At 39.7% G+C, this 144,179-nt stretch overlaps 4 protein-coding genes, 1 long non-coding RNA gene and 1 pseudogene across 10 annotated transcripts; 5 read left to right on the forward strand and 1 right to left on the reverse strand.

Annotated features, from left to right (window-relative positions):
• The first annotated feature begins 7,264 nt into the window (after nucleotides 1–7,264).
• LOC141600714 (uncharacterized) lies at nucleotides 7,265–9,614 on the forward strand. The gene is made up of 5 exons (XM_074420959.1): nucleotides 7,265–7,508; nucleotides 7,605–7,728; nucleotides 8,187–8,489; nucleotides 8,877–8,999; nucleotides 9,084–9,614. Exons 1-5 carry the CDS (start codon nucleotides 7,276–7,278, stop codon nucleotides 9,612–9,614), a joined length of 1,314 nt encoding a protein of 437 aa, XP_074277060.1. The 5' UTR covers nucleotides 7,265–7,275.
• Nucleotides 9,615–40,920: 31,306 nt separating this feature from the next.
• On the forward strand, nucleotides 40,921–44,965 carry LOC141599384 (benzyl alcohol O-benzoyltransferase-like; annotated as a pseudogene).
• Nucleotides 44,966–46,847: 1,882 nt separating this feature from the next.
• On the forward strand, nucleotides 46,848–48,356 carry LOC141600715 (benzyl alcohol O-benzoyltransferase-like). The gene is made up of 3 exons (XM_074420960.1): nucleotides 46,848–46,879; nucleotides 47,528–47,703; nucleotides 47,977–48,356. The coding sequence occupies exons 1-3, from the start codon at nucleotides 46,848–46,850 to the stop codon at nucleotides 48,354–48,356; spliced, it is 588 nt and encodes a 195-aa protein (XP_074277061.1).
• A 1,758-nt stretch (nucleotides 48,357–50,114) lies between these two features.
• On the reverse strand, nucleotides 50,115–57,201 carry LOC141599383 (uncharacterized). 6 transcript variants are annotated; one of them, XR_012523813.1, is made up of 12 exons: nucleotides 56,581–57,201; nucleotides 56,403–56,471; nucleotides 55,559–55,684; nucleotides 55,147–55,329; nucleotides 54,962–55,013; nucleotides 54,762–54,866; nucleotides 54,577–54,668; nucleotides 54,337–54,416; nucleotides 53,450–53,527; nucleotides 52,966–53,362; nucleotides 52,052–52,136; nucleotides 50,115–50,456 (listed from the first exon to the last, which is right to left on the reverse strand). It is a non-coding gene; the product is annotated as an uncharacterized LOC141599383 (long non-coding RNA). The 6 variants fall into 6 exon arrangements; XR_012523814.1 differs by lacking the exon at nucleotides 53,450–53,527; XR_012523812.1 differs by lacking the exon at nucleotides 53,450–53,527 and having other exon boundaries at nucleotides 52,966–53,386.
• Nucleotides 57,202–76,403: 19,202 nt separating this feature from the next.
• Nucleotides 76,404–78,533, forward strand: LOC141600716 (benzyl alcohol O-benzoyltransferase-like). The gene is made up of 3 exons (XM_074420961.1): nucleotides 76,404–76,865; nucleotides 77,523–77,784; nucleotides 77,884–78,533. The coding sequence occupies exons 1-3, from the start codon at nucleotides 76,404–76,406 to the stop codon at nucleotides 78,531–78,533; spliced, it is 1,374 nt and encodes a 457-aa protein (XP_074277062.1).
• Nucleotides 78,534–79,508: 975 nt separating this feature from the next.
• Nucleotides 79,509–85,147, forward strand: LOC141600717 (benzyl alcohol O-benzoyltransferase-like). Its single transcript, XM_074420962.1, has 5 exons — nucleotides 79,509–79,750; nucleotides 79,916–80,054; nucleotides 80,706–80,804; nucleotides 80,893–80,994; nucleotides 84,956–85,147. The coding sequence occupies exons 1-5, from the start codon at nucleotides 79,509–79,511 to the stop codon at nucleotides 85,145–85,147; spliced, it is 774 nt and encodes a 257-aa protein (XP_074277063.1).
• Nucleotides 85,148–144,179: the final 59,032 nt, after the last annotated feature.

The raw sequence follows: 144,179 nt of genomic DNA on the forward strand, positions 1-144,179 counted from the left end.
GTCGTGCGTGCAATGATGGTGATCGATTGATCCCCTTAGGTCATACCTATAGGGAAATACTCTTAATTGATTATTTAATTAATCGTATGCCGATACGAGTTAATTAAATTGCTTAAAAATTGACGGATGATTTTGTGAGTAAAATTAACGTGTCTTATTGTAATTCGATTATATTAGATACGGTCTAAGTAATTGAATTGTTTTATTACTTAGATAAAATTATTGTTTACGAAACAATTTGGAATTGAAATTGAATGAATAATTTATTATAAATACAAGACGTTGTAATTTATAATTTGATAAACCGTTATGGTACAAGTAATTACGAATTACTAGTCGATTTTGTAAATGACATATTTTATGAGTATGTTGATTTTTAATATGTTAAAAATACATTACAAATTCACATGTCAAGTAACATGTCACATATGTCACAATAGACAAATGACAAAATAAAATGGACCTTCCATTTTATTTTGTATGTACCGAAAATTGGAGGGAGTATTAGTGGAAAGATTATGTTGATTATTTTAATAAGAGAAAACATAATTATTAAAGCCTAATCTCTAGCCATGCAACCCTACAAGCTTTTGAGAAGAGCAAAAATAAAAGGCATTGGACATGCTACCCAAGGCCAATAATTTCGGCCACCATAGGGGAAAAGAAAAGAGTTTTTCTTTTCAATTTATGTATTCATCATTTTTACATATAATTTTTCTAGTGTAAGAAAAATGCATACTCTCTACAATTTGTGAAAATTCTAGAGAAATAAACTCCAAATAATTCCTCCTCTCCACCGAAATAGTAGAGAGACAAATTAATATTTTGTGTCAATTTTTAAGTTAGACTTTTATTATTACTAGATCATAATAATATCTGTCATTGAGAGGTTTCCTTGGGTATTCACTTTTGAGAGAGATTCTATAATTGAATCTTTGTTCATCCATTATTTGGAATGCTCAAGAACTAACAAGAAGGAGATCTTGTTGGTGCCCTTTTAATCCGAAATTTATAGTAAGGAAAACGATTTCTTCACTTATTTATTTTAGTTTGCATGCATAAGATTTGTATTTAATTTTATGACTAAATTAAATGTAACATATATGAATATGTATATTAATGAGATATAGATTTTCAACACATATTACCTTCCCTTCCTTCCTCTTTTTAAGTTAAGATCTATTCCTTTCTAGTTTTATGAACCCTAGATTTTTAGGGTTTTGTTATAAGTAATTAGTTAGTAATTAGTATGTGTAATATGGGTAATTAATGGGTAATACTAAGGGGTTTTATATTGTATAATAATGTAGGATGTATTGTGATGGTATTATGTGAATTGTTTAGGATGAGACGGAATCAGGTCGGATTCGGGGTGGCTTGTGGAGATTGTTAAAAGGTAAGTTAATCCTACTCGGTTTCAATAATGTGGTGTTGTTAAGGTTGTTGTTAATGTTGTAATTAATCTCACATAAGTAGGACATTTGCATTATAACATGTTTAGTGGTTAAGCACATCGTTCAGGAAATGATTGTGATATGTTAGATTGTATTTTAAGTATTGGTTGTTGTCGTATATGTTGAGGATGTGTTGTTGTTATTGAGAAGACGTAAGACGATTGGGAGACTGTCTTACGCTTGAGTCGCCTCTTGGAGCTTCCCACGTACTCCAAGAGAGATGTGCACAATAAGGACTTGAGTACGGAGTGACTCGTGTGGTTGAGGCACGACGTGTAACACCCCTTCATACCAAGGTACCTTACCAAGGACTACCCTAGCATGAAAGACTGTTACCATCTCGATTGCCCGAGGTTAGTATATCAAAGTTAACAATCCAGAACACATTTATTAAAGTATAAATGGTTTAAGTTTACATGTTCTCCAAAAACCAAGACCAAAATATACCTGTGAAAGTTTAACAACTAAAAATGAAAGCTAAGTCTCTTGACGGCGGAAGCTAGACTCGAGTGATGACTCCCCATGACTGCCCCATAGCTAGAGAACTTCATCACGTGTCACAATCTGCTCACCATCCCCGAATGGATCACCACAGATTTTATAAAACAACAACGGGGTCAGTTACTGAATAATCAAAGTAAGACAAGTACAAAAGGCAACCAGCTGATCATCATCCACCTCCGGTCTCCCGATCTCACACAGTAACCGACTACACACCAAAGGGTATAGCCTTGCCAGATTACCCATCGCAACAGGTAATCCTCGCCGCCAGTGGGGGACCACAGCTAATCCCCACCTAAGCCCCGCTCATCAACGAGCGATATCCTTGTCCCTTAATGTGCACATCCTCTCCTGTGGCGGGTTCCACGAAGGGCGAACTAGGGTATGAAGCCACTCCCGCAAGTGACTCCACCACAATCATCACAATACCAAATCAACACCACACAACCACCAATACCAACACCAACACCAACACCAACACCAACACCAACACCAACACCAACACCAACACCAACACCAACACCAACACCAACACCAACACCAACACCAACACCAACACCAACACCAACAGATGATCACGAAATCAATCATACAACAATTAACACATAAATCATAATTCAATTAAACAGTAAAACTGAGTAGGGGAAACCCTACCTTTTTGCAACCCGCTACACTGCAATCAATCATACAAATGCATAACGAATACTACATCGTCACCTATAATAATGATAATTAACAATCAACACACATATGATGACCAAACTCTAAACCCCCAAATTAACCCAAAACTATAATTAGACAAAACCCTAACAACCAACCTATTAACTGATTATAAAGCATTAGAGACTTACCAATGAAATCGACGCAAGAGAGAAAAGGACAAGGACTCACGAACCATCAACGCTCTTGGGAGAGATTAGAGAGGATTAGAGTTACGTAGAATGTTTTAGGTTTCGTGAAACGTAACAAGTGAAACAGTGAATCTTAATTTATAACTCTAACCGTATCTAATCAAACCGCGGAAATAATCTCCGTCAGACCGGATACTCAGTAGAATGTAAAGTATACTCGGCCGAGTATCCTCTACTCGGTCGAGTATTCCCATACCCGGCCGAGTATACCTGGACAGTAGTTTGTCCAGAAACACACGACACACTTACTCGACCGAGTAAGCCGTATTCGGCCGAGTAACCGACTTAGGAAAACCGTAGTATTACACGACGTGTGCCAGGGGATTCGGTTGGCATCCGGGCTCGGTACCACGGACGTGTTCTGAGTACCTATTTGTGAGATGAGGTGTCGTGGGCGTGTCCCTGACATCGGTATAGTTTTGGGTACATCTGGGCGTGTCCTAGTACCGGTATGGTGATTGTATAACCATGTTTCGTTCATAGCATTAGTACATTGCATACTTATACATTGTCGTGCCTTATGTCTATTATTGAAACTGACGTGTTTGTGTGTTTGTATAACTAGGTTTGGTGCCCGGCTACCCCCGGGCTACCTTTATTTAACATTTAAATTTTATTTTCGATGAAATATGATTTCTCTAAATTTGGTTCACACATGCATTTACAATTTATATATTGAAATTATGATGAGAGGTAAAATTATTCAACAAATTATGAGACACGTTCACCTCTCCTGCTGTTAATATTATTACTTCACTACATCCCCTATTAATACTATTACGTTCAATACTTCTTCAGTTACTGTTGTTTGTTTTACTATTCCTGCTATTTTTACGGTTAACCCGTTAGTTTTGTGAAGCTTGTATATTTAAATAAATTAATATTTTCTTAAAATCGAATTGTTAGTTAAGTTTTCATACTCTTTCCGTTGTTTCTATTGTTACTTTATCTACATGTGTCGTGACTACTATTACTTTCACTTCTCCCGCCGTCATTATTTTTTCTTTCACTACTCCCACATTTATTTTTGTTAATTTCACTACTCCCGTTGCTGCTAGTATGACTTTCACTACTCCCGTTGCTATATATTATTGTTGCTTTTAATACTCACATGGAAGGTTACTATCATAATAGTTGATTATCTAGTTGTATTAGAGTTATATATTTAAATAAATCTGAAATATTAGATTAGAATATTATTTAAGAGTAATCATTATTATTTACTAATTAAATCACAAATCTAATAAATTATGGAATATTTTATTTTTTTGGAAATCTGAATTGATTTACTTACCTTATAATAGTTTACAAAATATAACATATACTAATATTATGTTTATGTATGTTAAATAATTAACATATTTATATTAATTAATACCATAAGTGGAACCCATTTATTTTAAGGAAACTCGCCATATTCTAATATGGGATATTCGTCATGGTACCCCTCAATTTTTCGACTTTCTACATGGTACCCCTACACTTTTTAAAACATACACGGTACTCCTAATTATTGTCATTATCACTAAATGTACCCCTAAACTTTATTTTTCGTCAATTAAACTCAGTTTTAGGCGTTAAGTGATTACTTGGACGCATAACTAAGCTTGTCATTTATCATCCCATGACATAAGGACTCTATTAGGCTCAATATCCATATTTGGACGTGATAATTTGAATTGGCAGAGGATCAATAAATTTTCCGTCAAAATTTTTTTAGCCCTTATTGTATGGAGGAGACTAGATCGTTTTTCCTCCCTCATGGAAAAAAGCAATGTTGGTTTGATTGCCATAGAAGCTTTCTGCCCCTTGATCATGTTTTCAGAAATAACATAAATGCTTTTTATAAGGGAAGAGTAGAGAATCGCACCCCTCCTCCTAGATTGTCGGGAAATGAAGTGTGGGAGAGAGTTTCACATTTCCCTACAGTAATTAATGGTACTGATGATGAGTTTAAAAAGTTGAAGGCGATGAGGAAGGGTTGGTACAAGCGAAGCATTTTTTGGGAGCTTCCTTATTGGAAGACATTGTTAATTCGACATAACTTGGATGTCATGCACATTGAGAAGAATTTTTTTGAACAATTAATTCATACAGTGATGGATGTAAGAGGAAAAACATCCGATACTCCAAATAGAAGAAAAGACTTACCTTTATTTAGTAATCGGCCAAATTTAAATATTCGTAACAATGGGGAAGTGCCAAAAGCTCCTTTCACTCTAGATAAGGATCAAAAGAGGGTCTTGTGTGAATGGGTATCTAACTTAAAGTTTCCTGATCGGTATGCATCTGACTTGAGCAGATGTGTCGATTTACAAGGCCTTAGGTTGCGTGGGCTCAAAAGTCATGATTGTCACGTGTTCATGGAGCGTTTACTACCTGTTGCGCTGAAAAGATTGTTACCGGCTAACGTATGGAACGCAATAACTGAGATAAGTCAGTTTTTTCGAGACTTGTGTGCTTCAACTATAAAATTTGATGAAATGGAAAGAATAGAGAATAACATTGCCGAGATACTCTGAAAATTAGAGAAAGTTTTTCCACCTTCATTTTTCAATTCAATGGAGCATTTACTGGTCCACTTGGCATATGAAGCAAAAGTGGGTGGTCCTGTTCAATATATGGATGTATCCATTTGAGAGGTAATGTGTATAACTCACATGTAACAAACTTTAATAACGTTAAATATCTATATAACTAATTTTAATATTATATACTATATAACTAATTTAAAAAATACTAGGTTTCTCAATCATATAAAGAGAAAAGTTAAAAATAAAGATCGGGTGGAAGGTTCCATTTGCAATGCTTATTTGATCGAAGAGATATCCAACTTTTGTGCTCTATACTTTGAATATCATGTAGACACAAAAATAAGAGATTTGGAAATTGGAATAGAAGAGCAAGTTGAGCCAAATCTCCCGGATCTTTTCAAACCCATCAAAGGAGGTCCGTCCTCGAAAGGTCGTAAGAGGTACTTAAATGGTAAAGAGTATGATCGTGCTCACTTGTATGTTCTTTGTAATTGCGAAAGCCTGTGAGATTATGGAGAGTAAGTTAACTCACTTTTACCTTTTCCAAATATCATGTTGAATAGAAAAGATATTTTATGCTAAGATATATTTCCTAGGGACTTTGAGGAATTCATCTCTGAACAACATCCAAACTTAAGTTCCAATGAAATTTGGAGTACATATGAAGAACAATTTCCGGAATGGTTTAAAAACGAAGTAAGTTATATATAAATAATTTTTTACACACAATTTAGTTATATCTACAATATTCATATATTAACTTTATTTATTTCAAATAGGTTCATACATCAAACACTGAAGATGATTTATTACAAGCTTTATCGATGGGTCATTCTAGTAGGGTGACAACTTGGAAACATTTTCTCTCAATGGTTTTAACTTCCACACTTTTAAATATGGGAAACACAAAACTACCATGAATTACGGTGTATGTGTTGATTCTATTGACGGTATGGAGTATTATGGTATCTTAGATGAAATTATTGAGTTGACTTATGTTGGTTCACGACAAACTTACAAAACGATCTTGTTCAAATGTAATTGGATGGATAACTCGGCAAAAGGCATGAAGGTACATGAACAGTACAAACTTGTACAAGTTAATCACACTAAGAAGTATCCAAAATATGATCCATTTGTGTTTGGGTATCAGGCTCAACAAGTTTATTTTGGTCATTATCCTAGTACAAAGAAAGATAGAAACCAATGGTGGGCTGTATTCAAAACTAAACCGAGATCAGAAATTAATGCTCCTATTCATGAGGATCTTTCTGTATTTCAAGAAGTTGTCCACGATCCTCCGACATTATCTACGGTAGATGATTGTGTTGAAGAGGATATGAATACAGAGTGGGAAGGGAAGGGGAACCAGGGGATGAACAAATAAGTGATGGGGAATGAGACATGGTACAATATGATGATGATGATGATGATGATGATGATGATGATGATGATGAGGATGATGAGGAGGAGGAGGAGGAGGAGGAGGATGAGGAGGAGGGGGAAGGGGGGGTGGGGGAGGAGGGAGATGAATATGAATATGAATATGAAGGTGAAGGTGAAGGTGAAGGTGAAGGTGAAGATGAAGATGGAAATGAAGATGAAGATGATGATTATTAAGATGTTTTTCATTTCTTTTATAATCTGCTATATGTCCTATTTTATCTAATTAAAAATATAGTCTTGTGACTTGCAAGCTGCGTTCATATTTATTATTTAATGACTCGGTCTTATACTTTTTTCTCCTACTTCAGTCTACATTATCCCTTCTTACATATGGCTGTAAAGTAGCAAGCCAAGATCAAGTTTTTTATTTGAGTTCATGTTCAGGCATAAGTTTTAATGATTTTCAGCATTCTTGTTTATTAGATAATAATGGCAGGTAGGAGTAGATCACGAGGAGGTGGAGGATCCCGCGGTGGGAGGGGTCGTGGCAATGTCTCATTTCGTCGCGAATTGTCTCATTCAATGGAGGTTAATACTCCTACTCGGGACGAGCAAGAGACTCAGCAAGAGCAAGAAGAAGACCAAGAGGAAGAGGAAGAGATACGTACTTTATCCACCACAGATACACAGTCACTGCCCACTCTTGCCCTTGACCATTTTTGGTAAGAAATTAAGTACATGTATTATAATTAGCCCAACGCTCGTTAATACGTTATTTGAGTTTATTTTCAATCGTTCCAATTTGTCTTTTTGTACAGGTTTGGAAGACGATGTGTATCAAATGCAATTGGTGAGTCGATTAGGCAGTATTACCGTTCACCATACATGAACTGGACCGAGACTCCTGAATATATCCAAGATAGGTGGTTCAATAACTTTCGCGTATGTATCTTCAATTGCATTACCATCTTTATGAGTCAGTCAATTTTAGAAATGTGATTGTTGAATGTTTTATGGGTTGCTGTTTTATAGAGCTTCACTTCTAGTCGCTTTAAAGTTGTGTAATGCCGTCTCATTCATTCACATGGATATTCATAGATGATCTTGAGTTTCAGGTGCCATACCACACAAGTCACAATTACCATTCAACATTATCACCTAATCCCCTAATCCATATATAGCTACCAGCAGGCTTATATATTCCAATTGTTTGCACTCCAAACCCATTCATATAGCCTTGTTTCATCTTGTCTTTAACTTTCATGATTATTTATAGTTAATTACTCATATTTACCAAAAACAAATAGTATTATTAGCTACATTGGGGCTGATAATTTGGATTAGTTGCATTAAGTCATCTTATACACTTAACTAATTTTTACTCATATTGTTACTTGCAGAATTATTTCAAATGGGAGAGTGAATTTGATCGTCGTATACAAGATGGTTATAATGAGCATGCCGCAAAGCGCCTCAAAGGAATTGTTAGACACGCTGGAAAACAAATTGAGACTAATGGGAAGAAACCGAAGTGGATAAATGAGATCGTGTATGCTCAGCTCAAGGAAAGAAGACAAGATGCGGGGTTCATAGAAAGGTCAAAGAGGGCTAGCAATAACAAGAAAGCTTCTGCTGAGTATGGCGTTATTCCTTCAACTCACCATATGGGCTCTATCTCTACTTTAGAGACCGCACTCAAAATGGTTAAGTCCTGACTTTTTTTTTATTGAACTTCCTATATTTGCAATTCTTTTTATTAAATTTGTTGTTGCTTATCACAAGTGAATATGGAACTGGGGCTTTTTCGTCCATGAATGAGCGAAATGCGAGTGACTGAACGGGACAGGGACAAAAATGAGTCCCAATAATTTTGATGGCCACGTGCAATCATGCTTATCATAGATTAGACAATTATATTAGATTAACTAGCTTACTTGGTGACCTAAATTTGACTTGCAACTCTGATTCTAGTGTAAAACTGGCCAACTACTTAACAAGTTGCCTTGTTGATGTTGCGATTTGTAAGAGTGTTTCAGACCTGATAGCTAACAAATAAATGACTGGCCAATTATTTGTTTACTACTTTTCAGACTAAAGCAAACCAAGGGAAGTTACCTGCTGCTCCAGATTTGTTCTTTCGTATTCATAGTGTCGTAGTGGATGCTGCAACTGGAAAAAAAGAACTAAAATCAAAGAAAGACAAAGAAGTTTATGTGAGTACGCCTTTAAATTGTTGAGATTTATTTATCGCCTTATATTTATTGTGCTTATATACCTATTAATATGCGTTTTTGTAGGGTACATATAATGAGAAGCTCAATGAAGCCGGAGAGAATGAAGACGGAGAGCTAGAGAATGCAGACACAGAGAATGAAAATGGAGATAATCAAGTTTCAGAGAATGTAAAAAAAGATGCAGTCTTTTTGAAAGTTGTTGGTGGGCGAAAGAAAGGACAAGTATACGGACTTGGGTGCGCTGATAAATTGTTCTATAAGAAGACAACAAGAAACAAACGCACATTATCTATGGCTGCTACTTCCTATTGTCCTGGAGTGGTGAGGCAATTAGAGGAACCAGTACAACAGTTAGAGAAGGCGCGTGAACAATTAGAGAAAGCGAATGAAGAAAAAAAGAAAGCGCGTGAAGATGACCGCTTACTCTTTGACCAAAGATTGGAAGCACAAAGAGAAGAAATGATGAAGAAAATGGAGGAACATTTTCAACTAATGCAACAACAATTTAGTTGCCACAACAACATTACTCCCCGTCCTAACCCCGATGAGGACCCGTTTGGTGGTAATGGAGGTGCTACAATGCAAGTGAGTTAGAAGTTATTAGACGTTAACTATGTGTTAAGTGTTCGATTAGTAGACTTATATGATATTTGACGGATGGATTAGTTGCCAAGTATATGTAGTATCTAAGTGTATGGATTATTTTGGTTAGTTATAATATCGGACTTTTTCGATTGAAATTTTATTGGTGGCTTTCCGATTTGTGTTGGTAGCTAGATATTGATTTTATGCAGGGTGAGTGGTAAGGGAAAAAAACGGCAGCTGTAGGAACATGAAACACAGATTTGGGACTACCATTTAACATATTGAGACCGTTGGTGGTCTCAAACAATCTGTTAAAGTTGAGACCAACAATCAAAATTTTGACACCGCAGATTGGTTGTAAAATAGAGACCGGAGGTTCATTTTTGAGTCCGATAAAACAGTCTCAACACCACTTTAAAATTGTTTTATGAAGACTAATTGAGACCAAAGACAGTCTCAAATTAGGGACCGTCAACTGCTTCTAAGACCACATTTGTTGGTGGCTAATTTGAGACCACTAGCAAACCGGATCCAAAAAATTGAATTTGTTACCAGCTTTTCGGACCGCTTTATGTCGGTCTCAAAAATCAAAAATCGGTCGCAAAAGCGTTTTTGAGACTGCTTTTCCTACATTTGAAACCGCTACAGGCGGTCTCAAAAACGCGTGTTTCTTGTAGTGGAGAGGATCAATAAATTTTCCGTCAAAATTTTTTTAGCCCATATATATCAATAAATATTAGGATCGAGATGGATATTGTACCTAATAGAGTCCTTATGTCATGGGATAATAAATGACAAGGTTGGTTACGCGTCGAAGTCATCACTTAACGCCTAAAACTGAGTTTAATTGAATTGACGAAAAATAACGTTTAGAGGTGTAGATACCTCATTTCCGCACCTCCCGCAAACCACCCGGTGATGATTGAGCCGCATGTTTGGTACGCGGAACGATTTGTGACAGTTCGTAAGTTTATCGTCAAGTGATTGTTCAAACACTGATGTCTACCTCTTGGTTGTCATCTACGCGCCGATACGGTCGTTTTGACAATAATTAGAGTACATTTGGAGTCCGGGCCTAAAACCGTCTTCATTTTCTGATAACCGTTAAATCCCGAGTCAGAATGTTCTGGAATGTTCCGGATATTTCTATGCCATATTTTATAAATATTTCACAATCTTTTAATCTTTGGTAAACAATTTCCCGTAATATTCATACAAATATTAAGAAAAACCAAATTAATCCGTTATTCCATAACTTAAACACGGAAATCTTTCTTCCGCAGGAGGAAACCACTTGGGAACAGACGCAGCAGGTGCTGCGCCTCTTCCAAGAGACGCAGTGACTGCTGTGCCTCTTCCCAGGTCCTTTTCTGCGTATCTTTTCGAGATTCACTTCCAAAGTCTCTCCGAAAACCCTATTCCTTCACGTGATTAGTATAAATAGGAGCCTTCGCTCCTCATATTTCTCACGCGAGTGTCCGCCCTTCTCTTCTCCCTTTGCATTCTAAGTCCACGTTCTTACTTTTTGGCATCTACGTGCTTGAACATTCGACCACGTAAGCTCAGATCCTTCTGAGTACCAGCCTCGTTTAGCATGACCGACCAATTTGACCAACTCCACATCTAATCAACTTAACTAATCTTAATCGTTTTCCTCTTACGAGGGCACTATCGTTACATTCGAGTCGAGCATCACTAATCTATAACTTAGTTCATCTCGATTCGTCAAACATGTAAGTCTGAGGGTGTATAATCTCTCTTTTATTTATTGTTCTTTACTTTTTGTATCATTAATGTAAGGTTTATGTCGAAAACATCTCTTAAAACCGATTTATAAAACCTCGTTTGAAACCCTTTTTTCGGATTACCAGAAGATAACCGTCGAGAAAGGACGCATCAACTGCTGTGCCTCTTCGAAGGAGCGCAGTGCCTGCTGCGCCTCTTCGTGAGGCTTCCACAGTTCCTGCTTCCTTTCTTCTTCCTTCGTCCACTGTAATTCGTTCGTTTTATTTGTTTCGTTTGTTTTTGCTAATTCTTTGACATACAATCATAATCGTCTCGCATGTATATCATTTATCATTCATTAGTATATAATTCATCGTTAAATCCGACTTAAATCCGTTATAATCTCATATTTGTGGGTTTTCGTCATTAAACTCAATCCGGGTTGTAGAGATTCAATTCTTTCATATTGAGTTTCTGGAATTCGACCTTTGATATATTTTCATCTGTCTATTGTCATATTCGTCATTAGTTCGTCATTAATTCGTCATGTTTAACCTAATTAGTTCACCTATGTCATTAATCAATCTTTCATTCATGTAAATAATTCATCTTAATTCCGTCTCATCCATGTTTTATCGCTTTTATGACTCATTCGTATGTAATTAATTCATTAAATCACTTTCATCCGAGTCGAATATCGTAATTAACCATTAAATTCACCAATTAATATTAACAATTTGCAGTTCCGGCTTCACAGCCAGAACTCACCCTTGGAACAGACGCACGGCAGTGCTGCGCGCTCTCTTCCAAAGGCGCTAGATCTTTTGCTGCTGCTGTTCAGTTGATTTTGTCTCTGAACTTCCGTTCTGCCTTGACCTGTTTAATTAGTCTACGTATAATTAACTATTAACCGTATTATCGCCTAATTATCTGTTCGTTAATTCATTTTTTATTCTTTTTCTCAATTTATCCGTTTTAAAGGTATTTTCGACATAAATCGCTAAATCCATTGTAATTATTTTAATTTTCATTATCGTAATTTTCCTATTGTATTTATCATTGCATTTTGTATCATTTGTATGTTTTCACATGTAATTGAGCTTAAATTCCTACTTTGACTAAATTGTTTGCTAATTAATTGTTAACCGACTTCGTTAAATCTTCACATGCTAGGATTAAAACTTGGATGTTGAATTGCATGCATATAATCGACGATATATCAAGTATAGACGATTTCCGTAATCATTAGTAGAGGCCGCTATCGAGGTGGGCGGGATTAGGTGTTCGATCAAAAGAGCTTCCTATTACGTACCCTCACCCCTTACTCCAGATCTCTGTGAACATCCGTGTTCATTGGCATCCACGAGAGTCATTCTAGACATAGAATGCTAAGGGTAACGATTGCTTAGTGTTCATGTCACTAGTTTGTGTCTTGACATGACACGAGGTATTCGAACGGTTCCAATTTACCATAAAAATTGGTGGCGACTCGACAAGTGCAAACGCTTGTTTCCCAAACGCCCCCGTGGCCCCATTGACAACAGTTTGGCGACTCCGCTGAGGAATAATACACTTACGTGTAGCCAAAAGGGTGAAACTTGAACAAGGTTAGGGAATAGTTTGTATAAGACAATTGTCGGTTTTCATAACTCGGTCTTCCTAGATCGTTTCATTCGGCCTTCCTAGGCCCAACCCAACCCATTCGACCAATCGTCCCGTCTAAACGGTCCTAATTCTTATTTGTGCCTAAGGATGGATAGCGATTGACGTCATCCATACCATGATGCTTACTCTTGTTTGTATCAAGGACCTTCACTACTTGAGGAAATGGACTAGGAATCGGCCTTACTCTTGTTCGGTACGAGCCTCTCCACAGACTTCGGGTTTGATTGTTCGGTATGGCAACCCATCCTTTAAACCAAAACCCTTTTAAATGCACTCAGCATCCCGTTATAATGCTTGCATAAATGTTTGTACCTTACGTGATCACCATTTTTAAACAAAACCATGACGATTTTTGTAAAAAATCAAAATCTTCTTTTTAAATGAAAATTTCGAAGAGGCCCATGATTAGCGCAAAATGGAGTCGAAACTCTGCCCGTTTGTCGAGTCAAAATTCGGGCTCAAGCCCATTTAAAAACCTCACTTCGAGTCCACTCCTACAACTACACTATAGTTGACTAGGATACACATTTTCAAACCTTTGTCTTTTCTTCAAAACTCACTCGACACAAGTGGCACACACCCACTTCACAAGTCAAAACATTTATTCTTTTAGTAAGTGTGTTAGGATGGTCGATCGTGTTTTGATTCGTCGTCGATCTCTTATCCAGTTTCCAAGATGCCTGAAACAAGTGACGGAAACTTCAATCAACTTCAAGATGGTAATGATCGAATCCTAGCCGCACTAGCTCAAATCCAAGTTACCCAAGACCAAGTGTATGATCGCCTGGACACCATCGAAGGCCGGATCTACGCCGTAGAAATGAGGATTCCTCCTCGGGAAAGTGAAGTTTTTGATGACTTCGTGAATGACTTCAGGGAAGAAAGCTCTCCCATGGGTGTGACTGCAGCTGAGAAAAGACTCCAATACTTAGAGGAGCAATTGATGTACCTTAAAGGGGATGACATTTATAGGGAGAATAATCGCAAATATGAGGCCGTCAATTCCAAATTGCCAACCAACTTCAACATGGCGGATATCCCTAAATTCAAGGGGCATGAGAACCCTTTAAACCACATCCGTGTCTTCAAGGATTACATGTCTATCAAAGGCATCAAACCCGAGATGTTCTTAAGGATCTTTCCTTCATCTCTTGACACCATCCCAAAGTAATGGTTCTACTCTTTAGAACACAAGAAGATCGCCACTTGGGAAGATGCCGCAATCGAGTTTTCTAAGCAATATGCGGATAATGCCGAGATCTAAGTTAACATGCGCACTTTAGAGTTTCTTACCCAAAATGACAAAGAAGAATTCACTGACTTCCTAAGTAGGTGGAGGAAGACTAGTACCCAACTAGTTGAATGCCCGCATGAGGCTACCCTTGTGGAGAAGTTCGTCGATAATCTCAAACCCATCTATGCCAATCATTTGAGGTACCAAAACGTCAAAACTTTCAAGGACTTAACCGTACTAGGAACAAGGATTGAAGATGACATCCGTAAAGGGCTCTTGTCCAAAACGGTAGGTCGAGGATATCAAGGCTCAAAAAGTCGTTCTTACGGCTCCACTAGCAAGACTGATGAAGTTAACCTTCTTGAGCCATCCAAGAAGAGTACCCCACCAAGGAAATCCACGAATCTTGGGGACACTTACTCCAATGCTCTAAAGAGGTTAATGAAGCAAGGCAAACTCCAACCCATAGGACCTACTCCCGAACCTGAAAAGAAGTTCAAGTTCTGGGACGAGAACTCATACTGTGAATACCATAGGGGTAAGGGACACGACACAGAAAAATGTTACAAATTGAAAAATGTGCTTCAAGACATGATAGAGGATGGTCGACTACCAATACCGCCGGGAGGCAAACCCAACAACACTCAGAACCCTCTTGGGATTCTAGTGATCACAAGTGAAGAATCTACCTTAGATTGTTCACACCTCATTTCTCCAATTGAAAGTGAGATCTGCGCGATCGAGAATGAAGGGTTCTACTCTACCATTTTCCCTACCATTGCCGACTTCATCACATGGGCAAGGAGTGTGGATAGGAAAGTTTGGGAGTTAGAAAATGTGGTGACAACTTTACATGACCCCAATGCGGCACCCAAAGAACATGCGCCACTAGTCTTTTCTCAAAATGCCACTATGCAAGAAATAGTCGTTGTGGTTGACAAACTAGTAGACCAAATCACACAACTAGAAGACAAAATTATGAGAATAAGGGAACTAGCTACAATCAATGGAGTATGGGCCGATGATGACGAGGACGAGTATCTCATTGAAAACTCCCTAGTCAAAGAAATAGTCCAAAATGGTGAAGACCAAGATGTGGATCACCTAACTCGTTCGGGGCGTCAATATCAAAATACTACTCAAAACGGTCCAACCAACGTTATCACACCAAATTATAACGAGGACGACTCCACTGATCATTTGCTCAAGCAATTACAGAAGACAAAGGCTGATCTTTTAGTCTGGCAACTAGTAGCAAGCTCATTCCAACATCGCCAAGCTTTACTGCAAGCCTTGGCCAAACTAAGTGTAGCACATAACTCCACACCCGACGATGTAGTCAACTTGGTCTTCCAAGAATCACCGAAGCTAAGTAATCCTATTACTTTCTCAGACGAAGATTTGCCACCCTTTGGCGCTAGTCACAACTTGGCTCTTTACATCACCGTCATTTGTCTAAAGAAGAATGTGCCAATGACCTTGGTTGATGATGGCTCCGCGGTCAACGTCATACCCCTCAAAACGGCATACAAATTGGGCATGAAAGAGTCGGATTGGACCCCTATCAATCAAGGTGTTCGCGCATATGATGGTACACGACGAAAGGTAGTAGGACTCGTTAACCTAACCATAGCCACAGGGCCAATTGAACGAAAGGTTAACTTCCAAATAGTGGACATTGAAGCTTCTTTCAACATACTTCTAGGAAGACCTTGGATTCACGCTTCCAAAGCGGTGACATCCACCTTTCATCAAAAAATCAAGATCCCACTAAATGGCAAAGTGGTGACGATCACTTCGTCACCCATCAAGGCAATAATCGAAAAGAAGTCAAACAATCAAGTCCTTGCGGATCCAGTATATGAGCTTGGGGGCTTCCAAAGCATAAGCGTCATAGAAAGTGAATTGGCACCCTTATACTACGATCCGTACTCCAACTTGGTGGTCAACCACATACTCAAATCCCAGGGATACTTCCCTGGAATGCCTTTGAACCCTATCCAAAGAAACACCTTCGCACCCTACAAGGAAGGCAACTAAAAAAGGATACCACTTGGACTAGGGTACAAACCCACTAAAGAGGAAGTTCTCGAGATGCTTGCTCAAGTTCAAAACCGTAAGTACGTAGGAGTCCAAATGCGACCCTATCTCCCTACCCTAAATGGATACTTCGTTAAGGAAGGAAGTCTAGAACTCTTTCACGGATTTCCCGAACCTTGGCACTATCTCGAAAGGAAGCTAGCCGGAATCGAGATTTTTCACGATTACTACTTCATTCCTCCAGAAACGGTTCCTACCGTCAAAGCTCGTCAAGCACCTTGCTTAGACGAACAAGCTGTTAGTCTATTGTTTGGAGAAGATCGATTTGTTAGAGCCGAGCAGGATGAGATCATTACCATGATACTTCAAGACGATCACTTCAACCCTACCGCGTTAATCACAGAAACAAGCGCGAATCAGCAGAAAGAATGGAGAAAATCAATCAAGTGGACCAACAATCAAGGAAGACTTTTCAAGCTCACCACTGGAGAAGGAGAGATGTTCAAAGGAGAACCAGAAGACAATGAATTCGAGTCAGAGTCAGAGTCGGAGTCAGAGTCGGAGTCTAGAGAAGTCACTAAGGAGTCTCCTCCTGTCATCATCCCCATTCCCTTTGTTTCTCCTAGCTTAGCCTTAAATAGTAACAGTAGTTCGGGAAACGTCCCAACAACTGTCCCTTTACCGCAACTGACCACAGATCAGATGGCTTCTTTGTTTCAACTTTTCTCAAACTTTAATATGAATAAATTAGGTTCTGCTTACTCTTTGTGTTATCTTGAGTGCAATTCTGTTTACGATGATACTAAGGATGACCAAGACCAGGACCCAATTGAGATACCTCCCTACGTAGCCAAAGAAATACTACAAGAAGGGGGGCCAGTAATAGAGAACATCGAACCCATCAATGTAGGAACCGAACTAGAACCCCAAGAACTTAGGATAGGGACTACCTTGAGCTCTACCGAAAGGGCCGATTTCATAGACCTCCTAAACGAGTTCAAAGACGTCTTCGCTTGGTCCTACAAAGATATGCCAGGAATCGACAGGGATATCGCCGAACATAGAATCCCAATTAAGCCAGGTTTCAAGCCTGTGAAACAGAAGCTTCGCCGAATGAGAACAGAATGGGCTCTCAAGATTAAGGAAGAAGTCGATAAGCAATTCAAAGCTGGGTTCATCAAAGTTTCCGAGTATTCTGACTGGGTAGCAAACATAGTACCTGTACCCAAAAAGGATGGGAGAATCTGTGTTTGTGTTGATTTTAGGGACTTAAACAAAGCAAGTCCTAAAGATGACTTTCCTCTACCACATATCGACATATTGGTGGACAGTACCGCAGACCATGCGTTACTATCCTTCATGGATGGGTATGCGGGTTACAACCAAATCAAGATGGCCATAGAAGACATGCATAAGACCGCCTTTGTCACTCAATGGGGAACCTATTGCTATACGGTTATGCCGTTTGGGTTAATCAACTCCGGAGCTACATATCAACGCACCGCAACTACACTCTTACACGACATGATGCACAAAGAAGTTGAGGTATACGTAGACGACATGATTGTGAAATCCAAGGATAGAGAAGGGCATATTGCGAACCTTCGCAAATTTTTCGCAAGGCTACGAAAGTACAACATGAGACTCAATCCTCAAAAGTGCGCATTCGGAGTAACATCTGGCAAACTCCTGGGATATGTTGTTAGCCAACGAGGTATAGAAATAGACCCTTCCAAAATCAAAGCCTTGATCGAAATGCCACAATCTTAAACAGAAAAAGAAGTTAGAGGATTTCTGGGTAAAGTACAATACATAAGTCGATTCATATCGAAACTTACCATGATTTGTGAACCTATCTTTAAGAAGCTCAAGAAAACGGATCACACCATGTGGGATGATGACTGTCAGAAGGCATTTCACCGAATCAAGGAGATATTGGCTAAACCACCAGTGCTCATGCCACCTCAACGAGATCAACCTCTTGGTCTGTATCTCACAGTGACTGAAACAGCCATGGGTGCCATGCTAGCTCAAACCGTAGGAAAAGAAGAAAGGGTTATCTACTACCTTAGTAAGAAGTTCTTGGAGTACGAGTGCAAATACTCACAACTAGAAAAGACATGCCTTGCTGTTGTGTGGGCGACGAAGAAGCTACGCCATTACATGCTTAGCTACTCCGTCAAAATATACTCAAGAATGGATCCAGTCAAATACCTCTTCGAGAAAACCGTCCTCAACAGACATCTAGCGAGATGGACTTTGATGCTCTCCGAGTTCAACCTCAAATACGTGCCGCTGAAAGTTATAAAAGGGCGCGCCGTTGCCGAATTTTTCGCAGAAAATCCCATCAATGATGCACAAACAATAGACACTTGGTCATTTCCAGACGAGGATATACTCCAAACCGATGTAGACTCCTGGGACCTTTACTTTGGTGGAGCATCAAACTTAAGAGGATTTGGAATAAGAGTGTTGCTCATTTCTCCTGAAGGTGAGCATACACCAATATCTGTCAAACTCGACTTCGAGGTGACAAACAATGCTGCAGAATACGAAGCTTGTCTCATTGGACTACAAGCGGCAGTGAGCTTAGGCATTAAAAACCTCCGAGTACATGGGGATTCATCCCTGATCATCAATCAAGTTACGGGATCTTGGAAAATCCGAAGCGAAAGCTTAGCACCTTATCAAGCCAGAATAGACCAAGTTGCCCAATTCTTTGATCACGTGACATATCTACACCTACCTCGGGAAGAAAATCAATTTGCAGATGCTCTTGCAAAACTTGCGTCCTTGATTAATATGCCAGATGACATGGTGGAAATGCCTTTATGTATCGAGCGACGGTCAGAACCGGCTTATGTCCATCAAATCACAGATGAAGAGGAAACCACACAGGAATCCTGGTTCCAAGCAATCCTAAATTTCAAGCTCAACGGTACCTATCCACCCGATATGGACAAAAGGGGACAACGTGCTATACGCCTACTGGCTTCCCAATACATTCTCATGCAAGGAGAGCTATACAAAAGAATACCTCTTGGTGTAATCCTACGTTGCCTTGATCATTCACAGGCGCGGAAAGTGATGGAAGAAGTTCATGATGGAGAATGCGGTCCTCACATGAGTGGGCCCATGATGGCAAAGAAAATCACACGTTTGGGGTACTATTGGACCACAATGGAATCCGATTGCATCAAATATGTAAGACATTGCCACAATGGCCAAATCTTCGGGAACGTACAACATGTCCCTCCTTCATTGCTCTATACGATGACATCTCCTTGGCCATTTTCTGCCTGGGGAATTGATATAATCGGGAAGATAACCCCAGCCGGAACAGGAGGTCATTGTTTCATCCTAGTGGCAATCGACTATTTCACCAAATGGGTAGAAGCGGCTTCCTACACTAGTCTCACGGCTAAAAACGTGGCAAAGTTCATACAGAACAACATCATCCGTCGATACGGTTGCTCACATGAGATCATTAGTGATAATGGATCACATTTCCAAGCTGAGACTGAGCAATTGCTAGCCAAGTACAAAATTAGGCATCACCACTCTTCGCCATATAGACCACAGACTAATGGCGCGGTAGAGGCAGTAAACAAAAACGTTGTCACAATTCTCAAGAAAATGATTGACAACTATCGAGATTGGCCAAGCAAGATACCCTTTGCTTTGTGGGGATATCGCACATCAGTTAGGATGCCCACTGGGGCCACCCCTTTCTATTTGACTTACGGCATGGAATCTGTGCAACCACTCGAGTTATAAATACCATCATTGCGTATCTTACTCGAAAGTCAAATCCCGGAAGCCGTTTGGAAGAGGGATAGATATGAAGAACTCATCCTCCTGGATGAACGTAGGCTACGCGCCTTGCACAATGTCCAAACATATCAAGCACGTATTAAACGAGCTTTCAACAAAAGGGTTAAGCCAAGGAACATCAAGGAAGGAGACTTAGTACTCAAATCGGTTAGAGCTCTTTTACCTGTCGATCCACGGGGAAAATTCAAACCTGATTGGGCCGGGCCATTTCTAGTCAAGTCCATACTTCCAGGGGGTGCGGTTAGGATCATAGACCTAGATGGGAATGAATTTTCCAACCCAACAAACCTCGACCAACTAAAGCGGTATTATGCCTAGAATAGGAACAAAAACGCGCCTCGCGTAACCTCACGTGTCGCTCTTGTGGCACTAAATAAACGGCCCCTGGCCAAGCTAAAATAAGCTAATGTCACTCTGCTCTTGCATTTTGTTAATTTGTCATCCTCATATCATCAAATAAACTAAATTTGCATCTTAAGAGTAAGTAAAAAGCTCATGCTTATTTTCTAAAGTTCATTACAAGATCTTGCTTAGAACGTTTATTCTTTTACATTTACTCGAACTACGCGCAAGGGTTTGATTTTATTTTCTTAATGAATACGTAGGCAATCCTTCACGGGATACAACCCATTAATTTCAAAATGTAAATAGAAGGACATTTGCATTGCATTTGGAATTCGACAAGAATAATAAATAAGAAAATCACAACGGTTTCATAACCAATTAACCTTTTTTTATTTCATTCATTTGCTAATAATAATAATACGTCACATAATAAAATCATATTAAAAATAAAAATAGGCTAAGATTCTAAAAACACCGCCTTCTTATTAAAATAATAATAATAATAAATAATAATAAAGACTTGGGCTATTCCTCCATCTTCCCTTTGCCCTTGTCATTCTTGTCATATTTCTTGTCACGACCTCGAGCCGGACGCTCTTGCGCCACTTCGGACCTAATAACCAACGGTCTTTCTTGAGGCCTAACCTTCCCATTCTTGTCAATCACTTTGTCCACGACAGGAGAGGTCTTCGGTTTCTTCGAAGGATGAACAACTCGAAACTCGGCTTCCTCCTCTCCCTCCTCTCCCTCAGTCAGATGCTTCTCCTTCTCCTTTTCCACATCGCGCATCTTGTAGTCAACAGGCTCGCGCTTCCTCAATCTCTCGCGCTCCTCCGGAGTAGTAGCTTTCCTCCATCGCAGATAGGAATCCGACACCCATAAGGCACTAACAGAAGAGTTCAAGAACCATACATTTCTTTGTGCCCATTTCATGGCCCACTCCCTTCGGCTCTCAGTAGTAAGTGCCATGGCAGTCTGCGGGACGGTGTCAAGCTTCGGGATCATCTGCTTCATTCCAACTTGCCTTATCAACCTCTCCGGGAAGATGCATACCATGAATTCCAAGCCAGGAATGCGCACAGATCGAGTAGAATCCAAAGATAATACTCCAGTGACAGACTTGAGGTCCCACCATGGTACAATCCACCTAATCAAGGGGCCATAATCACTCTTCAGTTTGTTCTCCCAATAATTGCAGACTCGGGTAAAGTCCACCATGTACAGCCTAGTCCTCATTGCGATCGAACGAGCATGATAAGAAGGAACATGAACTGGGGGCTCGATCAATCGAAGGCGCTCCATAAGCCAAACCTACCAAAAGCGGGTATTAGACATCAAAACAAAAAAACAAAAAAAAAACAAAACAAAAAACAAAACAAAAAAAAAACAAAAAAAAACGAACAAAAAAAAAACGAAAAAACGAAAAGAAAAAAAAAGAGAAGAGAAAAATGTTCTTTTACTTGCAGAATAATGGGACTTCCCAAGTACGGTAGGTCGCGGTTGGCTTTCCTATTATCCAAGCCCAAAAGGATTAAACAAGCTGGGCTCCTGCGCAGCTCCATTTGCTCAACTAGGCCCAGGAGACGGGGATCACCTCTCAAGTCTTCATCAACATGCCCTTGAAGGACATATACATGCAACAAGCAAAATCCGAAGGCTCTTCGCCTAGCAACATAAGAAACGGTGGGATCGGCCCTGTTAATGAATCGGTCAATGAAGTCCAACATTCGCACTCCTTTTGAGGTCACTAAACGGTCCACCTCAAGTCTTGTCAAAGCAAGCAAGTCTCTAAATTTGCTCTTATACCCTTGCGAAGTAGAAGGACTGGATGGCAAATGTTCTGGGTCCCACCCACCGATCGCAGCAATTTCTTCAGGAAATGGGCAAATGTCGCCTCCGGGGAACACAAAAACATGATAATTCGGGTCCCAATAATCAAGACAAGCATCTAAGAATGGTTTGACAACCTTGATAAGCTTCAAACTCAACAATGATCCAAGATTATAGGCACCCATATCGTGTTTCTCCATGTTGGAAAACTCATTGGTCCACTCTTTTAGGCGAATCTCCAAAGTATTCATGATGAATGGTATTGAGAGTTTTATGTAATAAGACGAAGAAGAGACGGAAGAATTGTGTGAATAAAACCTCTATCAACGTTTCTATTTATACTAAACTCTGTTTCCTAAAATCTGCCAGAATAGACACGCCTGGGAACAGGCGCAGCACCTGCTGCGCCTCTTCAAAGGGACGCAGCTCGTGCTGCGCCTCTTCCTCAGCAAGGTTTCTGTGATTTTCCGCGTTTGATCTTTCCTAAATTGCTTGGCAAATAATTTCCTATTCCTACGGGTTATTGTATTGGTAAATACAAGAAAATTGCCATATTTCGTGTTTCCTAATTCCGCGGGCACGCATTTCGGGGCAATATCAGCATTTTTGTCATTTTAACACACTTGTATACTTTCATTTTTAGGAAATAATTTTCATTTTAATGTCATTTATTTCAAAACATATATATATTTCATTTATATTTATTTATTTATTTATTTCTTTTAATCATTTTCATTTCAAACTTATGGGTTTATATTTTTTTCATTTTTTTGGGGGTAACCCTCCCTACCGTCCGATCATTTTCAGCAATTTTTTTTGCATTTTGACACTTTTGCATTTTTGCATCCTTGTTGAGTCTCTCGTTTTGCGCTAATTTAGGCCATATGTATATACAAATGTATGTTTTGCGTGATTCCTATGTAAATTTCGGCAGCATGACGGCATGAACCGTCATCTACCAAACCAGTTCAAAGCTAACCTGCAGATACAAGCAACGCAACCCAGCAGCAAAGGCACTGAGGCCATCATATATACAACTAAAAAAGGGAAATGTACAACAAGCTGGGGGCTCGAGCCCCAAGCAAAGTCCAAAATGTTCAAAATGTAGGTCCAAAGTGTACAAATGTGCAAAAAAAAAAAAAACAACAACTAAACAAAACTACTGCCGGTCGCCCTCTAGCTCCGCAACTCTTGCCACGAGAGCAGCAACCTCGGCGTCTCGAACCTCGAGCTCCCTCAACAAGCGAGCTATCTCCTCCCGAGACTGCGCCAACTCCCGCTCCAGCTCGCGATCCCCCTGCAAACAACAATCATTTCAAGCAATTACAAGAAAAGTCGGAAAATCAGAGTTCAAAAATGAAATAGGCGAAAGGTTCATACCTGGCGACCTGGACCGCCGACAAGTGCCTCGACGGCAGTAGCTCGCAGCCGGTTGGCCACCCTCCATAACGCCACAAACCGAGACGGCGCAACCTTCATTTTCAAAAAGAAGTTCTCAGTAATTGAATAAGTTCATTCAAATGTGTTCTTACACAAAAATCACGCAAATTAGAGGCTCACCCTCCGAATCAGATGCTGCCAGTTGTCCAGGCCAGCATCCGTCACGGCTACGTCAAAGTCATGCAGCTCGGAGATCATCGTCCTCCCGGTCGCGTCAGTGTACTCAAGGGTCTCGGGGTACTCTGGAGGCTCGATGCCCGCCGCCTCAACCTCCTGCAAAGTCAAATATTTCTCGTTATTTGATAATCTTTCATCGTATTCCCAAAATCAAAAAATAAAGAAGGATAAAGATGCTTACCACAACCGGCCAGTACGCCAACCTCCCGTAGAGGAACGCCGAGTAGTCCTCACCAGGAACAAGGAGGGCGTCACCACCAACGTCAGCCAAGTCAGCCTCCCTCTCAGCCTCAGTAGGCTCCCTGAACATCGTCCTAGGAGGATCGATGGGAACCGTCAAGACATCCCGAGAGCACTGATGAGCCAAGCGCTCGCCCAAGTACCACACAGGACCCATCGATGTCCTCACAGCAGCCGGCTCGAGCTCTTAGGACGAAGGACGTAAGCCACGAAAGGAGGCGCTCCAGCGTACTCCGCCCAAGGCCTGGGCACCCACTAGGAAAAGACAAACAAGGAATCATTCTTATGAACGATTAAAAAGTAGTCAAGAAGCAAAACGAATACAAGTGAGATGCTCACGCTGTCCAGCTGAAGAGCGTTCACGTCCCGCCGGTAGACACCGTGAGAGGAACGCTTGCTCCTCGTCCGACACATCACCCAATCCCTCATGACGGGATAGGTCTTCTCCAGCGGCTCCGTCCTCTTAGGCGAGAGGCTCGGAAAGTAGGAGTACACCCACGCCTGTGAAGCAAGATAGTCAATAACGATCTTTCGTAATTTGATAAGGAAAAGAATTGATTTTAGTCTAAATGAAGGTTCATACCTCCAGCAGTAGTCCAGGGCCGACAGCGCCAGGAGAAGTCCCCTTCTCCATCAACTCCGGGCGAACCACGGCCCTCATGAAGCGGATGAGGACCGCAAACCAGCAGTGACCCAGTCCCAACGTCCTAGGGAGCTCAGGTCAGAAAGGAAGGGAAGAAGCTTCGTCGACAGCCTCTCTCCCTTGTCTCCGAGGTAGATCGAAGACAGAAACCACCAAAGCCACAAACGGGCCCTCTGCTCAGCTGTACAAGGAGGAGGAGCCGTCTCTCTCCCGTCAAACACCACCAGCGCCGGGGTCTTCCCCACAAAGTAGTCTCGGACATATTAACTGGGCACCAAACCCGGCACTGTAACAGCCTTCGGCGACAAGTTCCAGCCGATCAATCTCCTAGCCTCGGCCGAGTCCACCCTCATGGCAGTCTCCGACCACTCCACCACCTCAGTCCCACACGGCAGACCATAAATCATGCCGTAGTCCTCCAGAGTGACTCCCACCTCACCGAAAGGTATGTGAAAAGTGGAAGTCGTGTCCCAGAATCGGACCAAGGCACCAAACGCTCCACGCTCGATCATGGCGCGCTCCTCAGCCGACAGCCTCTCGTAGCACTCCATCGCCGTCGTGTAACCCGAGAACGACTTGATGTTCCCGGCCTCCTATTGTGATTTGAAACAAAAGCTATCTTTAGTTTTGAATGAAAATTGGAAAAGATATGAGCAAGTGAAATGAAAGAAGATGAGTGATGAGTGATGAATTCAAGATTACCAAGCTCTTCACCGTCCTGTAGGACAGGTGACCCTCTGAAGTCCAAAGCAAGTGCCTGCTGTCCCAAGTCTCAGCCCACGCGGGTGCTCCCCTCAGCTGACGACCTCTTCGTCCCACGTTGGCCCGCCTCGGGGCCTCCTCCTCCTCAACAGCCTCCTCCTCGTGGACCTCCTCACCAGCAGCAATCACCGCAGCCGTGAAAGCCTCCTCCAAAGCCTCCTCGATGACACGAGAAGAGTCAACAGCAGTGTCTATCTCCATGGGAGCTCTCCCAGAAGTAGAAGCCTCATCACCTGCAACGTTAAAGTAAATTTAGGCCGCGTCACGTGACGACACGCCTGGATTAGGGATTTTCGAGCCTTCGGAAGCCCTGAAATCGCTCTTTTCTCGCCAAATTTGGCTATATTCTCACAAACCCGATCACTTATGTGGTAGTTAGGGTCAAGTCAAGCCTAAGTTGAAGCCTAATCATGGGTTCAAGTCGAAATTTCGGCAGCATTTCGTTATAACGACGATTATGCCCTAGAAAAGTGCCCTGAAAAAGCCGTCACAAATCAAAATTCCGAGATGGTAGGAAGTTTACCCATCATCCGAGGATCCCAAATATCAAGTTTCATAGCAAATGGGCAATCCTAAGGCCATTTTCGAAGCAATTTACGGTTTAGCTGTGAAACCGTCTCAATTTCACTCAAATGCTCAAAACTCAACGAAAATTCGAAACAAATACATGGTTATTATCCTTATATTACCAATTAACCATTTATATTATCAATTTTACAAGGCAAATCCATTTGGGGGAAAAGCCCCAAATTTTCGAATTAATTGGGTTGAAAACCCTAATTTTTTCGATCCAAATTAAGCAAGATGCAGAAGATTAATGCAAGAACGATATACATACCTCGATTAGTCATGATGAATTCAAGCTCTTGGATCAAATTTTGGCGGAAATGGTTAAGATTTGAGAGAGAAATTGTTAATTTGTGTTTCGAACAAATGAATTGAAATCCCTCTGTTTATCGCGTTTTTACGCAGAAAAAACACACTCAGGAACAGACGCAGCAGGCGCTGCGCCTATTCCAAGAGACGCAGCTCTTACTGCGCCTCTTCCTGAGGTTCCCTCCATACGAGTTTTCAAAAATTCGTTATGAGTTCGTTATTTGTGGGGCCATCTTTGGTGCGCCTCTTCCTCGATGCCATTTTATCTTTTTTGGTCTATTTGACGATCATTCTTCGTTCATACCCGCATTTCCAAGCCAACTGCAGATTGTTATACATTATTTATCGCTTCCAAGACCTTGCTTGCCACAACGAGCAGGTATTTCTTCACAGGTGTTTCGACACACCTTCATTATATTCCCCAGCGAGAGTAAGCGGATATACTTTCCCTCTTGAGACATGGAGATCAGTTCCCGATTAAGTTCCTCAACGAGAGTTCACGACCGACAGTCACTTCCTCTCGAGACATGGAGATCAACATCGACCCCGAGTTCTTCCGAAATTTGTTTGAAGCTGAACACAAACAAATTTTTCCCAGCGGTTCCAGACTGTGTCCTGCTGTCTTCCCTAAAAAATCATTATTCCTCAGGCAAACCATCGTATCTCTTAGGTAACCCTTTTCAGGATAAACCCTTTAGATCTTTCAGGAATTTACCGTTATTTCTCAGACGACCCCTTTCAGAATCCATGTGACCCCTAATGCCTTCAGACACCAAGTTATCTTCAGACCAAAGAGTTTTGCCGAAGCGTCTTCAGTCCCGTCTCACCCAGGGGTATCTCAGGTATAGTTTCTTCTTATGGCTGGCGAGCTTCCTTACGTAGTCTAATGGACTTTAAACGACCCTCCCCGATAGTCGACAAACTCTAAAATGTTCCCGACGACAGGTCCCTGGCTCAGACCCCTTGAGCCGCCTCGCGTCGCCATAGTCGTCAGGTTGTAATCTTCGATTGACCTGATGGCTATACTTTGACTTTCGCCTTGTCCAAGCCTCGGTCAAAGTGGGGGCTCAGAGATACCTCATTTCTGCACCTCCCGCAAACCACCCGGTGATGATTGGGCCGCATGTTTGGTACGCGGAACGATTTGTGATAGTTCGTAAGTTTATCGTCAAGTGAATGCTCAAACACTGATGTCTACCTCTTGGTTGTCATCTACGCGCCGATACGGTCGTTTTGACAGTAATTAGAGTACATTTGGAGTCCGTGCCTAAAACCATCTTCATTTTCTGATAACCGTTAAATCCCGAGTCAAAATGTTCTGGAATGTTCCAGATATTTCTATGCCATATTTTATAAATATTTCACAATCTTTTAATCTTTGGTAAACAATTTCCCGTAATATTCATACAAATATTAAGGAAAACCAAATTAATCCGTTATTCCATAACTTAAACACGGAAATCTTTCTTCCGCAGGAGGAAACCACTTGGGAACAGACGCAGCAGGTGCTGCGCCTCTTCCAAGAGACGCAGTGACTGCTGCGCCTCTTCCCAGGTCCTGTTCTGCGTATTTTTCGTATCTTTTTCATATCTTTTCGAGATTCACTTCCAAAGTCTCTCCGAAAACCCTATTCCTTCACGTGATTAGTATAAATAGGAGCCTTCGCTCCTCATATTTCTCACGTGAGTGTCCGCCCTTCTCTTCTCCCTTTGCATTCTAAGTCCAAGTTCTTACTTTTTGGCGTCTACGTGCTTGAACATTCGACCATGTAAGCTCGGATCCTTCTGAGTACCAGCCTCGTTTTGCATGACCGACCAATTTGACCAACTACACATCTAATCAACTTAACTAATCATAATCGTTTTCCTCTTACGAGGGCACTTTCGTTACATTCGAGTCGAGCATCACTAATCGATAACTTAGTTCATCTCTTTTTTTTTTGGTAAAATGTAAGTATATTAATAAACCAATAGAACCGTCCAATTACATCAACAACACCATAAGCAAACACTGCTAGCTAAACCACTGCCTAACACGTACTCTATCAGCTGGGTTACATAAGAAATCAACCCTGCTAATCACCTCCTTTCTTACCTGTGATACAATAAAATCAGGCCTAGCTATGACAGACTCAAACCTATAATGATTCCTAGTTTCCACGATTTTGTAAGCTAGTCCTTGTAAAAGAGCTGCATCTATCTTCTTCTTCAGTAAGCTTCGTATTCTCAACTTAAGCCACCAATGGATGACATCAACAGTAGGAATATTGATATCCAATTGCAAAGAGAGCAGCTTCACACAACTGCTGCTGTAAATACAGTTGAAGAAAAGGTGCCTATGATCTTCGTCCTCCAGTCCACATAGGTAACAGATAGAATCTGAGTTAATATGGAAATGCTGAAGCCTATCTTTACTTTATTGTTCTTTAATTTTTGTATCATTAATGTAAGGTTTATGTCGAAAACATCTCTTAAAACCGATTTATAAAACCTCGTTTGAAACCTTTTTTCCGGATTACCAGAAGATAACCGTCGAGAAAGGACACAGCAACTGCTGCGCCTTTTCGAAGGAGCGCAGTGCCTGCTGCGCCTCTTCGTGAGGCTGCCGCAGTTCCTGCTTCCTTTCTTCTTCCTTCGTCCTCTGTAATTCGTTCGTTTTATTTGTTTCGTTTGTTTTTGCTAATTCTTTGACATACAATCATAATCGTCTCGCATGTATATCATTTATCGTTCATTAGTATATAATTCATCGTTAAATCCGACTTAAATCCCTTATAATCTCATATTTGCGGGTTTTCGTCATTAAACTCAATCCGGGTTGTAGAGATTCAATTCGTTCATATTGAGTTTCTGGAATTCGACCTTTGATATATTTGCATCTGTCTATTGTCATATTCGTCATTAGTTCGTCATTAATTCGTCATGTTTAACCAAATTAGTTCACCTATGTCATTAATCAATCTTTCATTCATGTAAATAATTCATCTTAATTCCGTCTCATCCATGTTTTATCGCTTTTATGACTCATTCGTATGTAATTAATTCATTAAATCACTTTCATCCGAGTCGAATATCGTAATTAACCATTAAATTCACCAGGTAATATTAACAATTTGTAGTTCCGGCTTCACAGCCAGAACTCACCCTTGGAACAGACGCAACAGCTGTTGCGCCTCTTCCAAAGGGCGCAGTCTTGCTGCGCCTGTTCCAGGTTGATTTTTGTCTCTGAACTTCCGTTCTGCCTTGACCTGTTTAATTAGTCTACGTATAATTAACTATTAACCGTATTTTCACCTAATTATCTGTTCGTTAATTCATTCTTTTATTCTTTTTCTCAATTTATCCGTTTTAAAGGTATTTTCTACATAAATCGCTAAATCCATTGTAATTATTGTAATTTTCATTATCGTAATTTTCCTATTGTATTTATCATTGCATTTTGTATCATTTGTATGTTTTCACATGTAATTGAGCTTAAATTCCTAGTTTGACTAAATTGTTTGCTAATTAATTGTTAACTGACTTCGTTAAATCTTCACATGCTAGGATTAAAACTTGGATGTTGCATTGCATGCATATAATCGACGATATATCAAGTATAGACGATTTCCCTAATCATTAGTAGAGCCCGCTATCGAGGCGGGCGGGATTAGGTGTTCGATCAAAAGAGCTTCCTAATACGTACTGAAGAGTTTAGGATCCCGAAGTACCTAGGAGGGGGAGGGGGTGAATTAGGTACCTTTTAAAAATTTTAACTTAACTTAATTGATTTAAGTTAGTTAATTGAAATGATATCTCAAATACCTAACACAACCTCTTTTAAATGGAGATTATAAGAAGTGTCGTTGGTTATGATGAAGGCAACAGTGTAACGGACTGTAACTTGTTGTCTTTGTATAAACTGTAAACAAAAGACCAACGTGACAGTATAGTAGACTGTTGCTGAAGATAAAAAACGACAAACTAAGAATTGCAGCGGAAATGAATAAACAAAATAAGTTCAACACAATCAGTTTTGAATTGGTTCGGCCTACACTCTATAGGCCTACGTCCAATCTACTTCTCATTAATAATTTGATAATGTAATTAACTCTAACTACAATTATTCTATTACAACGAGATCCCCACAATCTACTCCGATTGTGCTATTCAAGAAACTACTCCGTTTCTAAAGCTCATCTAATTCTCAAGTAGTTACAAGATCAAATGTCTCTAATTTGTTCACTTAAGAACGGGAGAGACTCAATGTCGATCTAACTAAGAGAAAGAAGATATTGAGCTATGTCATACTAGATGAATAAACCATTTTGAGACTTGTAAGAAATAAGAAAAATTTGCAACCAAAAGGTTTTAGACACTTGAAAATATTAAGAGCTTTTGCAAATGTTTTCTATCTCTTTCTCAGATTTTAGCAATGTGTGGTGTGTCTTTCTCAAGGAGTGAAGCACTCCTTTTATAGAGAAAAAGGAGGAGTCTTTTAATATAAAAAATCAAGTTTGAAAGTCAATCCAAAGACAAGTAATATGTGACAAAAGATTTCAGTTTTTCTTACTTGCACCAAAGTGGTTAATCTGAAAAATAAGCTTTTGAAAAGTAAAATTTCCTTTCCTTGTCAAGAGTCACACATGTGACTTGCACAAGAAAGGAAGGCTTTGAAAGTGCTTTCAAAAAATCAATCCTAAAACATTTAACCAATTTGGGGAAAGTTTACAAGTTACCAACTAAACCAATTACTCAGAATAGTTGGTTAGGATTCCTCACAAACTTGTTCAACAATTTAAAAGACATCTTTGAAAAGCATGGTTTATCCGTCTAGAACAGCAACAGTGGGCGACACTGTTGCCTTGACATAGCAAACTCAATATTTTTTATCTCAATTCTAATGACCCAAATTAAATACAAGGCGGTCTTCATCCAACGCTTCAATCGTCTTGAATCAACAAATCGACAATTCCTATTAGGTAAACTTAAGAAAAAACATTAGTAACATTTGGTTTGTCATCATCAACACAATAAGCTCAACAAATTCCCCCTTTGATGATGACAAGCCAAATATAATGTGTCTTTCCCCTTTTGGTTCCCCCTTAACAAGATAATCAAAATCAACTAGTCATTAGAATTAGTGAGCAATGAGATAAGATCATATTAGAAATTAAAGAGAGTAAACACAAGAATAAAATTACTAATATTAAACACTTATGAACACTAGCAAGAGTATGAGAAATACCATCCGCACACATTATAGATCCACTTCCCCCTCTTGACATCATCAAGAGAGTGAAGGCAAAAGAAGACGGACACAACAAAGCACCAAGGTTAGGATATAGAGAGTATTTAAACATATGAAGGCAAATTAATGTAAATAAACCAAATAATTTAAGATAAGATAATAAAGCAAGTGAGCCAAAAAAGGGGTTAATTTGTGGGTTAGGCTTGGGAGAAACCAGGTTTCAAAGTTGAGGAAGATTCATTCCCGGAGAACGCAAATCAATGACCGGAGCAAAAATGATTTCCGGCGGTCTGTCGAACACACAAATTCCACTCTTGGCAAGCTTTGTAATCGGTTGAGTATTCAATTCAGATCTAATCTTGACATATGTCCACAAATTCCTTCTTAATTTATTCAATTAAGATACCTTTTCCTTCATCCCTTACATTCAAAACCTTTGATTTCTTTCCACTTTCTTTCCTTCAATCCAACATAAGATTATTGGAAACTTTCACACAAGCCTTTGTAATCATTGGGTCATCTTCAATCATATTCATATATTTCGTTTCAGCATATGAATGAAGAGCAGCGTTTTTTTTTTTTTTTTTTTTTTTTTTGGACGATTTCAGATCATGTCACCTTGGATCGCTTTTGGCGATGGCGTTCAGGAGCAAGTCGATGAGCATTTGGAGTGAATTTTCCTTTTCCTCTTCTTCAAGGTCAAATTGTAGCTATCATGGTTTACGAGGTGATGAAGATGTGGGTGGTTGCCATTGTTGACTTAACTTGGAGGTGATGGAGGGTTTAAAATGTATGTTGGGTTTATCAGGTTTAAAGGGGAAGAGTAATGAAGGATGTTAGATGAGGTTTTAATTGGATTGGACAGTGGGTGGGAGTTTTGTGGAGGTGTGTAGAGGAATACTTGCATTATCATAAAATACAAAAATCTTTGGAAAATAAACACAAATTTGAATAAATACACTTAAACACAATCATCAACCAGGTTTCTTAAAATGCTTTGCCAGGGTGATCAAATTTTGCACCTATAAACTCTAATTAGTCAATCATATGAGATAATGTGAATAAATAAAGTGATTACATGTTATTAATCAAGCCAACCTCTAACCTAAGTTTTTCAAATTGTGCTCTTGCAAGTGGTTTAGTGAAAATATCCGCAATTTGATCCTCGGTTTTACAAAATTTAAGACTAATATTACCTTTTTCTACATGATCACGAAGAAAATGATGTCGGATTTCAATATGCTTAGTTCGTGAATGTTGGATGGGATTTTTTGAAATGTTTATAGCACTTGTATTATCACACATAATGGGGACGGAATCGTAAAACATACCAAATTCGGAAAGTTGTTGTCTCACCCATAAGAGTTGAGAGCAACAGTGCGCTGCACTGACATATTCGCTTTCGGCCGTAGAAAGAGCGACCGTATTTTGCTTCTTCGAAGCCCAAGAAACAAGACATGGGCCCAAGAAAGTAGCAACACCGGATGTACTTTTACGATCCACCGTACACCCCGCATAGTCCGTATCGGAATAACCTATAAGATCAAAGGGACAATATAAGGGATACCATAGGTAAAGATTTTGTGTTCCAATCAAATACCGAAGAATTCGTTTAACCGCTTTGAAATGAGATTATTTCGGATTTGCTTGGAACCTAGCACATAAGCAAACACTAAAGAGAATATCGGGACGACTAGCGGTTAGGTAAAGTAGCGATCCAATCATACCTCTATACACCTTATCACTAACATTCTTACCATGTTCATCTTTGTCCAATTTGGATCCGGGTACCATAGGTGTATCATGAGAGTTACCTTGAGTCATCCCAAATTTTTTTAGCATTTCTTTAATGTACTTTTGTTGATGGATCATGATTCCATCCTTAGATTGCTTGATTTGGAGCCCAAGAAAGAATCCTAACTCACCCATCATGCTCATTTCAAATTCCGATTTCATTAGTTCCGAAAAATAGACACAAAGAAGTTCATTAGTTGCACCAAATATAATATCATCAACATATACTTGGACAATCAACAGTTCAGTAGACTGTGTCTTTAAAAACAATGTTTTATCGACGGAACCTCTTCTAAAACCGTTTTCAATGAGAAATTTAGACAACCTATCATACCAACACCTAGGTGCTTGTTTTAAACCATAAAGAGCTTTGTCTAATTTGAAAACATGTTTAGGAAAATCATTGTCTAAGAAACCCGGAGGTTGCTCCACAAAGACATCTTCTTCCAAATATCCATTTAAGAAAGCGGTTTTGACATCCATTTGGAAGAGTTTAATGCCTTTGTGAGCCGCAAAAGCAATGAGTAATCGTATGGCTTCAAGCCGGGCTACCGGTGCATAGGTTTCATCATAATCGATTCCTTCTTGTTGATTATAACCTTGCACCACTAGCCTAGCTTTATTCCTTACAATTTCACCCGAATCATCAAGCTTATTGCGAAAGACCCACCTAGTACCAATGACGGTATGGTTGGGTGGTCTAGGGACTAAGTGCCATACCTCGTTCCTTTTGAATTGATTTAGTTCCTCTTGCATGGCAACTAGCCAATCATCATCGGCTAAGGCGATAGTCACATTTGAAGGCTCGATTTGGGATAAGAAGGCATTATGAGCACAAAAGTTTTGTAAGGATGCCCTTGTTCTTATTCCGGAATTTAGATCACTTGTCAAGTTGGAAAGAGGGTGAGAGCTTTGATGCTTCCATTTTCTTAGGACGAAAGGGGTTTCTTCCCCCTCAGAGGCAACAGTCTCTGAGACTGTTGTCTGTTGATTAGAGGAAGGATCTGGAACAATGTCCGAGGATTCTCCCGAGGCAACAAGTGTGTCCGAGACCGTTTCGTTCTCGGGAAGTTGAGGCAATGATCGTGGGAATCGTTGTTTGAATGAGATGTCGAAACAGAGGCAAGGCAACAGTGTCTCTGTTTGTTCCCCCGAACTGGTGCTTGCATCGAAGGAGAGGAAAGGTGTCTGTGACTGTTACCCAACGTCATTGTTTGGAGCTTCTTCATCCTCAAACACAAAGTCTTTTCTTACAAGACCTATCTCAAATTCATCATCTTCATCATCTTCATCATCTTCTCCATCATTTTGTACCTGTCCAAGAATGCTAGATTCATCAAATATGACATGGACACTTTCTTCAATTATCATGGTTCGTTTGTTATAAACTTTATAGGCCTTGCTATGGTCGGAATAACCAATAAAAATCGCTTCATCACTACGTGGATTGAATTTTCCCAAGTTGTCTTTACCATTGTTTTGAACAAAACACTTGCTCCCAAAGCATCTAAAGTATGAGATATTGGGTTTTCTACCACGTAAAATTTCATAGGGTGTTTTATTGATTATGCTTCTTATCATGACTCGATTATGAATATAGCAAGCGGTGTTTACCGCTTCGGCCCAAAAGTCTTTAGGCAATTTACTACACAACAACATGGTTCTAGCCATACTTTCAAGGGTCCTATTCATTCGTTCGACCACTCCATTTTGTTGTGGTGTTCTAGGAGCGAAAAATTATGGTCTACACCATTGTCATTACAATAAGCGCTAAATGATGAATTTTCGAATTCGGTTCCATGATCGGTTCTTATGGAAACAAGTTTGAGATCAAGTTTGTTTTGAATCTTTTTCAACCAAATTAAAAATTCATCAAATGCCTCACTCTTGGAACTCAAGAAAAGTGCCCAAACAAACCTAGAATAATCATCAACAATGACACACACACATAACGACTACCTCCTCTACTTCTAGTTCTCATTGGTCCACATAAGTCGATATGCAAAAGTTGTAATGGGCGAAGAGTACTCACAATTCTTTTAGACCTAAAGGAACTTCTAACATGTTTACATCTAGCACATTCATCACATACTTTATCAAAGTCAAATTTCATGTTAGGAAATCCTTCTACCAAGTCAAGTCTTTTAAGAGTATTAAGAGTTTTAGCACTAACATGTCCAAACCTTTTGTGCCACAACCAAGGATCATTTTTCATCACACTCATGCATGACATGGTATGACCGGATAACGTGTTTAAGTCGGTTAAGTAAACATCTTTGACACGTCTCCCTTCGAGAATAATTTCATGAGTTGTTGCATCAATTATTCGACACAAATTAGTACTAAATTCCACAATATTACCTTTATCACAAAGTTGAGAGATGCTAAGGAGATTATGTTTCAAACCTTTAACAAGCCGCACATTGTCGACACAAAGTAACGATGACTTACCGACCTTTCCCATGCCTATTATTTCACCTTTCTTGTCGTCGCCAAAAGTTACCTTGCCACCATCATAAGCTTCTAGTGAGAGGAATTGGCTTCTATCTCCCGTCATGTGACGAGAACATCCACTATCCAAGTACCAATTGCGGCCGCCTCTCACCAAGCCCTACACAAAATTAGACTTTGAGTTTAGGAACCCAAATGAATTTGGGTCCCCTCTTGTTCTTCACATTTCGCAACAAATCTTTTCGAATCCAAATTTGTTTTACAACCTTAATATTTTTGTTAATGTCACTATGTCTTTTCTTGCAAGCATTAAAGACATGACCGGTTTTACCACAATAGTTGCAAATGATGTACTCGGGAAGACCAACATATTTCCTTCTTCTAAAGTCGGTTTGAGTTGGATCCGGTTTTCTGAGGCAACAGTCGGACTGACTGTTCCATTTGAAACCAAGACCGGTAGTTTTGTCACATCTCTTGGACTGATTAGTGAGGAAATTTAAGACCTTTTGACTTCCTTCCCAATTTTTAGACACATTCTTAGCCTCAACAAGTTCCTTGGTTAAATCATTGACTCTAGTGGTGAGATGTACAATCTTCTCCTTTTCTCTTTTAAGATCATCATTGTTTTCACTTTCAATGGACATTCTTTTCTCAACTATGATGTCACGGGTTTGGTCATTGAGTTTAGACACAAGGTAACCCATTTTCTCCTTTGACTCTTCGTACTTGGATCTCATTTTGACAAATCTTTCATTCAATTCCATGAGATTTTTCATTTTATCTTGAACATTAAGCTTAAGACTAGAAATACAATTTTCTAAATGAACAATTTTGGATCTAGATGAGCTACATTCGGAAGATTCATTTTGAAATTTGACAAGTTTTTCATGAAGCATTCTAATCTCCCTTTTGTAGGCATCTAAGTTGACTTTGAGACACTCATTCTCTTTAGATAAATTAGTGACTAGTTCATTTGACACTTCCTTGACATTGTCGAGGCAACGACCGAGACACTTTGTTGTTTTAAGTTCTTCTATCTCATCAACTAAGTCATTAATTACACCTTTAGATATGGATTGTTCATTTAGAAGTTCATCACGTTCCTTAGTTATCATGGACATTTGTAAAATCAGAGTGGTATTGACATTTTCAAGATCAGAAACATCATTGGGGTTCGACCTAAGACACTCTAGTTCGTTAGACAACTCCTTGTTCAATTTGTTTACTCTTTTCACCTCATCAGAGGCAACATCGCATGACTGTCTTTGCCTTAAGTTCACTTTAAGGTGATAGTTTTCTTGAGCAATTTCCTCTATTTCATTTTGCATGAGATCCAACTTTTCAGTTTGTGAACGACACTTATCAAAGAGTTTGTCAAGAAGCTTACATACTTTTTCTTTGGAGTAAGTCCTAGCTTTGGCCTTTAGAAGTTTTACCTCATTGTCGGAATCGGAGTCGGAATCATCGGGATGAGCCATAAGACATCTAAGATTCTCGGTTTTAGAGGGTTTTGAGACTTTGTCCTTGAGACGACTTGTAATACACATTTTAGCCTCTAATTCCTCCTCGATGATTTCATCGTCCTCGGAGTCGGATATTCCCCATATGGCGGACATGACTCGGTTTTTGTAGTCCTTTTTAGCCTTATCTCGCTTATCTTTGGACTTAATCTCATCCCACTTAGGACATTCTTTAATTTGATGTGATTTGTCACCACATTTAAAGCATCCAATAGTGGTGGAGGGTCTTTTCTTTGGAAAGCGTTTTTTCGTGTAGTTATTGTTGAACTTTTTATGACCATGGCCATTCACCATTCCAACTAAGTTCCTAGAGAACAAAGCAAACTCATCTTCTTCTTCATCCTCATCATCAATTGAAGAGGATGCTAAAGCAAGACTCTTTCCCCTTGAGGATTCACTAGAATGCTTATCGAGATTGAACTCGTGAGCCATTAGTGATCCCATTAGTTCATGAAGAGATAGAGTGGATAGATCTTTGGCTTCCTCTATGGCGGTAACCTTAGGTTGCCATTTAGTGGTAAGACTACGAAGAATTTTTCGAATGATGTCCTCGGACTCAAAATTTCTTCCTAGGCTTTTTAGTTCATTTATAATACACGAAAAGCGAGATGAAAAGCTATTTATGGACTCGTCCTTTGACATGTGAAACATCTCATATTGTTGCATGAGAAGGTCAATACGGTGTTTTCTAACTTGAGACGTCCCTTCATAGGCAAGCACAAGGGAATCCCAAATTAATTTAGCCGTAGGACATCCAGAAATACGACTCACTTCGGCCTCACCAACACACCGTTGAAGAATCGACATCGCTTTTGAGTTTTTCTCGGCCAATTTAAAATCGTTTTCATTGTAATCTTTCTCATCTTTGACCTTAGTAAAACCCGTAAGGATGTCGGTTTCCTCAATAGTAAGAGGTCCGTTTTCGATGATTTTCCAACATTGATAATCAATACTTTTAATGTAATGCTCCATTTTGAGCTTCCACCATCCAAAATTCTCACCGGTAAAGATCGGGATCTTGGAGTGTTTTGAGGGATCCATTTCCCAAGATTCAAACTCTAAGGTGATAAACCTCGATCAAGAGCACGAGGCTCTGATACCAATTGAAGAGTTTAGGATCCCGAAGTACCTAAGAGGGGGAGGGGGTGAATTAGGTACCTTTTAAAAATTTTAACTTAACTTAATTGATTTAAGTTAGTTAATTGAAATGATATCTCAAATACCTAACACAACCTCTTTTAAATGGAGATTAAAAGAAGTGTCGTTGGTTATGATGAAGGCAAAAAGCAGTGATTGTAACTTGTTGTCTTTGTATAAATCGTAAACAACAGACCAACGTGACAAAGATAGTAGATCTGCTGTCAAGATAAAAAACGACAAACTAAGAATTGCAAAGCGGAAATGAATAAACAAAATAAGTTCAACACAATCAGTTTTGAATTGGTTCGGCCTACACTCTATAGGCCTACGTCCAATCTACTTCTCATTAATAATTTGATAATGTAATTAACTCTAACTACAATTATTCTATTACAACGAGATCCCCACAATCTACTCCGATTGTGCTATTCAAGAAACTACTCCGTTTCTAAAGCTCATCTAATTCTCAAGTAGTTACAAGATCAAATGTCTCTAATTTGTTCACTTAAGAACGGGAGAGACTCAATGTCGATCTAACTAAGAGAAAGAAGATATTGAGCTATGTCATACTAGATGAATAAACCATTTTGAGACTTGTAAGAAATAAGAAAAATTTGCAACCAAAAGGTTTTAGACACTTGAAAATATTAAGAGCTTTTGCAAATGTTTTCTATCTCTTTCTCAGATTTTAGCAATGTGTGGTGTGTCTTTCTCAAGGAGTGAAGCACTCCTTTTATAGAGAAAAAGGAGGAGTCTTTTAATATAAAAAATCAAGTTTGAAAGTCAATCCAAAGACAAGTAATATGTGACAAAAGATTTGATTTTTTTCTTACTTGCACCAAAGTGGTTAATCTGAAAAATAAGCTTTTGAAAAGTAAAATTTCTTTTCCTTGTCAAGAGTCACACATGTGACTTGCACAAGAAAGGAAGGCTTTGAAAGTGCTTTCAAAAAATCAATCCTAAAACATTTAACCAATTTGGGGAAAGTTTACAAGTTACCAACTAAACCAATTACTCAGAATAGTTGGTTAGGATTCCTCACAAACTTGTTCAACAATTTAAAAGACATCTTTGAAAAGCATGGTTTATCCGTCTAGAACAGCAACAGTGGGCGACACTGTTGCCTTGACATAGCAAACTCAATATTTTTTATCTCAATTCTAATGACCCAAATTAAATACAAGGCGGTCTTCATCCAACGCTTCAATCGTCTTGAATCAACAAATCGACAATTCCTATTAGGTAAACTTAAGAAAAAACATTAGTAACATTTGGTTTGTCATCATCAACACAATAAGCTCAACACGTACCCTCACCCCTTACTCTAGATCTCTGTGAACATCCGTGTTCATTGGCATCCACGAGAGTCATTCTAGACATAGAATGCTAAGGGTAACGATTGCTTAGTGTTCATGTCACTACTTTGTGTCTTGACATGACACGAGGTATTCGAATGGTTCCAATTTCCCATAAAAATTGGTGGCGACTTCACAATTGGGGTACACTTAGTGATAATAACAACAATTAGGGGTACCATTTATGGTTTAAAAAGTGTAGGGGTACCATGTAGAAGTTGAAAAATTGAGGGGTACCATGTAGAATATCCGTTCTAATATTCTCTAAATTTATACTTTTAACCAAAATTATATAATATTTATATTGAAATCCCTTATTCAGGTCCATCACACGGCGCTAGCGATTATACTTATATTATATTTATGTATGTTAAATAATTAGAATATTTATACTAATTAATACCATAAGTGGGACCCGTTTATTTTAATGAAACTCGTCATATTCTAATATCCTCTAAATTTATACTTTTAATCAAAACTATATAATAGTCCCTTGTTTAGTTCCATCACACGACGCTAGCGATTTAAAACTATATAGTATAATTAATGTGTATAGATTTATTTAATTACATGAAAGTCCCTTGGTTTCTGAAATTAATATATAGTATTGATTGTCACCTATTTCCGGTAGGGTCTATATCGATCCATATGATATTTTCAATCATATGGGAGCAGGTTAAGTACAACCATACATCAGTATGGCCGATATCGCGACACAGTGACACCATCGATAACCCATTTCTGTTATTTCATGGATTTAAGTTTAAGGAAGAGCTTTCATACTCCCTTTATCATTACAAAAACGTGCCCAAATTCGTATTATACTAAGTTGAATTGATTTGTGACTCTTTTGAATAAAATCAAAAATGAAAATGAAATTTTAAGGTGTTTTTTTCATGCTGTTGAATTGTCTAATTAACTTTCTCCTTCGTAATTTTCTTACTCATTTACTACTAATTAAATTTCTACTTTCGTAATTATTTGCTGTTCCTTCCTAACTATATATATATATATCCGATACTCCCTTCGTATAACTTAACCCCATTCATAAAATATTTTTCATTGTCGTCGGAAAACCATATCAACCAAAAGCGAGCCTACGTACTAAAACAAAATGGCAACAACAAAAGCTACCGATCAAACCCTAACCTTCCAAGTGCGTAGGTGTACCCCGGAGCTAATCCCTCCGTTCGGGCCCACCCCGCACGAGTTCAAAGAACTATCGAACATCGACGACCAAGAAAGCTGCCGGTTCCAGATACCAGTGATCCAATTCTATAAGAACCCCAATCACCCTAGTAGTCCCGCACCAATGATGCAGGACCCAGCTAGGGTGATAAAGGAGGCCTAGGGGAGAGCATTAGTGCCGTATTACCCGTTGGCAGGACGGCTAAGGGAGAAGGAAGGGAGGAAGTTGGTAGTTGAGTGTACCGGAGAAGGTGTTATGTTCATAGAGGCTGACGCTAATGTTACGCTTGAGGAATTCGGTGAGGCACTTAAACCTCCGTTTCCTCTGTTGGAAGAGCTTCTGTATGATGTTCCTGGCTCCACGGACGTCTTGAATTCCCCTCTGCTTCTTATTCAGGTATACATACCATATCGAACGATGATTGAGTTTTGTTGGTACGACTATAAATGATACGTTTATGGTTTTCTAAACATTGCATGTGATATTCACGTACGCTTTTCTTACTTTTGGATAGTGGATTAGTGGTTTGAGTTGTCTTGGGAGTACTTGACTCTGGTAGACCTGCCCAATACCTGGGATTGTATTGAAGCCGCAATGGTTAGGGGTGTTTATTGGTCCGTCACGGGATCGGACCCGACAAACCCTTTGAGAGAAGACTAAATAAGGGTTAAAACTTAAAAGGTGGATTGGAGACCGAACTATATTAATATTGGTTTGGTTCGATCTGAACCATAAAAACGCTTGGATCATATATACCTAGACCTGGCAAACAGATTGAGTCGTGTCGTGTTCGTGTCAACTTTAAACGGGTCACAACTACCCCAACCTAACCACACGGGAATACATAAACGGGTCATTTGTCTCAACCCTAACTCAATCCATTAACCCGACTTGTTTAACTCATTTATCTTTTAGCAGGTCATTTTAAACCCATTAACCATTCTCAAATTTTAATTCCCCCTCTAACCATTTTTAAAATTTAGAAATATAAACAATCTTAACAATGGCTAATTTGAAAAATAAATTTGGCAAAATGGCTAATTTGGTAAAAGAAAATTAGACAATATTAAAATTAATTAATTTTTCATGATGACAATATGTATATATTTTCATCAACCCGTGAATATTAAAAGATGTTTTTTTTTTAAAATCTATATATTACTTATTATTCTAAATTTTATAATTTTTCATTGAGCATATTTGTCTTTGTAAATATAAAACAAAATAACCAAAAATGTCATTTTATAAGGAAATAAAAAAATCATAATTTTTTGTTTCAATTATTATTTTATTTGATTTGAAGTTTTTAATAATTAATTGTAACTTTATCACTTTGCTCATAATTTAAATGTTGATTTTCCTTTTCGTAAGAATTCGAAAATGACTAGGGCGGATTTATTAAATTACATTTTTTTTTATATGTAATCATATAGAGTATTACTTATATATAAGTGTTTTAACATAAGTGTGACATTTATAAAAATAAGATAAGTACAACCAAATATTGGAAAGAAAAAAGTAAAAGTCTGTCAATATCCATTTGATGTTGGAAAATATATACGGAGTACATACTAATTGTCACTATGACAAAATTATTTTTTGAAATTTTTGAAATTGTATAGATCTTTTACCGAATTAGTCATTTTATCCAAATTATTTCCCAACACTAATGTTTTACGGAGTACATACTAATTATTCATTTTTTGCAATAGATGTTTTTTCTACTAGTGCAAACAAGCCATTGTCAAAATTAATTACATTGTAAAATCTTTAAAAATGGCTAAAATGGGAATTAAAATTCCAAAATGATTAGTTTGGGAAATAGTTTATTAAAAATGGTCATCTTAGTAAAAGACCCACTAAAATACTATTAATATATACAACAATCAAAGTTGTTAGAATAGAGATGTTAATTTGAAGCTTAGATTGAATAGGTAGAATCAAATCATAGAATCGTAACAATTCGTACCTTAATTCAACACAAATACTACTATACAACCAATTGTATAATGACTAATGAGCATTGTACAACCTTATACATTAATCCGAGATTATGTGTAATTTTTCTGAGTTTTGTAAGAGTTTATTATTTTTTTATGTTTAAGTGTGTGATTCAAAAACTTTACAGCATAGCTCAAATTCTTTTAAACAAAACTCGAAAACTTTATTACACAACTCAGATTCTACATCATACAACTACATATAACAAGTTGTATAATCTACTCATTGCTAAATTCAACCACATATTAATATTAATTAGCGTACGATATTCTTGCTAGTTCATACCTAAAAAGATTGATATATATAATAGACGAAGTAGAGCTATTCTTAGCTTGTTAGTTAATACCTAAACTCACATAACTGATTGAAGTAGTAGAGCAAGTTAGCAAGCCATACCAATTCGTTTCATGTCCCATTCATTATTTCTTGAAAATAATTAGTCCCTAATTTTTGTTGTTTTTTAAAAATATCTCAAAACTCCATTGTTAATGAAAACAAGCTACATGAAGCCACACAAAGACAAAATAAGAAAGAGAATTTATTATTGAGTGAATTAATCGCATGAAAAATAACTAATTCAAATTGTTATTCTTGTCGTTTATTTGTAATAAATAGGTAACCCGACTCAAATGTGGTGGATTTATATTAGCACTTCGCCTAAACCACACCTTGGCTGACGCACCTGGACTAGTCCAATTCATGAATGCAGTGGCCGAGCTCACTCGTGGGGCCAATTCCCCATCGATTGCACCAGTGTGGGATCGTCACCGTCTTATGGCTCGAGATTCGCCCCGTGTTACTTGTGTGCACCGTGAGTACGAGCAAATAGAAGATACTAATGGGACCATTATCCTGCTTGATGACATGGTTCACAAGTCCTTTTTCTTTGGTACGTTATTTCTTTTGCCATGGGACTAACTGACTAGGTTAGTTTTTTTTTTTTTTTTTTTTTTTTTTTTTTTTTTTTTTTTTTACCATTTGAGTTAACTCTTGTTCTCACTGATAAGTAGTGTTCCTAAACTAAAACACGCGATTAGGAGATTAATCAACTACCTTTGAGTTTTTATACTATATCCAAGCTTCTCCCCGATTCTTATGCTTACATCAATTTAATTTTTATTGTATGTTTAATAGTTTAAAACGGTTATGCAACAGGGCCAAAAGAAATCGCAGCACTTCGGCGTTTCGTCCCGACACATTTGAAACGTTCCACAAGATTTGAAGTTCTTACAGCCTGCATATGGCGTTGCCGTACAATCGCCCTTCAACCCGATCCAGAGGAGATGGTTCGAATCATCTGCATTGTCAATGCCCGACCCATTCTTAAAAATCCGCCCCTGCCAACTGGTTTCTACGGAAACGCGTTCGCTTTACCGGTCGCAGTATCGACTGCAGCGCAAATATCTAGCAACCCGTTAGGGTACGCCTTGGAACTTGTGAAAAAGGCTAAGCGGGACGTTACCCCAGAGTACATTCAGTCCGTTGCTGAACTCATGGTCCTCAAGGATCGGCCGCACTTCACCGTGGTTAGGTCTTTCTTGGTGTCCGATGTCACTCGGGCGGGGTTTGATCAATTGGATTACGGGTGGGGCCCGCCTGTGTATGGTGGACCTGCTCAGGGCGGGGTCGGTGTAATTCCCGGGCTTACGAGTTTTTATATACCATTCAAAAATGGTAAGGGCGAGGAGGGCATTATCATCCCGATTTGTTTGCCGAGTTTTGCTATGGAGAGGTTTGTTAAGGAGTTAAATGGGTTGTTGGATGATTTTCCGGAGCATCCGATTCCGGAAACGGGATCCTCTGTTTTTATCTCTTCTTCATTGTAAAATCAAGGGAAAGCACCTGAAAAATATTTGATATCGATCTGATCGATCTGATCAAAAAATATAGTTTCCGATTATTTATTAACTTATTTTATTATTAGTTTTATATTTTATAAGAGCAATAGCAATAGTAGTTCTTAGCATTGGGGTTATCACCAAGAACTTTATTTTAAAAGTTCTTCTATTGCATTTAAAAGTTGGTTCTTATTTTTAAGAACCAAGTTCTAAAATAAGAACCAAGTTCTAAAATATTGAAAAATGTACAACCAATAAATATAACTTTGTAAAATGTGAGAAACCATTTTACATTATTTATTTATGATTTTTTTCCATCTAAGAACTTCATATAAAGTTCTTCTATTGTGAACAAAAATTCTTAAAAATTGGATTTGGTGCATTGTGACATGGCATGTGAAGAACTTTATATAAAGTTCTACTATTGCTATTGCTCTAAGCGTGTTTGAGTGAGAATTCTTCAATAAAGTGTCTCTATTATTTGGAAATTGTTCTATTATTTCATATTTTTGAAGATTTTACCATTATTTCAAGTATACTTATTGAGCTGACACTTTATGTGAGTAGCGGTGATAATGAGACGAGATAGCTTGCGAGCAATTTGAGATCAGCTCGGTCAAAGTTCGGCTTGTGCGAGATCGGCTCGAGAGCTTAGCGAGTCAAGCCGAGCAAAAGCTGGCTCAGCTCAAAATGCTCGTGAGCGGCTCGAACTTGTGTCATTATATAAGATATTGTTCATATTTTATAAACATATTTTATCATAATTATATATTTGTATCATATATATCAAATATCTCACCAATTTGCCAAATATTTTTACACTTAACCTTCGAGCCTTATTATTGAAAATATTGGAAGAAAAAAAAATAAAAAATAAACCATTACATATAGGCTCGATTTGAGCTCGGGTTTGGCACGAGCTCGCTTTAAACCTCGCAGGATCGATAGCGAGCACATTTTTTTTACAAGTTATCGGATAAGCTCGCAGTCGGCTTGAGCTCAAGCTTTGGTTCTTGAGCACAAGTCGAGCAAAGCCAAACTCCGGCTCGGCTCGGCTCGTTAGCACCCTTATTTGTGAGTATACAACAACTAAAAAAGGGTTAAAAATATTTAAAAAAAACACACATACTCCCTCTGATCCATGGTAACACTTACCTAAAATGGATGAACCACACCAATGTTAACATACCATATTTGACAAGAAAATTAACTAAATTACTCTTACATCCACTACCTATTTACAACTTTATCATCCACTCACTCACTCACCAACTACTTATTTAATGCACCTAAACTCATGTGGCCTCAATCAATATTTCCTACTTTACCCCTCACTTCTCTACCTTTTCTTAAATAACCACTTTTTACTTATGTTTATATCTGTCTAAATCAGAGGGAGTAACTGATATGTATTTTAAGGTCGAGATCATTGAAATAGGTAAATAAAAGCAAATCATCGTATAAGATGACGAATATGATATTGTTTCAAACTTAATCGTTTTAAGTAATTTGCGAAATATGAATATCTACATCATTTCCGACTATTTTTAGATATCCGAGACTTTTGACCGAATATGGATATCTGATTTTAGTAATTTCTAATTTTGTAACACCCGGACCTTTTCATACTTCTAAAAGAACCTCGGGAATAGTTAGAGGACTCTTGAGCTTGACGAGAATCTATTCGTGAGTCAAGTTATGACTCTTTAGTAGATACTTATAAAGATGATCTTTCATCTTTATTCTACCGATGTGGGACATGAATTTGCACCCTAACATACGGAGTACATACTAATTGTATTTGTCACTATGACAATTATTTTTTGAAATTGTAGATCTTTTACCGAATTAGTGATTTTACCCAAGTTATTTTCCAAACTAGCCATTGTCTAAATTAATTATAAATCCTTAAAAATGGCTAAAATGGGAATTAAAATTCCAAAATGGTTAATTTGGGAAATAGTTTATTAAAAATGCTGATTTTAGTAAAAGACCCACTAAAATACTATTAATATATACAACTAATCAAAGTTGTTAGAATTGAGATTGTAATTTGAAGTGATTGATTGGTTAGATCGAATCGGTAGAATTAAATCGTAGAATCATAACGATTTGTACCTAAATTCAACCACATATTAATATTAATAAGCGTACGATATTCTTCCTAGTTCATACCTAAAAAGAATGATAATAGACGAAGTAGAACTATTCTTAGCTTATTAGTTCATACCTAAACTCACATAACTGATTGAAGTAGTAGAGCAAGTTAGCAAGCCATACCAATTCGTTTCATGTCCCGTTCATTATTTCTTGAAAATAATTAGTCCCTATTTTTTGTTGTTTTTTTAAAAATATCTCAAAACTCCATTGTTACTGAAAATAAGCTTCATGAAGTCACACAAAGACAAAATAAGAAAGAGATTTTATTATTGAGTGAATTAATCGCATGAAAAATAACTAATTCAAATTATTATTCTTGTCGTTTATTTGTAATAAATAGGTAACCCGGCTCAAATGTGGTGGATTTATATTAGCACTTCGCCTAAACCACACCTTGGCTGACGCACCTGGACTAGTCCAATTCATGAATGCAGTGAGCTCGCCCGTGGGGCCAATTCCCCATCGGTTGCACCAGTGTGGGATCGTCACCGTCTTATGGCTCGAGATTCGCCCCGTGTTACTTGTGTGCACCGTGAGTACGAGCAAATAGAAGATACTAATGGGACCATTATCCAGCTTGATGACATGGTTCACAAGTCCTTTTTCTTTGGTACGTTATTTCTTTTGCCATGGGATTAATTGACTACGTAGTGTTTTTTTTTTTTCGATTCAAATGAGCGTATACTTACGTTGCTGGGGAGAATTGAACCCCCAACTTTATGGTTGGAGTAAGAAAGCTCTTACCATTTGAGCTAACTCTTGTTCTCGCTGACAATGTAGTGTTCGTAAACTAAAACATGCGATTAGTACGTTAATCAATACCTTTAAGTTTTTAATTCAATTTTAATTGTATGTTTAATAGTTTAAAACGGTTATGCAACAGGGCCAAAAGAAATCGCCGCACTTCGGCGTTTCGTCCCACAACATTTGAAACGTTCCTCAAGATTTGAAGTTCTTACAGCCTGCATATGGCGTTGCCGTACAATCGCCCGTCAACACAATCCAGAAGAGATGGTTCGAATCATCTGCATTGTCAATGCCCGACCCATTCTTAAAAATCCGCCCCTGCCAACTGGTTTCTACGGAAACGCGTTCGCTTTACCTGTCGCAGTATCGACTGCAGCGCAAATATCTAGCAACCCGTTAGGGTACGCCTTGGAACTCGTGAAAAAGGCTAAGCGGGACGTTACCCCAGAGTGTTGGAAATATACATGGTGGTTGACACTCCGTCGACCACCAAAGACAAATGCTAAACTTGGATAACGATAGAATCACGAATCGTTTTCCTTAAAGAGTATTTCGACCCTTACATTTGCCTCGGGTTGCACGAAATCTCTTGTTGGATAAGACTATCGATTCCCTCTCGTTCTTGGCAAATACAATCGAGAGAATACAAATGAAGTTTTATAATTTGTTTGTTCTTTCAAAGTTGAAAAGTTTCTGATTTTTCTCATCTCCTTTATTTCAATCATGCATCAACATGTATTTATACATGTTATGTATGCATACCCTAAGAAAACAATCGGTTATTTTCAAGAGGTACCTTGTGGCACAAGTATGAAACAATGCAACACGGTTCATAGAACCCGATAAATATCACTCACCCCGATCGGGGTTAGCGTTCCCGATCGGGGACGTGGTTTTTTCAATTTCACGTAAACAAAAATTTGGAAACTTCTACTAGATAACAACAGCCCCGATCGGGGTTATGTCAATTTTACATTTTTGTGCTACGATTTCATCGACTAATTTGCATTGTAACTTATTCTTTAAATTTGCTCATTCAAACTCGTTTATATGAGCGTGTACTCCACACTCCCTAACTCATATTATAACGGTCAAACTCGCTACGATTTATGGCCAAATCCCGATTGCATTCAAATGATATCGTGATTAACTAAAATCACCAACATTCCTCCCCCATTTAAATGCAATCCTTGATTCAAAACAACAAACCAAACTAAACTCATACATAAAGTGAAAATGTCACGCAGATTGAATTTCCACCTTAGTGAACTATGCATTCTGCATTCGAGTATCGGGGTGTCTCTATGGATTGAACCCGTCAAGTCATATGAATACATGAAGATAGAACACATACAAGTTCAAGATAACTCCATAAGTTTATTACCGACACTATTTTACATGGCCCAGTGTCCCCATCCATTCATGAGTGCTTACAAAGCCAAGCCCGAGCTTTAAGAAGCGGCCACACTTCACACTCATATAGGTGGACTCTTTTCATCGTGCCCTGCAAAGCACTTTTTCAAAAGATCCATTAAGAAGATTAACTTCACCCTAACTTATCATGCAGGTCTGAGCACACACTTTCGGGACAATTTAAACAATGTGCTCCAATCTTTGATAATAGGCTTTCCACATTGAATTCTACCTCTAACGTCATATTAGAGGGGAATTGGGTGTCCTACTACCAAAGATTTATATAGGCTTTAAACATCCCGATACCGGCTATGAACGAAGCCCCTAATTGCTTCTTTATGCAAAATTATCAACTAGAACTGAGATCTCACAAAAGACAACCAAGATCAATCCCCATTTATGATAGTCCATAAACCGTGTTATAACAAACAACCCGATGCGCATCGTTACTCACTACCAAAATATCATGGATTAAATTGGTCTAATACTTTTAAGTAACTAGTTGTTGCACCGCGCCCTATCGGGCGCGGTGCCCCAATTTGGCAAAATGCTTAGTGGAAGCAAGTCGGAAGTATAGCAACATAAAGGGACATGGTCCTTCACATATTTAGAAATCGTGGACCAAGCATAGTAGTTAATTAGTTATTACACAACGGGCGAAGATGCTTGAAAACACAATGTCTAATGCAATATAATAGAGAACAATAAAAATTATTAGGTGAAATAATAGTGCCACTAAGGCATAGACAATAGTATCCTTTTTCTCGGTTTAAAGAATGGGCACCACAAAAAGACAAAATGAATGCTGAACTAATGACCAAAATTTTTTTATGACCTGTAGGTTAAAAAAAAAAAGCACCGTAGAAAAACTCCAACCTTGACATTATCGAGGGGTATCATAGTGCAATAAACAAACAAAAAGATTAGCACTAAAACACTCAACATGAATCATAAGAAAAAGGTAGCTTTTACAGGTTCATTTCTTGTACTCTAGAGTCCCAATAGCAACTTATCCCACATTGGACAATGAAGGCTGCAACATCATGCACGAAACTAAGCCCAACCTTTCCTCGCTGGCGCATCCGAATTCTCATCCTGCATATTTATACAATGGTCTCCCAAACATTCCGTTCTCCTTGTCGATGCCACCACTATCTTTGGGGAAGCTTTTGCTTTCATTGATGACCTAACTTTGTGCCCATCCTGACCAAAATAATTCAAAATCAAAACAAAAAACAATAAAACTTACAACAATATCACAAAGAATGACAAGGTTAAATAAAAGAGGCTATCCTTCCTCCGTCTACATCCCCTCATCATCCTACTCTTTCTTACTTCTACCCGTCCCCATCGTCATCCTTCTACTCTTTCTAGCCTCTCCCCTTCCTCATTCTCATCCTCCTACTCCCCTTGACAAAATTCAATCCCTACGAATATAAACTCCTATAAATCCCTCACTATCGAAGACCTCATATGAATCACCTAGGCTTGCTTTGCTCCTTCTACCAATAGTTAACAATCAAACTTGAAGGAGTCTTAATCTTTCGACCTAAATTATGGAACCATATAAAATTTCCATATTAATGAAGCTGGAACTAAACCCATCAGTTTTTTTGTCTTCCCACCCAAATCATTTAAAAAAATTTGTTGGCTTTGAACCACTCACTAATGAGTCTCTATCAGTTAGCTCAAAAAAACAGTTCTAAACAAAACATCAAAATCAGTGGCGACAATGTAGTCATCTCTTTAATAACAATGTATTTTAATAATAAAAAAACCATTATAAACAGAGCATCCAAAAACACCACCTGCTCCTCCTCTGCTTCCTCTTCTCTCCACCCTCCATCCCGGTCCCTTGTTCTTCCCTCTCCTCTTCCTCCTCTTCCTCCTCTCCTCTCTTCCCTTTCCTCTTCCTCCTCTCTCACTTCCCACCTCCTCCCCTCCACCCTTATTATCGTCCTCCTATGTGCTATGTTTTGATATTATAAAAGGTCATTTTAAATTTCTGAATTTTTTGCGCCCCATTTGTCGAAATCTCAAAAAATTTAAAGAACAGTTTAAAAACTTTACTTTGGATAATAAAAATTATTAATAGTGTTCTTATCACTCTTTTATTCTACTCTTCCTCTTCCTCTTACTCCATTTCCCCCTCCTCTCTCCCGACATTTCCCTCTTCTCTCTTATCTCCCTATCAATCTCCTTCCCTTCCCCCTCATATTAGTGTAGAGTTTTTTTGCTGAAGTTATAGCAGGATTAGATAAATTATGAAAATGTTGACATAAGAGAATTAGTTTCTATATATGAAATCTTAGATCTTTGCGACAATGGAGGGAGGTATCCCAAGCGGATTCCTGTATCACATCACCTATCCAACTTCCCCTACCCACACTCCCAAACACAACACGATGCCGAACACCATATCGACATAACCTGCTTTATCGTTTTTCAGAGATTCACAGAAGCTGACTGGCTGACAAAACAACATTCACAGATTAGTCGATCATGTCAACAAGATTGATCACAGGTTCAATTGCCACCGATTCCAGAAGTTCAAGATAGTTTTAATAATTTCGATTTTAAGTAGCCGCACTGGCCCCTTATGCAATCAAAACGATAGCCTTGACTGTTGGGCCTGGTTTACCTAGAAGCATTTCTCTATAGATAAAAGGCTTGTCAGATAGAATTTGCATTCTAAATTTGAAAACAAAAAACCAACACTACTATGTGCACCTAAGATATGAATGCTTACGCACGAAAAATGGTAGAGCTGTACAAGATTAAGGATAACATTTACATACTTCAGCCTAGTAGTACATCTTCCTCTGAGTTGTTCACCATTGGAAGGATAGGAGTGGCCTCTTTCCGCTGTTTCTCTTACACCAACTGTAATAGAGACAAGAAGAACTCGGGATTTGATTACTACAGTAAAAAGGAAAAAATAATTAACGGATGGTTGTGAGACTTGTCTCAGCTTCAACTTCATTTAGAATGTTTGCGGCCCTTAAATGGTACTAATTCTTGTCGATTTCAACCTTAAAAAAGCAATTCACTTGTAAGAGTCAAGGATCATCATACAACTTTACCTCGTTCCAAATTTATTGTAAGATCCCGGGTTAAAGAATCATGCCATCATTTTTTTCGAAGGACTCACCCCACACTTAGCTGCTGCTTATGCATCTATGTATGCCAGAACCTCTTCCTGCCTCATAAAAGCTTCTTGCAGCGCCTTTTTATAAAATCACCGTATAAATTTAAAATGATGGAAGTGCTTTTAACCAGCTTTGAGCGCGGTTAAAATAAACCTCACATCTGATTATTCAGTCAGATGAAATCCAACTCTTCCAAGGACATTATATGCAAATCATTTTTACGGACAAGTTTAATTCAAAGAGAGTTACGGCCAATGGCGGATCATGGCTTTAGCGGGAGGGGTGCGGCCCCTGCTGCCTTTTTTAAGTTCATATGCATTTGAATATATAGATTATTGTTAGAGCCCTTCTGGCTTATTAGTTGAGTGGTGAATATTAAATCCCGAGGCAAGGGGATTAACATTGGTCCCCTTGTTTTTGCTCTAACATTCGCCATTTGCAGATAAGATTTGAGACATGTTTGTAAATTCTTCAAATCATGGAAATACATTCACAAGCAGCAAAAAGTTTTTCTCACTGTATCCTTAGTTTATAATGGAGTAGAGATGGAAAATGGTGAATACCTTTTTGGTGGAAATTAACTCTGCTTCTAATGCATCCACTCGACATATTGCAGTATTTAACAGGTCCTCTTTCTCAGAAGGCATTTGCATAAATTTAGTTTGTAAAGTAGCCAACTTCTCTTCCAGCTCGGTAAGCCTTCTTAGTGTACGTGAGAACAGATTTGTATACGCGAGCTGCAAACCCGTTAGAGGTCTAAAATCTTCTTTGGGAATTGACCCATCAATCACATCTGGGATGTTGCGATGAAGATATGAAATCAGACTGGTAGCCCCTTCACACTTTTAGAGTTGCAAATCGAATGAGGCCGATCAGAGCTGTAAAGAAAGCCATGACCACCGTCAAGAATCGAAGATGCTGCCACTTTGCAGTGTCTTCGATGGATGGCTGAGAGCTTTTCTGCAACAAGTTACAGTAGGCATGCTGAAATAGGAGTATGAAATTAGAAATATGTTGCATCAGATAATGATACATCAATTACCATACCATTAAGAAATACTCTCTCCATCTCTTTTATATTGTCCTCATTTGACTTTAGCGATCAACCGTTGTCAACTTTGACTCCTTTCAAAAAATTGATGATATGAAAATTAACAGTTGAGACTTGAGATAAATTAAACATGATAAATTTCACCAAGTAATTTAACTATTTAGGGAAAATTATGGTGAAAACTGATAACGGTTGACCATCAAAAATCATGAGGGTAATAAAAATGAGATTGAGGTAGCACAAAATACAGACACAACTCCCCCACCCACAAAATACAGAAACAAGTTAAGTCTGCGTAGAAGGTCGTGTATGCCCCCAGTCACCTCGCGCCAGGCCTCCGTCCCCTCTCACTGAAACTGACGAAAAAGAAGCCATAGGGATACTCTCATTCCAAACTGAGTACAACTCATAAATAATATAATGTTTCACGGTCGAAAATGCGATTGAACCATTGATCTTATACAACAAAATTATAGCATTATCCATAAGCTGGTAATGCTAACCTCTAGATGAATTTGTCTGAGAAGTAGAGAGTTCCCCAGCAAATGTACCATCCTAAACCTTTGCAACTGGTAAATACTCATCACTATGTTGCAAGGGACAAGTAGAACTAACAGTTTCCGCAGTCCTACCACAAGGCTTTACATAAGAAGGGTTCTTTGTTGAATCATCTAATTATCTACATATGTAACTAGATAAGAAATCCAAGAGGAAATGTAGTAAAGAATTTGAATCTAATTCTACTTATCTCAGAATTTAAAAAAAAAATATAAGCCATTGAGCTTACGAATGCTTCACATATCACCAACATTTATATGAAAAACAATGACGAATGATCCAATTAACATCGACTAAAGTTAATTAACTTTCATTATGCACTTACTTCTTCAACTGACATCAATTTTGATGGAGAAGTGGCAGGTACTCTGGAAGAAGATAATTCTTCAACCTCCAATCTAGATCCTGCAGTTGAAATGTCATTAATTTTCATCTGATACAAAAATTAGAGAAGCAACCTGAAAAAGAGTGCTTATGCGAAATCAGTAATGTTAGCCCTTAAATGTGGTTTCCGTACTATATATTTTAGAAAGTAAAAAACGTCCGTTCAAGTAGCTAAGAGTACCATGTTGTCACAAGCAATCAAACTTCCTTCAGTGTTTGAAATAGCCACCTCGGCTTCACCAGTTTGGATGGTCTGAAAACGGTAATTCAAAACTGAATAAGTCAAATTAGCAGAAGTGAAACAAGTATCAAGAGTCAAACATTAGCGCTAGTAATGCCGAAACACGACTACTCATTTGTGACAACCTTTAAAATATCAGGTTAGCTTGTTCTTCTTCCTGTCACGGATTATTTCATTTGAGAGACAACATAGAAGAAACCAATAGGTAGAAAACGGACGCCAATAATGCCCTAAAAAAAAGACATGGCACAGAAATGAAATCAATTGAGGAATAAAAAATGAGCAAGATAAAATCGTAGAAAATTGCTTTCGCCGCCACTCTCACCTCCATAGCCTGGAATCTTGTTCTCCCTTCCAATGCCGATTGAAACTGCACGCTACACACATCAAAAAACAAACTGCAATCAATAAGAGTTCAAACAAAAACCTATAATCTGTTATGAAATCAAATAAGGAATAAAAAATGAGCAAGATAAAACCGTAGAAAATTGCTTTCGCTGCCACTCTCACCTCCGTAGCCTGGAATCTTCTTCTCCCTTCCAAAGCCGCCTCAAATGAACTCAGAAATCGTCTGCCCCAAGCATAAGATTTCATATTATGAACAATCTAAGGTATTCCAAGGTCCACCATCTGGGCACCAAATGTCAATCTTGGAAGCAGATTCTTGAAAGGCATGACAATGACCATAACCACCTATCATAGATTCAATCATGTGATTTATCAGCTGAATATATTTCTGATCAATGTGAGACCAGTAACTTCAGTGGCCAAATGCTGGGATGATTCCAGACCATCATTTTTACTGAAGAGGGTAATGGAAGTCAACCAACAACATAAAATATATTTTGATGTTAATGTGACAATAATAAGCCAAGTAGTTTGGAAGTTAAGAGGAAAAAAGGAAAAAATCTAGTATGTTTACCTTCTCTTATGTGGAACTTTTGACAACATCCATTAGACGAGGCACGCATCTAGAAGTGGCCAAGTATTCAACTGCAGGGTCATGGCACGACAATAGCCATATACAGAGATATTTCCCGTAAAGGAGCTGTTCATAGATGAAAGAAGCAACTATGTTAGGAGATAATTTTTGGATTATGACGAAATAAAGTAAAATGACTTGCTAAATTGGCTACCTATAGAAATCAATTGAGGGAAAAAAAATTGAGCAAATCAACCTTGCTTGATTACTTTAAATACAGGATTACTGTAACAAATAATTTTGTAATAACTTTCCTACCTAATGTAGTTGTCCCTACCTCCAATTATATTTCCATTAAACTTGTATTAATAATGCTATGAAGTACAACCTTTTTTCTACACTGGCTGCCATAAATTTATCACGAATCTCCTCCTTAATCGAGTTTGAAGCCCGCGGTTAATATCAGCAAGACAGTCACCAACAAAGTATAGTAACATAATCTCTGGAGCTCTTGTCCACTACTGCTCTTAAACCAAAAGCAAAACAAATTTTTTGTCCCTAATTTCACAAATTTCACGCAACTAATTTCAAATTTAAGCATTGTCCCCATCGTAGTGACAAGAGTTAAACTTAGTACCGAATACAATTGATCTAAACCGCCAGAGGACAATATGCTAATATGAAACAATCCCTGAACAACCGATACAGAAAGGCATAACAAGGAGGCATCTTTAAACGATCATCCTTAGAAAAGTAGCATTGTCGACTCCGTGTAAAAAGCGAAAAGAGAAAACATAATCGTATAAGCTTGAAGATATAATGGACGTAATTAAGCCCACACTACCTCACTAGTGCAGGTGTTCATCTAGTGTTGTGATTACCGCTGATCTCCGACCTCCATCCTCAACAACCACTACAAGAAAATACCAACTCCACTTTCAAAAAGCCACTCGGTACCACTGGTTGTCCTCCGATAAATGTATATTTAAAAAAAAAAGGAAATCAAGTAAGAGTAAGTTAACCTTGTGCTAGTTAGCTAGGATGCAAGCAATGCACTAACTGATGATTCAACATTTTCATGTTCAGTAATCGGAAAAGCATAGCGGCATGTGGTTGGTCGCCGGCTTCACTAACCATTATTAGACAAATCATAAAATTAGATATAGAGCAATATAGCTGGAAAGTACGAGTAATGCATTAAATGATAGATGAATAATTCACAAGGTAGCAAGAAGCAAAAAGCCAACAATTGTCGGTAATCACCAAAAATATTCATCATAAATAGAGATAGAGAAGATATATCAAACATGCAATGAAGTGGTGGAAATGAGATAATTGCTACTGCTGAAACAACATGCAAGAAAATAAATGGAAACTAAATGTATGAAAACCGATGGAACCACCACCACGCAAAATCATACATACCTGTATCATCAAATTAGTTTATCAAAACTTCTAAAATACTGAATACCAACACCATCAACGCAACAAAAGATCGCATAGTAATAGTAGAGTGAGAGAGGGAGAGAGAGAGAGAGAGAGAGACTGAGAGAGAGAGAGGAGCAGAAGATTGAAATGAAATTATGATTTGGGGGAGGTTATCTCAGGAAAGGGTAAATGAAATGAAATGAGAAAAAGGAGAATGAAAGCAATCTTGCGTGACAACAGGATGATAAGAATGAAATAGAGGGTATAATGGGCAGAAGATAATGAAAGGGAGGGTAAAATGGGCAGAAGAGCATAAAAATACTGTGCTGGGAACAGTAACCCAAGTTTGGGTTTTTTAAAGAGTATGGATAACGTAGAATAATTTCCTTAGCTACTTAGCCTTAATCGGCTATGCTAACACTACGCATACCGACTCCATTGTCAAACTCAAAATGCAAATTCGCTTCTTGGAAACCCATAAGCTAATGGTGCCTCCCCTAAGCAAGAATACTCTACCATTTGTAGAAATGACCATCTACATTGGTAAAATCAATTTGCATAACATTATCCCTCTATAACTGAAGGAAAACCGACAAAGGACAAACCATATAATTCATGGCTTACTTTATGCATTTTCACACTTGCCTAATAACTTGCAAAGGATAAGGACTAGCTATACTAGTATACTTACTCAATTTGTCAAATCACAATAATTAAGCCCTTGTGAAAATCCGAGTTTTGTTTCCACTTTTACCATTGGATAAATATCACACTCGATCCAGGAGTAAAAATAACCAGAGAATAATAATCATACTCTCACCCTTGATCCAAATATCAAAGATCATTTTACCTCCCCCATGTCCTTTATAGAAGAAGGGGATGACAAACCATCTTTTACAAGGTAAATCATCTTTGGTCTATGTCAAAGATCAACTTGTCAATAATCCTACAATAATGACTACTCCATTACGGGATTCGTCAAATACCTTTACATTCAATGCTATTGATTTAACTCTTACATGATTAAGCCACCATCACTCCATAATCTCATTATGGTTATCACAAACCATCATTCCCAAGATTATATGGTAAAATCAATTACGTAAGCAAACCTTTAATACTTTACTCAAGATATTACTATACATGTTCAAGGTAATACTTAATCTTGTCACACAACATCAGATTGCAATATAAACAAAGAGATACACTCTAAAATTCTAAATCATTACAAACAACCGATCAAAGTTTAAAACCACTTAATATTGTATCATATTAAGAATTTAATCTGATAACGAAGCATGACTCACCATGAAATAAAATATCACTTAACAATAAACATGTTTCAAATAACCGGTATTAAAATTGTAACAATTTTTAATGTCATTACTTGCCATTAACATAATCACCAAAATTATAAGGTAAATTAGTTACAAACTTTACATTATTCATAAATTTATCAATTAATCATTATATAACAATTATCACAAGGATTATGCTATTAAATTATTGATCAAATAAACATCCATTAAATAAAACACCATTTTACATCAATATTCAATGTAAAACTTAACAAATAATACCATGTCACTTCCATCCGAATTTGTGCAATTTAAATATTTTATAATGGTCTTATCCGAATGATATCATCAGTTACTCTTATCAATGTGATTCATATAAATTAATATCAACGCCATTCAATATAACCACATAATGATAATTATGATAGTAAACAGGCATAACATCTAATGCTCACAAAATAACAAAATCATTGTGTTAAACAAATATATTCTCATGATTACCCATGTTATTAAAACATAACAAAGTAATGCAGTTGAACATAAAGCAAATGCCACTGTCAACTAGAATAATTATACTATATGATGAACACCAAGTCATCATCATGTAATGAAACAAACATACTTTACGTACACTAAAATCAGATGGCACATTCATCAAAACAACCAATTACTTATCTGTGATGGCTTCAACATTTCGTTTGCAGAGAGCAAAACTACCATGGGCAAATTGCAATACCCATTACATCATTATCCAAAATTACGTACCCAATAATTAACTGAACCAAATGCATTAAATCGCAACTTCCAATCTGATTTATCAGAATTTGATACGTGATCCCGTCATTAATCCAAACGGAAATACTCTTTAAGAATGTTGGAAATATACATGGTGGTTGACACTCCGTCGACCGCCAAAGACAAATGTTAAACTTGGATAACGATAGAATCACAAATCGTTTTCCTTAAAGAGTATTTCGACCCTTACATTTCCCTCGGGTTGCACGAAATCTCTTGTAGGATAAGACTATCGATTCCCTCTCGTTCTTCGCAAATAGAATCGAGAGAATACAAATGAAGTTTTATAATTTGTTTGTTCTTTCAAAGTTCAAAAGTTTCTGATTTTTCTCATCTCCTTTCAATCATGCATCAACATGTATTTATACATGTTATGTATGCATACCCTAAAGGAAACAATCGGTTATTTCCAAGAGGTACCTTTTGGCACAAGTATGAAACAATGCAACACGGTTCATAGAACCCGATAAATATCACTCACCCCGATCGGGGTTAGCGTTCCCGATCGAGGACGTGGTTTTTTCAATTTCACGTAAACAAAAATTTGGAAACTTTTACTAGATAACAACAGCCCCGATCGGGGCTAGCCACCCCGATAGGGGTTATGTCAATTTTACATTTTTGTGCTACGATTTCATCGACCAATTTGCATTGTAACTTATTCTTTAAATTTGCTCATTCAAACTCGTTTATATGAGCGTGTACTCCACACTCCCTAACTCATATTATAACGGTCAAACTCGCTACGATTTATGGCCAAATCCCGATTGCATTCAAATGATATCGTGATTAACTAAAATCACCAACACAGAGTACATTCAGTCCGTTGCTGACCTCATGGTCCTCAAGGATAGGCCGCACTTCACCGTGGTTAGGTCTTTCTTGGTGTCCGATGTCACTCGGGCGGGGTTCGATGACTTGGATTACGGGTGGGGCCCGCCTGTGTATGGTGGACCTGCTCAAGGCGGAGTCGGTGCAATGCCCGGGCTTACAAGTTTTTATATACCATTCAAAAATGGTAAGGGCGAGGAGGGCATTATCATCCCGATTTGTTTGCCGAGTTTTGCTATGGAGAGGTTTGTTATGGAGTTAAATGGGTTGTTGGATGATTTTCCGGAGCATCCGATTCCGGAAACGGGATCCTCTGTTTTTATCTCTTCTTCATTGTAAAATCAGGGGAAAGCACAAGAAAAATATTTGATATCCGATCTGATCCGATCCGATAAAAAAATATAGTTTCCGATTATTTATTAACGTATTTTATTATTAGTTTTATATTTTATAAGCGTGTTTGAGTGAGAATTCTTCAATAGAGTGTCTAATTTATTTGGAAATTGTTCCATTATTTCATATTTTTGAAGATTTTACCATTATTTTAATTATACCTATTGATTGAGCTGACACTTTATGTGAGTAGCAGTGATAATGAGACGAGATAGCTTGCGAGCAACTCGAGATCGGCTCGGTCGAAGTTCGGCTCGTGCGAGATCAGCTCGAGAGCTTAGCGAGTCAAGCCGAGCAAAAGCTGGCTCGGCTCAAAAAGCTCGTGAGTTGTTCAAACTTGTGTCATTATATAAGATATTGTTCATATTTTATGTTGGGACTGCCGCTTCCACCACTCTGTCACATTAGTATGATATTGTCCGCTTTGGGCCAAGCCCGCACGGATTTTTCTTTGGGCTCCTTCCCAAAAGGCCTTATACTAATGGAGTGGTGGGTCTCTTATAAACTAAGTAAGACTCCTCTTCTTTTCCAATGTGGGACTTGGGTTGCTACCCCAACAAACCTCCTCTCAAACCAAGGACCACATCATTGTCCTCCAGCGATAATATCTGTCCATCTTGCACCGCCGCCTGATCACCACATTATCAGGAAGACTTTTGACACAAGGCACCCACAGATCTCCAATCGCGAGGTTACACCGAGGGCGCTCATCCACATTGCGCAAAGGCAGTCAGTCCACTTGCCTCGGGCTCCACCACACACTGGACCCAGCCGAACCATCGGCTCTGATACCACTTCTTGGTACTGCCGCTTCCACCACTCTGACACATTAGTATGATATTGTCCGCTTTGGGCCAAGCCCGCATGGATTTGTCTTTGGACTCCTTCCCAAAAGGCCTCATACTAATGGAGTGGTGGGTCTCTTATAAACTAAGTAAGACTCCTTTTCTTTTCCAATGTGGGACTTGGGTTGCTACCCCAACATTTTATAAACATATTTTATCATAATTATATATTTGTATCATATATATCAAATATCTCACCAATTTGCCAAATATTTTTACACTTAACTTTCGAGCCTTATTATTGAAAATATTGGAAGAAAAAAAAAACAAAGAACAAACCATTACATATAGGCTCGATTTAAGCTCGATTTTGGCACGAGCTCGCTTTAAAGCTCGCAAGATCGATAGCGAGCACATTTTTTACCAGTTATCGGATAAGCTCGCAGTTGGCTTGAGCTCGAGCTTTGGTTCTTGAGCACAAGTCGAGCAAAGCCAAGCTCGGGCTCGGCTCGACTCGTTAGCACCCTTATATGTGAGTATACAGCAACTAAAAAAGGGTTAAAAAATATTAAAAAAAAATACATACTCCCTCCAATGCAGACAGATGGTAACACTTACCTAAAATGGATGAACCACACCAATGGTAACATACCATATTTGGCATGAAAAATAACTAAATTACCCTTACATCCACTAGTTATTTACAACTTTACCGTCCACTCACCCACTCACGACCTACTTATTTAATCCACCTAAACTCATGTGGCCCCAATTAATATTTCCTACTTTACCCCTCACTTTTCCATCTTTTCTTAAATAACCACTTTTTGCTTATGTTTACATCTGTCTGGATCGGAGGGAGTAAGTGATATGTATTTTAAGGTCGAGATCATTGAAATAGGTAAATAAAAGCAAATCATAGTATAAGATGACGGATATGATATTGTTTCAAACTTAATCGTTTTAAGTAATTTGCGAAATATGAATATCTACATCATTTCTGACTATTTTTAGATATCCGAGACTTTTGACCGAATATGGATATCTGATTTCAGTAATTTCTAATTTTGTAATACCCGGACCTTTTGATACTTCTAAACGAACCTCGAGAATAGTGAGAGGCCGGACTCTTGGGCTTGACAAGAATCTATTCGTGAGTCAAATTATGGCTCTGCAGTGGACCGAGTGAGTGTGCAGCGGACCGAGTGGATGGTGCAGTGGACCGAGTAAGTGGCACTCGGCCGAGTGGTCTGACACTCGACCGAGTGCAGCGTGTCAGAGGCGTTATAAACTATGTTGGGATCTTACATCCGCCACCTTTAAAATCATTTCCCCTCTCTCTAAAGCATCCAAACCCTTTCCCTACTTGGTTTTGGAGAATATGAATGCTTAATTAAGTGTCCATTATCATTGTTTCCATAGTTGAGGTAGTAATGCATCACATCATGATATCAGGAACTTTTGGTAAGCCTCATGTTGTTGTCGGAGTCGCGTTATAGCATGATAATGATATATGGTGACTTAAAGAGTCGGAATAATTGTGGATACTTGTTCATGGCATATTTGAGATTGTGTCTCATGAAGAGTCGCATATTTGGTTGTTGTATTGCATATTGCACATATGTGATTACTGTGGATGCTGGAGGATGTGGTGGAGTTGTTATTGTAATATACGGTTGTTGAGGAGACGTAAGACGGCTAGGGAGACCGTCTTGCACTTGGGTCGCCAGTTGGAGTTTCCCACTTCAAGAGGGACGTGCACTTTTATTACTTGAGTATGGAGGGGTCGGGTAGTGTCACGACGCCTGACAGGGGTCCGATTAGCGCCCGACTCGGTACCACGGGCGTGTCCCGAGTACCCGTTTTACAGGCTGCGGTCCGGCTGTTTGGTGGGTGGTGGCATCACCGGGATCTATATGGAGATAGACTGGTGGTGGATAGAGATTATGCCTCATATGTTCATCATTGTCTTGCATATTTGACTATTTGTATTCATGTGTCATTGCATAAATATTTGTATTATCGAACTGACATGCGTTGGTTGCGGGCAACCGCCGCCTAAATTGGGATGGCCTGTGATGAACCATATGATATGACCGGTCATTTGGGGAGCAGTTTGAGTACAGGTTTGGATTTGGTAGCGAGCGGGATCACGGACCGAGACTTGGACTTTAGAGTCGAGTCGAGTGACTATGGGGTAGTAGTTGTAGATTTCATTAGAGAGGTTGTAGTAGTCACCACTTGTACTATTCATTTATTCTTTATGTAATTTAGTAATTATGTTATTTATATAAAGTGTTACAAATTTGGATATCGAGCACTTTGAATCGGATATTCGATTAGTTCTATACCATATCTAATTGCCCTTACCAATATGCATGATTAAATGCGTTATTGTTTATTTTGATACCGTATAATATAATTCTCTCTCCATCTCATATTTTTGTACCAGGCCACTTTCTAATTAGGGAGATTTAAGGAAAATTTGTGACTTACGGAGTACCAATTATAAAAGTGACAATAATTTTGAGATAAATTTTGCGGTGAAGGAAACAGTTTTGTGTTAAAATTATCGATCTATGGTACAAAGTTATATATTGAGTTTAACAGAATAATTATTAAACTCAATAACTTCGTAATATAGCTCAATAACTTGTAAAATAGCTCAACAACTTTGTGTAAGAGCTCAACAACTTTGAGGCGGTTATACAATGCTATTATACAACTGGTTGTAGGATAGTATTTGTGCAGTAAATGTGACACCCCCATATTCCAAGTGCCTTACCAGGACCACTCAGGTATAGAAACGTCACCATCTCGGTTACCCGAGGCAATGAATATCATAAGACAATAAAGAAACGTACTTTAAAAGTAAATATAGTTTAAGTGATTACATGTCTCAAACCAAACTGTAAAGTGAAATACAACCAAACAAAAACTGTCTACTGATAAATCTGAATAACTAAAGGACATCGTCTGACACAGCGGAAGACTCTTCTAACTGCAAGTGATGACTCATCCGAGCTAGCCCATATGCATCATATCAAACCTGCTCAATAACTGCTCACCATCTTCGAATGGATCACCACAGTTTTACAAAAAAAACAACGGGGTCAGTACTAATTACACAATACAAATCACGATAAAACAATGCCAAACAGCTCAATCGTTACATCAAACCCCAAACTCCATAATCAATCTCCACACAACTGACTAGACACTAAAGTGTGTAGTCCTGCCAGAGTACCCATCGCAACAGATACTCCACACCGCCAGTAGGGGACCGCAGCCGTTCCCAGATAAGCCCCGCTCATCGCCATCGAGCGATAAACCCATGTTCATTAATGTGCACATCCCTTCTGTAGCGGATATCACAGAAGGCGAATCAAGGGCGTGAAGCCACTCCCGCAAGTGACTCCACTCAGCCAGGGACGCACCTCGAAGATCACAGACAGATAAACAGTAATCACAACACAAAATCAACAACCGTCTGAATCAATCAACAATCACTAACTACAGCACAATCACCACACATTATGTAATTAATACTGAGTAGGGAAACCCTACCTGGAATGCAATCACAAATCAGACGATCTAGCAGCAGTCTCAAAATCTCTTCTCTACGAATCCTCCTCCGATACATATATTCATACAATCAATACCTTAACCATATAAAACATAAAAACCCCCAAATCCCCAAATTAGGGTTTAACCAACATTAACCAAAAGCTATAAAAATGGTACGTAGTACTTACTCTTGACGCAAGGATCACAACGATATAAAGAACCAAGGAAACCGACTCCTCTAGCTCCGGGATTTGTCAATAAAGCAGAAAAGCAAAGCAACGTAACTTGAAATCTCTCTTAATCAGTGAATTAGGTTTTGTAAAAGTGTTTAAGGAAGATGACGAAAGTTATTATATACTAATCCGCCTTATTAACAAAACCCGTCAAATAACACCCGATAACCGACTTACTCGATCGAGTAAGACACGTACTCGATCGAGTGCCACTTACTCGATCGAGTGTCAAGGCTACTCGATCGAGTACCCTACAGGCAGACTACTGTTTCGTATACCAAACCCACTTACTCGACAGAGTAAGCCCCACTCGATAGAGTACCCACAGACTCATAAAACCGTAGTATTACAGCCTTCCCTCCTTAAAAAGAACTTCGTCCCCGAAGTTCAAACCACAACAAAACAAAAACACACTAACACTCTCCCGACACAATAAGAAAAACAAAACTCAACACAAAACTCCAAAACACACTTACCAAACCAAACTCAACCCGACTCAAACAACTACTAAATATATCAAAACCAACATAAAAACATGTAAAAACTCTTCGCGACCATCTCTTACTCCCCTAAAAGAAACAAGGTTACGTCCCCGTAACCATACATACCTGATCAAAAAGAGACGGGTACCGCTCCTTCATAACCTCTTCCGCCTCCCATGTAGCCTCCTCAACCTCATGATTAGACCAAAGAACCTTAAGCAACACTGTCTCACCATGTCTGGTTTTCCTAACTTTCCGGTCAAGAATCTGTTTAGGCACCTCAAGATAAGACAAGGACTCATCCAGCTCTATGTTCTCTACCTCTAACACATGTGACGGGTCACTCACATATTTCCGCAGCTGAGAAACATGAAACACGTTATGTACCCTATCCAAAGCAGACGGTAAAGGCAACCGATAAGCAACCTCACCCACACAGTCTAAGATCTCATACGGTCCTCTGAACTTCTGGCTCAGCTTCCCTTTCTTACCAAACCGCATGACTCCACGCATAGGAGACACTTTCAAAAGAACCTTGTCCCCAACCTGAAACTTTATATCCCGGCGATGTAGATCGGCATAACTCTTCGGTCGATCCTGGGCCACTCTCATCCTCTCTCTGATCAGCTTAATCTGCTCTACCATCTCATGTACCATCTCTGGTCCTAAAACCACTGCCTCAGCACTGTCGTCCCAACAAATCGGACTCCTACATCTCCTCCCATATAAAGCCTCAAATGGCGTCATGCCAATACTGGTGTGATAGCTCTTGTTGTAAGAAAACTCAATCAAATCCAACCTCTGCTCCCAGCTACCACCAAAATCCATAACACAAGCTCGTAACATATCCTCTAGAGTCTTGATGGTCCTCTCCGTCTGGCCATCTGTCGCAAAATGAAATGTTGTACTCATCTTCAACGTAGTTCCCAAAGACTCCTGCAACTCTTTCCAAAACCGTGAGATAAAACTCGAATCTCTGTCAGACACTATAACTTTAGGCACCCCATGTAATCTCAGCACATTCTTCCGATAAGCCATAGCTAACTGCGCCTTAGTCCACGTATCTTTCACTGGCACAAAATGAGCTGACTTGGTCAGTCGATCTACTATAACCCATATCATGTTGTTACCCTGTTGACTCTTCGGTAAACCCACGATAAAATCCATTGAAATGGACTCTCACTTCCACTCAGGTACCTCTAGAGACTGAATCTTACCTTGTGGTCGTCGCTGCTCCCCTTTTACTCTCTAACATGTCAAACAACGGGCAACAAACTCAGCTGTTTCTTTCTTCATCCTAGACCACCAGAAAGTCTTCTTCAAATCCTTGTATAGCTTGTCACTACCTGGATGTACCGAGTATGATGTGCAATGAGCCTCTGTCATGATCATCTTTTTCAGCTCCTCATTATTAGGGACACATCACCTCCCATCAAACCTTAGACTACCATTTGTATGTATAGAGAATCTAGACACTGTCCCTTTCTCTACTCTAACTCTCCAGTCCACTATCTTGGGATCCAACGCCTGTTTACCGCGAATATCATCACAAAGATCAAGCTGCACTGTCAAATCTCTCATAGCATCCCCTTTCTGGATCATATGTATCCCGAACTTCCCAACCTCATCTCTCAACCTCATCAAAGATATAGCTGTACACAAAGAATGCACACTCTTCCTACTCAAAGCATCCGCAACTACATTGGCTTTCCCTTCATGGTAGATAATATCCATGTTATAATCGCCAATCAACTCCATCCACCTCCTCTGTCTCATATTCAACTCCTTTTGAGTGAAGATGTACTTGAGACTCTTGTGATCTGAAAATACCTTAAAGGTCGCCCCATATAGGTAATGTCTCCAAATCTTAAGAGCAAACACAACTGCACCCAACTCCAGATCATGTGTAGGATAATTCTCCTCATAAAGATTCAATTGCCTAGAAGCATAGGCAATCACTTTCCCATTCTGCATCAACACACAATCCAACCCATTCTTTGAAGCATCTGTATACACCTCAAAGTTCTCACTCCCTTCAGACAATGCTAAGATTGGAGCTGTGGTCAAACGCTCCTTTAATGTTTGGAACGCCGTCTCACAACTTTCATCCCAGCGAAACCTGTTCTCTTTCCTCACCAAAGTTGTCATAGGTCTAGCAATCTTGGATAAATCTTTCACGAACCGTCGATAATACCCTGCTAAACCCAAGAAACTCCTGATCTCAGCTACATTCTTTGGTGCTTCCCACTTGGTAACTGCCTCAATCTTTGCAGGATCCACAGTTACCCCTTTCTTTGAAATCACATACCCCATAAAAGCAACTTTCTCCAACCAGAACTCACACGTGGACAACTTTGCATACAACTCATGCTCCCTCAAGGTCTGCAACACAATCCTCAGATGCTCCTCCTTAGTCTTAGAAAAGACTAAGATGTCATATATGAAAACCACCACAAACTTGTCCAAGAACTGACTGAAGACCTGGTTCATCAAATCCATAAATACAGCTGGTGCATTAGATAACCCAAACGGCATCACCATATACTCATAATGGCTATACCTCGACGTAAAAGTTGTCTTTGGTATGTCCTCCTCTCTAATCTTCACCTGATGGTACCCCAACCTCAAATCAATCTTAGAAAAGACTGTTGCACCACTCAACTGATCAAACAAATCATCTATCCTTGGCAAAGGATGCTTGTTCTTCACTATCACTCTGTTTAGCTCCCTGTAATCTATGCACAACCTCAAGTTCCCATCTTTCTTTTTCACAAACAAAACTGGTGCTCCCCACGGTGATACACTAGGTCTAATGTAACCTCTCTCAATCAGATCATCTAACTGCTTCCTTAGCTCCTCCAGCTCCTTAGGACCCATACGGTACGGTGCCTTAGAGATTGGCCCCGTCCCCGGTTTCAGCTCAACACTGAAATCTATCTCCCTCTTTGGTGGCAACCCCGAAATCTCCTCTGGAAAGACATCTGGAAACTCCCCTACAACTGGTATCTGCTCAACTGTCGGACTCTCCACTCTGTGATCCCTCACATGGCACAAGATCACCGGGCACCCTTTCCTCAGATAGGACTTCAAGGTCACTGCCGCAATCAACTTAACTTTGGGTTTGACAACAAACCCAAGATAAGACACACTAATGCCCTTAGGACCTCTCAGAGAAACTTTCTTTTGATGACAATATATCTTGGCTTTGTACTTTCCCAACCAATCCATCCCGACTATCATCTCAAAACCGTCTAAAGGAAACTCTAGCAAGTCTACAGGTAGATCAACTTGCCCAACTATCAAGGATACACCTCTATACAACCTCCCACACGATACTGACTCACCCGAAGGTATAAAAACTTCCTCTCTTACAGACTCATACTCTCTCAAACCAAACCTTTTAACATGACTCGATGATACAAACGGCTGTGACGCTCCCGAATCAAACAAAACAAAGGTATAAACACCATTAACAAGAAATGTACCAGTGATAACATGAGCGTCGTCCTCAGCTGCTTTCTTCTCCATCATAAACAGCATGTCACTAGTCTTCTGCCCACCTCCTTGGACAGTACTAGCTGAGGTAGCCGGCTTAGCACCCGACCCCTGGTTGTTGTTGGTGTTCGTAGCTGGTTTCTGATAAGAATTACCGCCATTGCGGTTACCCCCATCGTTGTTGTTCTGACCTCCCATGTTGTTCCATGACCCAGCCGGTCTGTTACTCGCATAACTCTGTGCAGGACCCTGTGAAAAGCTCCCCTGTAACGGCCTCTGGAAAGCCCCACTCACCGCACTGGTGTACTCATGTCTCTTGTGGCCCACACCGCCACAGTTAAAATAGGTCATCCCCCAGCTACTGCTACCCCTCCCACGGCCACGCCCATATGAAGCCCCAGCAGTAAACCCCGAGCCAGATAAATATGCTCTCGCCTAAGTGTGGTTACCCTTCTTATAGTTGGATTGCCCACCACCCTCGCTCTCAGCCTTCCGCTTCTCAGCACCCCTCTCCCTGGTCATCTCCACCAACCTCTCAGCCTTCCCAGCTCTCTCATAGACTTCCTTAACATCTGTAAGGACTCCCACCGGTAGCTTCTCCATAATCTTGGGGGTCAACCCCTTCTCAAACCTCAAAGCTAGATTCTCCTCACTCAACCCCATATCCTCAACATATCTGGACTTCTCATTAAACTTACGGTAGTACTCAGCCACCGTCATATCAGATATAATCTTAAACTTATCGAACTCCTCCCTCATCTTACTCCTCACATGCTCCGACACAAACTCACATCTCATGGCTCTCCTGAACTCATCCCAAGGTATTGCAAGTAGTCCCTGCTTCATATACATCTCCCTAGCACTCACCTTGACCTTATCCCACCACTCACCTGCTGCTTCCCTCAAGTAGAACGCAGCTTGTTCCACTTTTAACTCATCCGGGCAGTGCACCAACTCCAGGATATTCTCCATCTACTTGTGCCAATTATCCAGAAGAATTGGCTCCCCAGTTCCCTTATACTCTTTCGGGCTGAACCTAGATTCGTGGATACTTATCTTGGAGTGATCAACCTCCTTATCCTTTCCCACTCTCTTCAACGCTTCCGTAAGAGCATCTTGGTGCTCCAACATCTTTACTATATCATCAATGTTCATGCTCTCAGCTCTAGCATACAAAGCGGTTTTCTTTCGCGGCATCTTGTAACTAGATAAGAAAAGGTAGACATAAACACGCATACTATAACCCAAAACACGCATACGACCTATATAGAACCCACTCGATCGAGTACCAAAACCCACTCGATCGAGTTCCCAACCTACTCGGTCGAGTGCCTCGACTCCAGAACCTGATCAGACCTCTGCTCAAAAACACACTCGACCGAGCTGACAAGTCACTCGATCGAGCGGACCCTACTCGATCGAGTTCCCCTACGTACTCGATCGAGTACCCAAAAACACGTTTCTGCCCAGAAAAACACTAAACTCCCTACTCGATCGAGTCAGCCCCACTCGATCGAGCACCTCACCTACTCGATCGAGTGCCCCCAACTCGATCGAGTCATGCAGACTCGTATAACTACCCGCATGCTCATTTTACTTTCCCAACATTATATACAACTTCTATACTTTCAACATAACAACAACAACTATGCATGCATACATACGCAACTCTTTATATACTCAACAAGACAATTTACTTCATATCACTAATATGCCACATTATAAACAAACAACATGTTTTTCATCCAATTCCACATATAAATTACATATCTTTCAACTTCTATTCCATATCTCCAATCCTCCACATTCAACATCCATCAATTCACACCACATGCTACTATATAGATACCACAAATCAGAAGATAACACATACGATCCCGACACGTACCCCATGTGACCGGTTCAAATTGCAGGGCGAGTTCGCGACTTTAGGACGTCTCCCAAGCCTTTGCATTAGCTCCTACAACTTCTACCCCGGGTTCATTTTAATTTGACTCCCTATATTCATTAAGTTCATTGGTTACAGGTTTCAGGATCGTCGCTCTGGTACCACTTTGTGACACCCCCATACTCCAAGTGCCTTACCAGGACCACTCAGGTAAAGGAACGTCACCATCTCGGTTACCCGAGGAATTGAATATCATAAGACAATAAAGAAACGTACTTTAAAAGTAAATATAGTTTAAGTGTTTATATGTCTCAAACCAAACTGTAAAGTGAAATACAACCAAACCAAAACTGTCTACTGATAAAACTGAATAACTAAAGGACATCGTCTGACACAGCGGAAGACTCTTCTAACTGCAAGTGATGACTCATCCCAGCTAGCCCATATGTATCATATCAAACCTGCTCAATAACTACTCACCATCCCCGAATGGATTATCACAGTTTTACAAAACAAACAACGGGGTCAGTACTAATTACACAATACAAATCACGATAAAACAATGCCAAACAGCTCAATCGTTACATCAAACCCCAAACTCCATAATCAATCTCCACACAACTGACTACACACTAAAGTGTGTAGTCCTGCCAGAGTACCCATCGCAACAGATACTCCACACCGCCAGTAGGGGACCGCAGCCGTTCCCAGATAAGCCCCGCTCATCTCCATCGAGCGATAAACCCATGTTCATTAATGTGCACATCCCTTCAGTGGCGGATTCCACAGAAGGCGAATCAAGGGCGTGAAGCCACTCCCGCAAATGACTCCACTCAGCCAGGGATGCACCTCGAAGATCACAGACAGATAAACAGTAATCACAACACAAAATCAACAACCGTCTGAATCAATCAACAATCACTAACTACAGCACAATCACCACACATTATGTAATTAATACTGAGTAGGGAAACCCTACCTGGAATGCAATCACAAATCAGACGATCTAGCAGCTGTCTCAAACTCTCTCCTCTACGAATCATCCTCCTATACATATATTCATACAATCACTGCCTTAACCATATAAAACATAAAAACCCCCAAATCCCCAAATTAGGGTTTAACCAACATCAACCAAAAGCTATAAAAATGGTACGTAGAACTTACCCTTGACGCAAGGATCACAACGATATAAAGAACCAAGGAAACCGACTCCTCTAGCTCCGGGATTTGTCAATAAAGTGGAAGAACAAAGCAACGTAACTTGAAATCTCTCTTAATCAGTGAATTAGGTTTTGTAAAAGTGTTTAAGTAAGATGACGAAAGTTATTATATACTAACCCGCCTTATTAACAAAACCCGTCAAATAACACCTGATAACCGACTTACTCGATCGAGTACGACACGTACTCGATCGAGTAAGTCACGTACTCGATCGAGTGCCACTTACTCGATCGAGTGCCAAGGCTACTCGATCGAGTACCCTGCAGGCAGACTACTGTTTCGTATACCAAACACACTTACTCGACAGAGTAAGCCCCACTCGATAGAGTACCCACAGACTCATAAAACTGTAGTATTACAGTAAAATTGGGATAGAGGGAGTAATTATTACGACATTAGATACCCAAAACCATTTAAGATAAATCTTGGATAGAGGGAGTAATTATTATTACATTACAATTATTTATGGCTTTTGCTTTTAGGATTTAAGAACCTTAATTCAATATTATCGCAATTTTCATAAATCAATTTTTACTATGAGCTGAATCCCCACTAAACTAAGAGAATAAGAGCTACTAAATATTTTCCCGCCCAAATGATTGATAATAGTGGTGGGCCGTGGGCCCATGCTAAAATTATAATAATTCTTGATTGATTGACTAACAAAATTGCCACATAATAAAATATCTCAATAAAGTATAAAGTTAAATCAAATTATTCTTTCCGAATTCAATGCAATTGATATACTCCCTCCATTCAACTCCACACTAACACTTTCTTTTTTCACGTTTGTCAACGCGTCTTTTACGCGCTAAATCCGTTATCTACGTATTTGCAAAAAATATAAAAGTTAGATATTTATAATGTACTCGTAACGACGAATAAAACAAGATCCCACATGAATATATTTTCACTTATGTATTGGGAGAAAATTAAAATTAAATGTTTAACTATGAATAATGTACAAAATAGATAATGGTAGTGTAGAGTTGAATAGAGGGAGTACAAAAGAAAGTGGGCCCATATTATATACTGACATTCTTTATAAACCGTTCACACTGTCAAATTTTATACAATCGTCTAACTTCTTCACAAAAAACCTGAAAATAAATACAAAAAATATATTAATATAATTTATAGAATCACATCACAATATACTAGGTATATAATTTTGATATTGTAATATACAAAAGATACCATAAAACGAAACTCTCCCTAACAAACTGCAACCATATCCATGCTCAGTATATAATTATCCTATAATTATCCTATATATATGGGATTGCTTGTGTTTTGCTATGGGCTTAGTTAGTGGTTGGAGGTGGATAAGGTTTTAATTCTATTTGCCTTTTTTTTCTAAAATAAATTGTTTTCTCTGTTTTTTTTTTTTAAGTTAATTCATCCTTATTAATATGGGTAGTTCTTAATAAAGGATATGGAGTATGATTCAATAATTTTAACTTTTGCTATTAAAAATAAAAGAAAAAATAATATGGGGGTAAATAGTATTTTTAATTGTGTGTAAATTGTATAAGGTCAATATGCGCTTAACTTACATTTCGTATCTAAGATTAATCTTCCTATCCCCCTATAATCCTACTATAACTAAAACTAAAAGATTGAGTCCTATAAATTTTTCAGATCAATTCAAAAACAAAGTAGTGACTCTATATTAGATTATGTTATTCCATAATAGTCAACTATCATTATTTTTAATAATAAAAATAGGTTCATACAAAAATAATTTAATCTAAAATTCCTTTGAATAGTAAACTTTTTTTAATAATATTACTAACATTATAAGCAGTACATTTCAACATTCTATTATAAGTACAAGTCATTTATGTAAACATTTTAAATTTATACGACCTCTATATATTAAGCACTCACAATTGCCGTGCTTTAGCACGAAATCTCAACTAGTATATGATTATACCAAATTACCAATTGTTTTGAGGTTATTTCAAAGTAAAATAGCCTATTAGATAAATAAAAACTAGTATAGATCCCGCGATCGCGCGGTTTTTTAGATAGAGATATAAGAGAAGAGGTAGAAAAGAGAAGGTTTAAAACTTTTACTCCTAATAAGATTGTCGGTTTACTGAAACTTTATTATTAACTTTATTTTAAAAAAATATTGTTGTTATATCATTATATCTACTAAAAGCGCAATATAAACGTAAAATAATGACATTTATGATACAATTAGATAAGATATGCGTTTTGATCTCATGCAAATGGACGGTTTTTTTAGATTGTAAATATGTAGAAAAGTTAGCATATAGAAATTAAAGTTTAAATTCAATATTATAGTTTACAATTATTATTAATGATAGTATTAAGAGGTAAAAATTACATTCATTTCTATTTTTGTATTGTATTAAGAGGTAAAATTTACATTAACTTGTTAAATTTGATTATGCAGTCTATATTTCTTAAATATTAGATACATTTATAGTTAAATAAAATTGATAATAAATCAATATTAGTAAAATATATAGTAGTTGAAAGTATATGATAGAATATGTAAAATATATGGTAGTCTAAAATAATTGATAATAAATCAATATTAGTAAAATATATAGTAGTTGAAAGTATATGATAGAATATGCAAAATATATGGTAGTCTAAAATAATTGGTAGAATAAATTTCTCTACGAAGATTGACACGTAAGAGTTGCAGAGTATATGAAAAACCCAACTATATAAAATATCCAAAAATGTTAAGCCAATTTGTAGGACAATAATTTGAGCGGAAAAATCTTTAAATCCATCTATTTTTCTAGTAGATAGAGGATGACACACAAATTTTCATATTTAAAAGTAGGATCGAAAAGTCAATTATGGCAAATATTATTTCGATGCTTAATGAGATTCCATTTTGTAATTTCCTTCGGTGTTTGGGTCCACATATTTTCATCCTATACTGAGATGATATACACATTAAATTTAGCTTACCTTTAGCCCACATATTCTATTGGATCTATTGAATTAAGATAACATAAGAGAAAGCCCATTTGCAGCAGCATTAAGTTAGGCGGGAAAAAATTACAGATTTCTTATTCTTTTAGTTTAAGGGGATGACACATGAAAAAGGAGGTGTGAAAATTGACGAAGACGGGTCGGAGCAAGTAACGGATAATGCCACTCACAAAACGGATAGGAGGAACAAGGTGGGGGCAACCCCATGTGCTTCTCTCTGTCCTCTATTTGGGTCATTTGTGAGGGAAAATGGTATCCGTCACTCCAAAGTGACGGATACGTGCCGTCACAAATGAGATTTTGTGGAAAATTGAAAGGAAGAGCTACAAAATCTCTTATCCCGCGTTGGTAGATATTTAGATGTATCTACCTCCATATACCATTATGGTAAAAATAAACAAAAATTATCGAAGCTGCAATATCGTTCACTCTAAAGAAATACTCCGTAAAAGTATATAAGAACAAAATTTACCATTTATCAGCATTTGCACATAATCTTGTTTTCCTTCAACTCAAAATCTCCATTCCTTTTGAAGTCCTCATCACAAAGTTCAAATTTCTATCTAACTCAAAAAAAAAAGTCCCACTTTCCATTTCAGTCATCTGCAGCGGAGGATCTAAGTTATTTAAGTTTTTATACATTTCGGTGAATAAATGATTGCTCTGCCACCCTCAACTTGGTGGTTGAGTATAAGTATTCGCATCTTAAATTAACTATTTACACTTTAACCCCGCCTTGATTTTTATTTTAAAATCCGTCACTGACTCATTTGTATACATTTTAGATGTAGGGCATGACCCATCTCCATAGAACGAGAGAAGACCACTTTACAAGTCGAAGGTTTCATGCTAAATCAATTGTCAATAAGAGGGGTAATATATATGCAAAACACGAGTAGGATGTCCAGTTCAAAGTAGTAGTTTGGAATGAATATCCATATTACCAAATCTGAAATTAGATATTGATATTATTTTATCCAAATATTCTGGATATACAAAATTTATCAAATCAGATGAATATAAAAGCAAATATTCATCGGATATCCATATCTACGAATTTTTTCAAATAATTAAGTTTGAAACTATATTTTGTATCACCATCTAGCATGAGAATTTTTTGAAATGTAGAAAAAATCTAACAAACCCATTATAAGGATCACAATATACACTAAAAAAACCAATGGTAATATAAACTACAAGAATGATTAGGTAAATAATTAAAATATATATTGTCAAATCGAATCTGATGTCCAAATATTTTAAATCTAGTATCTATCCAGTTAAGTACAAAAAAAATTTGGATCGGCTATGTGATCCAAACTTAATTCAAATCAAAAATTTACAATTTGGATAATCGCAATTTCTTACCGCTGCCTATAAATACCATTCTCAAATACACCAAACCACAAAACAACTACTATCAATAAGTATCTAACATAAAACCATGGCAAAAATTTTAGACCATCAAACAACTCTACTATTTAAGGTGACAAGGCAGACACCGGAGCTTATTACTCCGGCCACACCTACCCCCTATGAGATCAAGGAGTTATCAGAAATTGACAACCATTCTCGCGAATGGGGACACACCCCCGGGATCCATTTTTATGGGCCTGCGCCAAAAATGCTTGGCGTTGACCCTGCTAAGGTGATTAAGGAGGCATTAAGAAGAGCCTTAGTACCGTATTATCCTTTAGCGGGGCGCCTAAGAGAAAAAAGTAATAAGAAATTGGTAGTTGAATGCACCGGAGAAGGAATTGTGTTCATTGAGGCTAATGCAGATGTTAGCCTTGAAGAGTTTAGTGAGGCTGATTTTCACCCACCTTATCCTTTCATGGATGAGCTTCTTTATAATGGTATTCCTGACTTCCATCACATTCTCAATTCTCCCTTGTTTCTCTTCCAGGTATAGAACACAAAACAAATTTTCACCAATATTCAATATTTTAAAAGCTCCCGCTTATACGAGTCTTCAATTTCATTTGAAATAAATCGACTCAATACGTAATACTACATACATTTAAATTCAATTATGTCAATTTATTTTTCGAACATGTGAACATATTGCATCGTTATATGGCCTCGTTTCGTAAACTACATATTTACAAGAATATTTTGGAGATAGTAGATTGACCAATGAATATGCTCTTTTAGCGCGTTTGGTAAGTAGTAAATTATTCCTGCGTGTTTGATATTAATTAATATTGTACTTATGAAGACTACTCAAATAAGATTTTGCATGACTATTGTTCTCTTATATATGTATTGCAAATAGTGATGGGATCCGTGAGGTTAGCAAGGACGGTTGCCTCCATTGAATAATGAAAAAAATTGAATTTTTTATTTGAAATTTATGATTTTTTGTAGTTTATTCTATTAGTACTTTAGTAGTTCGTCCCCCGTTTTTTGCCCCTTTAACATCAAATCCTCATTATGCTTTTAATTGAAAAGAATTATGAAATTACGCTTCCCGCCTTCCCGGCCTTATAAATATTGTCAAAAAATTAAGGGAATAAAACATGTAAAACAATTGCTAAATCACAGTTATTTGCCTTGCTATCAGGTTACTCGACTTAAGTGTGGAGGGTTCATATTGACACATAAAATGAATCATGCTATAGTAGATGCAATAAGTGTAGCTCATTTCATGAATGCAACAAGTGAGCTCGCCCGAGGGATTCAAACTTTATCGATCAATCCGGTGTGGGAACGCCATCTTCTTAGGGCTCGGGATCCACCTCGTGTCACTTATGTGCCCCGAGAGTTTGATCAAATTCCGGATATCCCACCACCTCATGACTTAATCCTCAAACGCTTCTTTTTTGGTAAGTGCTTATATCATACTTTGTCATAAGGAGTCGTTTAGTTACCACTTGAAAAACGCAAGAAATAGAATACTCATCTTCGTTTTCCTACTCATACAGGTCCAACCGAGATAACCAGCTTCCGACAATTCCTTCCGACACACCTAAAATCTTGCTCAACATTCGAAATCCTAACCGCTGTCATCTGGCGGAGCTGGACCATAGCATTAGGGTTCCACCCTGACAACGAGGTTCGCTTAAGAATCTTCGTTAACGTTCGACCCTTATTGAAGAACCCGCCCTTACCAGACGGCTACTATGGCAATGTCATCGTCACGCCAGTTGTCTTATGTACCGCTGGCGCTCTTACCGAAAACCCTGTAGGGTACGCCGTTGAGCTCGTGAAAGCGGCGAAAAACTCTTTCGACGAGGAGTACGTGAAATCAACAATAGATTTTTTTGTCACCAATGGTAGGCCCCGTTGCACTAGATCAGCGCATACTCTTATCCTGTCTGATATTCGCCATATTAAACATGATGCCATTGATTTTGGGTGGGGTCTGCCCGTTCATTACGGGCCGATGACTGGGTGGGCCGGGGCCCCATACCCTGGACACGGGAGTTTCTTTTTGCGTTCGAAAAATAGTGACGGGGAGAGTGGAATTTTAGTGCCTATGTACTTACCTGCTTTAGCTATGGAAATGTTTGTCAAGGAAATAAATGGGTACTTGGATCCGGATTCGGCTCCGGTATTTGGCGACAGAGCCTGATTATGCGAGGAGTACAATATATGGAGTATTTATCATCAATTTATGATGATCATGATTGTACTATTACGTACGTGTATAATGATATATATGCATGGTTCGAATAAACTTATAGAAAATAAATTATATGCATGGTTCGAATAAACTTACAATTTTTAAGACACCTAATGACTAAAATAATACAATTGTAATTTTCTTAAATCAATTGTATTACGTACTATATAAGAGTAATACCCAATTATTTTATGCATTTAAAGTGAATTTCCAATTCAGATAAATAAAAGGTGACATATATGAAATGACAATTTGAATATTCTCGATTTCCTCTTTTTCTATTTCATTTCATTTCATTTCTTTTTCATGGTATAGGTTTTTGTTTGGGACGATTTAAAGTTACCCGTTTGATGAGGTAGAGAAGGAATAACGATATAATATTGTTGAAGGAAAAAAGACCAAAAGAAGAGAGGATATATTTCCAATCCCTTTATAATTGAAGTGATACAAATCTACCAATTTGTCTAGTATATACTTCTAATAATACCTTTATTGTTAAAACAAACAAAAATAGGAAAAAATGCAATATCCGCTACTCTAGATATATTCTATATATATGAAGTTTTAACGGTTAATTTAACTATTATTTCATCGTGTTTATAAGAAAAAAACACGAACAAATCTACCAATTTGTCAGCATTTGAAAGTATGAAAGTTTGTTACGGATTATTTTATTTGAAGTCTTTCTATTCCTTAGAAGTCATTATCAGATTGGTCCCGGTTATTTGTCCACCTTTTTTATTCTTTTTAAATGATATTTTAATTAAAATCAAGCAAATGATCGGGATAAAGAGAGTATCAACTATATATACCATCCTCAAATACACTAACCACAAAACAACTGCAATCAATTAGTATAAAACATAAAACATGTCAAAAATTTTAGACAATCAAACAAATCTACTATTTAAGGTGATTAGGCAAATGCCAGAGCTTATCGCTCCGGCCAAGCCAACCCCTTATGAGATCATGGAGTTATCAGAAATCGACAACCATGGTCATTGCCATTTGGGACACATGCCCGGGATTCATTTCTATGGGTCTGCGCCAAATATGCTTGCCGCAGACCCTGCTAAGGTGACTAAGGAGGCATTAATTAAGAAAAACCTTGGTACCGTATTATCCTTTAGCGGGGCACTTAAGGGAAAAAAAGTGATAAGAAACTGGTAGTTGAATGTACCGGAGAAGGAATTGTGTTCATTGAGGCTAATGCGGACGTTAGCCTGGAAGAGTTTAGTGAGGCTTGTTGGGTTTGTGCCTTAATTCTGTTAGTCGTCGCTTCGAACGACTATACGGGGGTCTCACTGACCGGTCAGCGAGTCTGGGTCCAGGGGCGAAGCGCTCTGGTTTAGTGGTTCGGTCGTCAGTTGGAAGGCTACATTTCAGCCTACAATTACTTTGTCTACTACTGAAGCAGAGTATATGGCCTTGACTGCAGCACCTAAAGAGGGTATCTGGTTAAAAGGATTGGTCAGTGATCTGGGTCTACATCAGGAGTAAGGTATTGTATTATGTGTCAGTCTTAGTGCAATATGCTTGGCTAAAGATCAAGTCCATCATAAGAGGACTAAACATATAGATGTGAGATATCACTTTCTGAGAAATGAGAAGAGGATTAAGGTAAACAAAGTGGGTACTGCTGATAACCCAACTGACATGTTCACCAAGCCAGTTCCACATAGCAAGTTCCAACATTGTTTGGACTTGCTAAATATCCGCAGTCTGTAATTGCCCTCTTGTGGGCAATATCTGAGGGGGAAGGGAGAAGAGTTTTCTGGTACATCTGGCATCTATGGGGGTGCATCTGGTACATCTGTCTGTTTGTGAGAGAATTCAAGTCAAGGTAGAGATTTGTTGGGTTTGTGCCTTGATTCTGTTAGTCGCCTAGGTCATTCTATATTAGGTCTTAAAGAGTATTATATAAACTCTCTAAGCCTCTACCTAGCAGTCATGCTTATCATACCGTCTGAATCTGTAATCTGAAAACTCCTCACATATCAATAAAACTCTCTCCCTTCTACCATGTGGACGTAGCTAACACACTGTTAGTGAACCACGTAAATCTGTGCGTTTTGTCTTTATTGTTCTTTATTTGTTCTTTCTTGCTTCTGTTACAACAAGGCTGATTTTCATAAACCCATTCCTTGCATGAATGAGCTTCTTTATAATGGTGTTCCGGACTTCGTTGGCATTCTCAATTCTCCTTTGTTTCTCTTTCAGGTATATATAATCTCATTAATAATTTTTACCTAATAACACATATTAGAAACATGCATTCTAGTTCACAGTTATTTTTCTTATCGATCAGGTAACACGACTCAAATGTGGAGGGTTCATAATTACACATAAAATGAATCATTCAATAGTTAATGCGATAGGTGTAGCTGACTTCATGAACGCTATAAGTGAGGTATCCCGTGGGATTCAAACTTTATCGGTCAATCCGATGTGGGAACGCCATCTTCTTAGAGCTTGGGTTCCACCTTGTGTCACTCGCGTGCACCGAGAGTTAGGGGCGAAGCCAGGATTTAAGATGTAGGGTAGCGAATTTTTTAGTCGTATAATATATTTTTCTATTAAAAGAAGCAAAATATAAGAGCATAACTTTCTTAACAAATGCTTCGTTTGTTTTTTATTATTCCTAACATTGACATCTTTCAGCATGAAGATAAGATAAAATGTTTTTCGTTTGTGATTACTCATATCTTCGGTGTTGAGTTTGCGCCTCAAGTTATAGTTAGCTTATCCGAAAGCCTCGTAGGACTATTTAAGTTTAAGTATCTAACAAAAATGTTAAAACAAAAATTATAATTGGTTACTGGAAACTTTGATAAAGAATGAATATAGTATTAGCTGACGTACCAGCCATTTTTTTGTCATTGAAAATTTACTCCATCCATCTTTCTATTTTTTTTTTCATTTGCATTTCCAGGGTCGAAATTACTAGGTTTTGACCGAAAATATGTTAAGAAAACAAAGAAAAATTACTACATAAACCTAAACTATTAGTAAAATTTATCATAAAAAAACTTTCTCAAAATATTAATTTTGAAATAAGATGTTAAATAATACGATACAGAGAAATGACAGTACGTAAAAAAGTGGAGAAAGTACTAAATAAAATGTTAAAAATTAAATATGCAACTCGTGGGGCTCGAACACGGAAACATTAGAAACAAAACCACAACTTTGTCACCACGCCAGAAATACACAGATGATAATATAGCAACTTTTCTTTTGTTATTCTTGTTTCACACTCAACAGTACTTAGGGTAGCAAATATTCATCTTCTTTGTGAGTTTTTCCGGGTTTGGGGTAGCGAGCGCTACCCCATGCTACAATGTAGCTTCACCCCTGCCGAGAGTTTCCTGACATTCCATTTCCAGATGACTTAATTCTCAAACGCTTCTTTTTTGGTAAGTCTTTATGCTATATTCAACAAAATGGGTTTGTGAATTTTGTTATTGGGTGAACTATATTTTCTAAGTACACCGGGTGTACTATGTTTACGTATACTTTGACATATTTTTTAATTGACGTGCAGTGGCGGAGCTAGGATTTTAACTCAGCGGTGGCGAAAATTTTCAACGGGAGCAAAAGGGTAATATTATAAGGAGGCCTCGAAAAAATTCGAAATTTTTAACTAAAAATTTCGAAATTTTCAAACGCCAGCGGAGGCGACCGCCTCTGCTAGCCCCCCTCATTCCACTACTGTTGACGTGATACACTGAGTGTACCTAAGAAATCTCTAAGACTTGTATGTTTAATCATCTATTTTATTGTTGTAAGATTGAGATACTATATTCATCCATTTTATACTGTTAGGAGATATGATTAGTTTTAGTGAATTCAATCCATAATTTAATCATGGCAATTTTTCAATATACTCCCTCCCATCCAAACCAAAGGTTATTGTAATACTACGGTTTTCTATGTCTTTGGGTACTCTATCGAGTTGGACTTACTCTGTCGAGTAACTAGTTTTTTACGCAAAACAGTAGTCTGCCTGTAGGGTACTCGATCGAGTAAGTTGGGGACTCGATCGAGTAAGTGTGTTTTACGGGTCTGTTTAGCCGGGTTTTGTTAACAACGCGAGATTAATATAAAAGCTTCCGCCATTATTTTCTGAACACTTTTATCATTCTAAAACTTTTGAAGAGGAGATTTAAAGTTACGTTGTTCGCATCTCTCGCATTATTAGCAAATCCCAAGGCTAGGATCATCGGTTCGTCTCTTTCTTTACGCCGTTGTGATCGTTGTGTCGAGGGTAAGCTTCTTGTATAATTTTTATAATGTTTTGATAAGTTTGATTAAACCCTAATTGGGTAGTTTTGGGGGTTTTGGGGGTATTGTGATGTGTTGGTAGTAATTGTATGTATACATGATATAGGAGGAGGATTCGTAAAGGAGAAGTTCTGATTAGCTGCTAGACGGTCTCGTGTGATTGCTATTCCAGGTAGGGTTTTCCCTACTCAGTATTGTTTACATGGCATTGTTGATTGTTGGTGATTGTTTTATTGTTGTTGATTCATTATCATAAAGGAATTGGTATTTGGTGATTGTGATTGTGATTGTATAAGGTGATTGTTTTATAACTGTTTGTGGTTCTCGGGGCACGTCCCTAGCTGAGTGGAGTCACTTGCGGGAGTGGCTTCACGTCCTTGATTCGCCTTCTGTGGAACCCGCCACAGCAGGGATGTGCACATTAAGGAACATGGGTTATCGCTCGGATGAGATGAGCAGGGATTAGGTGGGAACGGTTGCGGTCCCCCACTGGCGGCGTGGAATACTTGTTGCGATGAGTATTCTGGCAGGACTACAACACACTTTAGTGTGTAGTCAGGTGTGTGGTGATGAGACAGAGTTGGTGGATTGGATTGTCTTGTCTTGTTGTTTTATTGTACCTGTTTGTTTTGTGTAATTAGTACTGACCCCGTTTAAATGTTTTAAAAAGTGTGGTGATCCATTCGTGGATGGTGAGCAGTTATTGAGCAGGTATGAGTTGATGCGCATGGGATAGCTGGGTTGAGTCATCATGATGTTGTTTAGAAGTCTTCCGCTCTGTCGAACATTCTTTTAGTTGTTTAGTTGGTTAACATTTTGAGAACATTTGTATTTCTTTTTATCAGTTTCGGATTTGATTGTATTGCTTTAAACTTTATTATTAAAGTACGTTTCTTTATGGTCTATTTGATTATCATTGCCTCGGGTAACCGAGATGGTAGCACTTCCATGCTTAAGTGGTCCTGGTAAGGCACTTGGAGTATGGGGTGGTACAAAGTGGTATCAGAGCGACGATTTTGGAATCTGTAACTAATGAACTCAATGAACTTAGGGAGTCAAAATAAAATGAACCCGGGTAGGAGTTTTTATGAGCTAATGCAAAGACTTGGGAGACGGCCTAAAGTCGCGATCATGCCCTACAACTTTGAACAGGTCACTATGGGGTGTGTGTTGGGATCGCTATGTATTTACCTTGTGTGTTGTATATCTATATAGAAAGATATGGTATGTGTTTGGGCTAAAAATAGCACAATAAAGAAAGCCCACTTGGTGAAATAAAGATTATAAAGAAGAGGTGAGGAGGAAGGGAGTCCGCGGTCAGGAGGAGGGGGGATGAGCTTGAGAAGGATCAAGAGCCCATCATAGAAGGTGCCCGTGTTAAGGAAAGAAGTGTTAGGGAGAAGTTAGGGAGAAGTTAGGGAGATCGGGGAGAATTGGCAAAAGAGTCCGGGTTTGGAAAGAAGTCTTTATGGAAATAATATTCTCTTTCCATATTTGAGGTAGAATACATCTAGGGTTCTTACCCTATAAATAGCAAAGGAAGGAAATCAAGAAGGACATTCATTCAACACCGGCGTTCATACATCAACATTCAAGATCACATCTCTGCAAATAATTTACGATCATTCTTGGTCTTGCAGGCCTGACACCTAGGGCCAGCAGGATTAACTTCGTACCATAATTGTAATCGTCCTCCAATTCATATAGTGCAATACTTGGCAGGGTACCGTCCCTCCCGCGGTTGTTCCCACACTTTATTTGCCGTTTACTTATTAACACACAAATCACCATACAATCGATCAACGAATATAGACTACATTGACCCTAAATCGACTTAGGTAAAATAGACCTAAACAGTTTGGCGCCCACCGTGGGGCATTGTGGTCGTCAATCGTTGATATCCTAGATATACAATGGAAAAGCAAGCGTCCGAAGCCATGTCAGGGAGCAGGCATCCATCGCCACCACCACCATCCACTCAAAATCCAACATCAACAGTGGCCACGCAGGCTCCCGGACATACCCCCAGAGTCATACCAACAACAAAAGCTACTTTGCCTCCTAAGACCCCTGCTGTCTCAGCACAGTCCAGATCAGACAAGGGAACATCAAGCTCAGGCGTCACTCCGCCACCCAGTCCCACGCAGATCTTGCTCGCTGGTGTGGAAAGTCTTCAGAAAGCCATGGAAAACATGAGAGAAGACCAAAGGAAAGCAGATGCAGAGGTGAGAAGGAGAGACAGAGAGCTCTGGGCACAGATTGATCTCCTAAAGCAGTAGTCCAACACCCCAGCGAACAGGATAGGTGAAGGAAGATCACCCTTGGTGGATCTGACACAAGGAGCATCAGGTAGCAGGCAGATACCAGCCGAAATAATTACGAGGTTGGATTTAGCTACGACACCATCAGATGGAAGGATAACCCCGCGAGGGTTAGGATACCTCACGCCAGATAGCTGGCAGCCGGCAGGCTACGTAGAGGTACAAGCAGGTGGCTTCCCGATCGGTGATCCCCGCAGAGTCGATCGGACACTGTAGCAGATCCGAGTCAAACCAAGCAGTAAGCGGCGCCGGGGACCATCGTTACCACAACCCCCCTGGCTGCCGGAGCTTACCAGAATCTTCAAGAACCCGGATCAGGAGGAAATGTGCAGACAGCTGACAGGCGAACCCCAGATTCAGCCAATATAACTAACTAAAAAAGATTGAGCTAAAAGAGATCTTTGAGCAGGTTCCGGGCTACCACCTCCACTCGAGAAAGCAGCCCTAGATAGTTATGCCGACTCACCGTTCGTGAACGCCATATCCATCACAGCTATGCCAAAAGGATTCACCAACCCAAATATGCCTCTCTTCGACGGCACAACAAATCCCTTTGATCATGTCAGCCAATACAAACAGAAAATGATGACGGTGACAGCTATAGGGCAAGTCAATGATGCTTGCATGTGCAAAGGGTTCGGGTCCACCTTAACGGGACCAGCACTTCGATGGTTTGTGAGCCTGCCCAACAGGTCGATATCTACCTTTGCTGAATGGGTGAACCCATTTACTCAACAGTTCGCAAGCAGCAGGAAGCCACAGAAGCACGCAGGAGGCTTATACAGAATCGTCCAGGGGGCAGGAGAAAGCATTGGAGAATACAATACGAGATTTAACAATGAGAAGGTAGCAGTACGAGAGTGTGATATCTCAACAGCAGTAGAAGCCTTCAGAAGAGGCCTCCACCACGACTCCGACCTATACAAGCAGCTGACTATGCATCCCCGCCATAGTTTCAAGCAGACAGAAAAGGTAGCGCCGCGATCGGTGGAGGAAGATATTCTAGCCAGAGCCAGCTTACAAAGCACACCCAGTATTTCTAGTACTTCATCCGTGGAGAAATCAGGAAGAAAGCAAACCACCAGCAAGAAGGACGAGAGATACAGACCATATGGGAGGGGAGTCAACAGAATTGAGGAGAACCAACTACTCCCCACCCTGGTAGAATATGGATTCACCACAGGCATCTGAGGAATATTGAAGGCATTAAGGGAGATGGGAGATGGAGTCAGGCGGCCTAACCCACCAGTAGGAGAGCAAGCATGGAGAAAGGATAGCAAGAAGAAGTGTGAATTTCACCGTGATATTGGGCACAACACTGAGGATTGCTACACATTAAGAAGAGAGATCAAGCGCCTGTACGAACAAGGAAAGCTGAGCCACCTATTACCACGTGGGGCAAGCGAAGAAGATAAGGTAGGTTCCATGGCCGTGCAGACCCACCCACATGCACCAAAATTATAAACGTGATAACAGGCGGCTCAGACTTAAGCGGATTGACATATTCAGCAGCCAAGAGACACGCTACAGAGACCAAAGGAGATAGGCCAGCCAATTTGTGCAGAATTTCTCACAGTGACCTACCAGCGGTCAGCTTTGATGAAGGAGATGAATACGATGAAAGAGAGCACCATGATGCACTAATTATCACCTTATCAATGGCCAATTGCACAGTTAGAAAGGTCTTGGTAGATACAGGAAGCTCGGTCAACTTGATCATGCTGAAAACCATAGAGAACATGGGATTCGCGAGAAGGATTTCTGAGGAAGAAGACTATTTCGCTAGTAGGCTTCGGCGGAGAAACACTAGCTCGCTAGGTGAGATAGTCATCCCAACCTATGTGGGAGGAGTCAACAAGCAAGTCAGTACTGGTTATAGATGGCCCCTCTACTTACAACGTCATCTTAGGAAGACCATGGTTGCACCAAATGAAGGCAGTCCCCTCAGATACCACCAGTGCATAAAATTCCCCACCCCATGGGGAGTAGAAACGATAAGAGGAGATCAGGAGGAAGCCAGAGGTTGCTACATGAAGGCACTCAAGTGCACTGCCAGCCCTCTCGCATAGCAATTACAGAAGCAGCCTATCCAGGACGAATACATCGAGCCCCCAGCAGAAGAGCTGGACCAGATTAACCTGGATAAGTTGCACCCAGAGAAAACCGTGCTCATTAGAGCAGGATGTACAGGAAGCTTACGACAACAGCTAGTCAAGTTCTTGCAAGATAACATGGATTGCTTTGCATGGTCACACGATGATATGATAGGCATAGATCCATCCATCATAACACACAAGCTTAGCGTGGACCCAAAGTGTAAACCCATCCAGCAGAGAAGGAGAAAGTTTGCAGTAGAGAGAAATATGGTAATCAACCAGGAAGTAGACATTTCTTGGCAAAGAAAGAAGATAAGAGAAGTAAAATACCCAGAATGGTTGTCTAATGTAGTGGTGGTGCCTAAAAAGAATGGGAAGTGCAGAGTATGTGTGGACTTCACTGATCTCAATAAAGCATGTCCCAAAGATCCATTCCCACTGCCTCATATTGATGCAATGGTAGATGCAACAGCTGGACACGAGATGCTAACATTTCTGGACGCATGGAGTGGATACAATCAAATCAAGATGGATCCTGCAGATCAAGAGAAGACAGCATTTATGTCCGAAAGAGGAATATATTGCTACAACGTCATGCCATTCGGCCTAAAGAACGCAGGCTCCACATATCAAAGGCTGGTTAACCGCATGTTCAAAGAGAAAATAGGAAGAACCATGGAGGTGTACATTGATGACATGGTGGTGAAGTCAGAAAGAGCCAAAGAGCATATGCGTCATCTGGCAGAAACATTCAGCACCCTCAGGGAATACAAGATGAAACTAAACCCATCTAAATGCACCTTCGGGGTATCTTCTGGCAAGTTCCTGGGCTATATCGTGACTCAGAGAGGGATAGAAGCCATCATCGAGCAGATCAAAGCTATCTTACAGCTGGAATCACCAGAGAAACCTAAGGATGTTCAAAGACTAGCTGGAAAGGTAGCAGCCCTGAACAGATTCATTTCAAGATCTTCAGACAAATGCAGGCTATTTTACGACGTACTAAGGAAAAGTCAGAAGTTTGAATGGACCCCTGAGCACGAGCAAGCCTTCAGAGAGCTGAAGCATTATCTCAGCAGCCCGCCATTGCTATCACAGACGGAGCCAGGAGAACCGTTATTCTTATACCTAGCCGTCACGAAGTAGCGATGTAAGTCTTTGTCCGGTCGGAGAGCAAGAAAAGGAGCAGAAGCCAGTATACTACATGAGCAAGTCTCTGCTGCCGGCAGAGACCAGGTACACATCCCTTGAAAAATTAGTACTAGCGTTGGTAGTAGCATTTCGCAAACTGCGTCCTTATTTTGAGTCACACATCGTACATGTTGTGACAAACTACCCGCTAAAAGCTATCATGAGGAAACCTGAACTGTCAGGAAGAATGTCTAAATGGTCTGTACACCTCAGTGGATACGACATCCAGTATGACCCTAGAACAGCAATCAAATCACAAGCACTGGCCGACTTTGTGTCGACTTGATCCAGCCATCCGACCGGCGGATACGGAGATCCTCACTTTAGAAGGAAGCAAGCCGACAGACGTCTGGCAGATGCATATCGACGGAGCCTCCAACCAAAGGGGGGCAGGTGTAGAATTAATCCTGCGATAACCACAGGGAGACCTGATAGCACAAGCTGTAAGATGCGAATTCAAGGCAACCAACAATGAAACAGAATATGAGGCCTTAATACTGGGAACGAAGCTAGCTCTGGAATCAGGAGTCAGACACCTGCTCATATCTAGTGACTCTCTGTTAATAGTTAACCATGTGAACGATGAGTTTATAGCCATAGATTCGAAGATGATTGCATACCTGAAAGTAGCAAAGGAATTGAAACAAAAATTCGAAACTTGCAAGCTTAAACAGGTCCCCAGAGATCAGAACGTGGAGGCAGACGCCCTAGCAACCCCGGGGGCAACATTCAAACCAACAGAGCTATCCAGCATACCGATAGCGCATATGCTGGAACCTTCTATTCAGAAGGCAAACGAAATAGACAGGGGTGAACTGGAAGATCTGCAAAGCGAAAAGGAAATCCAAGCAGTTACAGAGGAAGGTGAGAGCTCTCGGTCACACAGGCAGACGCCTGACCAGGAAGTCGATCCAGCAGACGACTGGCGCACACCTTACCTAGACTGGCTGCGCCACAATAAGCTACCAGACGACAAGAAGGAAGTGAGAGCTTTTAGAATAAAGGCTTCCAGATTCATACTCATTGATGATACACTATTCAGAAAATCGCTAGCAGGCCCCTACCTACGGTGCCTGGACAAGGAAGAAGCACAGACTGTGTTGCATGCCCTCCACAGTGGCGAATGTGAAAACTATGCAGGGGGTAGGAGTCTGGCAAATAAAGCACTCAGACAGGGATATTATTGGCCTTCGATGAAAGCAGATGCAGCAGAGTATGCACGAAAATGTGACGCCTGCCAACGCTCGACGCCTATGATCCATCAGCCAGCAGAGCCTCTGCACCCAATTATCTCTCCTTGGCCATTCATGACATGGGGCATGGACATAGTAGGCCCTCTACCACGGGCCACAGGAAACAGGACCTGGATGCTAGCAATGATAGATTACTTCTCTAAGTGGATAGAGGCATAAGCATTCACGGAAGTAAAGGACAAACAGGTCATCTCATTCATAAAACGAAACATCGTGTGCAGATTTGGTATCCCATCAGAAATCATATGTGACAATGGCTCACAATTCATCTCAAACGATACCGAAGGATACTGTGCCAGGTGGAATATCACCTTAAAAAAGTCAAGCACCAGGACTCCAAAGTCCAATGGACAAGTGAATCCAAAGAATAAAATCATTATGGACAACCTAAGAAGGAGGCTACAGGAGTTAGGAGGAAAGTGGGCAGATGAATTGCCACTAGTGTTATGGTCAGACAGGACGATGCCAAAGATAGCAACAGGTCAAACACCCTTCAGCCTGGTGTTTGGCGCGAAGCGATCATTCCATCGAAGTTCGAGTTCCCACTCACGGGTATGAAAATATGACGAGGGAACCGAACAATGCAGAGATGACCGAAGCCTGGACACAATTGACGAGCTGCGAGCAAACGCAAAAATCCGTCCTGGTCGCCTACAAAAACGATCTGTGGCCAGGAGTTACAACAAGAATGTAAAGGTCGGGCTCCTGGAGGTAGGAGACCTGGTCCTCCGAGAAGTGTTCCAGAACACCAAGAATTGAAAAGCAGGCAAATTCGCCTACAAATGGGAAGGACCATACCAGGTAGAAGGAGTTGTTGGCCATGGTGCATACAGACTGATGACTATGGACGGTCAAATCATACAACGCCCATGGAACATACTTCACCTAAAGAGATATTACTTTTGATAATAAGTAGACTCTAGCTTTCAGAATAATGTACTATGAGAAGCCAAATCATTTTTAAAGATAAAATAAAAATCCGGTAGTAGGCATACTGCCAGTTTCACTCTTATTTCTGGTGTCTTTAGTTGTTTTTAAACTTTAAACTACTATTGGATGGTGTGGTCTAGCAGCGTCCTGGGACCACAATTGCTCGGTACCCCATGAGATGGCGACAGTACTTCACATCATTTCGATAGATTTTCTTATTTTCGAGGCTTCTCTAAGTACATCACTTTGAATTCTCGGTATCTATGGTACTTTGAAAGGATGTCTAGCAGATCGTCAATCGCTAACGCGGGGTGACAAGGCACATGGCACTCCAACATGCCTAACCTATTTTCTCCACAAGGAGCACCCTCACCAAAGCGGATGTGGAACATACGAAAGGGAGCCTGGCCGACGGTGAATACGCTTTTCCGGCCTACCCCTGATACCACCCCCTGGACGTAGCTCGCACTAATCGCACTTAATCAGGGCCCCAGCATGCATGCAAAAACGAACATGGAACGTAGGGATATCTGCGCTACCAGAATCCTGCAGCGTCTCCATTTGGTCCTAAAATAACGATAAACTTGCCTCAATGACGCCACCTGCTGGCAGACGAACACACGTTACGTCATGAAAAAGGTTAAGTAGTCCACAAACTGCGGCGTACGCCTAAATCAGCCATCCGGCTGACACGGCAGCTAGCTTGGTCTTGATCAGTCTTTTCAGGCTGACCGGGCTGGTCTAAATCAGCCCCCTGGGTTGACACGGCCACTTCTCCTTATATTTGCGGCATAGGCCTAAATCTGCCATCAGGCTGACACGGCAGCTAGCTGAGTCAAAACGTCAGCCTTTTCAGGGTGACAAGACTCGCCTAAATCAGTCAAGCAGACTGACACGGCACAGACTTCCTAAAACAGGGAGAATAAACAAACAAGCACACGATATGTAAAAACCTTGCCAAACTATGACAAGGGGCATTCAAAATATGGCCAAAAAACGGGCCCAAGTTTAACCGCCACCCTGGCGGAGCAAAAACAAGAACAAGTCTTAAAAACTTACAAAGTCTGCCACCTCTGGGCCAGACTACCAACAAGTTCATCAAAAAAAAAAAAAGTAAAAACTTAATTGTCGGTCACATTAATGACTCGACTCGACCTCGGCACACGTCTTCCTGCCGATCGCTCATTTCGTCATCTGTCACTGAGCATCCTCGGCCGCCAAAGCTCCCCGAGCTCCATCAGAAAGATCCGGGACATTCCAAAGATCACCCCCAGCAGCTTCCTCAGCCAGCGCAGGAGAGTTCACCTCACCAACCTCAGGCATCAGCATACTCAGATCAGGTTGAGCGGGGTAGAGCATCTCCAGCAACTTCTCCTCTTCCTCTATGGCCTGCTGGGTGGGAGCCTCATCAAGTGCAGCACGCATCCCACTGATCTTTCCCCGCCAGGTGGCATATGCAACAACATTGGTGGCCAGGGAGATCAGCTCAGTGATCTTCTCCTCAGACTGCTTCAGAGAGTCAGAAAAGGTGTTGCACACCGCCTGGGTTCGAGCCATCTGATCAGCCCCCTCCTTCAACTTCTTCTTGGTGACAGCAAACTCAGTCTTCAGCTCCACCACGCGCTCTTTCAGATCAACCCGCTGTTGAGCCAGATCTGCGACAGTTTCCTTCAGCTCCTGATTCTTGGCGCTGGTAGCACGACTGGTGGTCTGCACTATGTTGATCATCTTCCTGTTGTAGAGTTCAGACTGAAGAGTCTGGGGCATAAATAATCAGAAGTCAGCAAAAGAGTTGGGAGGCAGAATTTAAGCAAGAGACAGACAGACAGGTAGAAGATGAAAAATATTTACCATGAAAGCGTTGTGCACGTCATTTTCAGCCATCTCCTCTGGGGAGAACTCCGAAAATGTTTCCTCAACAGGAGGAAAGAGCAGCTGATCAATCTCCGGCCAGTAGGGCACCTTGTCCACATTTCCGAAGCCTTCTGGAAAATGAGCAATGATGCCCCCACTAGTGGAAGCACGGGGACTGGCATGAGGAGTAGGTGGATGGCGGGATAATGGACTGACTTCCAGGGGCACGCGAGCAGCGGAGCTCGAAACTGCAGGAGGAGTCTGAAAAGAGGCAGCAGGAGCACTCCTCTTGGAGGCAGAGGCCACGTCAGGGTTGGCAGAAGGCCTCTTTCTTTTAGCACTTTGGAGGATGAGTTCTAATGGATCAACTTTTGAACCTGCAAGCATACACAGTTTCAGACGACAGAATGCTCAAAACATCAAGCAGCATACAGCACACAAACGAAAGCGGTTACAGAAACCTTCCCAGAAGACATGATGTGGGCTGATTGAGGAGGATTGGAGGAGGAACCAGATGAAAAACCAGGAAGCAGATCTGGAAACTTTCTCTCGGATTCGGGAATGCAAAACAGCTTGCTGCAGGCAGGGATCTTGGCACCAATACGGGTAATGTCACAGGGGCCTGCACGAAGACGATGAAGTAAGCTAGTACGCAGCGAGATAAAATAATTCAGACGACAGGGAGGCTACTTACTCGAAGTCTGAACCCACTTCTCGAAAATGTAATCAGCAGGAGGCTGGATGGAGTCCTTCCTCACGTAGAAGAAGTCCTCAAACCATTTCTCATCACGGGACTTTGACGCGTTTTTGAAGGGAGCATCTCCATGGCCCCGGAATGAGAACTGACCCCTGCCCAGGGATCTGATGCTATACATATGGGCTAGATCGCCCAGAGTGACAGATTTGCCAGTACTCTGACCAGCGGCCAGAGAATAAAGAAGAACTCTCCAAATGGCAGCAAAGATTTGTGCCATGGCGAAATTGTTGGTAAAAACGAAATCTTGGACGAGTTTAGGGAAAGGAAAACGAAGGCCATACTTAAATGGGTACAGATAGAAGCAAACCCACCCCGGACGAAGGGCGTCAGCTTTCTGTCCCGGTTCCGGGATGGCGATCTCCACTCCGTCACCAAGACCAAGCAGACTCTTGATCCTAGGAATGTCAGCCGGAGTTAGGGCAGAGTCGCAATCGTGTGGGTGTTTGAAAAGTCCCCGAGAAGGGAAAATGGGGTCAAGATTACGATCGGAGGGCGTTGGGGTTGCCGAGGATTGTCGGGTTTTGCCCATGGTGAAGAAAGAGAATGAAGATTAAAAGAAAGAAAGAAAGAAGACGGGTTACCTGATGATGAAGACGGGAAGGGGAACAGTGAAGACCGGCGAAGAGTAAAGGGGAGGAAGATTGAGGGTTTAAGGGAGGTGAGTTTTTAAAATGATTTGATTTGAGGTGATTAATGAGAAGTGAAAAGGGACGTTGGGGTTATAAAGAGGAGAGAGGGAGTTGGGTGCGAGAATAGAGGAGAAAGGCGGCTTGCATGGGAAGAAGTAAAAGGCGGTGTAGGGTTTTGGAGCATTTGGGTACGTAAATTCCTTGTTCGATACTTGAAAGCGTACTTCACAAGAAATTTTGGGCAAACTGTTTGGGCTAAAAATAGCACAATAAAGAAAGCCCACTTGGTGAAATAAAGATTATAAAGAAGAGGTGAGGAGGAAGGGAGTCCGCGGTCAGGAGGAGGGGGGATGGGCTTGAGAAGGATCAAGAGCCCATCATAGAAGGTGCCCGTGTTAAGGAAAGAAGTGTTAGGGAGAAGTTAGGGAGAAGTTAGGGAGATCGGGGAGAATTGGCTTTCTTTATGCATGTGGCGGATAAGAGGTGTTGAGGTGAATGATGATGATGATAGTGTATGTATGCATGTTGGTTATATAATGAAGTTGTATGATGAATGTTTTATGATGTGGCATTTTAGTAACATGTGGAGTAGGATTGTTATTTGTGGTATAAATATATATAAAGTGTTATGTTGTCATTTGTCGTTTTATATATATATAAACATAGTTGGTTGGAAGTGTTGAGATACGCATGCGGGTAGTATACGAGTCAGCATGACTCGATCGAGTGGGGGGCACTCCATCGAGTAGGTGAGTGACTCGATCGAGTGGGTGTTTTACATTTATGGGCAGTAGTCTGTTTTTGGGCACTCGATCGAGTGGGTTTGGGCACTCGATCGAGTGGGGTCAGCTCGATCGAGTAAGGAAGTGGCTCGGTCGGGTACATTTTTTTTATGCTTTCTGGTCAGGTTCTGGAACCGAGGCACTTGATCGAGTAAGTGGGCAACTCGATCGAGTGGCCTCAACTCGATCGAGTGGGTTATGGTACTCGATCGAGTGGGTTCTGTCCAGGCTGTTTTCGTGTTTTGAGTATGGGATGTGTGTTTATGTTTGTTTATCTTATATAGTTTCAAGATGCCGCCAAAGCGAAACGTGTTGTATGCCAGGGCTGAGAACATGAGTGTATATGAGATCGTTAAAATGTTGGAGCACCAAGATGCTCTTACTGAGGCTTTAAAGAAGTTCAGAAAGGATAAAGAGGCAGGTGTAGATTTTGCCAAGATGAGCATTAGTATAGCGAGGTTTAACCCTAAGTAGTACATGGGCACTGGGGCGCCAATTCTGCTGGATAATTGGCATAGGGAGATGGAAACATACTCAATGTGGTTCACTGACCAGAGGACTTTCGAGTCGAACAAGCTGCGTTCTACTTGAGGGAAGCAGCCGGAGAGTGGTGGGATAAGGTTAGGGTGAGTGCTCTGGATCTATATGTGAAACAGGGCCGGGGTTATCTGCTATACCTTGAGATGAGTTTAATAGGGCTATGAGGCGAGAGTTTGTGCTTGAGCATGTGCGTAGCAAGCTAAGAGAGGAGTTTGATGACTTCAAGATGACTTATGATATGACAGTTGCTGAGTATTATCACAAGTTCAACGAGAAGTATAGGTACGCAGAGGATATGGGGCTGAGCCAAGAGAACTTGGCATTGAGATTTGAGAAGGGGTTGACATCCAAGATTATGGAGAAGTTGCCGCTAAGGGTCCTTACTGATGTTACGGAGGTATATGAGCATGCTGGTGTTGGAATAAGTGTCCTCCGACAATAATGCGATCATAACTGTCGATCATGATGATCACATGTTTAAATCTCATTTTAAGAATACATGTGGGATGTAATATTTTACAGTCAACTGGTCCACACATATCGGTAATGATTGGCTGTCTAGAGTTAGATATTACTGTCGTGCGACGGTGGTGATCAGTTGATCCCCTAAGGTCATACCTATAGGGAAATACTCTTAATTGATTATTTTAATTAATCGTATGCCGATAAGAGTTAATTAAATTGCTTAAAATTGACGGATGATTTTGTGAGTATAGTTAACGTGTCTTATTGTAATTTTATTAAATGAGATACGGTCTAAGTAATCGAATTGTTTTATTACTTAGATAAAATTATTGTTTACGAAACAATTGAAATTGAAATTGAATGAATAATTTATTATAAATACAAGACGTTGTAATTTATAATTTGATAAACCGTTTTGGTACAAGTAATTACGAATTACTAGTCGATTTTGTATATGACATATTTTATGAGTATGTTGATTTTTTAATATGTTAAAAATACATTACAATTTCATATGTCAAGTAACATGTCACATATGTTACAATTGACAAATGACAAAAATAAAATGGACCTCCCGTTTTATCAAGTGTACCGAAATGAGAGGGTTAGGGTCTTTAAAATTGTGTTAATTATTTTAAGTGGAAAACACAATGATAAGACCTTGCTTGTAGCCTTGCATGCCTATGATTTCTTGGGTAGAAATACTAGCCCATGCATTGGGCACTCTTCCTCCTCCAACCGGTTTTCCAAGAGGAATTATAGAGTTTTTCCTCCACAATTTTTCATTCACAACTTCAACTATTTTTTCTAGTGTAAGAAAAATATAATTCTCTCTATTTTTGTGAGAATCTTAGAGAAATAAAAGCACAAAAATTACTCCCTCTTGGACCGATTTATTCAAGAGCAATTACAAATATTTTTGTGTCAATTTCATAGTAAGACTTATATTATTTCTAGTACAAAATAATATTAGTTATTAAGAGATTTCCTTGGGTATTCACATTTGGGAGAGGTTCTAATTTGGACCTTTTTTGTTCATCCATTTTAAGGAAAGCTCAAGAACTAACAAATAGGTGAATTTGTTGGTTCCCATAAAACCGAAATCATATAGTAAGATTGATGATTTCTTCTCTTATCTTATTTATGTTTGCATGCATAAGATCTAGTTTTATTTTATGACTAAATAAATCTTTTCATATATGAATATGTAAATTAATGAGATTAATAATTCCAACAAGTGGTATCAGAGCCTTAGGTTGTTTGCATGCAAATCGGTTTATAGTTTTTCCGAGTTATATGATTAACATACAAAACTAATTAATTTGGTTTTATGAAGATAAACCTAAAAATAACCTTGCATGTTAAAAGTTTTTGGTCCTAAGTGATTTTTAGGATATTTTGGTTTATTTATGGATTTTATTGTTCATTTTATATAATATTGGCATTAAAATGTGATTTTTATGATAAAACTGTCATTTTTGGACGAAAAATAGCTAAACTTCGAAATTTTCTATAATTTTTGGATATGTTTTCACATATATTATCTACTGATAGCATGTAAATTTTCATAATAAAATGAGTTGTATTGCTCGAAATATGGATTTTTCAAGTTAAAATCGTATTTAAATGGGTAAATAGATTAATATGAGTTATATTTCGAATATGGTCATGGAAATTTAGTATGTTGTCACATGAAATTTTACAAGATGTGTGTAAAATAGTTGGCTATAATGAAGTCTTTATGCATGATTTATGAATTTTTGATGAAAAATCATATAAATAGCGACTTTAATTAGTAAAAATGCTAAAACATACTTCATGACTAAGGAAAAACGTCACATATTGCATTTTATCATATATTTCAGATGTAAAAGTGAAAAGTTGATGAATATAATTTTTCTCATTTTTTTAGGATCATAATTGTTAAATCCGATAAACCGCAACATTGTTTTTCTCGATAAATTTTCGAAATTTTTAACCTAAGTTTTGAACATTATGAGTGTCATGGTATTTTTCCAGAATGTTCATGAGTTTAAATTTCAAATTTTGAAATTATTTGAAATTTTTATGAAATAATTTGAGGTTTATAGCATATTTTTATATTTTTGAGTCCATTTATGAACAATATTAAGAAATCAAGTTTAATTATTGTCAAATGTTAGTGGAGACTAATTTTGAGTCCTAAGATGGTTAGGGTAATTAACTTGTACATAAATATGAATTTATGTAATTATTGTGATTTTAAAAGGTTAAATCACGCAAATCCGTAAAAACCGATTAATATACGATATTGGCTCTTTAAAGGCGATTTAGCATAAAATTGAGCATGATCATACATACTATAATGCTGCATTTTATTTATGATTGTCATGTTTTAATTTTATGTAATTTTTGAATTATGTAATTTTACTTAGTATGACCTTAGTTTTTAATTGGTATTACCCGAAATGTATGGGAATATCGATTCGGTTGTAATTATTGTGATCTCGTATCACCGTTTTGTAATTTAATAGATTTATTTTATTTTAATTACAAATGTATAATAGGAAATTATGTAATTCATTTTGTAATTTATTTATTCCGGAGTTCCTTGAAGACGCGGTGCCACTCGAGAAGGGGATCCATCAAAGAAAGTGTTGCCTTGAAATGCGTGCCAAGACCGAAGTTCAAGGGACCAAAGGAGTTGGTTTCCGAATTTGTTATAGTTTATTAGATTTACTATTTTAGGAAGGCCATACTAGGACTTTATATTTATGCTTTGCATTTTATTTATATGTTGCATGCATCGCTAAATCGCCATAACTAAACATGCATTTTAATCGAGTTTATCGACCGTGTCAATTACAATTATCGTAGTTCACCGCTTTAGTTCACTTAAAACGTGATAGACTGATAGATAATAAATTGACATGAGCTCTCGCTAAAATAAACAATTGAGACTTAGTCTTACCAAAAAGTAGAAACCATGAAAACCTATTTCGTGAGGGAGTGCGCTCGGCCACACCGGGGAACAAACCTTGTTACGTAGGGGAAGTGGGTGATAAATGTCTATCCACGGAATTCATGTTGATAAGGGATGAATCGGCTACCCCATGCCCAAGTTAATGTGAATTTGGATCATGGACACATTTATTTGAAATTTGGATTGAGCTCAACGGAAGTATTTGTGACCGTAGTCGCATGTGTTCCGGGCTATAGATAAATATTAGAGAAATTTTATCGACCGAGAGTTCTAAAAGTAGAATCGATTAAAGAGTTAATCCACCGAGTTATATTGATGAGGGATGAATCGGCTACCCCGTGCCCAAGTTAATATGAATTTGGATCTCGGAATCATTTATAATAGTTGGGTAGAGGTCGCTATATAAATGCTCATATCTTGTTAAATTATTTACAAGTATTATTATAACGACAAATGTTCTGTTTTTATTATTCCGTTGTCAGATTGTTCTATTTCTTTACCTCAAATTATACGACATCATTTCAATTTTTAGTTCAAATCTCCATTAAAACATCGTAACGAAAGACAAAATTTGAATTTTCTTCTAAAAACCTCGTATTATCCATTGAAAGGATCTCTTGTGAAGAGTATAGATGGAAGTTATTCGTGATCAAAAGGGTTTTTGATTCTTGACTAACATATCTACTTACAATAAATTGTTTCTCATATGCTTAATTGAGTTAAGTACTTTGAAACGTTAAATCATTTTGGTAACTAGATTTGTTGGAAATCAAAATTGACCAAAATACTGCAACCACTTCAATGAAAATTTTAAGACTAAACGAACGAATGAAGAGTATTCTTCATGAAATTCAATTTTGCTTCTCTAAGCAAAGACTCATTGGAATGAGTGGGAGCATTCTCTTAAACTGTTAAGAAAAGGATAAGGTTCTAAGAAGTAAAATTAGAATGGAATTGATACAATGTAATGTTAATAGTAACGTTATTGAGAATAACGATACTAAACCTATCAATCCCGACCGATAAAGTTTCCATTGTCTTAATTGTTGGACGCTAGAGATGAAACTACCCCAAATTATTGAAGAATCAACAAGTTAGTTGTGGGACATCTAATGGGACCTTCTTCTTTAAATGTTTATTCGATTAAACATAAAAAAATTTTAGTACAACTTCGTCAATATTAGAAACCGGTGGTGGTTTTCATCATTGTATTTGATACATAGGATGATTAGAATATGACGACTAGCAACAATGATGTCAAGAGATAGAGTCATTGTGTACTAAATCTAGTTTTGGGTTTATATTTATACGTTAATTATGACTATTAAGTGAATAAACTCTAAATAAGAATATAAACTTGTTAAGATACAAAAGAGGTTTCACTTTTGTGACCCTATACACCATGATTTGATGTATGGCTAGCCCATTATCAAGGTGATTATATTCTAAACCAAACTAGAATGATACATCATGTAGATGATGCAAGACTCAAATTGGTAACCCAAGATTGAACCTTAGATTCTGGAATAATGAACGCAAAGAGTTATCGAGTACTCTTGAAACCATTAGATCTTATGGTATATGCGTATCTTGTATTCAAAGCAAGATGTCTCATGTCTTTTGGTTGAAAAGGAGATCGAGGTTGTAAATCATTGATCCAAAATAGGTTGATCATTTTCTTTTACCAACGATTTAAGTTGACGCTAATGTGTTCACTTAATAAGGTAAATAGAGAAATCCTTGAAGAAGTTCAATGAGTTCAAAGAATCACGATTTAGTCGTAATGTGATTATCAAAGTGAAGACTTTGATATAAGCCAAAGGAAATGTGATATAGTATCACAAATTAATCTCTCTTAACACGCATCATGGGATAATGTGTGGATGGATAAAGAAATCAAACGCTATCCGATATGGTTTCGACTTCAATCAAGTTACTTTGAGTTACTTGATCCCTTTGGGGATTTTATCATTTTGTCTAAATTATTTTTCCACTAATCTAAAATGAATCATATGAGATATGAAATGGTAGGGTACCATGTTTGTAAGTTTTCAAAAGAAACAAATGCTCATTTTTCCTTACTATAATCACGAGTACAACGAGTTTGTGGCTCGTGAAGCTGTCTTTCTAGAGTACAAGTTTATTTCTAGACGACAGAGTGGGAGAAAATATTCAAGAGCCACAAAAGAATTGTGTCAAAAATTGTATGTCGCAAGAAACTGTTTTTTTCTTGGCTACAGGTGACGTTGTTTCTTCGAAACCTAGGAGGTTGAACTCGTCACTTTTTGAAGATGATGAATTAGTGTTACTTTTAGAAAGTAAAAAGCTTACAACTTACAAAGAAATTGTTTGATTCAAGTTACATCTGGAAAGTAATGAATGTATGACTTACTTGAGAATGTTTAAGTTACAACTCAATACAAGGCTTAGAGCCATGAAAATACGAAATAAATTCCAAGTTAATTGAGAGATATCAAGCTTGATTGGTGGCAAAGGGTTTTGCACTAGTTGAAATGCTTAAGTCTATTTGGATCTTCTTAGGGATTGTGTTTCATTATAATGATATACATATAGCAAGTGAATCTAAAACCCACTTCTTCAATTAGAAGGAATGTATTCAATACATGTCTTGAGTTTTGTAGATTCTTGCAATCCTAAGATAATGTGAAACTTAAGAGAGGGTCTTATGTAGGACATCAATGAGTTGGAATCAATGTTTTGATCATGTTATAAAACTTTTCTCGATAAGTCGAGAAGTTGTGTTTATACATGGAGTTTAGTGGGAGTTACGGAAATTTTAATTAGTCTAATATATGGATAACATATTGATCATTGGGAATGATTTAAGACTTTTGGAGTATTATAATACATCTTAATATCCGGATTTATGGAGATAAATCCACATGATATTAGCGTCAAATAAGAAGTCTTATGTTGATAAGATTCATGACTAGTTCAATCGAGTTGAACATATTTGATTGATTCCATTTGCTTCCGCTGCCGGATCAATTAAATAAGTAATGATGTATAACACTTCATATGCTTTGAGTATGATGAATTGTTTCAAAATCGAATTTAAGTAATAGTCACCAAGTAGCCATATAGATTATTCTTAAGTGCTTGAGGAAGCATTAAGGATGGAAAGTTAAGTGTTTTTGATGCAATTTTGTGTAAGGGTGTTACACAAATGACAATTGACAATTGAGATTGCGCATGGTTTCCGACAAAACCATAATCAAAACACATTAGGATGGTTAAGATACCATTGTGGTTATGTTATTTAAGAAATGGATTTGTTAGAATCGTTCTAAGCAATAAAGAACAATGAGGATGCTCACAACGAAAATTGAGTACACTTGCAATCATGAGATGTGCGAGAGGGATGGATCCCGCACACTGTGAAAAAAGTGGGAGCTATTCTAAGGCTAGAGGGCCTATGTCTAGATTGGATCTAGACACGTGCTCAGAAAGTTTTGTAATGCATATGTATACATTACAAAGGAAAACGAGTATGTAGTAAGTTTGAGTAAGGTACAAGAAATTGATAAAACCTACTAACCAAAGCCTTTTCATAGGCTTAACATGATGAGTCATGTCATTTCAATTGGATTGAGATGAATAACTACATACAAGATCAAATTAGATTATAGAATATGAAATAGTAATCAGGCATTGACTATTCATATGTGATAATCACATTTGTCGTTCGAGTTTTTAAATCTAAAAACTCCTTTATACCTTGTTACATCCAAACGGGTTGTAGAGACAACATTGAACCCCGTTAAAGTGAACCCGGATTAACATGGTATTCGCCCATAGTCACTTGTATGAGGTGACATCTCGAAGTGACTAGAGTGTGATGCGATTGATGGCAAGTTCAAGTGCCATAGAGTCATATGAGATGACTAGTCGATCACATAGGCAGACTGTTAGAAACACTTTGTCGGGCCTTTTGACCGCTTATAGAGTTATGGCAAATTTATATAGCCTGGTTATGGAGAGAGCTACTATAGTATTCTAATGAGTCAATTCTTTTGACTAAAGACTGTTCGCCTAAGGTGGCACAGTTTCAGATTAACTTTGATTTATGTTACTACGACCTTCGTAAATGGGGTCCAATGGGCATATTTTGGGTTATGATGGCTGTGGCTAGTCGAAGGGAATAAGTGCGATAGGAATTGTCCACCCCCTTGTCAGGGTTAAAACAATATCTCAGGGCCACTCGAGTAGTAATGAACTGGAAATGTGTGGCCACGCTCGGAAGGTATATATGGTACATAACTACGGTCAATCAGTTATTCTCCAGATCGAGGAAACCACTCTCGATATGATCACTTGCAAGTACGACCTGAAAGACACCTTGCATTGAGTGGGAGATAGTAATAGGACAAGAGAATTGGTGACGCACACTTGTCGAGGACAAGTGGGAGATTGTTGGAATAAGTGTCCTCCGACAATAATGCGATCACAACTGTCGATCATGATGATCACATGTTTAAATCTCATTTTAAGAATACATGTGGGATGTAATATTTTACAGTCAACTGGTCCACACATATCGGTAATGATTGGCTGTCTAGAGTTTGACATTACTGTCGTGCGTCGGTGGTGATCAGTTGATCCCCTTAGGTCATACCTATAGGGAAATACTCTTAATTGATTATTTTAATTAATTGTATGCCGATACGAGTTAATTAAATTGCTTAAAATTGACGGATGATTTTGTGAGTATAGTTAACGTGTCTTATTGTAATTTGATTAAATGAGATACGGTCTAAGTAATCGAATTGTTTTATTACTTAGATAAAATTATTGTTTACGAAACAATTGAAATTGAAATTGGATGAATAATTTATTATAAATACAAGACGTTGTAATTTATAATTTGATAAACCGTTTTGGTACAAGTAATTACGAATTACTAGTCGATTTTGTATATGACATATTTTATGAGTATGTTGATTTTTTAATATGTTAAAAATACATTACAATTTCATATGTCAAGTAACATGTCACATATGTTACAATTGACAAATGACAAAAATAAAATGGACCTCCCATTTTATCAAGTGTACCGAAATGAGAGGGTTAGGGTCTTTAAAATTGTGTTAATTATTTTAAGTGGAAAACACAATGATAAGACCTTGCTTGTAGCCTTGCATGCCTATGATTTCTTGGGTAGAAATACTAGCCCATGCATTGGGCACTCTTCCTCCTCCAACCGGTTTTCCAAGAGGAATTATAGAGTTTTTCCTCCACAATTTTTCATTCACAACTTCAACTAATTTTTCTAGTGTAAGAAAAATATAATTCTCTCTATTTTTGTGAGAATCTTAGAGAAATAAAACCACAAAAATTACTCCCTCTTGGACCGATTTATTCAAGAGCAATTACAAATATTTTTGTGTCAACTTTATAGTAAGACTTATATTATTTCTAGTACAAAATAATATTAAATATTAGGAGATTTCCTTGGGTATTCACTGTAGATACCTCATTTCTGCATCTCCCGCAAACCACCCGTTGATGATTGGGCCGCATGTTTGGTACGCGGAACGATTTGTGACAGTTCGTAAGTTTATCGTCAAGTGATTGCTCAAATATTAATGTCTACCTCTTAGTTGTCATCTACATGCCGATACGGTCGTTTTGACAGTAATTAGAGTACATTTGGAGTCCGGGTCTAAAACCGTCTTCATTTTCTGATAACCGTTAAATCCCGAGTCAGAATGTTCTGGAGTGTTCCGGATATTTCTATTCCATATTTTATAAATATTTCATAATCTTTATTCTTTGGTAAACAATTTCCCGTAATATTCATACAAAATATTAAGGAAAACCGAATTATCCCTTTATTCCATAATTAAAACACGGAAATCTTTCTTCCGCAGAAGGAAACCACTTGGGAACAGACGCAGCAGGTGCTGCGCCTCTTCCAAGAGACGCAGTGGCTGCTGCGCCTCTTCCCAGGTCCTTTTCTGCGTAATTTTCGTATCTTTTTCATATCTTTCCGAGATTCACTTCCAAAGTCTCTCCGAAACCCTAATTCCTTCACGTGATTAGTATAAATAGGAGCCTTTGCTCCTCATATTTCTCACGCGAGTGTCCGCCCTTCTCTTCTCCCTTTGCATTCTAGACCTTTGTTCTTACTTTTTGGCGTCTACGTGCTTTAACATTCGACCACGTAAGCTCGGATCCTTCTGAGTACCAGCCTCGTTTGCATGACCGACCAATTTGACCAACTACACATCAATCAACTTAAATAATCTAATCGTTTTCCTCTTACGATGGCACTTTCATATTTGCATTATAGTTCGAGTCGACCATCGCTAATCGATAACTTAGTCCTTCTCGTTTCGTCAAACATGTAAGTCTGAGGGTGTATAATCCTTATTTATTTATTGTTATTTACTTTTTTGTATCATTAATATAAGGTTTATGTCGAAAACATCTCTTAAAACCGATTTCTAAAACCTCGTTTAAAAACCTCTTTTTACGGATTTCCAGAAGACTAACCGTCGAGAAAGGACGCACCAACTGCTGCGCCTCTTCGAAGGAGCGCAGTGCCTGCTGCGCCTCTTCGTGAGGCTGCCGCAGTTCCTGCTTCCTTTCTTCTTCCTTCGTCCTCTGTAATTCGTTGTTATTTGTATTTGTTTTCATTTGTTTTTCTTTAATTCTTTGGTACAATAACATAATAGCACATTATTCCACATGTATATTATTTATCGTCATTAACACGTTTAATTTATCATTAATCCGACTTAAATCCCAAGTAATTCATATTTGCGGGTTTTCGTCATAAATTCAATCCGGGTTGTAGAAATTCGATTCGTTCATATCGGGTTTCTGGGATTCGATCTTTGATATATTTCCATTTGTTTATCGTCATTAAATTGGCATTAATTCATCATGTCTAACCTATTTTGTTTACCCATGTCATTAATCCATCTTTCATTCATGTAATTAATTCGTTTAATTCCGTCTTATCCATGTTTTGTTGCTTTCATGACCATCATTCACATGTAAATAATCTGTTAATCACTTTCATCCGAGCAAATAATTTAATCAATCATTAAAATTACCAACGAGTATTAAGAATTTGCAATTCCGGCTTCACAGCCAGAATTCAGGTCAGGAACAGATGCAGCAACTGTTGCGCCTATTCCAAAGGACGCAGCTCTGCTGCGCCTATTCCGGGTTGAGTTCTGTCCCTGAACTCCGTTGTTGCTTTGACCTAGTTTAATTAGCTTACGTATAATCAACTATTAATCGTATTATCACCTACTGATTTGTTCGTTAATTTATCCTTTTATTCTTTTATTCTTTTTCCAAATTATCCGTTTTAAAGGTATTTTCGACATAAATCGTTCAACCCAATGTAATTATTGTAATTTTCATTATTGTAATTTTATTGCATTTATTATTTTTTGTATCATTTGTATGTTTTTCACATGTAATTGAGCATTAAATCCTACTTCGACATTAATTGTATGTTAAACTAATTGTTCACCGACTTAGTTAATTCTTCACATGTTAGGATTAAAACTTGGATGTTGCATTGCATGCATATAATCGACGATATATCGAGTATAGACAACTTCCCTAATCATTAGTAGAGGCCGCTATCGAGGCGGGCGGGATTAGGTGTTCGATCAAAAGAGCTTCCTAATACGTACCCTCACCCCTTACTCCAGATCTCTGTGAACACCCGTGTTCATTTTCATCCACGAGAGTCATTCTAGAAATAGAATGCTAAGGGTAACGATTGCTTAGTGTTCATGTCATTACTTTATGTCTTGACATGACATGAGGTATTCGAACAGTTCCAATTTCCCATAAAAATTGGTGGCGACTCCAACAAAAATGCAAACGCTTGTTCTCTTCCTCCCAAGCGCCCCGGTGGGCCCCCGCTGTCCACAATTTGGCGACTCCGCTGGGGATAATACACTTACGTGTAGCCAAGGGTGAAACTTGAACAAGGTTAGGGAATAGTTTGTACAAGACAATTGTCGGTTTTCATAAATCGGTTTTCCTAGACCGTTTCATTCGGCCTTCCTAGGCCCAACCCAACCCATTCGACCAATCGTCCCGTCTAAACGGTCCTAATTCTTATTTGGGCCTAAGGATGGATAGCGATTGACGTCATCCATACCATGATGCTTACTCTTGTTTGTATCAAGGGCCTTCACTACTTGAGGAAATGGACTAGGAATCGGCCTTACTCTTGTTTGGTACGAGCCTCTCCACAGACTTCGGGTTTGATGGTTCGGTATGGCAACCCACCCTTTAAACCAAAACCCTTTTAAATGCACTCAGCATACCGTTATAATGCTTGTATAAATGTTTGTACCTTACGTGATCACCACTTCTAAACAAAACCATGACGATTTTTGTAAAAAAAAAAAAATCAAAACCCTTTTTAATCAAAATTTCGAAAAGGCCATTTGATTAGCGCAAAACCCAGTCGAAACTCTGTCTGTTAGTCGAGTCAAAATTCGGGCCCAAGCCCATTTCAAAACCTCACTTTGAGTCCACTCCTACAACTACACTATAGTTGACTAGGATACACATTTTCAAACCTTGTCTTTTCTTCAAAGCTCACTCAACACAAGTGGCACACACCCACTTCACAAGTCAAAACATTTCTTCTTTCAGCAAGTGTGTTAGAATGGTCGATCGTGTTTTGATTCGTCATCGATCTCTTATCCAGTTTTCAAGATGCCTGAAACAAGTGACATGAACTTCAACCAACTTCAAGATGGTAATGATCGAATCCTAGCCGCGCTAGCCCATATCCAAGTTACCCAAGACCAAGTCCATGATCGCCTTGAGACCACCGAAGGTCGGATCTACGCCGTAGAGGGGAGATTGCCTCCTCACGAAAGTGATGTAGTGAGTGACTTCGCGAGTGAATCCAGGGACGAAAATCCTCCCATGGGACTAACTGTAGCCGAGAAAAGACTCCAATACTTAGAGGAGCAATTGATGTATCTTAAAGGGTGTAACACTACGGATTTTGTTAAGTTGAATACTCGACCGAGTAGAGCCTACTCGGCCGAGTAGTGCTAAGTGTGTGATATGTTTGGCTTCTGCCGAGGAATACTCGGCCGAGTATGCGGAATACTCGACCGAGTAGAGGATACTCGGCCGAGTATGCTCTATACTCGACCGAGTATCCGGTCCGTCGAGTGTTATTTTCGCGGTTTGATTTGGAATTGGTTAGGGCGTTATATATTACGATAAACAGTTTCTAATTACAATTGACAAAACCTAAAACATCCTACGACGCTCTAATCATCTCTGAATCTCTTCTTTGGGTGATCATAGCAATCGTATTCTGTCCTTTGATTCATCGTCGGTAAGTCCTCATCCTTATATTCAATGATTGATATTTAGGGTTTGTCTTTGATTATGAATTGGGGAAATGGGGTTTTGCAGTTAGTGATTAGAATTATATGATTGTTGTTATAGGTGACGATGTGGTAATTGTTATGCATTTGTATGGTTGATTGCAGCGTAAGCGGATTGCGAAAAAGGTAGGGTTTCCTACTCGTTATTGTTAATTGATTTAAGGCGTGTCTTTGTGTTGTGATTGTTGTTATCTGCGATCATCGGAGTATGGGTGTTATGATGACGGTGGTGATGTGGTTGTGTTGTGACGGTTGTGGTGTTGTGACATGTTGTGATCTTTGTGGTGTTGTGTGATTGTGGTGGAGTCACTTGCGGGAGTGGCTTCACACCCTAGTTCGCCCTCCGTGGAACCCGTCACGGGAGGGGATGTGCACATTAAGGGACAGGGATTGTTAGTCGCTCGTTGATGAGCTGGACTTGGTGGGGATGGGCTGCGGTCACCCACTGGCGGAGTGGATTACCTGTTGCGATGGGTAATCTGGCAGGGGCTACACACTTCGGTGTGTAGTCGGTTACTATGGAGGATGATCGGCCGGTTATATTGTTTGTTGTCTTACATTGATTGAATGGTGCTGACCCCGTTGTTGTTGTTTTGTAAAACCTGCGGTGATCCATTCGGGGATGGTGAGCAGACTTGACAGGTATTGCATTTGGTGAGCTTGGGCGGTCATGGGGAAGTCGTCATCACCAGTTGTAGTTTCACAGTCACGAGTCTTAGCTATAATTTTGTAGTTGTCCTCGTTGTATTCACTTTATTGGTTTTGGTTTGGATTTGGATTGTTGTAAACATTAATACTTTACAAAGACTTCTATTAAATGTGTTTAGGACGGACGCTTTTGATATATACTAACCTCGGGCAACCGAGATGGTAATGACCTTTCATGCTTGGGTAGTCCTGGTAAGGTACCTTGGTATGAGGGGGTGTTACAAAGTGGTATCAGAGCCGAAGATTCTGGCACCTAAAACTAATGAACCCAATGTACTTAGGGAGTCTAAATAAAATGAACCCGGGGAGAGTTGTTTGGAGCTACCGCAAAGACTTGGGAGACGTCCCGAAGTCGCACTATGGCCCTCACAATCTCAAGCCGGTCACCAGGGGGAATTTGTTGTGAGTCTTTTCGATGCGTGTGTGTGGTATGTGGAACTTGAATGGTTGAAACATGTGAAAGGAAGTGAGATGTGTGGGAACATGTGTAAGACATGGTGAAACTTGTTGAAATGGATTTGGTATGAAATATGTTGGCATGTTAAGTGTTTATTATGTGGCTTTCAAAAGAGTAGTGGTACATGGGTACATAATCATGATAATGTTAATGTTTGGTTGTTGGTAGTAGCATGTGATTAAGGTCATGCGCCTATGCATATGAATGTCGTGTTTAATTTTCGTGTGGGTATGATAAATGTTCAAATATGTACTGGTTTTTAGAAGTATTGGGTCGTTATTATTTGTTTTATGCATGTTTAAGTTGTTTTGTTAAGGAATTTTGATTTGTATACAAACCGATTTTTGGAAGGGTTGTCTTAAAACTGTCATAAGTCGAGTTCTAGAAATGATATTGCTGTGATTCCAAGTTGAGGTGATAGCTTGTCCTCTTACGATTCTAACGATAGGTCACACGCCCAGAATGACCAAGTAACGAGTGAGATATGACTGTTTTACGAAAACTGGACAGTGCTGAGAACTGCGCCGATACTCGACCGAGTAGTCCCTACTCGGCCGAGTATCTTTTATACTCGACCGAGTATTCCATATTCGGCCGAGTAATCTCTCCGTGATAATACTTGTTTAGCGCCTGGAGTCGTTAACTCGGCCGAGTAGTCTCATACTCGACCGAGTAAGGTCTACTCGGCCGAGTATTCCTAATACTCGACCGAGTAATCCTTCTGCGACAATTGAGTTTGCTTCTGGAGTCGAAAACTCGACCGAGTAATATAGTTACTCGACTGAGTACCTCGTACTCGACCTAGTATGTTATGTACTCGACCGAGTACCTCATTGGGCAGCCACTTTGAGTCGGTGACTATGTTCTTACTTTTGTTTTGAGTCGGTGGCTATATTCTTACTTTTGTTTTGAGCCGGTGGCTATGTTTTTACATTGTTTTGAGTCTTAGGGTATATACACATGTATGTTTTGAGTCTTAACCCATTCTTTTATATGTGAGACGGTCTTGATACGTAAGTCATCGGATGTTATGACAAGGAGTATTCCGGCTTGTGAAGGACATGTGTTGGGTAAGGAATACAGGTGTTAATATGTGGTTGTGAGGGATTGTGGAACAAGAAAAAGTAGATTGATGAGCTCATTGAGACAAGGAGCATGTTTTGTGAGATATGATGAGTGATATAGTCATGGGTTAAGTAATATAAAAGTAAGTACATATAGGCAAGGGTGATGTAAGTATAGAGAAACGTGAGAATGAAAGATTGAGATGAGTGATAAGAATAGTGGCGTATTAGGATGTGTAAGGATTTATGGAGGGAGACGGTTTGGACTGAGTTGCTTAAGGATATATGTGATAAAAGGTCGCTATAGAGAGATGGAAACGAATAGGGTATAGTGAGGTCAAGTTATGCCGCGATGAGTAGATAGCAGTTTATTTGGAAATTTGGAATATCACGATGTGTGCCTAGTGAGTAATTCTTTGGGCAATTAACGGTATGAGATGAATTTTTGGTTTTCTAGTGATGTAAAAAGGGAGATGCAATTATTTGAACATTAAATGTTGATATTATGGATAGATTAGTGACAATTGGGAGTTATAGTATAATGAGAGAAGACCCATGGTAAGAAAGAGTTAGATGATATCGACATAAAGTAATGGGATTTGAGTTTGGAGCAATGTGAAGGTAACCGGAGCACTAGGGAGTTAGATAGAAATGATGAAGAGTTGAATTATTAAGGGAGTTTGTCGAGGGTAAAAGAAAAGAATAAGGGGAGTAAAACTAGGAACATGTTCACCGAGGTTGAGTGATATACAAGTATGGAATCGTCGAGATGTATGATACTATCATGAGGATTTGAATTTACAGTTATATAGAAGTTCCAGGACAACATGATTAGTCTTGAGTTTTGAGGAATTCAGGAAAGTAAGAAGTTGGTTGAATATCTGCATGGTATGAGATTTTGGTGAGGATTTAGATGATGATACAGTTAAGAACAGTATTGGGAAGAATGTTGAAGTAATTTTGTTGATGGATTTGATGTTCGTTATTTGGGATGTTAACCAAATATAGGAAAGAAATTGTGATGTTTAGAGATGAGTGTAAGAGGTTTGATGTCCAGGAAGTGGTAGTGTTATGGTTTGTGACTAGTGGTTAAGAGTCTTTGGTATATTAGAAAGGTAGCAATTCTAAAGAGGTTGATTTGGTAGGGACCTTATTGTTGTGTATGATTGTGAGAGGGTATAAGATGTGGTTAGAAGAGGCGGATGCTAATAGTTGAATAGTAATGGTATGGTTATACTTGGCAGGAAGTGATGGTTGTGCGAGTGGGGGAATATGTTATGAGGGGGCATATGAGTTAAGCTCGGGCGACATGTAACCTTTGTTGAGTGGTAACTTACGTGATCAGGATTGACTAGTTGGTTGTGATTATGGGTCTACGATATGTGTAAATGGTTGTGTGAGGTTCTGACCTCACAAGAAGTGGTATGGTGTGATAATTATAAAGCTGTTATATGAATGTTTTGTAATTTATGTTGGGTACGGTATACTATGGAATGAGGTTTAAAAAGGCAATAATTTGATTGATCTGGCATGGATAGTTAAAATTGTATGTGTATTGATGATACATGTTTATTCCGTGAAATGGTAAGGATGATGTTCATGAGGTTCTTGTCAGTTTATTCCGTATAATATGTTGTGTTATAATCTAGTAAAACGGTTTTGAATGAGTTTTCTTGTTCGAAATGTCATACTGAGTCAGTGTTTATGGGAATTATATGTGGTTGTGATGTTTATCGATGTGGTTGTTGTGCCTCGGGTGGTGATCCGGGCATGGTATTTAGTGTTGTGATGCGGGTATTTTCGCACTGCGGTGTGGCTGTTGGTTGCGGTGTTACGATGCTGTCACCGGTTGTGGTGGAGTAGGCGGAATGATTATGATTCGAGTTTCGAAAGTACATACCAGTTACACATAAATTGTTGTTTTGTTTGATGTTGCTTCAGTGTGTACAGATAGACAGATGTTTTGTTTATTGATGTTTTCTTTACCAGTTTAAATTTGAGAATGAGGGTAGAGTATGATATGAAATAGAGTTGTATATGTTTTCGTTGTTGTCATAGTATAGTGATATTCGGTTAATGGGACACGGTTGTGAGAGGTTGTTATAGTAATTTTGATCTTGTTCTAGATAAGGCTTCAGGAGACATGGTAATGGCAAGTGAGTCGTAGAACATGTGTGGTAATGACCCGAAAGATGCAGGTGGTTCTTAATCCTTTGTTGTAGACACTGAGTGTAGGGTGTTGGGGAATTAGTGCCATGTTGAGTTATTTATGATTTTTTTCGGTAATGGAAGAAAGAACTTGAGGATCTAGTGTGAGTGTACGTAACAAGTGTGGATCGTGAGTTATGCTTTTGGCAATGGGAGTTTTATATAGTTTATATAGAGAGGTATGTCATGTTGCAGTAATGTGGAAGAGTTGAAGTTTTGGGTTAAGCTAAAGATTTGAGGTATAGGTTAGGTGGAGTGATGAGTGAATTAAAGTATGAGAATTGTTTAAGTAAGAGAGCCTTAGATATATGCATGGTGAGTGGTTGTACATGGAGTTTAATGGTTGTACAGGTTGTAGTAGATTTGGAAGTTTGAGTCTTGATGTAGAATAAAAGGTTGATTCGTGTTGGGGTTGACTTTGTTAAAGGTCATGGTCGTGCTTGTAGTAGTATGATGCTTCGGAGTGTGAGAATATTTTATATAGTGCTGACAGTTGGATGATGATATATATAAGTTCTATAGTGTTGACAGTTGGAGGATGAGGTTATGAGGGTGAGTAAACTTCGGGGACGAAGTTCCTTTTAAGAGTGGTAGAATGTAACATTCCGTTTGATGTTTGTGAATGTTTTGATATTGGATTTTCTAGTGGATGATATGTTACGGAGCTAGCAGTGGTGTATGGAGTTAGTGTTGAGAGAGATATGATGTAGTTGATATGATATCGTGAGACATGTTGTGGAGGTAAGTATAGTTGGTGGAGTTGGTGTTAAGAGTTCATGTGTATAGGGTGAGGTTTTGTTTTGAGTCTTAGTCAAGTTGGTAGGTTTGTTTTTATGCATGGGTTGAACTTCGGGGACGAAGTTCTTTTTAAGGAGGGAAGATTGTAACACTACGGATTTTGTTAAGTTGAATACTCGACCGAGTAGAGCCTGCTCGGCCGAGTAGTGCTAAGTGTGTGATATGTTTGGCTTCTGCCGAGGAATACTCGGCCGAGTATGCGGAATACTCGACCGAGTAGAGGATACTCGGCCGAGTATGCTCTATACTCGACCGAGTATCCGGTCCGTCGAGTGTTATTTTCGCGGTTTGATTTGGAATTGGTTAGGGCGTTATATATTACGATAAACAGTTTCTAATTACAATTGACAAAACCTAAAACATCCTACGACGCTCTAATCATCTCTGAATCTCTTCTTTGGGTGATCATAGCAATCGTATTCTGTCCTTTGATTCATCGTCGGTAAGTCCTCATCCTTATATTCAATGATTGATATTTAGGGTTTGTCTTTGATTATGAATTGGGGAAATGGGGTTTTGCAGTTAGTGATTAGAATTATATGATTGTTGCTGTAGGTGACGATGTGGTAATTGTTATGCATTTGTATGGTTGATTGCAGCGTAAGCGGATTGCGAAAAAGGTAGGGTTTCCCTACTCAGTTATTGTTAATTGATTTAAGACTGTGCTGTGTTGTGATTGTTGTTATCTGCTGATCATCGGAGTATGGGTGTTATGATGACGGTGGTGATGTGGTTGTGTTGTGACGGTTGTGGTGTTGTGTGTTTGTGATCTTTGTGGTGTTGTGTGATTGTGGTGGAGTCACTTGCGGGAGTGGCTTCACACCCTAGTTCGCCCTCCGTGGAACCCGTCACGGGAGGGGATGTGCACATTAAGGGACAGGGATTGTTAGTCGCTCGTTGATGAGCTGGACTTGGTGGGGATGGGCTGCGGTCACCCACTGGCGGAGTGGATTACCTGTTGCGATGGGTAATCTGGCAGGGCTACACACTTCGGTGTGTAGTCGGTTACTATGGAGGATGATCAGCCGGTTATATTGTTTGTTGTCTTACATTGATTGAATGGTACTGACCCCGTTGTTGTTGTTTTAAAACTGCGGTGATCCATTCGGGGATGGTGAGCAGACTTGACAGGTATTGCATTTGGTGAGCTTGGGCGGTCATGGGGAAGTCGTCATCACCAGTTGTAGTTTCACAGTCACGAGTCTTAGCTATAATTTTGTAGTTGTCCTCAGTTGTATTCACTTTATTGGTTTTGGTTTGGATTTGGATTGTTGTAAACATTAATACTTTACAGTACTTCTATTAAATGTGTTTAGGACGGACGCTTTTGATATATACTAACCTCGGGCAACCGAGATGGTAACAGCCTTTCATGCTTGGGTAGTCCTGGTAAGGTACCTTGGTATGAGGGGGTGTTACAAAGGGGATGTCATTTATAGGGAGAATAATCGCAAGTATGAGGCCGTCAACTCCAAATTGCCAACCAACTTCAATATGACGGATATCCCTAAGTTCAAGGGGCACGAAAACCCTTTGAACCACATCCGTGCCTTCAAGGATTACATGTCTATCAATGGCATCAAACCCGAGATGTTCTTAAGGATCTTTCCTTCATCTCTTGACACCATCCCAAAGCAATGGTTCTACTCCTTAGAACACAAGAAGATCGCTACTTGGGAAGATGCCGCGATCGAATTTGCTAAGCAATACGCGGATAATGCTGAGATCCAAGTTAACATGCGCACTCTAGAGGTTTTTACCCAAAATGACAAAGAAGGATTCACCGACTTCCTAAGTAGGTGGAGGAAGACTAGTACCCAACTAGTTGAACGCCCAGATGAGGCTACCCTTATGGGGAAGTTCGTGGACAATCTCAAACCCATTTATGCCATTCATTTGAGATACCAAAACATCAAGACTTTCAAGGACTTAACCGTACTAGGGATAAGGATTGAAGATGACATCTGTAAAGGGCTCTTGTCCAAAACGGTAGGTCGAGGATATCAAGGCTCAACAAGTCATTCATACGGCTCCACTAGCAAGACTGATGAAGTTAACCTTCTCGAGCCATCCAAGAAAAGTACCCCACCAAGGAAATTCACAAATCTTGGGGACACTTACTCCAACGCTCTAAAAAGGTTAATGAAACAGGGCAAACTCCAACCCATAGGACCTACTCCCGAACCCGAAAGGAAATCCAAATTCTGGGACGAGAACTTGTACAGTAAATATCATAGGGGCAAGGGGCATGACACAGAAAAATGCTACAAATTGAAAAATGTGCTTCAAGACATGATTGAAGATGGTGGACTACCAATACCGCCGGGAGGTAAACCCAACAACACTCAGAATCCTCTTGGAGTTCTAGTGATTACAAGTGACGAATCTACCTTAGATTGTTCACACCTCATTTCTCCAATTGAAGATGAGATCCACGCAATCGAGAGTGAGGGGTTCTACTCTACTATATCCCCTACCATTTCCGACTTCATCATATGGGCAAGGAGTGTGGATAGACAAGTTTGGGAATTAGAAAATTTGGTGACAACTTTACATGATCCCAATGCAACACCCAAGGAGCATGTGCCACTAATCTTCTCTCAATATGCTACTATGCAAGAAATAGTCGCCGTGGTTGATAAGCTAGTCGACCAAATCATACGACTAGAAGGTGAAATCACGAGAATGAGGGAACTAGCTACGATCAATGGAGTTTGGGCTGATGACGATAAGGACGAGTACCTCATCGAAAACTCCCTAGTCAAGGAAATAGTCCAAAATGGTGAAAACCAAGATGTGGACCACCTAACTCGTTCGGGACGTCCATATCAAAGCACCACTCAAAATGGTCCAACCAACGTTGTCACACCAAATGATAACGAAGATGACCCCACTGATCATTTGCTCAAGCAATTACAGAAGACAAAGGTTGATCTTTCTGTCTGGCAATTAGTAGCAAGCTCATTCCCACATCGCCAAGCTTTACTGCAAGCTTTGGCCAAGCTAAATGTAGCACATAACTCGACACCCGAAGATGTAGTCAACTTGGTCTTCCCAGAATCACCGAAGCTAAGTAATCCTATTACTTTCTCAGACGAAAATTTGCCACCTTTTGGCGCTAGTCACAACTTAGCTCTTTACATCACTGTCATTTGTCTAAAGAAGAATGTGCCAATGACCTTGGTTGATGATGGCTCTGCGGTCAACGTCATACCCCTCAAAACGGCATACAAATTAGGCATGAAAGAGTCGGATTGGACCCCTACCAATCAAGGTGTTCGCGCATATGATGGTACACGACGAAAGGTCGTAGGACTCGTTAACCTAACCATAGCCACAGGGCCGATTGAGCGAAAGGTTAACTTCCAAATAGTGGACATTGAAGCTTCCTTCAACATACTTCTAGGAAGACCTTGGATTCACGCTTCCAAAGCGGTGACATCCACCCTTCATCAAAAGATCAAGATCCCACTAAATGGCAAAGTGGTGACGATCACTTCGTCACCTATCAAGGCAATAATCGAAAAGAAGTCGAACAATCAAGTCCTTGCAGATCCAGTATATGAACTTGGGGACTTCCAAAGCGTAAATGTCATAGAAAGCGAATTGGCACCCTTATACTACGATCCCTACTCCAACTTAGTGGTCAACCACATACTCAAAACCCAGGGATACTTCCCTGGAATGCCTTTAAACCCCATCCGAAGAAACACCTTCGCACCATACAAGGAAGGCAACTCAAAGAGGATACCACTTGGCCAAGAGTACAAACCCAATAAAGAGGAGGTTCTCAAGATGCTTGCTCAAGTTCAAAACCGTAAGTATGTAGGGGTCCAAATGCGACCCTATCTCCCTACCCTAAATGGGTACTTTGTTAGGGAAGGAGATCAAGAACTCTTTCATGGATTTCCCGAGCCTTGGCATTATCTCGATAAGAAGCTAGTCGGAATCGAGATCTTTCACGATTGCTACTTCATCCCTCCAGAAATGGTTCCTACCGTCAAGCACCTTGCTTAGACGAACAAGCTGTCAACCTATTGTTCGGAGAGGACCAATTTGTTAGAGCCGCGCAGGATGAGATCATTACCATGATACTTCAGGACGATCGCTTCAACCATACCGCGTTAATCACAGAAACCAACGCGAGTCAGCAGAAAGGATGGAGAAAATCAATCAAGTGGACCAATGTAGATACCTCGTTTCTGCACCTCCCGCAAACCACCCGGTGATGATTGGGCCGCATGTTTGATATGCCGAACGATTTGTGACAGTTCGTAAGATTATCGTCAAGTGATTGCTCAAATATTAATGTCGACCTCTTAGTTGTCATCTACGTCCCGATACGGTCGTTTTGGCAGTAACTAGAGTACATTCAGAGTCCGGGTCAAAAACCGTCTCCATTTTCTGATAACTGTTAAATCCCGAGTCGGAATGTTCTGGAATGTTCCGGATATTTCTATTCCATATTTCACAAATTTTATCTTTTGGCAAATAATATCCCGTAATATTCATATAAGATATTAAGGAAGTCGAATTATTTCCGTCCTACCATAACTCAAACGCGGAAATCTTTCTTCAAACAGAGGAAACCTCCGGGAATAGACGCAAAGCAGTCTTTGCGCCTCTTCCAAGAGACGCGAGTGGCTGCCGCGCCTCTTCCCAGTGCCCTTTCTCGCATGTTTCACGTATCTTTTTCATATCTTTCCGAGATTCACTTCCAAAGAGTCTCTGAAACCCTAATTCCGTCACGTGATTAGTATAAATAGGAGCCTTCGCTCCTCATATTTCTGACGCGAGTGTCCGCCCTTCTCTTCTCCCTTTGCATTCTAGACTTTGTTCTTACTTTTTGGCGTCTACGTGCTTGAACTTTCGACCACGTAAGCTCGGATCTTTCCGAGTACCAGCCTCTCCGTTGCATGACCGACCAATTTGACCAACTACACAATAATCAATCTAATTAATCAATTTGTTTCAATCGTTTTCCTCTTACGAGGGCACTCTCTTTGCATCCGCGTCGAGCATCACTAATCGATATCTTAGTTCTTCTCGTTTCGTCAACATGTAAGTCTGAGGGTGTATAATCCTTATTTATTTATTGTATTTATTTATCGTATCATTATTGTAAGGTTTACGTCGAAAATACCTCATTAAAACCGATTTCTAAAACCGTCTTTAAAACCTCTTTTTACGGATTTTTAAGATCGACGATCGAGAAAAGACGCAAAGAATCGCTGCGCCTCTTCGAAGGAGCGCAGTTCCTGCTGCGCCTCTTCGTGAGGCTGCCGCAGTTCCTGCTTCTTCTCTTCTTCTTTCGTCCTCTGTAATTCGTCTTTGATTATTTGTTTTCACTTGTTTTCTTTAATTCTTTGGTACAATAGTTTAATAATCATATGTTATAATCATCATTCATTCACATGTTTTAATTGTCATAAATCCGACTTAAATCCCTTATAATCCATATTTGCGGGTTTTCGTCATTGAATTCAATTCCGGATTGTAGAGATTCAATTCATCAATATTGGGTTTCTGGAATTCGTCTTTGACATAGTTTAATCTGCCTTTTGTCATGTTCATCGCATATTCGTCATTAATCTGTTGCATATAATGTTAGTTAATTGATTTCAATAGAGGACTCATTAATATTATTCACTAATTAATTGTTCACTCCTTGTACTAATCCGTTTGCATCCGTCTCGTTCATGTTTTACTGTTTTTAGGACCCATTCACATGTTAAATAACCCATTAATCACTTTCATCCGAGTAAATAATTTTAATCCATCATTAAAATCACCAATTAACATTAACGGCTTGCAATTACGGCTTCACAGCCAGAACTGAGCCAAGGAACAGACGCAGCGTCTGCTGCGCCTATTCCAAGGGACGCAGCTCTGCTGCGCCTGTTCCTGGCTGAGTTCTGTCCCTGAACTCCGTTTCTGCTTTGACACAGTCTAATTAGCATACGTATTAACTAACTAATATCCGTAATATCACGCTTCGTTTATTTCTTTCATTATTCTTTTTCTCAAATTATCCGGCTTAAAGGTATTTTCGACATAAATCGCCTAATCCGTTGTAATTAATGTAATTTTCATTATTATAATTTATCATTATTGTATTCCTTTTATTGTTTGTATGTTTTCACATGTAAATCAATGTTAAATCCCCACTTCGACATTAATTGTATGCTAATTAATTGTCAACCGACTTAGTTAATTCTTCACATGTTAGGATTAATCTATGGATGTTGCATTGCATGCATACAACCGACGATATATCAAGTACGAATAACTTCCCTAATCATTAGTAGAGGCCGCTATCGAGGCGGGCGGGATTAGGTGTTCGATCAAAAGAGCTTCCTAATACGTACCCTCACCCCTTACTCCAGATCTCCGTGAGCACCCGTGTTCATTGGCATCCACGAGAGTCATTCTAGACATAGAATGCTAAGGGTAACGATTGCTTAGTGTTCATGTCACTACTTTGTGTCTTGACATGACACGAGGTATTCGAACGGTTCCAATTTCCCATAAAAATTGGTGGCGACTCCATACAAAATGCAAACGTTTGTTTCGTTTCTCACCAAGCGCCCCGGGGCGGCCCCCGCTGTCCACGTTTGGCGACTCACTGGGATAATACACTTACGTGTAGCTAGGGTGAAACTTGAACAAGGTTAGGGAATGATTTGTACAAGACAATTGTCGGTTTTCATAACTCGGTCTTCCTAGATCGTTTATTCGGCCTTCCTAGGCCCAACCCAACCCATTCGACCAATCGTCCCGTCTAAACGGTCCTAATTCTTATTTGGGCCTAAGGATGGATAGCGATTGACGTCGTCCATACCATGATGCTTACTCTTGTTTGTATCAAGGGCCTTCACTACTTGAGGAAATGGACTAGGAATCGGCCTTACTCTTGTTTGGCACGAGCCTCTCCACAGACTTCGGGTTTGATGGTTCGGTATGGCAACCCACCCTTTAAATCAAAACCCTTCTAAATGCACTCAGCATCCCGTTATAATGCTTGTATAAATGTGTAAACCTTACGTGATCACCATTTCTAAACAAAACCATGACGATTTTTTTCAAAAAAAAAAAATCAAAACATTTCCTTAAATCAAAATTTCGAAATAGGCCTAGATTAGCGCAAAATCCGGTCAAAACTCTGTCCGTTTGTCGAGTCAAACTTTGGGCCTCAAACCCATTTCAAAACTTGTACAAAAAAAAAGCCCAAAAATACAAAAAATAATAAAAAAAAAACGTAAAAAAAAAAGTCCAAAAAAAAAAGAAAAAGAAAAAGAGAGAACCAAAATATTTTTTCAAACAATGTGAATGTAAATATGTAAATTCAATTGGGCTAAGTCAGAGTCAAAGTTCAAACCGACTATGTCCTAGTCGAAACTCTGTCGAGTCATGAACCCGTCTTCCTTTATATTTTGGGTCTTTTCAAATTCGAGTCAAGTCCTAATGCGTCACGCCGTCATTTTGGACCCCCTACCCCAATTCAGTTAGGATCTAAACACTCGAGTCACACGTTCCGAGGCTCAACACACGAGTCTCAATGGGCCTCATATTTGAGTCTAAACTACAGCAGTCTTCTTAACACCTATAAGCAAACCTCGAGTCCAGAATCAACACGTGTCTTCAATCCCGTCAATAAGGCCAACTGTATAAATGTCACTCCGTCAAAGTCAACACTCGAGTCTAAAGGTCAAGGTCAAACACCGTGAATTCGAATACGAGAAGTCGCTCACGACATTTCACGAGTTCACGAGTCAAGTCTAGATGTGTCTCATCCCTTCCTTTGTTTGTTGCTCTAGTATGCGTGATCCCATGTCAAATCAAGTTGTAACGCGCATCGTTTTCTTCTCGGTAGGAATTCCGCAATCTCCAATGAAAGTGTTCAAGAACGTTTATCAGTCGACGTCAAGGGACTAAGTGCTGTAATCATTAAGCTTCAGGCCACCATCGAAGACTTGAGAACTCGTGTCATCAATATGGAAAAGAAGATAGACATGATGAAACCTTTACCATCTTCTCATACCCCAAGGCCAAGTTATAGCTTCAATACGACTCACCCATCTAAGAAGGCCAGTGAAGACAAGGGAGTCAACCTCTTGGAAACTCCACCCAGAAAGCCGGGACGAGCTCATAGGGAATTCGTTGACCTCGGAACCACATATGAAGTAGCTCTACGAAGACTGGTTTCCCAGGGAAAACTTCATCCAATCGGTCCAACCCCAGACCCCGAAAAGATATTCCCTAGATGGAAGGGCGATTCATATTGTCAGTACCATCAAGGTAGGGGACACGATACGGAGGAATGCTTTTGTCTAAAGCATATTATTCAGGATATGATCGAGGATCGCAAGCTTCCTGTGCCACCTTCCGCCAAGAAATCCAAGAAGACCGACCCTCTTGGGTCTAGCAGCATTAAACATGACGAAGAATCATCTCTAGACTGCTCTCACCTCCTCGCTCATCATGATAATAAAGAGATCAATGTCCTCGAAGACGACGATATCCAAAATGGAATGCTCATGCTTTCCATAGCCTTTGACAACAAATTTTCCAAAATAGAGGGAGCTATTGATAGCTTAAACTCTCGGCTTTCCAACATGGAGAATCAATTCGCCGAAATGGGTAAGAAGCTTGATGCCCAACCTCTCAAAATGAAAAATATCCAGACAAACCCTCAACTTGATAGTCCTAAGGAGAAAACAACAAATGGACAACCTATTCTTAGTTCTCCTCATCCGGGAGCAAAAATCAACAAAGGCATCCTCATGGATCCTTCGTCAAAGAAACCTAACAACCCTCCAAGGTCATTTACAAAGGCTTTCGAAAATAGGGGCACACCTCCTAGGAAATTTACCAACATTGGTATTACATACACCGATGCCATTCAGAGACTCATGGAGCGACGAATGTTGAAGCCAATCGGACCTACTCCCGAACCAGAAAAGAAATCCAAGTTCTGGGATGAGAATTCGTACTGCAAATACCATAGAGGCAAAGGGCATGATACAGAGAAATGTTACAAATTAAAACATGTCATTCAGGATATGATCGAAAGTGGGAGGTTGTCCCTCTCAACCTTTAACCCACAAGGTAGCTTAGGCGATCCTCATGGATATACCACTTATCAAGAATTCTTCTTGACTGTTATCCTTCCAATGTTCCCAATGACGAGGATGGGGTGCTCAAATGGGTGAATGATCAAAATCAGATGCCGAAGCCAATTGCTGGAAGTGAAAATGTTCAAGCATGGGCCGATGATTACGAGTCTAGATCTAAGATCGAGTCAAAGTTCGGGTCCGAGTCCGAGTCTTAGGCTTTCTTTCCCCAATCGTTCTAGTATCTTTTTTCGTGTCCATTTTCATTTCTAGTGACAATCTGGGGGATGTCCCACGAGTCACGTGTCTTCTCGAGTCTATGTTAAATACATTTATTATCCATTTCAATAAAAGTACACTCTTCAATTCATATATTTTATCCTATCTCTTCCTTTACCATTTCCTGTGACAAAAAGAATTGATTTGAGACATTTTAAAAACAAACAACAACAACACATGACAGTCGATGTGAGTACACTTAGATGATGTTCCATTCTATGTTGTAGAGGACCCGAAACTCCGCGTCCATTTTCTTACCTATTCCATGTCTGGCAATAGAAACCACAATATAACCCCGGTTTAGGACGAGCATATCTCAAGAGATTCTAGGACAAATCCAGACCATCTCCCTTGTTAACAATCCGTGACGGAAGGCAAGCCCATTCCCCACAATAAACGACCCGTGTTACTGAAAACCAACCCCTTTCACATCAAAAGGTGCTAGTCTAACCCAAATCCATGGTAGCAATCAAATCCAAGACGATACGAGCCATGATCAAAGACAAGGACTCAATCAAGAGAAACTGAGGACAATATCCAAGGCCACAATTATGTCCATAATCCAACACAAAAGAGTCAAAAGAACAAGGCTCAATCAAGCAAGTCAATGTCGATACCCAAAGTTAAAGTCATCTTAAAAAACCTGAATCAAAAGAATCTGAGCAAAAATCCGAGATATATTCTAGACCAAGAATCTGAGTCTGAATCAAGACCGAATATGAAACCAAATACTATACAGAATACTGCGAAAAAATCAAGACACCAATCAAAATGGTTAGCTAGCACCCCCACTTAGCCTTTCACACATCACACACCCTAAGTCCTTCTCGAGACCGTTACAGGGAGATAGTTAGGAATTTTGAGAATCCTCTCAAGCTCGTCAAGTATACCCATCCTTTAGGGCCAAGACATGGAAACTTGATCCCACGTCATTTTAACCTACCCTTATGTGCTCAGGCTACATCAAGCCAAGAGACTCCATTTCCAAGCCACATTACAAGCCATAGTCCCATTAAGCCTTAACTCCACAAAATCAAGCTCCAGAGATTTGTTTCATCAAAGCCTCTTATTACCGAGCTCCACATTCCAAATATCCAATCCAGTTTCACCTTGACCCAAACACGAAGTCTTCGAATACTTTGCTACCCGAATGGGACATACCCAATTCATCCTTAGGGTCCACTTCTAGTGTGCTCACATTACAAGGAAATTTTTACAAACTTATTTATACCTCTTTGGTCTATGATCAGAGGGAGTTATCTCAAATCGATTCTTCGAGTCACCAAAGGAATACACCCTTGTGACCCTGCATTTAAGGCCCTAACAACATAGCTTAGGCACACACCTGAACTACGAGCATGGTTTGATTTCACCTTTTCAGGTGGATACGTAGGCAGTCCTTTCTTACACAAGAAGGATACAACCGCAACACCCAAACAAAATTAACCAAACCTCAGAACTACGGTCTGGTTTGATTTCACCTCGCGTGAATACGTAGGCAGTCCTCAAGGACACAACCATCCCCACTTCCAACTTTCAACCACCTCAACCATCAACTTTCAACCTCTATTTCAACCTTCTAACCTCAATTAACATCCCTTCCACAACCAACACCTCTATACTGGGGGCTCCTTATTGTCGCCCAACCTCTTTTTTACCAAAGTCTAGAGTCATCTTCTCATCCTGGGGGCTTTTCTTCCAAAATGCCACCCCTTCCTTTATTCCTCTCTCATTTAAGTCTAGCTAGTACTCGGTCCGGACAATAACAAGGGTCTTAGATCGATTCTCCGATTTATCGTGCCTCAAGAGGGGTCTCTTCTACAGAAAACGATGGTAAAAGAAGTCCCAGTAGACAGCTGATCTATGCCTCATGCCTGGCCTTTATATGCCTTCATCATTCTTGCAATTCTTCTACCTTTGGAACTGATACGCATTGTCACCCACACTTGGCTAGGGGTTGCGCATGCTTAAGCGAAGTCTGTCAAAATCATCCATGTGTCACGTCAAAGTTAGTGTCGTGTCAGTCAAACCGAAGTCTACCTTTTGCGTCTGTAAAGGGTCTACATCGCGTCAGTCACGTGTCTAAAGCCCATTGAATATGCATAACGCATTACAAACGACAAATTTCTTTGAACAAGTTTTAAACAACTTTTATAAAGAAACAACTTTTGTGTTTCCTCATTTGAGGTCCATATGATAATTGCTTATGTGCATATATTAGATTGCATTCTTGTGTGGCTACTAACCATGCAGGTAAGTATCAGAAGCAGCACTTTGCCAAGACCTAGCTTGTTACAACGAGCATCCCTTTTTTGACAGGTGTTTCAACACGCCTTCATTTCCCCAACGAGAGTAAGCGGATAGACTATCCCTCTCAAGACATGGAAATAAATTCCCGATTATGTTCCCCAACGAGAGTTCACGACCGACAGTCATTTCCTCTCGAGACATGGAGATCAACATTGACCCAACATTCTTGTGAAGTTTGTTTGAAGACTACCCAAGCAGGTTTCTCCCCAGTAGTTCCCACCTGTGTCATGCTACTTACAATATTTCTCGAAGACTACCCAAGGAGTTTTCTCCTCAGCAGTTCCCGCCTGTGTCCTGCTACTTACAATATTTCTCGAAGACTACCCAAGCCGTTTTCTCTCAGCAGTTCCCGCCTGTGTCCTGCTACTCGCAATTTTTCTTGTTCCCAAGCCAAAGCCTCCTTCCTTAGGTTCATAACCCCAAAGTTAGGATTCATACCCCTAGATTCTTAGATCCCAAAATGGCTTCCTTTAGGTTCATAAACCTTTAAGCTCCCATACCAAACGACCTTAGGCTCATAAACCCATAAATCCTTTTGGAGTTCTCGTATCCCTCAGAAGCTTAAGTGCATGCGTTCAAAACAATAATTAGTAACCCAGTAAGTTCCTAAACTTAATCCTAGGATCCCAAATCCTCTTAGGTTCACAAGCCTTTAAGTTCTCGTACAAGCCTTTCTTTTCCTTTTAGGTTCATACACCCATATCTTTAGGTAACCTTTTTCAGGATAAACCCTTCATCCTTCGGATAACCCTTTTTTAGGATAAACCCTTCAGATCTTTCAGAAATTTGCCTTAATTTTTCAGATAACCCTTAGATGACCCTTTCAGGGTAATCTTTCCTTCAGCCTTATCCCTTTCAGGATAATCCTTCCTTCAGCCTTATCCCTTCAAGATAATCGTTCATATGTTGATCCTTTCAGTAATCTTCAGATAACCCTTTTTCAGTTAAGTCCTCTTTCAGTCCTTCGGAGAATTATCCTTCAGCCTTCCCATTAGAGAGAGTTGTCCTTCAGCCTTTCCTTCAGTGAGAGATAGCCTTCAGAGTTTAGCCTTCAGAAGTGTTAAGAAGTTTCTTCAGAATCCCTGTGACCCCTAATGCCTTCGGACACCAAGTTATCTTCAGACCAGAGAGTTTTGCCGAAGCGTCTTCAGTCCCGTTTCACCCAGGGGTATCTCAGGTATGGTTTCTTCTTATGGCTGGCGAGCCTCCTTACGTAGTCTAATGGACTTTAAACGACCCTCCTCGATAGTCGACAAACTCTAAAATGTTCTCGACGACAGGTCCTTGGTTCAGACCCCTTGAGCCGCCTCGCGTCGCCATAGTCGTCAGGTTGTAATCTTCGATTGACCTGATGGCTATACTTTGACTTTCGCCTTGTCCAAGCCTCAGTCAAAGTGGGGGCTCTTTAGATACCTCGATTCTGCACCTCCCGCAAACCACCCGGTGATGATTGGGCCGCATGTTTGATACGCGGAACGATTTGTGACAGTTCGTTAGATTATCGTCAAGTGATTGCTCAAATATTAATGTCGACCTCTTAGTTGTCATCTACGTCCCGATATGGTCGTTTTGGCAGTAACCAGAGTACATTCGGAGTCCGGGTCAAAAACCGTCTCCATTTTCTGATAACTGTTAAATCCCGAGTCGGAATGTTCTGGAATGTTCCGGATATTTCTATTCCATATTTCACAAATTTTATCTTTTGGCAAATAATATCCCGTAATATTCATATAAGATATTAAGGAAGTCGAATTATTTCCGTCCTACCATAACTCAAACGCGGAAATCTTTCTTCAGCAGGAGGAAACCTCCTGGGAATAGACGCAGCAGTGTCGCGCCTCTTCCAAGAGACGCATGGGTCGCTGCGCCTCTTCCCAGGCCCTTTTCTGCATGTTTCACGTATCTTTTTCATATCTTTCCGAGATTTACTTCCAAAGAGTCTCTGAAACCCTAATTCCGTCACGTGATTAGTATAAATAGGAGCCTTCGCTCCTCATATTTTTGACGCGAGTGTCCGCCCTTCTCTTCTCCCTTTGCATTCTAGACTTTGTTCTTACTTTTTGGCGTCTACGTGCTTGAACTTTCGACCACGTAAGCTCGGATCTTTCCGAGTACCAGCCTCTCCGTTGCATGACCGACCAATTTGACCAACTACACAATAATCAATCTAATTAATCAATTTGTTTCAATCGTTTTCCTCTTACGAGGGCACTCTCTTTGCATCCGCGTCGAGCATCACTAATCGATATCTTAGTTCTTCTCGTTTCGTCAACATGTAAGTCTGAGGGTGTATAATCCTTATTTATTTAATGTATTTATTTATCGTATCATTATTGTAAGGTTTACGTCGAAAATACCTCATTAAAACCGATTTCTAAAACCGTCTTTAAAACCTCTTTTTACGGATTTTCAGAAGACTGACAGTCGAGAAAAGACGCAAAGAATCGCGCCTCTTGAAGGAGCGCGATTCCCTCGCGCCTCTTCGTGAGGCTGCCGCAGTTCCTGCTTCTTCTCTTCTTCCTTCGTCCTCTGTAATTCGTCTTTGATTATTTGTTTTCACTTGTTTTCTTTAATTCTTTGGTACAATAGTTTAATAATTATATGTTATAATCATCATTCATTCACATGTTTTAATTGTCATAAATCCGACTTAAATCCCTTATAATCCATATTTGCGGGTTTTCGTCATTGAATTCAATTCCGGATTGTAGAGATTCAATTCATCAATATTGGGTTTCTGGAATTCGTCTTTGACATAGTTTAATCTGCCTTTTGTCATGTTCATCGCATATTCGTCATTAATCTGTTGCATCTAATGTTAGTTAATTGATTTCAATAGAGGACTCATTAATGTTATTCACTAATTAATTGTTCACTCCTTGTACTAATCCATTTGCATCCGTCTCGTTCATGTTTTACTGTTTTTAGGACCCATTCACATGTTAAATAACCCATTAATCACTTTCATCCGAGTAAATAATTTTAATCCATCATTAAAATCACCAATTAACATTAACGACTTGCAATTACGCTTCACGGCCGGAATCGAGCCAAGGAACAGACGCAGCGTCTCGCGCGCTATTCAAGGGGACGCAGCTCTTGCGCATTGTTCTGGCCGAGTTTCGTCCTCGAACTCCGTTTTCGCTTTGACACAGTCTAATTAGCATACGTATTAACTAACTAATATCCGTAATATCACGCTTCGTTTATTTCTTTCATTATTCTTTTTCTCAAATTATCCGTCTTAAAGGTATTTTCGACATAAATCGCCTAATCCGTTGTAATTAATGTAATTTTCATTATTATAGTTTATCATTATTGTATTCCTTTTATTGTTTGTATGTTTTCACATGTAAATCAATGTTAAATCCCCACTTCGACATTAATTGTATGCTAATTAATTGTCAACCGACTTAGTTAATTCTTCACATGTTAGGATTAATCTATGGATGTTGCATTGCATGCATACAACCGACGATATATCAAGTACGAATAACTTCCCTAATCATTAGTAGAGGCCGCTATCGAGGCGGGCGGGATTAGGTGTTCGATCAAAAGAGCTTCCTAATACGTACCCTCACCCCTTACTCCAGATCTCCGTGAGCACTCGTGTTCATTGGCATCCACGAGAGTCATTCTAGACATAGAATGCTAAGGGTAACGATTGCTTAGTGTTCATGTCACTACTTTGTGTCTTGACATGACACGAGGTATTCGAACGGTTCCAATTTCCCATAAAAATTGGTGGCGACTCCATACAAAATGCAAACGCTTGTTTCGTTTCTCACCAAGCGCCCCCGTGGGCGGCCCGCTGTCCACAACCAACAATCAAGGAAGACTCTTCAAGCTCACCACTGGAGAAGGAGAGATATTCAAAGGAGAACCAGAAGACGATGAATTCGAGTCGGAGTCGGAGTCAGAGTCAGAGTCTAGAGAAGTCACTAGGGAGTCTCCTCCTGTCGTCATCCCCATTCCCTTTGTTTCTCCTAGCTTAGCCTCGAGTAGTTACAGTAGTTCGGGAAATGTCCCAACCACTGTCCCTTTGCTGCCACTGACCACAGATCAGATGGCTTCTTTGTTCCAACTTTTCTCAAACTTTAATATGAATAAATCAGGTTCTGCTTACTCTTTGTGTTATCTTGAGTGCAACTCTATTTACGATGATACTGAGGATGACCAAGACCCAGACTCAATTGAAATACCTCCATACGTAGCCAGAGAAATACTACAGGAAGTGGAAGGGGGACCCGTAATATAAGACACCGAACCCATCAATGTAGGAACCGAACTAGAACCCCAAGAACTTAGGATAGGGACTACCTTGAGCTCTACCGAAAGGGCCGACTTCATAGACCTCCTAAACGAGTTCAAAGACGTTTTCGCTTGGTCCTACAAAGATATGCCAGGGATCGACAGGGATATCGCCGAACATAGAATCCCGATTAAACCAGGTTTCAAGCCTGTAAAACAGGAGCTTCGACGAATGAGAACGGAATTGGCTCTCAAGATTAAGGAAGAAGTTGATAAGCAATTCAAAGCCGGGTTCATCAAAGTTTCGGAGTATTATGACTGGGTAGCCAACATAATACATGTACCCAAAAAGGATGGGAGAATCCATGTTTGTGTTGATTTTAGGGACTTAAACAAAGCAAGTCCTAAAGATGACTTCCCTCTACCACACATCGACATATTGGTAGACAATACTGCAGACCACGCATTACTATCCTTCATGGATGGATATGCGGGCTATAACCAAATCAAAATGGCCATAGAAGACATGCATAAGACCGCCTTTGTCACTCAATGGGGAACCTATTGCTATACGGCCATGTCGTTTGGGTTAATCAACGCCGGAGCTATACATATCAACGCATCGCAACTACACTCTTACATGACATGATGCACAAACAAGTTGAGGTATACGTAGACGACATGATTGTCAAGTCCAAAGATAGAGAGGGGCATATTGCGAACCTTCGCAAATTTTTCACAAGGCTACGAAAGTACAACATGAGGCTCAATCCTCAGAAGTGCGCATTCAGAGTAACATATGGCAAACTCCTGGGATACGTTGTTAGCCAACGAGGTATAGAAATAGACCCTTCCAAGATCAAGGCTCTGATCAAAATGCCACAACCTCAAACAGAAAAAGAAGTCAGAGGATTCCTAGGAAAAGTGCAATATATAAGTCGATTCATATCGAAACTCACCATGATTTGCGAGCCTATCTTCAAGAAGCTCAAGAAGACAGACCACACCATGTGGGATGATGATTGTCAAAAGGCATTTGACCGAATCAAAGAGATATTGGCTAAACCACCTGTGCTCATGCTACCTCAGCGAGATCAACCTCTTGGTTTATATCTCACAGTAACCGAAACAGCCATGGGTGCCATGCTAGCTCAAACTGTAGGAAGTGAAGAAAGGGCTATCTACTACCTTAGTAAGAAGTTCTTGGAGTACGAGTGCAAATACTCACAACTCGAAAAGACATGCCTCGCTCTTGTGTGGGCAACGAAGAAGCTACGCCATTACATGCTTAGCTACTCCGTCAAAATATACTCCAAAATAGATCCAGTCAAATACCTCTTCGAGAAACCCGTCCTCAACGGACGCCTAGCAAGATGGACTTTGATGCTCTCAGAATTCGATCTAAAATACGTGCCTCTGAAAGTAATAAAAGGTCGCGCCGTCGCCGAATTCTTCGCAAAAAATCTCATCAATGACGCACAAACAATAGACACTTGGTCATTTCCGGACGAGGATATACTCCAAACTGATGTAGACTTCTGGGACCTTTACTTTGATGGAGCATCGAACTTAAGAGGATTTGGAATAGGAGTGTTGCTCATTTCTCCTGAAGGCGAGCATACACCAATTTCTGTCAAACTCGACTTCGAGGTGACAAATAACGCTGCAGAATACGAAGCTTGTCTAATTGGACTACAAGCGGCAGTGAGCTTAGGCATTAAAAACCTCCGAGTACATGGGGATTCATCCCTGATCATCAATCAAGTTACGGGATCTTGGAAAATTCGAAGCGAAAGCCTAGCACCTTATCAAGCCAGAATAGACCAAGTCGCCCAATTCTTTGATCACGTGACTTATCTACACCTACCTCGGGAAGAAAATCAATTTGCAGATGCTCTTGCAAAACTCGCATCTTTGATCAATATGCCAGATGGCGTGGCGGAAATGCCTTTGTGCATCGAACGACGGTCAGAGCCAGCTTATGTCCACCAAATCACCGATGAAGAGGAAATCGCGCAGGAACCCTGGTTCCAAGCAATCCTAAATTTCAAGCTCAATGGTACCTATCCACCCGATATGGACAAAAGGGGACAACGCGCTATACGCCTACTAGCTTCCCAATACGTTCTCATGAAAGGAGAGTTATACAAAAGAACACCTCTTGGTGTAATCCTACGTTGCCTTGATCATTCACAGGCACGGAAAGTGATGGAAGAAGTCCACGATGGAGAATGCGGTCCTCACATGAGTGGGCTCATGATGGCAAAGAAGATCACACGTTTGGGGTATTATTGGACCACAATGGAATCCGATTGCATCAAATACGTAAGACATTGCCACAATTGCCAAATCTTCGGGAATGTACAACACGTCCCTCCTTCATTGCTTAATACGATGACATCTCCTTGGCCATTTTCTGCCTGGGGAATTGACATAATCGGGAAGATAACCCCAGCCGGAACAGGAGGTCACTGTTTCATCCTAGTGGCAATTGACTAGTTCACCAAATGGGTAGAAGCGGCTTCCTACACTAGTCTCACGGCTAAAAATGTGGCAAAGTTCATACAAAACAACATCATCTGTCGATACGGTTGCCCACATGAGATCATTAGCGATAATGGATCACATTTCCAAGCTGAGACTGAGCAATTGCTAGCCAAGTACAAAATTAGGCATCACCACTCTTCGCCCTATAGACCACAGACTAATGGCGCGGTAGAGGCAACAAACAAGAACGTTGTCACAATTCTCAAGAAAATGATTGACAACTATCGAGATTGGCCAAGCAAGATACCCTTTGATTTGTGGGGATATCGTACATCTATTAGGACGCCCACTGGGGCTACTCCTTTCTATTTGACCTACGGCATGGAAGCTGTACAACCAGTCGAGCTAGAAATACCATCCTTGCGTATTTTACTTGAAAGTCAAATCCCAGAAGCCGATTGGAAGAGGGATAGATATGAAGAACTCATCCTCCTGGATGAACGTAGGCTACGCGCCTTGCATAATGTCCAAACATATCAAGCACGTATCAAATGAGCCTTCAACAAAAGGGTTAAGCCAAGAAACATCAAGGAAGGAGACTTAGTACTTAAGTCGGTTAGAGCTCTTTTACCTGTCGACCCGCGGGGAAAATTCAAACCTAATTGGGCCGGACCATTTCTAGTCAAGTCCATACTTCCAGGGGGTGCGGTTAGAATCACAGACCTAGATGGGAATGAGTTTTCCAACCTAACAAATCTTGACCAACTAAAATGGTACTATGCCTAGAATAGGGACAAAAAAACGCGCCTCGCGTAACCTCACGTGTCGCTCTTGTGGCACTAAACAAACGGCCCCTGGCCAAGCTAAAATAAGCTAATGTCACTCTGCTCTTGCATTTTGACAAATTTGTCATCCTCATATCATCGAATAAACTAAACTGCACCTTCAGAGTAAGTGAAAAGCTCATGCTTATTTTCTAAGTTCATTACAAGCTCTTGCTTTGAACAGTTATTCTTTTACATTTACTCGAACTACGCGCAAGGGTTTGATTTCATTTTCTAAATGAATACGTAGGCAATCCTTCATAGGATACAACCCATTATTTTAAAATGTAAATAGAAGGACATTTGCATTGCATTTGGAATTCGACAAGAATAATAAATAGAAAATCGCAAAGGTTTCATAACCATTTAACCTTTTTTATTTCATTCATTTTCTAATAATAGTACGCTACATAATAAAAATAAAAATAGGCTAGGATTCTAAAAACCCCACCTTTTTATTACAACAATAATAATAATAATAATAATAATAATAATAATAATAAATAATAAATAAAGACTTGGGCTATTCCGACATCTTCCCTTTGCCCTTGTCATTCTTGTCATACTTCTTGTCACGACCTCGAGCCGGACGCTCTTGCGCCACTTCGGACCTAATCACCAACGGTCTTTCTCGAAGTCTCGACTTCCCGTTCTTGTCAATCACTTTGTCCGCGACAGGAGAGGTCTTCGGTTTCTTCGAAGGATGAACAACTCGAAACCCGGCTTCTTCCTCTCCCTCAGTCAAATGCTTCTATTTCTCCTTTTCCACCTCGCAGTCAACGGGCTCGCGCTTCCTCAATCTCTCGCGCTCTTCCGGCGTAGTAGCTTTCTTCCATCACAGATAAGAATCCGACACCCATAAGGCATTTGCAGAAGAGTTCAAGAACCATACGTTTCTTTGGGCCCATCTAATGGCCCACTCCTTTCGGCTCTCTGTAGTAAGCGCCACAGCGGTCTGCGGGACAGTATCAAGCTTCGGGATCGTCTGCTTTAATCCAACCTGTCTCATCAGCCTTTCTGGGAAGATGCACACCATGAATTCCAAGCCAGGAATGCGCACAGATCGAGTAGGGTCCAAAGAAGACACTCCAGTGACTGATTTGAGGTGCCACCACGGTACAATCCACCTATTCAAAGGGCCATCATCGCTCTTCAGTTTGTTCTCCCAATAATTGCAAACTCGAGTGAAGTCCACCATGTAAAGCCTGGTCCTCATTGCAATCGAACGAGCATGATAAGAAGGAACATGAACTGGGGGCTTGATCAATCGAAGCCGTTCCATAAGCCAAACCTACCAAAAGCGGGTATTAGACATCAAAAAAAGAAAAAAACAAAAAATGAAAAAACAAAAAAATGAAAAAACAAGAAAAAAACCGAAAAAAAACCGAAAAAAACCGAAAAAAAAAGAAAAAAAAAAAAGAAGAAAATGTTCTTTTACCTGCAGAATGACGGGACATCCCAAATACGGTAGGTCGCGGTTGGCTTTCCTATTATCCAAGCCCAACAGGATCTCTCCTAGACATAAACAAGCTGGGCTCTTGCGCAGTTCCATTTGCTCAACAAGGCCCAGAAGACGGGGATCACCTCTCAAGTCTTCATCAACATGCCCTTGGAAGACATACACATGCAACAAGCAAAACCCAAACGCCCTTCGCCTAGCAACATCAGAAACGGTGGGGTCGGCCCTGTTAATAAATCGGTCTATGAAGTCCAACATTCGCACTCCTTTTGAGGTCACTAGACGGTCCACCTCGAGTCTAGTCAACCCAAGCAAGTCTCTAAATTTGCTTTTATACCCTTGCGAAGTAGAAGGAATGGCAGACAAGTGTTCAGGGTCCCATCCGCCAATCGCAGCAATTTCTTCAGGAAATGGGCAAATATCGCCTTCAGGGAACGCAAAAACATGGTAATTCGGGTCCCAATAATCAAGACAAGCATCCAAGAATGGTTTGACAACCTTGATAAGCTTTAAACTCAACAAAGATCCAAGATTATAGGCACCTATATCATATTTCTCCATGTTGGAAAACTCGTTGGTCCATTCTTTCAAGCGAATCTCCAAAGTATTCATGATGAGAGATTATTTTGAGAATTTTATGTAATAGGACGAGGAAGAGACGGAAGAATTGTGTGAATAAAACCTCTATCGACGTCTCTATTTATACTAATTTTTGTTTCCAAAAATCTGCCAGAACAGAACCACCTGGGAACAGGCGCAGCTCATGCTGCGCCTCTTCCTCAGCTTGATTTCTGTGTTTTTCCGTGTTGGATCTTTCCTAATTCCGTGACGAATAATTTCCTATTCCTACGGGTTATTATTTTGGTAAATACGTGGAAATTACCATATTTCGTGTTTCCTAATTCCGCGGGCACGCATTTCGAGGCGACATCGACATTTTCGTCATTTTACCACACTTGCACATTTTCATTTTAGGAAATAATTTTCATTTTAATATAATTCATTTTAGGAAATAACTTTCATATTAATTCATTTCAATATTTATATTTCATTTATATTTCTTTTATTCCTTCTATTTCTAACTTATAGGTTTTTATTTATTTTTTTCTTTTTTAGGGGTAACCCTCCCTACCGTCCGGTCATTTCCGGCAAAATTTTTGCATTTTTTTTTGCGTGCTTTTGAGTCGTTCGTTTTGCGATAATTCAGGCCATGTGTATATACAAATGTATGTTTTGCGTGATTTCTATGTAAATTTCGGCAGCATGACGGCGTAAACCGTCATCTACCAAACCTGTTCAAAGCTAACCTGCAGATACAAGCAACACAACCCAGTAGCAAAGGCACTTAGGCCATCTTATATACAACCAAAAAAGGGAAATGTACAACAAACTGGGGGCTCGAGCCCCAAACAAAGTCCAAAAATGCACAGATATGCAAAATACAAACCAAAAACTAAACAAAACTACTGTCGGTCGCCCTCCAGCTCCGCAACTCTTGCCGCGAAAGCAGCAATCTCGGCGTCTCGAACCTCGAGCTCCCTCAACAGGCGAGCTGTCTCCTCCCGAGACTGAGCCAACTCTCGCTCCAGCTCACGGTCCCCCTGTAAACAACATAATTGGCTCATGTCAATCATTTCAAGCAATTACAAGGAAAGTTGGAAAATCAAAAATTCAAAAATGAAATAGGCACAAGGTTCATACCTGACGGCCTCGACCGCCGACAAGTGCCTCGACGGCAGTAGCTCGCAGCCGGTTGGCCACCCTCCATAACGCCACGAACCTAGACGGCGCAACCTGCATTTTCAAAAGAAGAAGTTCTCAATAATTGAATAAGCTCAATCAAATGTGTTCCTACACAAAACTATGCAAATTAGAGGCTCACCCTCCGAATAAGATGCTGCCAATCGTCCAGGCCAGCATCCGTCACAGCCACGTCAAAGTCACGTATCTCGGAGATCGTCGTCCTCCCGGTCGCGTCAGTGTACTCGAGGGTCTCGGGGTACTCTGGGGGCTCGATGCCCGCCGCCTCAACCTCCTGCAAAGTCAAATGTTTCTCATTAATCGATGATCTTTCATCATATTCTCAAAATCAGGAATAGAAGAGAGTAAATATGCTCACCACCACCGGCCAGTACGCCAACCTCCCGTAGAGGAACGCCGAGTAGTCCTCGCCAGGAAGAAGGAGGGCGTCACCACTAGCGCCAGCCAAGTCGGCCTCCCTCTCAACCTCAGAAGGCTCCCTGAACATCGTCCTAGGAGGATCGATGGGAACCGTTAACACATCCCGAGAGCACTGACGAGCCAAGCGCTCGCCCAAGTACCACACAGGACCCATCGACGTCCTCAACAGCAGCCGGCTCGAGCTCCTAGGCTGAAGAACCTCAGCCACAAAAAGAGGCGCGTCAGCGTACTCCGCCCAAGGCCGGGGCACCCACTGGGACAAGATAAACAAGGAATCATTCTTATGATCGATTTAAAAGCAGAGTAGAAGCAAAATGAATATAAGTGAGATGCTCACGCTGTCCAGCTGAAGAGCGTTCACGTCCCGCCGGTAGACACCGTGAGAAGAACGCTTGCTCTTCGTCCTGCACATCACCCAATCCCTCACCACGGGATAGGCCTTCTCCAACGGCTCCGTCCTCTTGGGCGCGAGGCCCGAAAAGTAGGAGTACACCCACGCCTGTAAAGCGAGATAGTCAATAACGATCTTTCGTGATGCGATAAAGAAAGGAATTGATTTTGGTCTAAATGAAGGTTCATACCTCCAACAGTAGTCCAGGTCCGACAGCGCCAGGAGAATTCCCCTTCTCCATCAACTCCGGACGAACCATGGCCCTCATGAAGCGGATGAGGACCACAAAACCAGCAGTGACCCAGTCCCAACGCCCTAGGGAACTCAGGTCAGAAAGGAAGGGAAGAAGCTTTGTCGACAGCCTCTCTCCCTTGTCTCCGAGGTAAATCGAAGACAGAAACCACCAGAGCCACAAACGAGCCCTCTGCTCAGCTGTATAGGGAGGAGGAGTCGTCTCCCTCCCGTCAATCGTTACCAGCGCCAGGATCTTTCCCGTAAAGTAGTCTCAAACGTAGGAGCTGGGCACCAAACCCGGCACTGTAACAGCCTTCGGCGACAGGTTCCAGCCAATCAACCCCCTAGCCTCGGCCGAGTCCACCCTGATGGCAGTCTTCGGCCACTCCACAGTCTCAGACCCACACGGCAGACAAGAAATCATGCCGTAGTTCGCCAGAGTGACTCCCACCTCACCAAAAGGCATGTGAAAAGTGGAAGTCGTATCCTAGAATCGGTCCAAGAAATCGCGGACCAGGCTAAGGTTAGCCCGCAGCTTCCTCTTCGCGATACCCCTCCAGGCCTGCACCAAGGCACCAAACGCTCCACGATCGATCATGGCGCGCTCCTCCGCCGACAGCCGCTCGTAGCACTCCATCGCTGTCGTGTAACCCGAGAACGACCTGATGTTCCCCGCCTCCTATTATGATTTGAAACAAAAGCTATCTTTAGTTTTGAATGAGAGTTGGATAGGTTATGAGCAAATGAAATGAATAAAAGAATAAGGTGATGAGTAATGAATTCCTATTTACCAAGCTCTTCACCGTCCTGTAGGACAGGTGACCCTCTGCAGCCCAAAGCAGGTGCCTGCTCTCCCAGGTCTCAGCCCGCGCGGGTGCTCCCCTCATCTGACGACCTCCTCGTCCGACGTTGGCCCGTCTCGGGGCCTCCTCCTCCTCAACAGCCTCCTCCTCGTGGACCTCATCCCCAGCAGCCATCACCGCGGCGGTGAAAGCCTGCTCCAAAGCCTTCTCGACCACGGTAGCGTCTATCTCCATGGGAGCTCTCCCAGAAGTAGAAGCCTCATCACCTGCAACGTTAAAGCAAATTTAGGCCGCGTCACGTGACGACGAGCCTTGGTTAAGGGATTTTTCGAGCCTTCGGAAGCCCTGAAATTGCTCTTTTCTCGCCAGCTTTGGCCATATTCTCACAAACCCAATCGCTCATGTGGTAATTAGGGTCAATTCAATCCTAATTTGTAGCCTAGTCATGGGTTCGAGCCGAAATTTCGGCAGCATTTCGTTATAACGGCGATTATGCCCTAGAAAAGTGTCCTGAAAAAGCCATCACAAACCAAAATTCCGAGATGATAGGAAGTTTACCCGTCATCCAAGGATCCCAGATATCAAGTTTCATCGCAAATGGGCAATCCTAAGCCTATTTTCGAAGCAATTTACGGTTTAGCTGTGAAACCGTCTCAAATTCACTCAAAAGCTCAAAACTCAACGAAAATTCGAAACAAATACATGGTTATGTTCCTTATATTACCAATTATCCATTTCTAATACCAATTTCACAAGGAAAATCCATTTGGGGGAAAAGCCCCAAATTTTCGATTAATTGGGTTGAAAACCCTAATTTTTTCGATCCAAATTGAGCAAATATAGAAGATTAATGCAAGAATAAGACACATACCTTGACTAGTCATGATTAATGCAAGCTTTCGGATCAAACCTTGGCGGAAATGGTTAGGATTTGAGAGAGTATTGTGTGATTTGTGTTTCGAAACAAATGAAACCATCCCTCTGTTTATCGCGTTTTTACGCAGAAAATACACCCTTGGGAACAGACGCAGCAGGCGCTGCGCCTCTTCCAAGAGACGCAGCTCTTGCTGCGCCTCTTCCTGGTGTTCCCTCCTTACGAGTTTTCAAAAATTCGTTATGAGTTCGTTATTTGTGGGCCCATCTTTGGTGCGCCTCTTCCCCGATGCCATTTTATCTTTTTGGTCCGTTTGACGGTTATCTTTCGTTCCGGCCCAAATTTCTAAGCCAACAGCAGACTATTACACCTTATTTATCGCTTCTAATACCTTGCTTGTCACAACGAGCACTTATCCCTTTCACAGGTGTTTCGACACGCCTTCATTATATTTCCCCAACGAGAGTAAGCGGATAGACTTTCCCTCTCGAGACATGGAGATTAATTCCCGATTATGTTCCCCAACGAGAGTAAGCGGATAGACTTTCCCTCTCGAGACATGGAGATCAACATCAGCCCCTATTTCTTCCGAAGTTTGTTTGAAGCTGAACACGAACAGATTTCTCCCAGCAGTTCCCGCCTGTGTCCTGCTACTCACAATATTTCTTGTTTCCCCTCGGGGTGCGATAAAGATGTCGTTCTCCATAAGTTCCCAAGCCAGTAGAGTCCCTGCACTCGAGCCTTAGTTACCCTTTAGTTTAAACTTATATTCGAGCCTCCTTCCTGCCGATGCTTTCCTTTAGGGCCCCACACCCTAGTATCAATCCTTATATATCTTTTAGGTCTTACCCTTAGCTCCTATGCACCTCCGGAAGCATCTCAAGAAGAAGTCTCAGGTATGGTCTCTTCTTATGGCTGGCGAGCCTCCTTACGTAGTCTAATGAACTTTAAACGACCCTCCCCGGAAGTCGACAGACTCTAAAATGTTCCTGATGACAGGTCCTTGGTTCAGACCCCTTGAGCCGCCTCGCGTCGCCATAGTCGTCAGGTTGTAATCTTCGATTGATCTGATGGCTATACTTTGACTTTCGCCTTATCCAAGCCTCAGTCAAAGTGGGGGCTCTGTAGATACCTCATATCTGCACCTCCCGCAAACCACCCGGTGATGATTGGGCCGCATGTTTGGTACGCGGAACGATTTGTGATAGTTCGTAAGTTTATCGTCAAGTGATTGCTCAAATATTAATGTCTACCTTTTAGTTGTCATCTACGTGCCGATACGGTCGTTTTGACAGTAATTAGAGTACATTTGGAGTCCGGGCCTAAAACCGTCTTCATTTTCTGATAACCGTTAAATCCCGAGTCAGAATGTACTGGAGTGTTCCGGATATTTCTATTCCATATTTTATAAATATTTCATAATCTTTATTCTTTGGTAAACAATTTCCCGTAATATTCATACAAAATATTAAGGAAAACCGAATTATCCCTTTATTCCATAATTAAAACACGGAAATCTTTCTTCCGCAGGAGGAAACCACTTGGGAACAGACGCATCAGGTGCTGCGCCTCTTCCAAGAGATGCAGTGGCTGCTGCGCCTCTTCCCAGGTCCTTTTCTGCGTAATTTTCCTATCTTTTTCATATCTTTCCGAGATTCACTTCCAAAGTCTCTCCGAAACCCTAATTCCTTCACGTGATTAGTATAAATAGGAGCCTTTGCTCCTCATATTTCTCACGCGAGTGTCCGCCCTTCTCTTCTCCCTTTGCATTCTAGACCTTTGTTCTTACTTTTTGGCGTCTACGTGCTTTAACATTCGACCACGTAAGCTCGGATCCTTCTGAGTACCAGCCTCGTTTGCATGACCGACCAATTTGACCAACTACACATCCATCAACTTAATTAATCTAATCGTTTTCCTCTTACGAGGGCACTTTCATATTTGCATTATAGTTCGAGTCGAGCATCGCTAATCGATAACTTAGTCCTTCTCGTTTCGTCAAACATGTAAGTCTGAGGGTGTATAATCCTTATTTATTTATTGTTATTTACTTTTTGTATCATTAATGTAAGGTTTATGTCGAAAACACCTCTTAAAACCGATTTCTAAAACCTCGTTTAAAAACCTCTTTTTACGGATTTCCAGAAGACTAACCGTCGAGAAAGGACGCAGCAACTGCTGCGCCTCTTCGAAGGAGCGCAGTGCCTGCTCCGCCTCTTCGTGAGGCTGCCGCAGTTCCTTCTTCCTTTCTTCTTCCTTCGTCCTCTGTAATTCGTTGTTATTTGTATTTGTTTTCATTTGTTTTTCTTTAATTCTTTGGTACAAAAACATAATAGCACATTATTCCACATGTATATTATTTATCGTCATTAACACATTTAATTTATCATTAATCCGACTTAAATCCCAAGTAATTCATATTTGCGGGTTTCATAAATTCAATCCGGGTTGTAGAAATTCGATTCGTTCATATCGGGTTTCTGGGATTCGATCTTTGATATATTTCCATTTGTTTATCGTCATTAATTTGTCATTAATTCATCATGTCTAACCGATTTTGTTTACCCATGTCATTAATCCATCTTTCATTCATGTAATTAATTCGTTTAATTCCATCTTATCCATGTTTTGTTGCTTTCATGTGAAAGATCATAGATCCATATTAGACTCTCTAATAAAATTAATTTATCTCATAAATTATCATTTAGGTGATCTATGTAACATGCATGCTAATATGAAAGCATAAAAAGAAAGTATAAGAAAAAACAATTTCCTTACATTGAATATATGGTAAAATGGGCACAAACTAGTTCTCCTTACTAGTTTGTTCTTGAGCTAAAAAGATATGGATGATCCTCCTTGAAAAACTTTAAAAAAGAAAGTCTCCTTCAAGTTGCACCCAAGAACTAACCTAAAAATATTAACAAGTATAGAACTAGAACTTATTAATATTTTACCCTTGATTATTATTAGAAATATTACTAACTAATCTTAGTAATATTATTTAGTATACTAACAACTTAGTAAAGATGATTATTATTTTAGAGAGATGGAGGAGAATAGTTCACATGCAAAATGGTAGAGTAAAGTAGTGAGGTAGTGTAAAATTGTGAACAAATGATAGAGTATATGGGGGAATAGATGGCAGGTGGGTGGAGTGCTCAAGTGGACAATTTTTGTCTTATAATTTTATCTTACATCACATGCAAAATCTAGTATAAGATATATATTATGGTAGTATACAAAATAAGGTAAAATGATTATGTGAGTAATCATCCACTACACTTATTTTACACGGTCCACTTGACCATATACGGGTCCATGTTGGTTCTTATATTTGTCGCACAAATCCGTGTAATTTTTATTTTAAACATCGTGTCATGTTTAAATACTTCCATAATTAATTCGTCCAATTCACTCCGTAAATATACGTGTACCACTACACATATTATTTACGTACTAATATTAATCACATTAATCAATTAGTACAATTTTAGTAAATTAACAGTTAATTAACTAAAACCCGTTTCCCAAAACTTATTATTTAATTATCGCATAATTAAATAATAACTGCCGCTCCTCGAGTTCGCAACTCGAAATCTCTCTAAAAATAATCGACTACCCTCTTAGTCTATAAATCAAGGGACTAAACAAATTGTATCTCATACAATTAATTAGTTATCAATTGGGGTTTGTTCCTTTAGGTGTGACCGAAAGGGGTCAGTTGATCACCGCCGTCTCACGACAATAACGTCAAACTCTAGTCAGCCAACAGTTATCGATTTACGTTAATCAAATAACGAGGATCAAATAATTAAATATCTGATGATATTCGATTAATGAGATTTATTATGTTAACGCACTATTGTGGAGGACACTAACTCCAACATCATGACCATCATTGACATGTAAATAATCTGTTAATCACTTTCATCCGAGCAAATATGTTAATCAATCATTAAAATTACCAACGAGTATTAACAATTTGCAATTCCGGCTTCACAGCCAGAATTCAGGTCAGGAAGAGACGCAGCAACTGCTGCGCCTATTCCAAAGGACGCAGCTCTGCTGCGCCTGTTCCGGGTTGAATTATGTCCCTGAACTCCGTTGTTGCTTTGACCTAGTTTAATTAGCTTACGTATAATCAACTATTAATCGTATTATCACCTACTGATTTGTTCGTTAATTTATCCTTTTATTCTTTTATTCTTTTTCCAAAATTATCCTTTTTAAAGGTATTTTCGACATAAATCGTTCAACCCAATATAATTATTGTAATTTTCATTATTGTAATTTTATTGCATTTATTATTTTTTGTATCATTTGTATGTTTTTCACATGTAATTGAGCATTAAATCCTACTTCGACATTAATTGTATGTTAAACTAATTGTTCACTGACTTAGTTAATTCTTCACATGTTAGGATTAAAACTTGGATGTTGCATTGCATGCATATAATCGACGATATATCGAGTATATACAACTTCCCTAATCATTAGTAGAGGCCGCTATCGAGGCGGGCGGGATTAGGTGTTCGATCAAAAGAGCTTCCTAATACGTACCCTCACCCCTTACTCCAGATCTCTGTGAACACCCGTGTTCATTGGCATCCACGAGAGTCATTCTAGACATAGAATGCTAAGGGTAATGATTGCTTAGTGTTCATGTCATTACTTTATGTTTTGACATGACATGAGGTATTCGAACGGTTCCAATTTCCCATAAAAATTGGTGGCGACTCCAACAAAAATGCAAACGCTTGTTCTCTTCCTCCCAAGCGCCCCCGTGGGCCCCCGCTGTCCACATTCACATTTGGGAGAGGTTCTAATTTGGACCTTTTTTGTTCATCCATTTTAAGGAAAGCTCAAGAACTAACAAATAGGTGAATTTGTTGGTGCCCATAAAACCGAAATCATATAGTAAGATTGATGATTTCTTCTCTTATCTTATTTATGTTTGCATGCATAAGATCTAGTTTTATTTATGACTAAATAAATCTTTTCATATATGAATATGTAAATTAATGAGATTAATAATTCCAACAGCTGGGAGAGCTGAGAGGTTGGTATAGATGACTAAGGAGAACAGAGAGAGGGCTTCTGAGAAGAGGAAGGCTGAGAGTGAGGGTGGTGGTCAGTCTAGCTACAATAGAGGCGGCCATAACCAGGTGAGAGCTTACTCTTTGGGGTCGGGGTTCAGTGGTGGAGCTTCTTACGGGCGTGGCCATGGCGGTAGTAGTAGCAGCTGGGGTTTATCTTGCTATAACTGTGGCGGTGTGGGCCACAAGAGACACGAGTGTACCAGTGCTATGGGCAGGGGTTTTTAGAGGCAGTCACCGGGGAGTTTCTCTCAGGGTCCATCTCAGAGCTATGCTAGTAACGGACTGGCTGGGTCGTGGAATAGTCAAGGTGGTCAGAGTAACAACCATGGTGGGACTAACCGCAATGGCGGTAATTCATATCAGAGACCGGCGACGAACAACAACCAGGGGTCGGCTGCTAAGCCGTCTACTTCATCTAGTACTATCCAGGGAGGTGGGCAGAAGACCAGTGGTAAGCTGTACATGATGAAGAAGAAAGCAGCTGAGGATGATGCTCACATTATCACGGGTACTTTTCTTGTTAATGGAGTCTTTACCTTGGTTTTGTTTGATTCGGGGGCATCACAGTCGTTTGTATC

Source organism: Silene latifolia, chromosome 9, assembly GCF_048544455.1.
Source record: "Silene latifolia isolate original U9 population chromosome 9, ASM4854445v1, whole genome shotgun sequence".
Lineage (NCBI taxonomy): Eukaryota > Viridiplantae > Streptophyta > Magnoliopsida > Caryophyllales > Caryophyllaceae > Silene > Silene latifolia.

Bases quoted from the DNA above. Each gene is read 5' to 3' on its own strand.
- LOC141600716 (XM_074420961.1), top strand. From the start codon at position 76,404: ATGGCAAAAATTTTAGACCATCAAACAACTCTACTATTTAAGGTGACA. The intron at 76,866-77,522 runs GTATAGAACACA...CCTTGCTATCAG, and splicing joins CTCCCTTGTTTCTCTTCCAG to GTTACTCGACTTAAGTGTGG. The intron at 77,785-77,883 runs GTAAGTGCTTAT...CTACTCATACAG, and splicing joins CCTCAAACGCTTCTTTTTTG to GTCCAACCGAGATAACCAGC.
- LOC141600715 (XM_074420960.1), top strand. From the start codon at position 46,848: ATGGCTAAAATGGGAATTAAAATTCCAAAATG. The intron at 46,880-47,527 runs GTTAATTTGGGA...TCATGAATGCAG, and splicing joins GGAATTAAAATTCCAAAATG to TGAGCTCGCCCGTGGGGCCA. The intron at 47,704-47,976 runs GTACGTTATTTC...GTTATGCAACAG, and splicing joins TCACAAGTCCTTTTTCTTTG to GGCCAAAAGAAATCGCCGCA.
- LOC141600717 (XM_074420962.1), top strand. From the start codon at position 79,509: ATGCCAGAGCTTATCGCTCCGGCCAAGCCAACCCCTTATGAGATCATG. The intron at 79,751-79,915 runs GTAGTTGAATGT...GTCTGGGTCCAG, and splicing joins AAAAAAGTGATAAGAAACTG to GGGCGAAGCGCTCTGGTTTA. The intron at 80,995-84,955 runs GTATCCCGTGGG...GTCTCAGCACAG, and splicing joins TCATGAACGCTATAAGTGAG to TCCAGATCAGACAAGGGAAC.
- LOC141600714 (XM_074420959.1), top strand. From the start codon at position 7,276: ATGGCAGGTAGGAGTAGATCACGAGGAGGTGGAGGATCCCGCGGTGGG. The intron at 7,729-8,186 runs GTATGTATCTTC...TGTTACTTGCAG, and splicing joins GGTGGTTCAATAACTTTCGC to AATTATTTCAAATGGGAGAG. The intron at 9,000-9,083 runs GTGAGTACGCCT...GCGTTTTTGTAG, and splicing joins AGAAAGACAAAGAAGTTTAT to GGTACATATAATGAGAAGCT.